Here is a 144,179-nt window from a genome sequence, read left to right as displayed (position 1 = left end):
GCTGCTATTATTATATAATCTATTCCTTAGACATCAGTGTATTGGGTTAATTAAAAATGTTCCTACTAAAAAAATTTGTTAGTATCAATAATATTTAAAATTAGCAAGTTTGAAAAAAGCAAACTCGGGCATTCAGCTAGTACTGCTAGCGAGCTTAAAGCTCAGGCCAGTAATTAGTGGTGGCAATTCGTATTTGCGGGTCGTGCTCTTGTCATGTCAAATCATGGATTATTCGACTATATGAGTCAATCCGAACCTAATCTATTAAGGTAAACGGATTAGACATTCAAACCTTAACACGCCCATTTAAATAAAAAATTATGTCGTGTCACCCATTTTGACCCATTAATTAATAATTAATTAGAAATAGATCAACACAACATGACTCATTTCAACCAGTTTCATGTAAATGAGTTTAATTAACCTGCATAACTCTTTTGACCAAATTAACATAATTTCACATAAAAGTTAAAATCTATATTTATTAGTAGCTACAATATCAATAATAATAATAATAAGACTACCAAATAACAGAAAATATCAAAATTTTTCATATTTTAACCTAGAATAAAACCAATATTACAAACTCAATAATAACAAATATGAGTATAGATTCAGAATTACAATCCAATCATAAAAATATAAGTATATTGAGAAAAAATATCAATATTATAACTCAACAATAATAAAATTATAATTTTAAAATAAAACTTAAACGGATTCTTGCAGGTTAATTTCGGGTTAAGCGGGTTGACCTCTTATTGACCCGTTTGTTAATTGTATTGTTTGAACGAGTCAATCCGTTTTGACCCAAACCTATTTATATTAAATTTAAACTCGCTTTCTTATTTCTTTATTTTACACGACCACAAATTAAAAAAGAGAACCAAAGAAGGAAATGAAAGAAAGCATCGTCCCTGCCACCTATGCCTCCCTAATTTTCTAGGTGCTATGAATACCCGAACACTCGGCATGCCGAGTGCGCAGCTTAAAATGCCAAAAACTTGAACATTGAGATTCACTGATTCAGCATTAGAAGCAACAAGATGATTGATTCAGGATGATATAATAATCTGGACGAGCTTCGACTGTCGTGGCCGTTCTCTAACCAATAAGCTGCATGTGCACCTCTATGATCGGCTTTGTGCAAATGGTTAAGTCTAATCCTACCCACAACAGATTACTGAAATTTCTCTGACAAATCTTAGTGAAATTGTCCCCCACGTCAAGAATCAATAAGGATGTGTAAATTTCTGCCGGTCTAAAAACACAACCGCACCATATTCCAGTGGTACACCACTTTTTCTGCTTTTAGGCCGACATCTATCCTACGGCTCATCCCAATAATTAACTCCACCTAGGTGTCCTGCACAATAAGAATGTTAACAAATTACAAAACAAGATCAACACTCTTCATGCAACATGTTTGTAAACCGTATCCGATATAATGTAGTATTATATATATATATATATATATATATATATAAGTATATATTTCGGCTGGCTGGTCGAAGCTACTCAATGTACACTGACATCAGAACCACTTCTGGGCAAGGCAAGAAAGGTGTGTATCATGTACAACCTTTGAAGAAGATCGATGTACATACATATATAGTCCTCTCTAGCTCTCACTCTCATTTTCATTTTCTTCCACTGCCTTCTTGGTTCAAAGTGTAGTGAGACTACTCCTATTCTCTCTAGACATGCAAAGTGTAAGGAGACTCGTATTCTCTTGATCTCCCTCAAAACTGATCATTTACATACATCGTCTTTACTTCCTCTTTTGTAGCTTCTTTGGTTTCATATGTGATATGGCACTTACGTTTTCTAGGTAGCTAGGTTGTGGGTTCTCTCTTAATTATGCCTACTCTTCCTTCTTGATTCTTACTCATTCTCTAATTCCTTCTTGTTATAGTTAAATTTTGCGATATTTCATGTACAATGTAGGTTGTTTGGTCTTGTATCGAGTGTGCATTTCGAACAGTCTTTTTTCGCTTATTGATCAATGGAAACCTTGTAAAATAGATAAATAGGATCTAGACTACGAACAATAAGAATGTTAACAAATTACAAAACAAGATCAACACTCTTCATGCAACATGTTTGTAAACCGTATCCGATATAATGTAGTATTATATATATATATATATAAGTATATATTTCGGCTGGCTGGTCGAAGCTACTCAATGTACACTGACATGAGAACCACTTCTGGGCAAGGCAAGAAAGGTGTGTATCATGTACAACCTTTGAAGAAGATCGATGTACATATATATATAGTCCTCTCTAGCTCTCACTCTCATTTTCATTTTCTTCCACTGCCTTATTGGTTCAAAGTGTAGTGAGACTACTCCTATTCTCTCTAGACATGCAAAGTGTAAGGAGACTCGTATTCTCTTGATTTCCCTCAAAACTGATCATTTACATACATCGTCTTTACTTCCTCTTTTGTAGCTTCTTTGGTTTCATATGTGATATGGCACTTACGTTTTCTAGGTAGCTAGGTTGTGGGCTCTCTCTTAATTATGCCTACTCTTCCTTCTTGATTCTTACTCATTCTCTAATTCCTTCTTGTTATAGTTAAATTTTGCAATATTTCATGTACAATGTAGGTTGTTTGGTCTTGTATCGAGTGTGCTTTTGGAACAGTCTTTTTTCGCTTATTGATAAGTGGAAACCTAGTAAAATAGATAAATAGGATTAGACTACGAACTTCCTTGACTATTAGTTGCAGCATTAAGGATATTGATTGAAGATTCTTAATAACAAAACAAAGGACGCTACTTGTAGAAAAAACTCAGAAAATACAATTTAAACATGTGTTGTAATGTTTTATGCATGGGTTTGTATAAATTTATCTTTTTTTTTTATACTTGATGCATATGTCACTTCTAACAAAATTAAGTTGGTATATTAGGAAAAATTGCCTTGAGGTTTTCCTAAATATTGGGATTGGCGTATTCGTGATGGTGGTGCCTTGAATCCAGTTAAAAATCAAGACAAATGTAGTAAGTGACACACTACTTCAATTTTTATTTTTAAAGACCTTTGAATGCATAGCATTTTCTTAAATATTTTTTTAGTGTTACATGGAATTTCAATTATTGCGGATTTGGTTATTGTGGGAAACAAAATTGCCACATTTGATATGTACATGTGTATATATAGAGTAAAACCATTCATTTTAGAAATAAAGATACGAGAACTCATAATATAAACATTTGTCAAAGAATAAATTAACTTGAGATTACAATTTTATTATCATGAAAAAGTAACTGTTTAGTAGACATGTGCTGGGCCATAGTTGCAGCAGAAGCTGTTGCAGCCGGACTTAAAGCGAAAAATTATACAGATCATCTTCTTGAACTCTTCTCTCAAGAGCTCCTCGACTGTTGTGAAAAAGAGAGAACAAAGTGCTACACTTATTCTTATACCAAAGCTTTTAATTTTATAAAAAATGAGGGGATCCGGAAGGAGGAAGAGTATCCGTTCAAAGCAGTTAAGCAACCTTGTCAACCCAAGACCCAAGAGCAGGTAATAAGAAATTTAAATTAATTTTTTAGGGGTATTTTTCTCCTAAGATTATATAACTTACTCTTACATCCTCTAGAAATCCCATGCGGTGAGGATTAGTGGAGTCATAAACATAAATCACAAGAGTGAAGAAGAGCTTCTTATGAGAGTCAAAGAACAACCAGTAGTGGGTTGTGTAATGATTACTACAGAATTTAAACTATTAAAAGGCGTAAGTATAACTAATTTCTACTTGTTAAATTAACACTAATTTGAGGATGATATCTTACTCTTTTGTTTCTATCTAATAGGATATCTATGAAGGTACTGATGAGCTTGATAAACTGAACCAAGACGATGAGTCAAACTCTAGACATGCAATTCTTATAATAGGATTTGGCTACGATGAAAAAGAAGAAAAAAATTACTGGATCATTAAAAATTCTTATGGCAAAGAGTGGGGAATCCATGGATATGGTAGAATTGCTCGAAATTCGAGTCTTCCACACAACAAAGAGAACTTGATTTTCAGAACCTGTTGTCCAATATTGCTAGCCAAAACGTAGCAGGTTGGTATAATGTGTTTATGTTATCATTTATTTATTATCTGCATTGTACCACATATATAGTCTGCATATGAAGTAATCCACCTAAATGGGACATTTTTTTTTCTGAGCCTTTCTCAACAAAGTTATTGTTCCTCATTCTTTTACTGGCCTGCCGGGTTTCTTTTGCTAATCATGCCATCTTTCAACTAAGCTTTAGGTCTTTGTTTTGTGCTGCGTTACTCATGTTTCTTCTATCTTGCATAAAGCTTACTAGCTTTATGCGGTTGGTTTTGTTTGTTGTGGCAGGGTGCCTATGCTTGCTGGAATTATTATTACTGATCCCATCCCACTGCTGAATACTTGAATTTGTTCTTTTTTTTTTTCTTTTTTCCTGTGCTGCAGCTTTGTTTTGGGTTGGTTATGCTTGTAAAAGTTCCTGTTACTCTCGTCTCCCGCTAGTGGATATGAGATATGTGATTACAAACATTTATGCTAGTTTCTTGGCCTATGCTTTCTAGAATTACTGCTACTTTCATATTTCTAATTTGTTTCAGCTCTATGGAAATTAGTTTTGACCATTTTTTGGGAAATTGACCTTCGTCAGAATTAAAAAAAAAACATATAAAAATAAAAATTGACACTAACTGCAGAAGAATATAATGAAAGGTTTGGAACATTCGGCATAAGTCAGTGAAATTAAATTAAAAATAAAATCCTATGGTCTAGGACAGTACTGCTTCAACATATATAATATTACAGAAGTTAATGGTAAAAGCAATAAATCAAATAAAACACGCCCCACTGGGAAAATCAATACTAGCAGTGGCCCCAGAATGGGAACCACTAGGAAAAAACGAAGAGAGAGATTAAATACTAGCGAAGAGAAAAAAAGAAAATCAATCTTCAACTCCGACGTCTCAACAGCAAGTGGCAAATCGGCAGTGGAAACTGACATGGGGATGGGATGGTTCATGCGCAGTTGAGAGTAGAAATAAATAAACCTGGGAGATTAAAAAAAATATATCTCCCTGGCCAAAAATTTACCACTTAGAGCATTGGCAACGTTGCCAAGTCTAAAATTTAACTAGAATTCTAAATTTTGGCTATAGGATTAAATTTTGGTTAGATGAATCCGCATTGGACTAACCATCTTAAAATTAAAATAATAATATAATATTATATATTTTAATAATATTTTTCAATTTTTATTTTTATTTTACAAATATACTTAATATACTAATTAATAATTTAATTTTTATTTAAGATAGTGCTACCTGGCTATGTTGCTATTTATTAAAACAACAAAATTAATACCAACATGTTTTACTATCTGGCTATGTGGGAACAAAATTAATACCAACTCATAATCAAAATTAATTCCTCTTTATTTAGTAACAAAGATGATGTTTTTGGTGTAAACATAAATACCAACACAGTCCTCTTTACATAAATGTCTACCAACACATTTTATTTGGTAGTTCCAGATTCCACAACTTCCTCCAAAACTCAGAAGTGCTTTGTGAATGTGAACTTTCAACCTTCCTTCATGATTTAACAACTCCAAAGCTAAATGATATACTGATTTTACTAGATACATTCAACTTTTATGAATACTCCAAACAAACTGAAATACAAACTGCAAGTGAGAGTGGTGAAGAATGGGTCATCGTCAAACTGCCACATTCTCCCACTGGTCTACACACACAAATGAACACAATTTAGATATTTTATACAAACTGCCACATGCACACTTGTAAAAAATTACTTATAGAAACATGAGTAACGAAGTTTTACACAAACATTGTTGATCGCCTAACATTTATTATAACCACTTTGGAAAATTTAAATAACACTCAATAGTCACCTGTTCTGGAGAAAATAACAAGGAAATAAAATATCTAAGAAAGTATAATATTAGTTCATTCAATCAAACAAGTTTGATAGTTTCTCTTATCACAAATAAGAACCTGATCCCCGAACTGAAATGTTTTCATGCCCTATTAGATCTATAATTCATCAACCATTTAGATTCATGGAATGCTTATTGCAAGCGGGAGTAAACATTTGCATTAAACAAGCATCGTTCAAAGGAATGAGATCTAGCTAAAATGAGTGCTAACCAACCTTGCAACATTACGCCAAAGGCCACTAAAGCCAAAGACAATCTGGAGAGTCGAGGCAACAATAAGAGCACCCTGGATTCCAGGCATTATCTTTTCAAATTTCTGTATAATTGACATCACAAATCATGAGATCGAGGATACAATGTATATAAATTTCTTTGAAAAAGGAAAAAGAAAAAAACAAAGAGTGAGAGTGAGTAACCACACTAGATGGAATTTCAATGAACCAACCTCCTGAGGATTTACAAAGAGAAACCCAGAATAAAATTAGTCCTTTACGCACAACAATACCCGAATCTCCAAATGAAAAGTCGAACTCCAAAAAATTTCTCATAATTCCAAAAGAAGAAAAGAAATCAGAAAATCTTCACTAGAACCCAGATGCTTCTTAACCCCAAAAACAACTCAACTTATACCACCCCAAGCACACAAACACCTACAAAACCATCTAGAACAGAAATATTATATATACATATATATTATATATGAATGCAAATACACATCCACTAGCATAAGAGGACAAGCAAAATAGGACCAGTGATTACCAGAAGGCAAGCGTTGCAGTGAAAAACAGCAACCACTCTCTAATCTCCTTGCAAAAAGTTTATCGCAGGCTAGAACAGCTTGGAGAATCCTGGGGACTGTCAAATCATGTTATGTTAAGAATTAATTTATCACTGCAAAATCAATGCCTTTTGCTTTGTAATGTGGTCGACAGTAAAAAAGATAGCAATGTGGCTCTCATTGGTTTGAAGAAAAATAACCGAGTTGTACTCATCTACTGCCAGTTTCAAAGTTTGCAGTGTAACAATACACCATTTTCATGAGATGATTATAAAAAACAAATTAAAAAAACCAAAATATATATATATATATAGTTAGTTCTAACTATATTCTTTAAATCTTACAAAAGCAGGTTTTAGATTTTGTTGCAGGAATGTAGAAGTGAAAAGTCCATGCATTACAACTCAAATCATTTTCAGACTTAAAGGGACATGACACGTCTAGTAAAATCTGGAAACCATCCATAGTTACAGGATGATTATAAACTCGGAATCCTGACACTCACACCCAACCAAACTATACACAAAACAAAAGTTGGCACAAAGATGAATGCTACATTAACATTCAGTGTTCTTTTTATGTTTTTTATATTTACTTCCGTTGGTAAAATTCTCACAAAGATGATATTGGGACTCGCGTTAACAGAAAATAGATGACACACCCATATATTCAAGGAAGTAAATTAAGAGAAATACATATCTTTGATCATTTATAAATATTAAATTATAATCTTTCAAAAATCTATCTTTCTCATGATTAATTACAGAGATTAACGTAGGCTCTGAATCCATTCCCATCTAGAAAACAACCGTTGTGGTTGGATGTACAAATTACCATCTTTGGTTAGCTCAACTACTTCTCTTTTGTACTGTAACATTATCCAAACTAAACTGACTTTACTGTTCTTGATTATAGACCCACATATGAGAAATTTATGTATCTATTACTGCAAAACGTCAAGTTATTTTCGTTAGATTCGTTGGTTGTTTGTAGGCTTCACTGATACTGAGGAACTCACTAGAGTTTTCCTTCGTATCGATCTGACCCACCCTTAATTAAGAATTAATCCTTTCAGCTCTCAAGTAACTCGAAAAGGTTTATCTTCCTTACCCCAAAATGGCCCCAAAAAATGGAAAAGAAATCAGAGAGAAGAGGGAGAGAAGAGCGAGGAAGAGGGACTTACGTTGGAAAGAATGAAGACGACGACAACCGCTAGAGAGAAGGAGACGCTTGCGGGCTGGGGAAGAGCGATGTCTCAGCAAGAATGGGGCTAGAAGATTATGGCTTGCGGGTTGAAGAAGAAAAGGGCAAAGAAGAGAAGGGAGCTTCGGGAGAAAAAGGGCGAAACAGAGTTTTGGGAGAAAGAAAATCAAGATAGATGGAATGAGAGTTTGGGGATGAAGAAGAATAAAATCAAGGGAAAGAAAGAGCAGGAGGCAGACAAATGATAAAAAAATACTTTGGCCTGTGTACAGTCCCTCGCCAACAATAGAGAGCTGCTAACATTTACTGTAGCAGAAATGTTAAATTTATGAAATTTAGATAGGTCAATGCTGGAGTTTTTTTCTCACATTTCCTTCTAATTTCTAACTTGCATTGGCTAATGGCTAGGCCATTGCCAATGCTCTTAGATGGTCCTCTCGGAGTAGTACTTGATGCCAATGAATGTTTGAAAAATGGGATGAGATGAGAATTTTGTAAATAGTAGTGAAATTATTTGTGAATAGTAGTTAAATGGTTTAAATTAAGATGTTTTTTGGGTTTTTGGAAATGAGAGATAAAAAATTGAATAAAAATATTGTTATAATCTAATTTTTTAATATTATTTTTATTTTTGAATTTGAAAATTTTGTATTATTTTTTGTGTTTTTATTTACAAGTTTGAAAATGTTATAATGATTAGATAATAATTAGATGAAAAAGTTAAAAATTAAAAATTAAAAATTGTTTGTGTTGTGGACGTGTTTCACACCCCTGTGAACACCCTCAGCAAACCTGCACCAAAAGAATTAGAGAAGGCTAGCTTGAAGGATATTAAATGCCTCTGATGCCTAAGTCAGATCGCTTGTATAATGTCTTTGTGAATCCAAGACCTAAATCAACTTACCTCAATTGTGAATTTCTTCTAGTATATATAGAGTGGAAGAGGACTCGTTCTGGTTCGCAGAACAACTTAATCCCTTCATTTAAATGTAGCCCCGGTTCGTTGTTATTTAAATTCCCTCCTTTTTTGGTCCTAGGTTGTTGTTTGGGAGTATTTGTATTTCTCAATTGTTCGGGGAGCAGTTGATTTTCTTATCTATGGATAGTAAAGAAAGTCTTGGGCTTACGGTTGGCAGCCTGGGTTGACTACAGTAGGCTGACTGTCATGGGCTTGCTCCATTGGGCTTATAGGCTATTGTATCGTGTGTGTAGATACATAGCCGAGGAAGGAATTCGGTCTCTCCAATTACCCCGCGAAGTCTCATAATGTGAACATGATGGGACTTTTATCCATCATGCCGCTTCATTGCCTGGTCTGTAATCATTCTTGGGTCTGTGGGTATCTACGCACATATCAAGGGTGTGTGTCATTTCATCTTTGCGCCCTTTCATGTTCCCCTTTCGTACCCCAACATGTCTCTCTGCATTACCATTCCATCCCTTTCAACAGTGTTGTACCTCTTGCATTGGGTTTCCTTCTTGCATTGCCAACTCTGTCACTTCATTCTTTTTCCTGCATAGACTTGTTCTTTGTTGCAGTGTCTCCTTCTTGGTTATCTTCTGCTTCCTATGGCCCTATTATTCTTTGCGTTCTGGACTTCCCTTTATCAATGGCTTCACATAAGTCTTCTTGGTCTACTCCTTGTGGCTCTAAATCCTCTCGATGTTGCGACTCTCCTCCTTGTGCTAAAGAGACTAGTGTAGACCGTCCTTTTGCATTTGAGGGAAACCAATGGTTGGCGACAACGTCACGTGCTGATTTGGATTTTGTGAGGAATCACTATGGGGTCCCCAACTCTCTAGTATTAGGTCTACTGGAGCCCCATCGGGGGTGGTCAACTCTGAAGGTTTCGCCGCTTAGGTGGCGTTGTATTCTATAATGTTCCTAATGAGACTATGCTTGCCCTTTTGTCGGCCTGTTTGAGATTTTCTCGACTTCTTAGGGCTTACTCCCTCACAGCTTGTGCCCAACGCATAGAGGATATTGATGGCCTGTTGCGTAGCTTGGAGTAAGGTCTTGGAGCCCGATGGTGAAGATTATCCAAATCTCACGGCGATGGAGTTTCTTTTTACCCACGACGTTCGACGCATAGAGGGAACTTGTGTAGTTTTTGGCCTCGTACTAGTATCCGAGTGGTGCATTTGGAGAGCTATTATTCTCATGCCAAGGAGTTGCCAAGGACATTCTTTTTTGTTTCTGGAGATGGTAGTGAATTTTCTTCGAACAAGGCTGCTCATCGTGAGTTCCATGTTTGGGCAATGTGGGGTCCTGTTCCCCATGACCATGACTTCGCCATTACCCTTTCTAACCGGGAAGAAGCTCGTTTGCGCCTAATTTATGCTTGGGTGGAACAAAATGATGATTCCACTTGGTTAGACATTCTTCTGACCCGTGGCAACATTAACAGGTTTTTAGTTTTTCCCAATTGGGCTCATGTCTTTCGCCATCAATTTTTGGCGCCCCTACTCTATCCAGAGGATAGAAGAGGGGCCTTTGACTATTGAGGGCCGAAAGGGAAAGAAATCTTGCTCAGGACTAGGCCTTGCTCATGCCAAGTCCAATGCCTCTGATGAATCATGTTCTGCCAGGGGAAGGCCTCCGCCAACTTCCTTGGTTCCCAAGGAGGGTAGTTTGGTTCGCCCCAAGCCTTCTGCAATCTTGACGCGATTATGGAACATGCCAAGGTTAATTTGGAGTTGGGGTTGGAGGTCAAGTCTGCTATGTCACCTAGTCAAGGTGCTACTTTGTCAACCTCTCTCATCTTTGAGGGTCAACAAGATGCCTCTGGCTCAAATGAGGATGAGATAGAGGTGACTCTCGACCCTACCTTTCTGGAGACTCTCTTGGTTGTCCCGACTGATTCCGCTGCCCTTTTTGATTGTGCAAGCGAGACCTCTTTGGCTATAGATGATGATGTGTTGCAGGAGACTCCTCCAATCGTCCCAACAAGTTCAACCACCCCTTCCACAGCCTTGGGTGGAGCCACTCCCAAGATTCTCATTGTTTTCCCCGAATTTCTACACGAAGAGATTCTCGGGAAGATTCTCAGCGGGGGCCGTGTATCAATCCCCTTGTCGCCTTTTAGTGTTTCGACGGTAGGGGAATACATTCCCTCGCCTATGCTCTCGATCAGTTCGCCCTTTGGAGATTGCCCCTTGGGCTTAGCTGGCCAAGTGGGGGACAGTGCCTTCGTTGTTGTTGTGTCCCCTCCATGCCATTGCTCGGATTCCCCTTCAGTTGGGGGTATGGATGAAATTGGTGGTTTCGTGCCTTTCTTTGGAAAGGCATTTGATGATTCAGACCTTCTTGGCCCTTCGAGTTCTCATCCAGCTGACACCACCCACCGAGCTGATTGCCCTAAGGAGGAGGCGGTTTGGCCTATGGTGTGCAGGCTTCAAGGTTTCTTATCCCTGGTAAGTTTTTCTTTCGATTTCTTGTCTTTTGGTTCTTCTCCTCCCGTTGTTCCTCAATTATAACCCATTTGGTGGTCCAAAGGGTGGATCATTTGCATCCAGGATAGTGGACCCAGATCGACTTGGAGGAAGAGAATCAGTCGATGTGATCTTTCATGGATTGTGAGCATAACATCGTTCTGGCTGCCCAGGTAGATTGGGAGGAGATGGTGCAGAACTTGTCTAAAGTGGAGTCTTATTCTCATGTCTTGGAGGATCAGGTATCTTCTCTCCATATAGAGGTGGGTGGCGTTCAATGCAACCTAGAGAGATCCCAAGAAGGAGTGGATCGATGCCACCATGAGGCAAAGTTTCAGAAGGAAGAGTGTGAAACGTTGCTTGACCACCTCAACTGGATGGATAAGGAACTGGAGGAGATCGGGGGTGCAACTCCGACTATGCTACCCATTTGGCCAAGTTTGAGGAAGATCAGTGGAAACTATCCACTCAGCTTAGTATAACTCGGGGCAAGAAAGTTAGTGCCGTGGTCCAACTGGAAGAGGTGAAGTGGGACCTTAAAGGCCACGACCAGAGTTACTTGCAGCTGCATGAAGTTTTTGAAGGCTACAAGAAGAGGTTGGTAGACTCAGAGTCAAAGGTGGCTAAGTTGAATACCAAATTGAAGATTTCTCAGGAGGAGGTCCTTTGCCTAGCGACATAGGACCGACCAGGTCTACCCCTCATAAGGCGAACGACCAAGGAGATGTGATTGATGTTAGTTTCTTAGATGGGTCGCTCGAAATTGGCGCGTGTAACTAGCATTAGATACACTTCCTGGTGAACTCTTTGGCATCTTTGAGGGCATGTGGCCAATAATACCTAGCCCTCATGAATTTAGCTGCCAGAGCTCCTGTGTGATTTCCGCATACTCCCTTTTGTACATCCTCCATGACGTATTGGGCCTTTTCTTTTGATACACACCTCAGGAAGAGGGTCGAGAAACCCCGCTTGTATAACATGTCGCTGATCATGTTGAAATAGGCATGTTTGTTCTTAACCTTCCTTGCTTCCTCCTTACCGAGTGGGAGTTTCCCGATTGTCAGGAATTTGATTATGTCGCGTGTCCATTCTAGGGCCTTTGTGCTTACTTCCGAGATTTTGAGCCCGATTGTTAGGACTTCTATTATTCGAGTGATCACCTTCCATGGTAAGGTCGTTTCATCTTTTCCAAATGGTGCTCGTGCCAGCCTGTCAGCTTTCCAATTGTCCTCCCTCGGGATGCGGCTGATTCAAAAGTAATCTAAATGGTCACGTCTTTCGTAGACTTGATGGAGGTATCTTTTGAGCCTTTCACCCTTCACCAAATATTCTCCTGTTATTTGACGGACTTTGACTATAAAATCTACTTTCATGTCGACCTCCCTCGATCCTGAGGCTCTTGCTATGGTGAATCCTGCCAACACCGCTCTATACTCAGCCTCGTTGCTGGTGACCTTGAATTCAAGCCTTATTGCATGGTACATTTCAGTGTTGTCTTTTGCAACTACATACGCCCCTACTCCCCTCCTAAACAGTAGGACAAGCCATCAACGTAAACTTGCCACGACTTTCCTATAGGGGTTCTTGCGTTTTTTCTAGGAAGTTGGAAAATTCAGCTACAAAGTCATCTAGCGCTTTCCCTTTCACTCTAGTCTGAAGAATATAGTCAATATCGAACTCGCTTAGCTCAATTGACCACTTTACTAGTCAGCCTAAGATGTCTGGTCGGTAATATTTTCTATAGGGGTGTTACTATTACTACTTTTATGGGATGTGCCTGAAGTAAGGTCATAGTCGGCGAGCAGCCACTACTAACTCGAATGCTAACATCTCTACTTTAGGGTATTGGGTCTCGGCTTATGTAGTATGCTGGTCATTGTATTCTTCCTTCTTCGTGTATCAAGGCGGCATATATGGTGTCCAGTTTGATTGAAAAATATAGGAGCAAGGTCTCTCCTTGCTTGGTCTGGCTTAAGAACGGGGGGTGCGACAAGTATTCCTTGAGTTGTGCAAACGCCTTTTCACACTCGGAGTCCTAATTTTGTACCTTACGCAGGACTTGAAAGAACGGTAGGCATATGTTTGTCAACCTTGACACGAACCTGTTGAGCGCTACTATTCTCCCAACCTGCCTTCGCACTTCATTCAGGTTCCTCAATGGTTCCATTTTGACAATCACCTGGACTTTCTCCGAATTAGCTTCAATCTGTCTTCCTGACACCATGAAGCCTAGGAACTTGCCTAACTGCACTCTGAATGCACATTTTGTCGAGTTGAGTTTCATTTTGTATTGCAGTAACACTTCGCTTAGGTCCTCTATGTGTTGTTGTGGCTCTTTGCTCTTGACTAGCAAGTCATCAACCTACACCTCCATATTCCACCCGATATGTTCCTTAAACATTATGTTTACCAATCTTTGGTTTATTTCTCCTGCATTTTTTAAGCCAAAAGGCATTACCTTGTAGTAATACAAATCCCAGTCGATTATGAACGTTTTTTTTTCTTGGTCGACTTGGCTCATTTGGATTTGATTATACCCGTAATAGGCTCCATGAAGCTTAACATCCGATGCTCTGCAGTGAAGTCTACAATTAGGACGATTCAAGACAGTTGGAAGCTATCTTTTGGGCAGGCCTTATTAAGATTAGTGAAATCCATGCACATTCGAAATTTCCCATTGGACTTTCTCACGAGGACTACGTTTGAAAGTCATTTAGGGTAGTGGGTCTCTTTGATGAATTCGACTTCCAAAAGTCGGTCGAATTCTTGTACAATAGTTGCATATTTCTCAATACTTAAACTCCTTTTTCTTTGCTTAACTGGTTGCACATCTAGATCGACACTCAATTGGTGTTCTATTATCTTCTCATCAATCCCTGGCATGTCCTCGTGGCTCCTAGCAAAGACATCCTTGTGTTCTACAAGGAGTTGCTTTGGTCGTTGTCTTTCTTCGCCATTCATTTTGGCCCCGATCCTCACTATGGCCTCAAGTGAGCTGGGTCCAAGGTGATTAGCTTGAGAGGCTCATCGGTCTTGTCTTGCTTCGGGGCCTCTTCATTTTGGGTTTCCGCTTCGTGTACATGATCTTTAGTGGAGGGGGCGAAAATCGGTTGCCTACTGGTATGGGTGTAAAATTTTCAATCCAGACAGGAAAAACCACAGACCGAATTGTTCGGTCTAGACTGGAACGAACCAGACTGAAAACTTGTTTGGTCGATTTTGGTCCTCCATTTTTGGGATCGAATGGTTTTCGATCAGGTCTTGAGGTGGGGTATTTTCACCTCGGACCCGACCGGACCGTCTGAACTACAAATATCTATTTTTAAATATATTTTTTTTATAAATTATATATATATATATATTATATAGAAGTTATATAAGTGAATTATGTAATTTTCATTTAACATATGATTTTGACAATATAAAATGTTAAATACATAATTATTAATTAACTATTATCAATTAACTAATATGTAATTATCAATTTTGATAATTTGAACAACTTTTTTTAGGCTATTTTTAAGTAAAAATGTGCAAATAAAGTTAAATAGTTGTATTATTCAAAATTATAAATATTGTGGGATTTTTTTTATACTAATGGGCCGAAAATACACATTGCAGACTTTTTTGTATATTTCAAGAATGATGGACATTTTTGTATAATTGGGCCCCCATTTGAAATTGGCCTGGACTGTTATGGACTAACGGGACCCGGTCCAGTCCGGGAAAATGTTGTTATTTCACCCCTACCTGTTGTTAGAGGCTCAGCCATTCTAACGTCTTTTTCTCCATCTCTGGGCTCTTGTACGTAGCATTCTTAGACAAATACTTGCTTGCTACAAACTTCCTCAATGCTTGCTTCGTGGGAACTTTCATCTTTAGGTGGTACGTTATTTCAAGCGTTCAAGGTTGGTCACCCAACAATGGCGTTTTAAGATGATTAGGTCTTCACTACAAATAAATATGTCATCCTGGTGGCCATATAGGGTCGAACCCTTCTGACACTAGTAGGGCGATCGAGCCTACATGTTGCACCGCTTCTCCTAAAAACCCTTACAACGGGGTGGGTGCTGGGCGCAATTTGCTTTGGCTGATTCCCATATTCATGAATGCATCCGAAAGGATGTCAGTCGAAATGTCGTTGTCAACAAGTATCATTCGCGTGTTATAATTGGCCACCAACATAGTTACTACCAACGAGTCATCATATGGGTAGACTACTCCCTTGCAATCATCATAGCTGAAGGATATTACTGTTGTTGGTTGCGACTTTGGTTGCTTTGTTAGCCTTCTGATACTGAAAACTTCTATGTAGTTGGCTTTACGCTCATAAGCCTTTGGTTCGTAGGAGGTGGGGCTGCCTTTAACGAATCCTCCAGCGATGGTGAGGATTTTCCCAAGAGGAGGATTATTCCAGTCCTGGCCTTGTCAAGGGGCACGATCGTAGAGAGCTCTGGGGGTTTCCTTCATCTCGAGCTTTCACTTCTCTGGCACCTTCACTCTCGATCTTGCCTTTTTTCGCTTGGTCGCCTAAGGGACATGGAGTTTTGGGCGACTAGGCACTCGAGTTCACCGTTGTCTTGCATCTCCTCGATCCTTCATTTCAAGGTGTGGCAGTCTTCCATCCAATGCCCCTACATGATGGTAGGTGCAAAATCATTGGATCCTTTGAACACGGTCGCCATCTTGAATTGACTCCCTAGTCCTGTCCTGGACATTCATGTTGGAGTAAATTTATCATCCGTGCAAGGATGACCTTTTATTGCCTTCTTTCGTGCTGGTTCTTTTTCGCTCTTGAATCCCTCTCTCAATCTCTTCCCTGAGCTCCTTTCTTTGTTCGATCCTCTGATTGCTCCATCTCTAACTTTCTTAGCGAGGTCAAGGCCCGTAGAGTATCCTTGGCATTGACAAAGTCATCTACCCTATTGGTGAACTCGCGTAGAATGGTTGGGGTTTTTCTTGCCAATTCAGCCAGGGCCATATTCCTCCCAACAAGGCTACCAATGTGATCTTTTCATCTTGATCGTCAGCCATCATGCACTCGTTGTTGAAACGAGTGAGGTAAGCCTTCAGCCTTTCATCTTCCCATTACTTCACGGTGAGGAGTTACGCGGCTGTACATAGAGCTTGGCTGCAACGCTCCGATCCATCCTTGTGTGGCTACTTTCAGAGTTAAAGGAAATGCTTGACACACGATCTCACTGGAAAAACCATGAAGTGTCATGTGGGTTTTCAATGTTTCTAGGTGTTCGACAGGATCTTTGGATTCGTCTTACATCTCGACCAACGGGACCTTGAACTTTGGAAAGAGCGGTACTGCCATGATCTCCGTGCTATATGGTAGGTCGATGCTAGTGAGCAGCTTGTCTACCGACAAAGAGGTGTCTATCTTTCAAGCCATTTCATCGTACTTATCCATGAGGTTTCGTTGGTCGTGGTGCATTTTTTTTGTGATGCCCCCAAATTCTGCTTGGGATTAGATAGAGTCTGAAGCATCGAATCATGCAACACAAGATTGTCTGCCCACGTTCATGATGATTAAAGATGCAATGCACCTAGCATGCATATAGCAATATGCAATATTCACAGTGTATAATTTTTTCTTAACAAGACCATGCACCAAACTAGATATATCCCAAAAACTTTGAAACATAATACATAAACATGAAAGTGATAGTCGTTCAGGATTACAACATAAGTCCAAAAGGTTTGTAATCACAGAAGTGCTGGAGACATGGCTCCTTAAGTACAGGCATAAACTAAAAAATCTACTAGGCTGATTTGGCTTGTAGCTCGCGCAACTCAGTCAAGGATGCCATATTACTATCTATAAATCGAAGCATCAAAGTGATGAGCTCCACGTCGTTTCATCGATATCTAATCGTCCTTCTCCAGTTGATCATCTTTTGATGTGCCTCCTGATCCTGACACATCATCTACCATTCGAAGGAATGGTAGTTGGGACTCCCACGATGAGATTTGCAAATCTCACCAAGTTAATAAAGAACTTAACATACAATTTAAAGATGCATGCATGGCAGTAAAGACATGAATGCATAACATGATCATAATTAAGCTTGACGTGACTTGACATATCCATGACGTGTGCTAACAGGACATAATATGAGCTTGGACTTGGATTGCACTTGAAACTAAACTGAAACTTGACTTGACATGACATGAACTTGAATGTGAACTTGAACTTGAAACTAAACTTAACATGAACGTGAAATAACATGAACTTGAGCGTGAAATAACATGAGTTTGAAAGTGAATAACATGAGCTTGAACGTGAAATACATGAACTTGAACTGAAACTGAATATAAACATGAACATGAACTAAACTTGAACATCAACTCAAAAAATCAAAATGATTTCGCCAGTTGCTTTGTCAGGAATGGTGAATAATCAGAATGATTCCGCCCAACATATTCCATAAGATACTCAGACAATCAGAATGATTACACCATGAGTATTTTAAATGAAATACCCTAACAATCAGAATGATTACGCTTGGAGTATCTAGTAATACTCAGACAATCATAATGATTACAATAGGAGTACTTGAGTAGAGGTATTCTAACAATCAAAATAATTATGCCGGAAGTACCTTGCGTGAATTTTCAATGGAGATACTCAAACAATTATAGTAATTACGTCACGAGTATCTCAGGCATGACTAACTAAGAAAATATTATTTTTGACACACACTCTGTGTACTCGAGACATAACGTGACGTGAAACTGGATGGCAGATGACATGACATAACATAACATGACATGTACGTGAAATGGATAACATGACATAACATGAGACAAGTAAACATTTCGTAACTAATGTGTAACATTTTGTGACGTGACATGACATAATATGTAACCGATATATTTTGCGACAGAATAAAGTGTGCAATAGACATACCTGTAGTGACATAACATAAGAACAGAGACAACAGTCAGTTCCCTTACCAACACACATACACAATAATCTGGCAGTAAGTTAGAAGCTAACTTATAGTGATCGTTTGAGTGACGAATCAAAAAGTGCAAAAAACGAGAAACTGTACATAGAGAGTTCTAAATGTCTTCAATAATTGCTTAGAATCATAAAAATACTATCTTAGAGTAAAATTATCATTTTACCCCTCCACATGTGAAAAATGACCATTGCACCCCTAATTTACGAATTTTGCATCCTTACTTCAAAACTCACCAAGATTTACATTCTTCATGTAAAATTTGTCCTAAATTTAAATATCTAATTAGAAAAAATTAGAACACATCACAACTATGTCAATCATGACTAGGCCAAAACTCACATAGGCCAAATCTCTTGATTTTTTGGGCAATTTTATCAAACCTCATTTCTCATGCTTAAATAGAAATATTGCAACATAGAAATTCATGTCCAATGTTCAAATATCATACTAGAACAACCAAAAAAACTCATTTCACAAAATCACAAATCTTTTTAATAAAAAATTCCAAGCTTTTTAACTACAAACACAACCCTTGATTCTCGAGGTTTTGTTTGTTTTTAAAACAACTCCAAGAACTCGAAAAGTTCAAAAACATACTTCCAATATGTTCGTGACATACTCCTAAGAACTATAATACTTTGAATAACCAAGCAAAAAACCACAAAAAAACCATCACAAAATTTCGGCCTGAACACTTTCACCAAAGCCGATTCCTTTATAGTTTGGTTTTGATCAAACCCTTTCATCCAAATCATAACCTGAAATAACTCACAAATCGAAAACATCATATAGTTATAAAATTACGTGATCCAAGCATCAAACTGAAGATCACATGGCCATATTTGCATCAAAACATCAATCTAACCGAAAAACTCAAATACATGACCTAGTCGAACCTTTTCATAAATTCATATCTTTAAAACCAACACTAAAAATCCTTAAAATAACACACTAAAAATAAAATCTTAGGATCATCATATAAAAATATCAAAACCATTGGATCATGCTTTCTCATAAAAAAGATTCAAGCTTACACAAAACAAAAGTTGTTTTCAACCTTCCAATTTTCAACTTTTTAGATCAAAGAAAAAGTTTCACCAAAAACTTATAACATGAAATTAATCCTCATAAAACATAAGTATTAGCATGTTAACTATGCTCCATAAAACAATTAGACCAACATCTTGTCAATAACTTAGTCAAAATTATCAAAATATCATGCATTGTCTAGTTTATCGCCCAAAATGACCTCTTCATACATAAACTAACTTTTAATCACGAAAGTCAACATAAAACATACCAGCATAAAACTTACCAACTTTTATGAATGATACTTTGCAAGAAAATACTTACAACTACTTCAAAAATGTCAAACAAAGTAAGCCAGAAAATTGGTCCGAGAGCTTCTTAGGTTTTCTCTCTAAGAAAAGAGTTGAAAAGTGACTAAATGAAAGGGGAAAGGACCTAGATGCCTCTTACACATCTGGAGGGTGATATGAGGAGTGTGAATGAGACTTATGATAATGGGTGTGTCAGCCAAAACAAGGGGCAAAATCAGCCCATGTTTTTCAGCCAAGGAAACTTCCAAGTAAAGGGTGGTGGTGAGGTGGCTTTTGGCCTTCCCATCAAGCACTGTTTGGGGCTGTTTTGGGAAGTGATAGGACTGCCAAGGCAGGGGGTAAACTTCCTCCACATGCCTTGCCTTGGTGGCTCAATTGCGTGGGCCTAACCAAATGGGCTTCCATATAGAGTTTCAATGGGGTTTTGGTTGCTATCAACCCCAAATCTAATTTTTCTTAACTCAACAAAAATTATCAAGGTTTAAAATTATAAATAAGGATGTAATAACATAAATTTGAGTGGTTAATAGCATGTAGAAGTAATTTAATCAAGTGATTAAACGCTAAGCTAAACTGAGTTCATTTAGGGTTTGGAGGCAAACTTTGGGATTTGGGGAAACTATTTGGGATTTTGGTTTCAACCAAACTTTTGGTGTTTTAATTGGATTCCAAGTGTTTATGATTTCTCTAGGGTTTAAACCCTCTTTGGTTTGCACAAACTGGATGGTTGGATGGAATAGGGTTTTTCTTAGGTGGCTTGATCACAAAGTTTGATTTTTTTCACTTCTTTTTTCCATCTCATGGTTCCTCTTGGTGATAAGTGTCCAATATTATTCACTAAGTGTGGTTAAGATCTTTCCAAGTGTCCAAATAAAGCTTCTCTAACCTAATTTGGACATTCCACACTATGATTTGAAAACACTGCTCAAGGTGCTACTGTCGAAGTTACTATTCACTTCGAAAAAGTAAAAAATAAATTTTACACTGTAAAAACCTAAATAATCATACTAACCTTAGAGTGCAAATATTTTATTAAAAATTGACTCTGAAGTGCCACGAAACAATCAAAACACGTTTTCAAACAACTACTTCTTCCGGAAATTGAAAATTATTTTATTTCGCCATAAAATCCTAAGTATTTTTCTGAGTCTAATGGCACAAAAAATTTCTCATTCCAACACTTCTAAGTATCTCAAAGGAGTAAAATCGTGTTTCTAGCACCATAGTGAGTGGTAATACTTGCCATGCTGACAACCTAAAACCTATGCGATTGATTGATTCGTGAGAAATTTTGAGATTTTCACGAGGTTCCTAAAGCCTAAAGAAATTCCTTCATTGAATTTATGGTGGACTGTTACATCTCTCTTTGCATAACAACTTAATCCCTTCATTTAAATTTGGCTCTAGTTTGTTGTTATTTAAATTCCTCCTTTTTCTAGTCTCAGGTTGTTATCTGGGAGTATTTAAATTTCCCTGTTGTTCAGGGTGCAATTGATTTTCTTATCTATGGATAGTATAGAAAGGCATAACATTACGGTGGGCAGCATGGGTTGACTGCAATAGGCCGATTGTCATGGGCTTGCTCCATTGGGCTTACAGGCCTTTATATCATGTGGGTAGTAGGTTCATAGCTGAGGAAGGATTTTGGTCCCTCCAATTTGTGTTTGAGTGATGTTTGGGAAGAATATTATAAGAAGTTTTTAGATGAGATGAGATGGTTTGTGTTCCCAGATTAGGGCTTAGTTTATTAAAAGAAATACACAAATATGAATGGGGTAGAGGGAACCTATGATTTCAATCACCGCTTGAAAAATCGAAATCGAGTGATTCATGATAATTTTGGATAAGTTATTTCAATGTTAATAAAAAGTATTAAAAATCATATATAATTCCGTTCAAGCATCTAATATCATGTTTAAAAGATTATAAATATAAATTCATTGACTACTTTCAATAAAATATGATATAAATCTAAATAGTTTAAATAAACATATAAATTTTGTATTTAGCCTCAATTGTCGATTTTTTTTGCCTCATATACGACGAAGATAAACACCATTTTTTGCCTCATTCATTTCCAAATTTTTTTGTTCAAGTTAAAAAAAAAAAAAAACTTAAAAATAACATCATAAGCTTCTTCCATCAGTTTCACGAACGAGGTACTTTCTTAAAAAGCCTTAATGCTACATTCATCTCTCTAATTCCAAAGAAGATGAGAGTAGTGGAGATTAAGGATTTTCGCCCTATTAGCTTGGTGAGTGGAATGTACAAAATTCTTTCAAAGGTTTTGGATAATAGATTGAGTACAATATTGGAGAAGATCATTTCCAAGCCCCAGAAAGCCTTCATGCGAGGTCAGCAAATCCTTGATTCTGTCTTCATTGACAATGAATGCCTGGAGAGTCGCATCAAGTCAAGTGTTCTAGGGTTTTTATGCAAACATGACATGGAGAAGGCATATGACCGAATAAACTGAAATTTTTTGTTACACATGGTTGAGATGTGTGGACTTGGAGGGAGATGGTGCTCTTGGATCAAATTTCGTATATCCATCGTACGCTTCTCCATTTTGATGAATAGTACTCCAAGGGGCTTCTTCAGAATCTCGAGGGAATTGAGGCAAGGTGGTCCCCTATCCCCACTACTGTTTGTTTTCATAATGGAAGCTTTTAGTAAAATAATTACAGGTCTTGTGGAAGTTGGATTTCTATCTGGCTTTGTGGTAGGGGATGCAAGAATCGACACAATTGAGATGACCCACCTCTTATTTGTGGATGATACTCTTGTATTCTATGGTGCTAGTCACAATCAAAGCTTTGCAAGCTCTTCTCACCAAGTCAAAATTAGTTTTAGTTGGAAATGTTCCAGATGTTTTGAGCTTCACCAACATTCTGGGGTGCAAAGTCGCCACCTTGCCAATTAAGTATCTTGCTCTTCCCTTGGTTACCTCCAAGTTGCAGTGCATTTGGAATAGGGTGTTGGAAAAAATGGAACAGAAACTGGCGAGTTGGGAGAGGATTTATTTGTCCAAAAGTGGTAGAGTTACGTTGACAAAAGGTAGTCTTTCCAATCCACCTACCTACTTCCCATCTCTTTTTCCAATACCATGCAAGGTGGTTTATCAATTAGAGAAGTTGCTACAAGATTTCCTATGGGGAAATAGATAAAGAATTTAAGTTTCACTAGGTGAATCGGGCCACGATTTATACAAAATTCGTAATTTGTTGGTTTTCAACAAGACTTTATTGGGTTAAGTGGCTATGGAGATACTATGAGGATAGGGGAGCTTTGTGGAGAGTTATCATAGATTTAAAATATGGTGGACTATAGGGAGGATGGTGCTCGAATGAGGTGAGTGAGCCTCATGGGGTGGGACATTGGAAACACATCCGAAGAGTCTACACAAACATCCATCGATACACACGTTTCAACTTTTTTTTTTTTTGACAAGTATATCTAGTTCTCTCTTTTAGGCTTTAGCAATGTTAGGCCTGGTTAACCATCTCATCTCATCTCATATAATTATTACAATTTTTTTAAACTTATACACAAAATATAATAAACAATTCAACTTTTAACTTTTATCTCATATGTGTAACCAAACGAGACTTTAAGGTCTAGTTTGGATACACAAAATTATCTTATCTCATTTTATCTTATTTCATTATTACAATTTTCTCAAACTCATACACAAAATATAATAAATAATTCAACTTTTTCAAATCTCAAAATAAAAATAATATTAAAAAATAATATTCTAATAATATTTTATTCAACTTTTAACAAAAATCTCATCTCATATGAATAACCAAAGCCGATGTTTCTTTTCCAATCTAATTTGGATATTTTTTAATCACAATGGCCTTAATATATTGTCAGTACGTGTCAAGCCTCAATGGTTAACAAATTGAATCTACAGAAATTAATCCTCTTACCCCAATCCGTAGATCCAATTATTTGAGTCCCTTAATATATTAGTTTCTAATCGTCAATGCATATAATTTTTCCCTTGTTCCTATCCTGCTATCCGGCAAATGATTCAGTTGTAACAAAGGAATATTTGTAATTGTAAAGCAACAATGAAATGTTAGAATATAGATTTAAATTACTTCATACATTGCAACTACCCACATAGGATTAAACCAGTCTTGCAAACAAAACCAAGCAACCAATATTTATACCAACATTCCAACGACTACGTAAACACTAAAAAATTGTCTTTGCATTTAGCATAACAACCATCTAAACTCCGTGAACTTGACACCCCTGAAAAGTCTTCTGGTCAAACTCAACATATCAGACCTGAAAAAAAAGCCACAAAGAAATAAAACCAAATGAAACGAACTTTAGTCTATATGGTGACATTCTGCAGAAGTCGGTAAAATTAAATAAAAATAAAATCCTTCGATCGGGACAATACATCAAGTTTTATTACAAAAGTTGATGGTAAAAGCAATAAATCAAATAACACGTGCACCAGGATGCGGACAATATGCTTTTTCTAAATTTTCAAGAACTTGACATTCAGAAAGGGCCCTGGTTTAAGGCCTTAAATCTGCCTCTGAAATGAATTTGGTTTCAATAGTGTGTATAAAAATATGCTGAAAGGTGACAAGAACAACCGTAATATGTCCTAAATTTAACTTAAAAGAAAAGAAAGCTCTAGAGTAATAAAACAGCAATCGATAGAAAACCCCATCATCTTTCAATGCAGTACCTTCACTCGCCTTCCTTCTATCTCCCTCTTCTTTTAGTTGGAAGAGGTGGAGATCATTGTAAGTAAGAAAGCTAAAAACTCATGCATTCATATCTCAAGAAAGGAGGAAAGAAAAAGTAAAAAAGAAAAAGCAACTTCATATAGAGATGTATGTCAATGCAACTGCGTGACCAGAAAATAATTAAAGTCCAACCAACAAAGAAACAGACAGAAATCTCGTATATTTTCAAAACGCATCAGGACATGAATTATCAACAAAGGCTTTATCTTGTGCATCATTATACCAGAGTAATATAACATGGAATAATCAATCATAGACAAAGCATCCTTATCAGTTCAGTAACTCAAAGATGATCACTGACAAGTGATAAACATACTAACCATTGCAAAGATGATCTTCCCAAAACCATTCTTTTCTATGACTGCAACCTACATGAAATGATAAAAAATAAGAGATAAACACAACCCTAAAAACCATATAGTTCACTTAAATTAAAACTTCTTGACATGCAGAAAGTTAGTGAAAATAACTATCAGTATTATGCTAAATAAAAGTAAGGTTCCAATAACTAAAAAAAAAAAAAAAATTTGCAGATGTCAGCCAAACACTTCCCGATCATAGAGTAGCCATTGAAAACCTTCCAGGAAAATAACATTCACAGTTCATTCATTCTCTCTGTCATGTTCTTAGACCCCAGGAAAGTAACTCTCTTTTAGAGGAGTATTTGGTAGACTACTGCACATCTAAGAGCTGCTTTCTTTGCTCGAACAGTCTCCTTAGGGAAGATGCTCAAAATAAATAATCTAGGTAAACGTCATATTATTGTCAGAACGGTGTTATATGAATAGAAAATGGGGGAGTCTGTAGACAACATTTTTTTTTTTTTTTTTTTAAGAGTAAATCTGGAGACAACTTTTTACTACACAGTGAGTTTGCCAAAATCTTGGATAACATACTTGAAAAAGTTTGGTCAGCTTTGATTACACTTAAAGGATAGCATACCTCTTTGCAAACTGGAAAGGGTTGTATGAAAATACACCAATTGCAACAATGTGAAGATGATCCCTACATGTCCAGTGTGGTGCATTTGGAGGGAAATGATATTATTGAAAACAGAAGAACTTAAAACTTAGGGTGCTGCTGCGCTGTCCCCCCAAAGTGACCACTCACTTGACCGCTAGTGCAAAAAAAAAAAATTAAATATTAAAAAAAAAAACTTTTGCACTAGCGATCAAAGTGAACGGTCACTTTGTGGGGGCAACACAGCATTTTCCTACAACTTAATCTTCAGTGCTTTGTTTCTTGTATCTCTTTTTATTTGCAACTAAGCATTTTCATTTGTATACATCCGGCTTGTTTGGCTCTGCTTAATGTGCTAAAATCTTTGATTACTAATAAAAAACAAGTAAATCTAGCAGTTTTTTTTTAAACCTCAATAACAATATAAAACTACAACTTAAAGGAAAGATTTTGTGGTTGAGAAGTATATATAAAACTAAAACTTAAAGGAAAGATTTTGTGGTTGAGAATTATCACAAGCCCGCATTTTCAAACACCATGACGTACTAATGCCCACAAAGTCTCTTGTTTAGATTATCAAGTGAAACTTGACCAACTTCTAGGAGAAGCTTCATCTCACCTTAACTACCCAAAGTTTTTGAAGATCTGACTGCAAAGAGGTTGGAGACAATGATTGGAAAATATCAATTGTTTGTGGATCGTGAAAAAAATTATCAGAGGGCAAGAGGCCTGAATAAGGAGTTAGAGCAGGCAGAGTTAGTGCATGGAGGTGGAGGAATAGAGAGACAATACAAAGAAGATTATAGATACAATTTTGAGACCTTATAGAGTATAGTTTCAAAGCCAAGGGAATTGTGAGTGTTTGATTTTCTGAAACATGAAAAAATGAGTGCCCCCATCAACCTTGATGGGGTGCAAGTGCAACTATAATGTAGCATTCGAGTCTTCTGATTGAGATCATAACCATACATGGCCAAGTCCAATTAGTTGCGGGCAATACCCTGATTAAACAAGTTTGAGCCAATGTTCACATAAGAGCTCGACTTAACATAGGTATAAATAAGCCAGATTTTATTTATCTTACACAAAATTGCTTAGAGATGCAATAACCTCATAGCATGGCCGCAAACCTTTAGAAATATTATTGGAACCAATTTGCTTTACCTTTCTCATCTTCAGCAGGTTTTAGCCTAAAGGATGACACTGTATCCTTAGTTACCCCCGATAATACCACAGCTTGATAGATCTTAGTCTTGCCTCCATCAGCAAGATCCCTAGCCTCAAGGGTTAAATAAAACCTCATTGCGTTGGCAGCCTGACCCATTGCCTTCAGCACCTTCACAAACTCCAACCCTGCATTTGCATCCTACACACCAAATAATGCCATCTTGAAAATCATGGAAGAGGAGCTATTAACGAGGACATTGAACAAAACAGATATTTTGTTAAATATATATATATATATATATATATATAATAACAGAAACCTTGAAGCGAAAGTTGTATTCCTCGATTGCAAGCCGCGAATATCCTTCGTAATCCCAAGTCTTTTTGTCCACGTTGTAAGGCTGAATTTGGTGAAAACAAGAGACGCCAGGAATGCGGTCAACATCAAAGCCCTAAAGCAAAGAAGGTGTCAAAAGGATGAAAGAATTAAGCGCATACAAAAAGGGGGGTGGGGAGGCCAAATTTTGGTAGAAGAAGAGGGATTAGTTGCTCACTTCAGTCTTCAAAACTTGATCCCTGTAGGAGCAGTATTCCTCTTCCGTCATGTCCTCGCGTTCATCATCTTGCCAACTCCAATTATCCGAAAATACTGGGGAGGAATTAAACTTAATTCTTTGTCATAGCCGAACAATTCCACAAGACCCATTTCTGCCGTTTCCATTGATCGATCCACAAGTGATCGAGAAGCCAGCAATCAGACCAAGAAAGAAGAAAGACCCTGACATAACCAGAAAAAAATCGATTATTCAAACCAATTGCGACTCCTGTATGTACAAAATTGCATCAATACACTATAGAAAGCCCCCATCAAACGTATAAATGAAATTCCAAGAAAAAAAAAAAAAGAAAAAGAAACTCAAGGCAATGAGCTTATTGCCTTGATGGATCTCCCACAGGAACCACATCTCCCGTTTTCATTGATGGATCTACAAGCGATCAATAAGCCAACAATCATAGCGAGAAAGAAGAAAAACCCTAATCTGACCACCACACACGCACTAGCCACAAGCCCTGCCTGCTAACCAGACAAGATCGATCATTGAAACCAATTGTACTCCTATATGTACAAAATTGCAGCAATATTCTATAGAAAATTAGAAACCCCCAATCAAACGTATAAATGAAATTCTATGACAATAAAAATAAGACGACATGCCAGCTTAGAAATGAAAGAAAAATCTAAGGAAAAATGCAGGGCTTAAAAAATGTTGGGGAGCCATGCTTGAAGTGATACAAACAATTTGTAGCCGGGGATTTGATGGATGTCTGGAGAGAGCTTTGCCAACCCGGCAGAAGGGCAAACAACTAAAGGAGACAATTCGAGAGAGGAGAACATAATATTCAAAAGGACACGTTAGATTTAACAAAATTTAAGATTTTTTTTAGTAGTCTTGAAAAGAATATGCCAGTTTGCCACAAGGTTGGCATCTGAGTTTTAAAATGTTTATTACCACAAGTGAATGTATGTATTTTTCAAAAATGTTTAAAATATGTTTGAAAATGTTATAAAAAAAAAATTTTAATTGCACTAGCGGGCACGCCTAACGATAAGAGATGGGCAGCACAGTAGCACTGCCGGTCTTGAAAACAAAACTTTTTTTTTTTTTTTTATAAGTAGTCTTGAAAACAAAACTTGAGCCGTGTTTTCATTAGATAAAGTTATTTTTCGATTTTTTATATGGATATTTTGAAGTAATTGATCAATTTGAAAAGCTGTTTGGATAAGATTTTTAGGAGATGTGTTTTTCAAATTTTTGTAAAAGTTTTTTTCTAGTATTTTTCACAAAAATATTGACAAAATAAAAGATAATTTTTTGAAAAAAATCAAATCTGGAAATTTAAAACATATTTGGATTGATATTTAAAATTAACATTAAGAATTTAGAACAAAATAATGAAACAAAACAAGATCGGGTGGCATTTGTGATGTTTCTAACGCTGTGTTAACCAAAGAGTAAAAGGTGTTGCACTAGGAGTCCACGATGCACCTGACCAGGTCGGATTTAACCTAGACAGTAGAGCCAATCTAAAAAAAGGGCAATAAATCAACATGTTTTTCCTGATTTATGCGGAGTAGGTTTGCCCAAAACTGAAAGTCATATGGGTTTACATGCTACACCTAAACAAGCAAAACTTAACGAATCTAAGGCATTGGGTTAAATAAACTGGGAATCAGAAGAGGAGAAACGGAGAGAAATCGATAGAATAGTAGCGAAGAGATAGAAGAAAATCAATTTTTACCTTCGGCGTGTCTACAACGAGTTCTAATCAGCGAGGGAAACTGACATGGGTCGGGGTTGGTTCATGCGTAGTTGAGAGGACAAAGAAACGCTGGGTAGGCTAGGGTTCGTTTTATTGAACAGAAATGCTGTTGTCACCGAAAAATGAGTCCCGATTGGGTCTCGAAAATTTATTTATTATTATTATTATTATTTTTTATACTTAATGAATAGTCTCGTTTGTATTCGTAATTCATCTCAACCTATTTTAACTCATTTCATCTCATCATTACAATTTTATTAATTTTTCACATAAAATATAATAAATAATTTAACTTTTTCAAATTTTAAAACAACTTTCCTAAATTTCCACACAAAATATAATAAATAATTCAACTTTTATTCTACTATTCACAAACCATCTCAACTCATCTCTAAATCCAAACCACTCATAAGTATGTGTTTTTTAGTGATATAGTGAATTTTTTTTTTTTAAAAAATCAAAGTATAAAAAAAATGAATTAAAAAAATAAAACAAAATAAAAATAAAACCTTTTGTTCTTTTCGGGAGTCGTCTCCTACTACATCCTCGGTAGATGTAGCACGACTCTTTATTGAATCCCACTTCCAGCTAACACCATAAGAGACCTAAAAAAATGAACTTGTCCTTTCCACACCGATACTCTTTTCTATGACTTTGTCCTCCGCTCTCTCTCCTAGAGTTCTCTCTGCCTCTCTCAGTAGTGTTCCTCGACAACCCTCTACACATTCTCACAATTTCTTGTATCTCCCTTTATGGATATGGAGCAGTTGATTCCCCAAGCAGAAGCCCTTTCTTGAGAAGGTTTAAATCTATCCCCTGAAAATGAACCTACTAATGGTGATCCTAAATTAGCTCTCATCGGTAGAATAGTTGCGACTCGACCGCTGAACAGAATCTCCCTACATGCTTCCTTTAGAGCCGCTTGGAGCTTCCTTAGCAAGTTCCACATTGAAGATATTGATGTAAACACCTTCCTCTTTACTTTTCAAAATGCTGGTGACAAAAAGCAAATTCTGCGCCAAATCTCTTGGAACTTCAAATGGCACCTCCTCATCCCCAAAAATTGTCCTGTAGAAACTACATGGAAAGAGATTCGTCTCAACACATCACCATTCCATATTCAAGTCTATGGGTTTACCAAAACCCATATGACAAAAAAAATGCTTACAAAATAGGAAATGCGCTTGGAACTTTTCTAGGTGTGGATGTTGATCCTCTTTTTGGATTAGCAATTTATTCAAATAAAGATGGATTTAGACATCGCTAAACCTCTGAAGCAAGGACTATAGGAACCAAGAGAAAACAATTTTAACACATGGGTCTCGTTTAAATACAAACGACTTTCTGATTTTTGTTATGCTTGTGGAAGGATTGGGCATTCTCAAATTTTTTGCGATTCTCTAAAGTCTAACATGGAACAAATGCCATTTGGGCCTTGGCTACGTGCAAAATCCCCTATTTTCATGTAAGTCAATCCTATTCACCGAGGTCAAGAAAGTGTCCCTAGAATCTCCATGGGTTTTTCTCCAGAAGAAGAAAGGACTCAAGAAAGAAGGGACCTTCCAGACATTGAAATGTTGGAAAATAGGGGCTTTGGTTTGTCGGCCCTTATTCTACCAATGCTCCCTTCACACGAACAAACAACAGACGAGTTCAAGGGGAAAGGAAAAGCTGTTATAACAGAAGAAGACCTCTCTGTAAGAGGAAATTCGTTCGTTAGAGGAAAATTGGGAAAAAACTGGGATTCTCATCAAGCTGATAATCGGACATTTTTCAAAGCTGATAATCTGATTAGAGTTAGTTATCCCTATGAGCTTATTTCCTGCAAAAACCCAAACGAGTATCATTTCAAATCTCATGCAGATGCAAGCGGCAAACACAGTGGAATTTCCAAAGGCAATCTAGCGGAACCCAACAAAAATTCAACTCACCTCCCAGATTTCGACAAGGCAGAGGGAATTCGGGCCAAAACTAACGTCTCCATAGAGGTTCCCTTACAGCAGTGTCTTCTGCGGCGTTCTTAATGGCCCTCATAGCGGTGTCCTTTGCAACGCTCATAGAGGCATCTCTTGCGATGCTCACAGCGGCGTCCTTTGTGACGTTGTTAGGGACCTCGGTCGGCTAGCCAAGGTGTATGTCCCCACATGACTAGGTCATGTGCGGCATCTCTAGAGACAACTCGACGTGGGGGTCTAACAGACGCTCTCCTAGAGGCGTCCTTAGTGATGCTCACAGCGGCGTTCCAGTTGGTGAACTCCCCTTGGATTGGATGTTAAGGATGGCTCCATCGACTGTAGTCTACAGTAGCCCTCAAACTGCAATAAATGGCCCTCCAACAAACGAAACTCTCTCATTCAGTCCGGGTGTTAACTTTCCTTCACCAAACTTCGCTCCAATCACTCAAGAGACACAGGATTCTCAATCAATCTCTCAACATGTCCTTTGTAGTAACCGCACGGGGACGGACTCGACGAATTTTATTCTCTCTCCATCTACAAATACTGAAGAATGGGTCTCCAGTTGGTTGAAGACAAATGCCGAAATCTTTATGCGAACTAAGTTGACTGGCATCTCGTTGGTGGGAAGCAATAACTCACAGCAGATTTCGACTAGTCATTCTCTACAGGACCCATGAGAGAATGAAGCGAGCTTGAAAAGCCCACTAGAGGGTATGGCCCATAATAATAAATGGAAGTCCAATCCCCCTTTCAATGCCTCAAGCCCGTTGGACCCAAAACCAAAACAATTAAATTTTGTGCCTTCTATCACTTATCACCCAGTTGTCCTAAGTGCTCACTCGGCAGATTCAAGGCCCAATATACATTCTGTTGAGTCTTTGCTACAAGTGGTTTCTCAAGCAAGTACTCAGGAAAACTCAACTTCACTAATCCCTATCAAAAGGGCGGCACTTCTATCTGACCAAGGCTCTAACCCACCAAGAACAAAAGTGCTAAAGATACTTGAGGTTGATAACCCATAGACAGGTATCTTTTTGAAAAATGCTGGAGATGAGGAAAAAGAAGCGTCTAGTTTGTTACTTTCTATCAAATCAAAAGGAGCATCATCTGATAAGGTTAAAAAAACAAAGGAAGATGCAAGATCAAAGCCATACACCAAAGCTTCATCCAAGGCATCACTACCTGAAAAATCCAAGAAAGCTGACGAGGCGGGCTCTACCATGCCTCTAGCTCATCCATGAAGTCCCTGAGTTGGAATTGTAGGGGTCTAGCCCGCCCTAAGGCAATCAGAAGTTTAAGGGCTTTTATAAATAATTTTAATCCATATATTATCTTTTTATCGAAAACCATAGTGTCTAATGATAGCACTCTACTAATGTAAATAGTCTGGGTTTCCAACTTTTTGTATACGTCCCCGCCTCGGGAAAAAAAATGAGGCCTTTTGTTATTATGGCGACCAATTGTAGATATTGAACCGGTTCATATTAATGCTAATGTTATTTCTGTTTTGGTTTATTATGATCCTCTCAATAATCCTTGGTTAGCAACTTTTGTTTATGCCCCAGCACAATGGCAACAAAAAGCAAAATTCTAGACTCATTTGGATTCAACTCGCAGCTCATTTAATGGTTCATGTCTCTACATAGGTGATTTCAACGATTTATTAGGCCAGCAAGATAAATATGGTGGCAGACCAGTAACGTCCTCATCTATAGGCAGCCTACAAAGTTTAATGGATTCTCATGGCCTCATTGATAATGGGTTCTCAGGACCTATTTTCACATGGACAAATAATCGAATGGGAAAGGCAATGATTAGAGAACGTTTGGACCGTGGTATTGCCAATGCAAATTGGTGCCTACTTTTTCCAGATGCCGCTGTTCAACATATTGTTTCTTCAACCTCTGATCATAATCCCCTCTTGCTTAACACTATGAAGATAAGGAAGAATCTATCTCCTTTTACATTTGAGGAATTTTGGACTCTAGAGCTACTCAGCAATGTTATAATTCAAGAGGTATGGAACTATCATTTCTATGGGAACCCTGCTTTTATTCTGTGTAATAAAATCAATGAAACAAAAAAGGCACTCAAGCATTGGAATAAAATTCACTTCGGGAAGATTCAAACCAACATCCAACACCTTGAGTCAGAAATAAGCAATCTCCAGTGTAATCCGCCGACCTGGTGGAGCTTATAGAGGGAGAAGTTTCTCCACCACAAGCTTCAAGAACAACTCAAAAATGAAGAAACTCTTGGGCGACTAAAATCAAGAATCAACTGGCTCACTACAACTGACCTAAATACAAAGTTTTATCATCTGTCAACAACTATTCGCCGAAGAAGAAATGAGATCGACTCAATCAAGCTAAGCCCAAGTAATTGGACAATGGATCAAGATATCATCGAATCTACTTTCATAGATTATTTTAAATCCATTTATACCTCTACAACTCATATCTTCCCGGAGCACCTAGAAAACCTTTTTGAAAGATAGATTTCAGAGGATAAAAATAAAACTTCAAGCCCAAAAGGGCTAAGTCTGAACTCTACATACTGGAAAAAAAAAAGAGGAACTCACTGGTGAAGAATAAAAACAGAGAACTTAAAATGACAGCTGACTTGACTTGACTTGAAAACAAAGAACTTCAAATGACATCTTGTAACTAATAGTCTCCCCAGCTGTTGCCAATAAAGTCTTGCGCCTTACATCAGCTGACTTGACTTGAGTTCCAAGAACCAATTCAATCCCTACAGAGACCGAGATCCCAAAATAAATACCCACATTGAGAGAAACATGCACCAATATTTACATGGCTCCAATCAACACACAACACATATCAAGAACATGTATCAACAGAAAGGTATTCTACTGAGTAAATTTCTTATTAGCCTATTTAATTAAAAATATAATAGTGAGAGAATGTGACTACCATGTTCCTTATACCACTTTGGGGTTAGCCTTTCCTCATTAGTGCCAACACATGTATGAAATGATGGAAGGCTTGCACAATCTGCATGTTAGCACTTATTTCAGTAACCAACTCAGATATAACCTCAGCAAAAAAAGATGAAAGAAAGAACTAAATGAAAAACTAATCAGCATTTGCCTATCAATTAAGAACATCAGGAAAAAATTTAATCCCACTTCACCCAAAAGTGCTACCCTAAAACTCCAGGATCATCACCCTTGAGGTTGTCATAGCAGAGTCTAGATACCAATGAAGCAAGAGCTTCCAGGTAAATGATCAGCTTATTCACTAGGTTAATCCCACTCTGTTTTTGGTGATTTAGATTCCATGATATAATTGAATAAGCATTACAGCATGTCATTGTCGTTTCATTTTTCCAAAAAACCTTCATTTTTTTTATAAGTAAGAATCATTTTTTTTTTCTCGGAAAACCTTCATGAACAGGACTGTAGCTACAAAGTTCTGTGATTTCTTAATAAGAAATCGACATACAACCCAAAATTAAAAAATAAGGAATAAAGATCTTTGCTTTCCATTTCATCTATATTTTTTTAGTAGCAAAAAAAAATAACATTTTTCTTAAAGAGAGAGGAGGACAACACCTACATGAAGGTTCACACAAAAAATTAGCGCTTGAAACCAGAGGACAAAACGATTAGGACTCAAAAATAATGCATCACAAATGACACAATGATTTCAAGAATCTGTATTTCATATCCTAACATCTGGCTTCCTCTCATTTTTTCTACATTTAGCAACACACGGAAAGAGTTCACCAAGATAAACTTAAGAGCCATACGGAAAAGATTTACCAACACCATCGAGAATCAAAAAGAAACTGAAGTCCTATCTGAACACCAGGGATGCTCATCTACATTCCCTTTCTCTCAGTGTCTATATAATCCAGGAAGAAGAAGCGAACACTCCAGTTCTCACTTTTCTATTCCTCAGTGTCTGAGCAACAAACATAGAAGAGCAAACTACCACTCAAAATGTAAGATACCAATGGCAAAAAGATCAAAAGGTGTATCCAAGATCTAAACGTACCTCAGCAGCGAGATATTCAAGAATTGCGGCGAGGTAGATCGGAGCACTAGAGCCTGTCCTCTAAGCGTAGCGACCCTTCTTCAAATACCGAGTACTCCAACCCATGAGGAATTGAAAGTGAAGCTCAACCTTGATAGACTTTGAGACCGACTTCTTCCTGTCTCCACCTCTTCTACCTCCCGCTCCCCTCGTCGTCTTCGCGGCCTCCATCAGAAAGGGAATCGAAATGTTCTTTGAACCTTGGAGAATGAAATTTTCGAAGCGCTAGTTTTGAATTTTGGAGGTGCGGAAAGGAGAGATTTTGGAGTAGTGTGGAATGGAGAGGGCGGCATCCAAACCGATGAAACGCACGTTTTGATAAGATTAAGGGAAAGAAAAAAAAAAAAAAAAAAGTGACACATAAGGTGTGCTACGGATCAGCCGTGAACAGAGGCTGATCCGTAGAAGAACTCAAAGAGCCACCAGCGCGAGATCATATTCCTCGAGCACATAATCGCAACCATGACCTCAACCATGCCATAAAAACGCAAACACCGGATGGAAAAGAAATAGCATACTTTCTGCTTCCGTTTGAGAAGCAGAAGAAAGAAAGCATATAGTTCAACGGTAAACATACATTCATTTTCTTTTCTTTTCATTTTTCTTCCTTCAAGTTTTTCCTGCATGATTTGTTTTGGTTTAAAAACTGTCAAATATAATACAACTAACTGATATTAGAATATGAAAACTAGACACCGACTTATATAAATAAGACAACAACAAACACACTAGTAGATTTATAAGAATCGCTTACTCTATATAATGGTTGAAATTTTAATTTTAATTTGTATTGCACTTGCTTATTTAGGATAGGAAGGTTGGATCGTGTGGATCTTTTCTTCCTCAGTTTTTCGTTGAAAACTGTGGTGTGTTTATCAAATCTAGTTTGCAGTTTCTCAAGGTAAGTGCACATAAGTTGTTCGGTAAAATGTTTGAATTAGATTATAACAATAGAAACGTAAGTCTAATCTCTGATTTGTTGATTTTGATGCCTGAAAGCAATTAAAACATAGTTTAGAGAAGTTTTATGTTTTGATATACAGAAATGAAGCTTAAAAGGAAAGACAAAGTTGAGTAGTACTTTTTTATTTTTTAAACATTTGAATAAACATATTGGTGGTGGAGCCAAATAACGCATGGTGTATATATTCTTCCACTGTTACTATTTTTTTGTAAACATATTTAAAATCCTGATGTAGTTTTTTTTTAAGGAATAAAGAGAAAAAACTTATTTTAGTTCTGTGAAATAAAGTCAACAAACTAATCTCACGGTAATGAATTGAGTAAGTTTGTCTAACATATTGAACTTTATTTAGTAATGCACTTGCTATTTTTTTAGCCTCTATTTTTTTCATCGGAAACTATATTTTGTATGTTAAAGTCATTTTGTAGTACTTCAAGAGACATGTTAGAATTGGAATTTCTAAGTGATTTAGATTATTCACATTGTGATTGATAATGAATTGTTTCATAATTTTTTTTAATTTTTCTCTATGTACTGTTCAACATAATCTATGCTCATGGTGTACAACATGTTAAAATTGTATTGCTAATAGTTATACACATTTTGAAACTGACGGTAATCATACATAAAATTTCTCTGAATTTTTTTTCCTTTAAAAACATTTTTTATTTATAAAGAAAGCAAGACCAAGCCCACACATTGTGTGGTCAATAGGTTAGTAATAATAAATTTTAGGCGATGAAGTTGATTTTGCTTAAATTTCAGTTTGAACATCATGCAACCCGATAAATGTAGGGCGAAACCGACGATGTGAGTCTCCAAACCAACCCAACCCAACTCATAATTCTTAAAATGCAGTTTGCGCTTCAGACTGCATCAAACCCTAGCCCTAAGCTTCTCTTTCTCTCTCTAAGGAGTAAGTTTGATTAGAAACAAAACCTACCTTCCCCCTCCATTCATCATCGCCCCATCACTAGTCACCAGTCGCCATAGTCACACTGATAAGGGGAACCATCGTTGACAAGGCTATAACTGCGTGTAAGAGAATCTTTCTTATGTCATTATCTTCTCCATAACTAAGATATTTTTTGCTTCAATCCTCTTGTTTATGGGTCTAGAGGAACTACCATGACAGATCAATATGGCTTATGATCACTTAGGGCATGTTTGGACACTTTGAGTATTTCATAATTTTGTGAATGGTACTGAAATGGTTTAAGTGAAGATATTTTATTGGGTTTTGGGAATGGAGAGAGAAAAAGTTGAATAAAAATATTATAAAGTTAAAAAGTTGATTAAATTAATTTTTTAATATTATTTTTGTTTTGAAATTTGTAAAAAGTTTATTGATTTTTGTGTTTTGTTTTGAGTTTTGTAAAAGTTGTATTGGCTTTTGTGTTTGGATAATGATTAGATGAAAAATTTGAAAATTTGAAATTGAAGCGTTTTGTGTTTGAGTGATGTTTGGAAATGAATTTATGAAAATTTTTGAGAATTCTTTACCTGTCCAAACATGCCTTCCCTTTTTGGTTGCAAGCCCTTGACCCATTTGGTTTGTCTGACAAAAGTGATTCCAGCATTTATTCAAGTTTGGTACTATATATCCTCCTCTCATTCTATTTTATTCAGTTTTTTGTGGTTTTAGTTCACTCTGTTGGTTTGACCGTTTAAGATTTTAGGTTGTTCTCTTGTAGAACAAGGTCCATAATTTTACAGTCTGGCTAGAGGGAGTTTAGATCTCTGTCTGGACCTTCTATTTTCATTGTTTCTAAAAACAAAAATATTTTGTTGTCGTTTTTGTTGCTATTTTAATGTATTGTGAATCAATGTTTAAGTTCTTTCTTGTACTGGGTATAATCGAGGATCCTTTTTTATTTTTTGCTTGTGCATATATTGATAAAAAAAACTATGGAAAAAAATTGATCCTTAACTATGAAATATCTAAATTTTACATTTTTTGTTGCAGAACTCTACATAGAAAGTTTTAAAAAGGCATTCATATATATAGTCAATATATATTGAGTATTTCACAACTGTACCACTTGTAAGTTTTCTTGCTATATCTATATGTAGTGTTAATTAATACATACCATCAATGTCTTGGATAGGACCTATGGCTTTGGTTGGGTGAAGTGACTATAACCTGACTTTATGTTTATTTAATAACAAATCAATATGTTTGTAATTTAGATGACTACTTATCTAATTAAAAGTAATTTAGAGATGACAATGCACTCTGTAAATCTTAAAACTTGCTTAAGATATTTTTTTTTTTTGATAAGTGCTTAAGATATTATTAAACCAGGAAACCAAGCACCACAATTTTTCTATATACTGCTGGTATATTGGGTGATGTGTATTGGTTTAATGTTGGCTAAGTAACTTATAACTGGCTGCTGCTTGTGTTGGAATTTTGTACATGCTGTCTAGATGGCTGGTTAGACTCTATTTTCTTCACTTGTTATAAACTTTTTACATGCTTTTATTTTCTTTATTATTATTATTATTTTACTTATTAAAAAATTCTTTATTATTTTTTGGCTTAGGGCTGTCCCCTCTTCTTTACTCCCAGTTGGCTTTTGTGCAATTTATTAGTTTTTTTTCTAGATAACTGATCTGAAGCTAAACAAATGATACCTGTTTTAACTCACTCTAATACCTGTTTACTCATCCTGTGTTTCAGCCTTGCAAGATAAAGCTATTGAAGTTGAAGGAGTGCATAGGCTTTTCGGATCAGATTTATGATGACCAAGCAAGTAATTATGGGCTGTAGTAGACAGACAATGAAGCAACTGCCATGCAAGGCACATTAAATGGTGCATATATTTCTTTTGTATCGACAATGAGAGAAATGATCTCGCATGGTATAAAAATTTTGCTACAACTGAAAGCAGTATGCTGAGGTTGAGGAGGAGAGTGCCGCATCTTCACTTGATAGCCAAGGGGCTGTCCTGTTCTTGCTCCTCTTCCTTACACCATGCCACCCATCTCCGGCCTAATACACCACAGCAACTGCAACTACTAAAGCAGTTGGTCTCTCTCTTACAAAAACACTCATGGAGCCGCCAAGCCACCCAACAAGTCCACTCTCACTTCATTACCTCTGGCTTTCTACACAGCCAGCAGTCCACATCCTATATCCTTCTCCTTGTTAACACTCTGCTCCGCTGCTATTCCCTCGGCCAATTCCCTCTAGAAGCTCTCCTGCTTTACAAAAACCTCAACTATCTTTCCTTTGACAGCTTCACCTACACTTTCCTACTCCATACCTGTGCTAACTTACACTCTATCTTCTCAGGACTTCAACTCCATGCTCTCGTCTTCAAAGTTGGTTTTCAGTCCCAAGTTTATGTCCAAACTGCTTTGGTATATGCATATGCAGTTTGTGGGTCTTTAGTTGAAGCCATGCATGTGTTTGATGAAATGCCTAAGAGGAACACCGTAACCTGGAATGTCATGATCTCCGGTTTGGCGAAATGGGGTCATCTCCAACTTTCTCGTTCTCTCTTCGATCAGATGCCTACTCGGACTGTTGTGTCATGGACAGCTATCATTGATGGGTACACACGCATGAATCGGCCCGATGAAGCTTTGTCTTTATTTCGAAGAATGGCTATTTATGAAGGTATAAAACCCAGTGAAATCTCTCTCCTTGCCATTTTTCCGGCTATATCAATTGTGGGGGCCCTTAAAATCTGCCAATCGGTTCACACTTATGGGGAGAAAAGAGGATTTAATATATCTAACATACGCATTACAAATTCTCTCATAGACTCGTATGCAAAATGTGGATGCATAAAGAGTGCATCAAGATTGTTCGAGGATACGTCTGCCCAGAGAAAAAATCTGGTGTCTTGGACATCCATAATATCTAGTTTTGCAATGCACGGCATGGGAAAAGAAGCTATGGAGAGTTTTGAAAAGATGGAGGAAGTTGGAATGAAGCCGAATCGGGTAACTTTCTTGAGTCTTTTAAATGCCTGTAGTCATGGCGGACTGGTCGAGGAGGGGCTAAAATTTCTGAACAAGATGCTAAATAGTTATCAAATTGTGCCAGATATCAAGCACTATGGGTGTTTAATAGATATGTTGGGGAGAGCGGGGAGGTTAGAAGAAGCGGAGAAGATGGCATTGGGGATACCTGTTGAGATTCTTAATGTGGTGATTTGGAGGACACTATTGGGTGCTTGTAGCTTTCACGATAACGTTGAGATGGGTGAGAGAGTCACCAGCAAGATATTGGAGATGGAAAGAGAATATGGAGGGGACTATGTGCTCATGTCCAACATCTTTGCAGGTGTGGGTATGTTTGGAGATGCTGAGAGGCTGAGAAAATTGATGGATAAGAGAAATATCTTCAAAGTTCCAGGCCACAGTTTGGTCTGACTGAAGGTGAAGATGTGGGGATATTTGGAGATGCTGAGAAGCTGAGAAAATTGATGGATAAGAGGAATTTCTTCAATATTCCCAGCCACTATTTGGTCTAACTGAAGGTAAAGATGGATGATCACGTCTAGACAGATTCTCCTATATCCAAATGCTGCGGTGATAAGTAAATTGCTTGATGTCATGACAGATATCTCATCCAGAGTGCTTTTGTGTCATTGTAGACTGCCTCTCATGGGGTCTCTTCTCTTAACCTTCTCTTTTTGATTGGGTTAATTTTGGGAATCTGCATAAAAAGAGTGTTGTTATGATTCTATTTGCAGGATGAATTGGATTTCTGCAAGAAACCGGAACCAAAAGGGCCTCACTCCTGGACTTGCTGAGGATGAACTCTTTCAGAGGGAATCTATTTGATTTTTCTTCACTTCCACTTTCATGGATCACTTTTATTTTGTCTGGCTATGGTGAGAACAAGTTCAAGGATGATCCATAGCTAAAGCAACAAGACCAGAAGAACTTTGTCCAAAATAATTACATGTGCTACAACACTAGCAATCTAGTCCTAGTAACCAATACCAATTCCCATTTTATATCTTCAAATCACAACCTAAAAATCCCACTGTAAGCTGTCAGGAAGGAACTTGACAGTGCCCCATCCTTTTTTACTCTTCCCATCATGGTGGGATTCCAGTATTTTGGAAAATCAATCTTGCCTTTGATCCAGGAAGTTATTCGATGCTGTACGTGGGTTATAAAAGATGAAAAAATCTACTTATCATCTCAATTCTCATCATCCCATGATGTGGCATTAGATGATAAGAAACTTACTCATAAAAGATGGGCAAGTCCTTTTCAGGTTTGAGGTTTGGTTTAGAAAAGGGAATTTTAGCTGAAAACGAAAAGGCAGAGTTAATCCAGCAGAGGGATCTTAAAGTTGCTGATATGACATCTTTGGTTGGAATATGGACAGGCTGCAAGATTATTCTGTGACTGGAGTTAGCTGAATAACTCAGTGGCTCAATTTAGTGGGCTTCCTTTTGATCTGGTACTCTACTATCCCTTATTTTCAGCAGTAATCCTTTGTTGAGTGTAGTGCCTCCTTTGTGTGAAACTAGCCTTTGTTAGGTCATGCAATCGTTTTTTGGAGAGCCGTAACTCGATTTCAACTGTTGATGCAATATTCCGATGGACAACATAGTCGAATGGCCCATAATAGTACTTGGACGATGATATGGTGCTCAGGTATCTAGAGAGAGAGAGAGAGAGAGTATAGAAGTGCCTTTGTATGTTTGTAGTGGTTCTCTCCTTTTATAGAGGTCTTATTCCTTCTTTGAAATAGCTGAGCTTTACTTTACATCATTTTCACTTTTTTGCATGTCTGTCAACCTCTTTTGACTTTATCTCTTAATTTTATTCCTAATAATGGGTTTCCAATAAGTTGGATCTCAGTTCATTTTATATTCAACAGTAATGAAATTACTTTCAAAATAATGTTAATCCTTTTAATATTTACTTGTTATAGTTCAATTTAGCGATATCTCATGTATAATATAGGTTGTTTGATCTGTATTTCCAAGAGTCTTTTTTGCTTATAGATAAATGGAAACATGGTAAAATAGATAAATATGATCTAGACTGAGAATTTCCTTGACTAAAGTTGCAGCATTAAGATATTGATTGAAGATTTTTCATAAAGGAACAAAGGATGTTACTCGTAAAAAAAGATTTGAAATTACAAAGTAAACATATCTTGTAATATTTTCTGCATGGGTTTGTATAAGTTTATCTTTAATTTTTTCCTTGATGCACATATTTTCTCTGACAAAATTAAGTAGGCATATTAGGAGATACTGCCTCGAGGTTTTTCTTTTTCAAATATTGGCATCGGCTTATTCTTGATGATGGTGCTTTCAATCCAGTTACAAATCAAGAAAAATGTGGCAAGTGATGCTGGGTTTCTATTTTTATTTTTAAAGCTCATTAAAATCGCAGCTAGTGGTAATTTCTCCCACATCAAATTCCTTAAGAATGACTCGTTTGGATAATGAGATAAGATGAAATGATTTTAAATATATTAAATAAAATATTATTATTATAATATTTTTTAATATTATTATTATTTTGAGATTTGAAAAAATTAAATTGTTTATTATATTTTGTATGAAAATTTAAAAAAATTATAATAATGAGATGAGATGAATTGAAAATCTTTCTATATCCAAACGGATCATATGTTGTGAAACAAGCTGCATAAACCAAAATTTTGTGGACACACCAGCTGATTAATACAAGTCATTGAAGTCTTAACGACATGAATGGGGAAGAATCATCCACGTAACTCATGAAGGAGAGAGAAGAAAGCCACTCAGCAGGTTGACTTTCGTGAAGTAAGCCAATCTTTTGTTGCCATTAATTCAGGAAGCACAATGGCACCAGATTTTCTCCATTCCTCAGCATCAGGCGTCTTGAATCTATCCAACAGTAATGCATGCATCCCCAGAGTCTTTGCTGACACATAGTCTTTGCGCATGCTGTCCCCAATATGCAGAACTTCTTCCGGTGCAATATCTCCAGCTCTCTTGAGCACAATTTCGTAAATCCTTGGGTCAGGTTTCTCTACACCTTCGAGACCAGAAAACACTCCAAAGTCCCATTCAGATCCCTGAATAAACACATTAGACTTGACAAGATCAGCATTTCTAGTCTAACATCCAAAGTCCCATGCAGACATGAATTCAACATCAAATAACTTGGTCAATATATGAAGAGTAATGCTACATACAGTCGTACAGTGTACAAGCGTCGTGCAGTCACTTTGAAAAACAATTTGGTCAATTATTAAAAAATTAATTTTTTTATGAGTTATATTTATTCATTTTTTTTAAAAGAGATTGCACAATATTTACACACTCACGACTGTAAATATCATTTATCATATATGAAAGAACATATATATAAAGTGATGTTACACTTGTCTGCATACAGATGCATGTACGGAAGATAACAATGAAGCAACAGCCAAAAAATTACCACTCTTCACTAAAATTTCTAAGAAAGCTTGAAGTGATGTGCATTGATATCGACTGTAATATATAATTTTTTAAAGTATCCAAACGTGCTCCTATAAAGCCACGTCGTTGTCAACCAATTTATTGACTTTGGAAGATTAATGGTCTGCACTATCTCCCAACTCACAAGTTTTAGAAGTTCAAATTTAGAAAACTGTCTGGCATATCGAGTAGTGGGCAGAGAAGAAATCTGAGGCTTTTGGAAAAGGAAGCTTTTGGTTTAAAATTTGTAAAAACATTCAGAACATTTCGACCCCCCCCCCAATAATCTTATGTTGATCATGTGAACACAAAGATAAACGGTGCAACATCGTTGATACGGGACAAAATTAGTGTATTAAAACTAGAACAAGCCAGCAGTTCCACCATAATAAATGAAAGTGTCCATCATTGTGGTTTGATAATGATCAGCTGTGACGGTATCAGTATGTGACAGTTTGAAATATTACCAGTTGGTAGATTTGCACACCGATGCTACATCCAATGTCTCCGACACTTTAATTTAAAGATATACTAAATAAGAATTTTGGAACCAGAATCCAAAACAGAATGATTTTTTTACCTGGTTGATATTCATGGCTGGAAGAATTACATCTCGATACCGATAATCTGCATTACTAACAATCCCAACTTTAATCCCCTGCTCACGCACCCATCTTAGAAATGGTTGGGAGTCTGGAAAGAGAGTATAAGGAGCAGATGAACCAAAAGATGCATATATGCGTCTGAACACCTTCTCAAATGTATCCTCGTCATAGTCATATCCAGCCTGTAGGAAAAACAAAACTTCCATTATAACTTCCTAACGAGAAAATTATAGAATTGCATATTTATGTAAAATTGTGAGCCAAAAAGCACAAGTTTTACTCAGTCTCATCATCGTCCCTCCCCCTACATCAGGTTAAGAAGGATTCATTTCGTAAAGTTACTTTTTTGGAGCATAATGCATATACCACCATGCCATGATGTAATATGAAATGATTAGTAAAAAGATAGTCAGCAATATAAGCAATGCATGATAAGGCACTGCCTCATCAGATTTCCTTACCCTGACAAAGGAGTCTCTCACACACGTCTTCCACCACACTATGTTGGGCATTTTTGTGGCATACCCAAAACAAGGATGCTTTTTGGCCATGTCTTTATAGGCAAGTTTGAAGCCCTCATGCACACGTTTGTAGTCAGGGCATGGCAGCCCAACAGATTTGGCTGCCATGCAATAGTAGTCACCAAGTTCTCCTTTGTAAGCTATCAAAGTACCAGTAACATCCACGGTGATACACCGTAATTTTGGCAATATTGACATTATAGCAGCAGCCACAAAGCAGATTCCTGGATTGAAGTTTAATGGGTTTTCGGAGTAGCACTTGTTGCAAACAGTTCAAAGGCTGAGAAATAACATGGATCAACCAACTCCAGCCATTTCCACAATCCAGCATGCACAGAATTTAATCAGTTTTTTTTTAAGGTAGTAGCATTGGAAAAGAAATCCAACTCAGTGTAAATACTAAACATTTTTTTTTTTACTTGATTAAAATTGCTCCGTATCAGTGACCAAGTTTGAGACCAAGGCCTCTCCATGAAAACATAGGATCTGGGTAAGCATGCATTTTCTTTTCCAAATTTTAACCTTTGTTACTTAGTTCATTTAGTAATGATCAAAGTACAATGAAAGTTCTTCTGACTAAGTAGCTCAATGACTCGAAATGGAAACATATAAATGGAGGAAAATATAGTCTGGACTAATTTCCTACTACTTATGTGCTAAATATCTGCACTAAGATGGTGTCTTTAGATTTTTCAGTTCTAACCTTCTCCAAATTAACTTACTATAACGGCTCAAGATATGCTCAAGCCACATATGGGCTTATACTCTATGGACCAGTTAAGATTACAATTGGTGCCCCTTGGAAACATTATATACCATAAGAACTTCTCCCTCATAGGCAATGTGGGATCCTAAACCACAAGCTTATACTCACTTCGCAATATAACTATCTCTTTTCCCCCTTTTTATCTTTTCTCCTCCTCAGGCCATTCCGCTGTAGGTTGCATAACTAAAGTTCCACACTTCTAGTTGGGATTGTCTTTGATACATTTTTAATGATCCAAGGACAGTTTGAACCACATTTGGGCTTACACTCTAAAAAATTAGTCAAGGTTATAATTGGAGCCCCTTAGAATCATTATAAAGCGCAAGAACTTCTCCTTTGCAAGCACTGTGGGATTTTTTTTTTTTATATCGGTAATCAAAATATTTTATTCATAAAAGTAGGCAAAACCCAAGTATACTGGAGTATATATGAGAAATACCTAACTAGAGTTTACAAACGATAGTAAAAAGTCATAGATACTTAGTCCGTTAAACAATGGGCCCCACCCATGAAAACAATGTTTTAAAGAAAAAGACTTTCAGCTCCTCCATTGTCTTCTCACTGTTTTCAAAGCTTCTATCATTTTGTTCCTGCCATATACACCAAAACATGCAAATAGGGACCATTTTCCAGATTGCTGCGACTTGTGAATTCCCTTGGAAACCTCTCCAACTAGCTAGAAGCACTGTGGGATTCTATTCACCACCTTCTATACTCAATCCGAGGTATCACACTTATTGTCAGATATATAGTCTAATCTTTTACTTAAAATCATTTCTCTAAAATCATTGGCCTCAAGGGTTGGAAACAGATTTTCAGTTCCTCAACATCAGTCCTAACAGGATGTTAAATCAATGAGGTGGTCAATCTCTTTCTTTTCCTCAATCAGTTCACGAACCTGCCAATTCAGTTCCCAATCTTTAACTCAGGGCTAATGTCTGCATTGTATGATCAGTCAGATTAGTACAATTCCTGTTTGCTTATTCTCTGGTTCACTGCTTTAGGTATCAGCACTATGTAACTAAGCTTCAATTGTTAGTTTCTTCACCGCCTAGTTTTCAAAAGATGAATTGAGTCTGCACATTTATCAATCATGGCCCTCTGATTTCTTACAATCCATCAATTTAAAGCATAATGGGTTTCCTTTTCTTTCTTCTTATTCGTTTTTCCTCTTATGAAGGAAAAATAATAAAGTTATATTGTGGGTCATGATAGATGAAATTATTTAACATCATGTCTAAATCTCTTTAGACTAAAGACCTGGTCATATAAAGCAGTCCCAGTACCGGAATCCAACAGGAATACAACTCCACATAAGCTGTTCTCGTTTGTCTCCATGCACCATTTTAATAAGAATATATCATCAGTCCATTCCAACTAAGATGAGATGCATATGCATTTCAACATTTGTCTCCGTTGTCCTAATTATTGATGAATCTTTAATTTTTAAGCTAACCAAATGGTGAAATCAAAAGGCAAATGAAATCAGAAATGTTAAGAACTAAGGGGTTCTATAATCTACAAAGACTATGTAATCTGTATTACTAGGACCTCGACCAGGGAAGATAGAAAGACTATCAACAACAGATTTAGATATGTTCACAAAACCATTCCCCCAATCTTTACTTTGGAGAGTTGCCACGTCCTATTCAAAACAGAAATCTTGTAAACAAGTTTGCAGATGCATAGATCTACAATCACCAACTCTGAAGGGAAGCCTCTAAAATGACAATATAATGAGAATGTTTGGGTACATAAATACCATAAGAAAGAGAAATTCAGCAATAATATATCAAACTCTCATCTACCTCATGAAACTTCATGCCTTGCCAATCCTTTTATAGAATACCAAGTAAGAAACTAAGTCATACCATAATTCCCCCATCAATTATGCCATAACTAATGGCATTCTCATTGCAAGTGTTTGCAAGTGTAAAACACCAATAAAATGAGATAAACTCAAAAATGAAATACATTGGGCTTCAAAATTTTCTAGCACGAGTCATACAAGCTCTACAAAGCTATAGCATATTTTGTATGGCTTAACAAACAGATATCCCATCTAGGAAAATTGGCAAAAACTATTGGTGAACTCAGCTTTCAATGGGTTTTAAGGCAGAATAAAGTTACTATCTGTCAACAACAAAAACCACCCACCATCTCCAGGCTTACATTACATCACATATATGTGCATAGAGCAGAAAAAGAGCCAGAACTTGTATGAATTCTCATTAAGGAAAAAAAAAACATACCGATTTCTTCTTTTAATTACCAAACAATGAGTTGAGATGAGATGAGTTGAGATGAGTTGAAAGTTGAATAAAATTTGAATTGTTTATTGTATTTTATGTGGAAATTTGTGAAGTTGTAATTATGAGATGAGATAAGATGAGATGGATTGAGAGTGTTTCTCAATCCAAACTGAGTCACTCTAGGCTTTCACCAAAATTATTTTCTGTTTTTGCACAAGCTTTTTTAAGTGTTTCAGTAAAGGAGTAGGGAGCTTCCAACTTGAAAATGCTCAGAAGTTTTCAATATTTTAGCTAATCAAAAGTCCGTGACAATATCAATATACACAAAGAGAAACACACGAACTTATGTACAAAATAATATACCACGAAGAAACTTCAAATCTTCAACTAAACTTTTGAATAGCGGCCTGTCACAAGTTTATAGGATATTTTAGGATAATACTAAGCAAGTGTAAATGATATTTTAGGATCAGTTTCACCATCAGTACCAAGACCTAGCAAAATTTTTTCACCCAAGTGGTCATTACCCAAATCTACTGAGCACCAAATAACACACATCCAACATTGAAATCGCTCAGAGAAAATCAAATCTCACATAATCTAAACAGGGCCATCATTTCCAACGTTCATGAAAACCCAAATCAGCAAACACATCAAGAGTTCAATCGAACTAAAAAAAAAAGAAAGGAAAGTCAGAACTCGGTAAACAATGTACAGACCACAGTTCATTTCTAGCCATGCTTATCATCAACAGTACAACTAACAAAAAAGGTAACTTTACGGCATAACAGACCACAAAAACGAACAAAACATCATCAACAGATAAGAGCAGAGAGAGAGAGAGAGAGAGAGAGAGAAATGGGGCTGTAAGATAGGATGGTAGTTGTGTTGACATAAACTAATAGACATATACAAATACAACTTTCAGAAGCCAAACAAAAATTCATATTCATTAAGATTTTTGAAACATACCCAGAAGCTGCGATGTACGAGAAGTTGAGTTACTTCGGAGAAATGGCACGTCTCGGAGGTTAGCTTCAGCTGCCTGCACGCTCAGACCCGAAAGTTAAAGGTTTATTTTTAAATGAGAGAGAGAGTTTCAGAGAGAAGAGAGGGGCCGAAAACGTTTCTCCATCAAGACGAAGCATAAAATTGATTTCCTTGATTACCACGTATGGAAACGGCAGTTGTTGGGGGCGTAAACTGATGTGTTGTCCTCTTTTCTGGCTTTACTATAAACGGCAGTTGTTAGAGCACTTGCCTCTTGGCACCATATGCCAGTTGAACTCTTTATTTAGTTAAGAAAAATATAAAGATACATTATACAATCATGTTTTAAAATAAAAGGTAATTTAGTAAAATACATTAGAATAGTGCATGTAAATTAGACTACATTATATTAGTCAACCTAAGGCCATCAAGTCCATGAGTTACGGTAAAGACATCCCAATTTACAAATATGAGTTGCTACTATAGTTATCTCGTTTGTTTTTGCAGATGCGATGAAATGAGTTGAGATTAAAGTTAAAAATTGAATAAAACATTGTTAGAATATATTTTTTTAATATTATTTCTGTTTCAAAATTTGAAAAGTTTGAATTGTTTATTTATTTTGTGTAAAAATTTGAAAAAATTGTAATGATTAGATGAGATGAATTAAAAGAAATTATAAAAATAAACCAGACAGGAAATATAATTTTATATCATTTCCTCAACCCTACTTCGTTTAGCCAATTTCTTTCATGCGCCTTCTTCTTCTTCTTTCCCACACAATAGTCTTCTTCTCATTTTTTCTCTCCGACTCCTCTTCTGTTGCAGACTCCTCCCCATCGCCCGCTCATCCTCCATTGTTTGCAGTTTCAAGCTCCAAAAAAAGCCTCTTATCAAACCGAAGCCCCATCACCATCTTCTCCGTCACCAGCTCCTCTTTCTTGGCACTACTCACAGGTTTCATTCTCTCTCTTTTTCTTCGGTTTTGTGTTCTCGGATGAAATTCATGGGTGAACTCCGTATGAAATTCTTTCTGAAAACATTCTAATTTGCAATTTAGAGTATCCTCAGATATTTGCGGAAGAAGTTGCATCATTTTTGTTAAACAATTATTGTGCATATTGATATTCATTTCTTGTAAAAAGCATAGGCTTTTTTACCTCCTGCCCTTCTCTTGTTTCCTTTGTGAATTCTTGATTGTTTTCTAATTTTATTAAATTCAATTGTGCATTTGTTTCCGGGGCGTATGGTCCCAAATATTCCTCAAGAGGTGTTACGAGTAAACATGGAGATTGCTTGAAAAATTCCTCATATTCGTATTCACAAAATTGTTCGCAATATATAGTATAAGATGAAGCAAATTAAATAGCTAACTAAGGAAATTATAGAAGAGGGAATCAAGGAAAATAATTATGTATTGTAAATTAATCTATATAAGGAAAGTGTGTATGCTACAAGGAAGTATATTCGATAATACTCCCCCTCAAGTTGGAGCATGAAGGTTCCGAATGCCCAACTTCTTAATCAGATGTAAGAATTGCCCATGACTCAGGGCCTTGGTGAAGATATCAGCAAGTTGAGAAGTAGTGGAAATATCATGAGCTGTGGAGATGAGCTTAGCACACAATTTTTCTCTAACAATGTGGCAACCAATATCAAGATCCTTAGTGTGCATTCATGAAATACGATATTTTCAACAATGTGAAAGGCAACTTAATTGTCGCCGTAGGGGTGCATTGGTTGAGGATGAGTGACTTGAAGATTAGTAAGGTGAGTGTTCAACCAAACAAGTTCACAAGTTGTAGCAACCATGGCTTTATATTCAGCTTCAATAGACAAGTGAGAGACAATAACTTGTTCATTCCTCTTCCAAGAGATGGGGCTGGTACCAAGTTGAATGAAATAGTTTGTAGTGGATCAACGAGTCGTGGGATAGCTAGCCTAGTCGAAATCAGTTTAAGCATAAATCTGAAAATCACATGTGGATGAAACAAAAATGCCAGTGCTCAAGGATGACTTGAGATAGTGGAGGACATGAACTGTAACATCATAATGTCTTGAGCGGTTGGTTCATGAACTTGCTAAGAGTGTTGACAGCATAAACAATGTATGGTCTTCTGATGGTGAGGTAGATCAAATGACCAACTAGGACGATATGAGCTAGGATCGGAGAGTAGATTTTGATCAGTGAGTTTGAGATGTTACTCCATAGGAAAGGCAGCAGGGCGGGAGACAAGATGGCCATTATCATTCAAAATGTCAAGAGCATATCTCCATTGATTAAGAAATATGCCTTTTGGAGAACAAGCAACTTCTCAGCCCAAAAAATACTTTAAGGTCCCAAGATTTCTGACATGAAATTTTTTAGCTAAGAAGCTTTTGATTTTAGTGATGGCTTGAGGTTCATCCCCTACAAGAAAAATGTCATCTACATATACAAGGATGATAGTAAGAGATGTATCCTGAGAGCATGTGAGCAACTAGTGGTTAGCATGAGATTAAGTCAAACCAACCAAAGCAACAACAAATTAAAATTTGGAGAAACAACTCTAATAGGCTTGCTTGAGGTCGTAAAGGAACTTGTTCAAACAACAAACTCGTGTCTCCCCTTTCTTGGGATATCCTGGTGATGTAATGACCAATGACGAGTTGGCAGCTATAACAATGGCAAAAACACAATAGACAGTGACTAGTTTTGCTACTGAAGTAAAAGTGTCATGATAATCAAGGCATTCAACCTAGGGGTGTAATCGGTCCAGTCCGGGGGTCACGGATCGAAAATTTTGGTACATTATTTTTGCCGGATCGAACTGTTAGCTATCGGTTCGGTAGGTCCATTTAGTTTGATTCGGTCTATGAACATTTTTTTTCTTATTTTTTCTTTTTTTGACAGAAAATTTAATACAAAAGATTAGTAAAATTAAAATTAAGTGATCTTTTTAACATTTTATATATGGTTAATAAATATTAAATAGTTTCATTATATATGGTCAATAATGATCCCCTGTATGAAAATTACATAATTAACTTATACAACTGCTATATAAAATATATATTATATATAAAAAAAATATTTAAATATATATATATATATATATATATATATACATTCGGTCGTTCTCACCCATTCCAATCAACTTCCTTGTGTGTGGATCCTGCAAAACACAAAATGTTGAAAAATAGAGAGCAACACAATTCAAGGAGGTGGTGAGTTTATTGATGGAAAGAATATTAAATTTAAATGCATGAACATAAAGGACATTATCTAAAGATAACGTGTCAGAGAGCTGAATGTGACCTAAGTGGGTAATAAGACGACCTCACCTGTGGGTAATTGGATAGGGTTATCATGATCAACAGGGTGAGTAGTGTGAAACAGAGAGGAATCCAACATCATATGTTCATTGGCCCCACTATCAGTAACCCAATCTTGGCTATGTGAAAATGAAATAGATTTGTAAAAGAAATTACTAGCAAAGTTGGCTGAAGTGGAGGAGGGGAAGATAAGAGATCCATCAATTGGCAATATTGGACAACATTCAAACTTGGAATAGAACTTTCTATAGGTGTGAATGGATTTGGGCGGATGGCAACGTTATTTGTAAAAGGAGGAGTGCCAGATTTATTGTTCCCAAATCGTTGGTTCCCATGAGAGTGATCCCAGTTTGGAGGATAGCCAATGAGCTTATAACAAGTATCATTCCAATGCCCAAGATTACCACAATGCTCACACTTCAGTCTACCACAACCATGCCCCCTTTGAATTAGAAACACGAGTAGAGGAATGAAAAAGATTGGACCGATTGGTTGCCTTGACAACAGATTCGGTTGGTTAACATGGAAGATGTAAGAGGCGTTGTTGCTCTTCTTGAATAAGAATAGAATAGACCTTGTTGACGTTTGGAAGGGGGTCTATGGCAAGAATTTGACTCCGGATTGATGAATAAGAGAATCATTGAGTCCCATTAAAAATTCATAGACTTGCTCTGTCTGTTGAAGGTGTTGTAATGTCTTATTACAGACTAGCAATTCCATGATTCCAGCAATCTCACCATTACAGAATATATGTTTCCTTGTATAACTAATTTCATTCATTTGTAAAACTATTTTTATTTTCTTTCCATGTAAAGTCACATATGGATGTTTATATATTCTTACAAAGATCAATGAGAATAATAAGAAAGTTTTTACCAATTCTTCTCTTAACATGGGATCAGCCCAACTAAGATCCTAATATATATATATATATATATATATATATATATATACACATTTCTTTCTTGCCGATGACTTTCTCCACCGATACTCCTACTCCTCATACTTCTTCTTCTCCATACCTCCTCCACCCCTCTGATTCACCCAGCCTTGTTCTTGTTTCCGGCCTCCTCACCAGCAACAATTTTTTCAAATGGCAACATGCTCTTCGCCGAGCCCTCAATGCCAAAATCAAGTTGTCATTTGTTGATGGCACTCTCACAGCCCCAGCCACAACATCCCCTGATTATGCCCAATGGAGTAGGACCAAAGATATGGTCCTAACGTGGATTCTTAACACCATCACTCACTTCCTAGCCAATTCATTGGACTATCATGATGACCCTCGAGATGTTTGGCTTGATCTCGAATCTTGTTTTAGCCACGGAAACAATGCTGGTCTCTTCCATCTTAAACAAGAAATCTCCAATCTTCATCAAAATCAACTCTCCATACCTTACTACTACAATAGTATCAAACAACTTTGGGATGAGTTAGGAAATCTCCAACCCCTTACCAATGCCAGTACTCTGGAGAAAAGAGCCAAAGGCGAACGTGTTTTTCAGTTTCTACTGGGACTCAATGATTCTTTTGCTGCCCTTCACACTCAAATCCTTGCTACCGATCATCTTCCATCCCTCAACAAAGTCTTCTCCATTCTCTTCCAAGAGGAACAACAACGTCTTCTTCATGTTCCTCATTTGCCATCTTAAACACTTGCCCTTGCCGCTTGGACCACCCATCTCAATCGCTCTTCTCTCAAGTGTACTAAATGTGGGAAAGAAGGCCATCTCCGAAACCGTTGTTGGCTCATCATCGGCTTCCCTCTTGGCCGTGAACCACGCCACAACCGACAACCATCTCTACTTGGCAAACCACCTCCTGCTGCCAATTTTGTTGCTTCTCCTTCGAGCCCAGTACCAGGTCTCTCTTTGGAAAGCTACCATAAATTGATTCGTCTGCTGCATCATTTTCCTTCAACAACCAACTTCATGGGTAACTCCTCCACAACCCCTCCCATTTTCGATCCTCATAAGGACTGGATCATTGATAGTGGCGCTAGTGATCACATGAGCCACTGTTGATCCCTTTTCTTGGACCTCCGAGAGCCACCCATGGCTCAGCAGGTCTACTTGCCCACGGGAGAAACCATCCCAATTGAAGGCGTCGGCTCCATCTCTCTATGTGAAACCCACACTTTATCTAATGTCTTATTTGTTCCTTCCTTTCATTATAATCTCATGTCTATCCCTCAAATAACTAGCCACTTATCTTGTGTTGTTACTTTCTCATCCTCTAAAGTTTTTTTCAGGACCCTCAATTGACGAGGTTGATTGGAGCGGGTGAAACTTGCGATGGACTCTACATCTTTCATTCCCAACAATCCGCTACCTTCTCTGGTCACAAATCTGATAATAAGATCATATGGCATCAACGTCTAGGTCATTCTTCCAGCTTTCTTCTTCCCTCTATTTTTTATAATACTTGTACTATTTCTCATTGTGACATTTGTGCTCGTTCTAAGCACACCCGCTTACCATTTCAAATTAATGCTAATAAAAGTCCGATTCCTTTTAATCAACTTTATTGTGATATTTGGGGTGGATATTCCACTACTTTTATTTCTGGTGCTCATTATTTTTTGACTATCGTTGATGATTTCTCACGCACAACGATTTATTTAATGTGTTTTAAATCAGAAACTTTTAGTCATTTAATGCACTTCTTTACTCTCGTTAAAACTCAATTCAATTCCACGATCAAATTTGTTTGCAGGGACAATGGTCAAGAATTTTTATCTCATAATCTCCAAAATTATTTTTAAAACCATAGCATCATTCATGAACGTACCTATGTTGAAACTCTTCAACAAAATGGTGTTACCGAGCGTAAACATAGGCACCTTCTGAATGTGGCACGAAGTCTTCACTTTCAGACACATTTACCCCTTATTTTGGGGCAAATGTATCCTCAATGCTGCTTACCTCATCAATCGGACCTCTAGCCAGTCTCTCCAAAATAAAATCCATTTTCAACTTCTTCTCAACATACAACCTACTTACACCCAGCTACATATTTTTGGTTGTCTATGCTATGCTCAGACCCTCATAGCCAATCGAGATAAATTCTCACCCTGAGCATCCCGTTGTGTCTTCATCGGTTATCCTAGCAATCGCAAAGCTTACAAATGATATAATCTTGATACCGACACCATTTTCTATTCAGAAGATGTCACCTTTCATGAAGACCAATTTCCTTTCCAACATATTGCCCCTCCACTTCCCCCCAACTCCATCATTCTTCCCTTACCCATTCCGGAACCTATTTCACCTCCCTCATCACTGGCCATAAATGTTGATATTGCCCATGCATCTATCCCAACTTCCCGTCCCCATCGCCACATCACTCGACCAACATATCTTCTTGATTATGTTTACCCCACCATACCCACGGAGTCCATTGCTTCTTCGACCGCTGCACAGTCCTCAGGCACTTCTCATCCTTTATCTGCTTTTTTGTCTTACTCTCATTTTCACCTGCTCATTATTCTTTCTTAACTGCCCTTATTGCATCTATTGAACCTACTTGTTACTCAGAAACCAATCGCCACTCTCATTGGCGTGAAGCTATGACCTTTGAACTCCATGCCCTTGAAGAAAACTCCACTTGGACACTTGAACCTCTTCCCAATTGTAAGAAACTCATCGGTTGCAAATGGATTTTCAAGACTAAACTCCGAGCTGGCGGTAATGTTGAGCCCTACAAGGCCCGACTAGTAGCCAAATGCTACACTCAAGTGGAAGGCATAGACTATCATGAAACATTTGCTCCGGTAGCCAAAATGACCACAGTTCGTTGTGTACTAGTCGTTGCTGCCACCAAAAATTTGATCATTCACCAAATGGACGTCCATAATGCCTTCCTGCATGGCGAACTTAATGAAGAAGTTTATATGACTTCACCACTTGGATACTTTATTAAAGGGGAGACTCGCGTATGCCGTCTCCGAAAATCCCTTTATGGCCTCAAGCAAGTATCCCGCAACTGGTTTTCCAAACTAACTTATGTTCTTCTTAATGCAGGTTTTGTTCAATCTCAGGCAGATCACTCTTTGTTCACCTTGACTACTCCTACTAGTCTTACACTTATTCTTGTATATGTGGACGACGTCTTGGTCACTGGCAATGATCTCTCTCAGGTCATCTTTTTTAAATCTGTTATTTCAACTCACTTCAAAATTAAGGATCTTGGACCTCTCAAATATTTCCTTGGACTTGAAGTCGCTCGCTCTCCTTCTGGCATTTTTCTTAATCAACGAAAATATGCCCTGGACATTCTTGCCGATAGTGGTCAACTAAGCTCTCGCACTGCTCCATTTCCCATGGAACAAAATCTGAAGCTCAACGACACTGATGGTGACTCTCTTCCTGATCCCGCTCATTATCGATGATTAGTTGGATGACTCATTTATCTCACCAATACTAGGTCCAACATCGTCTTTGCAGTCAATATTCTCAGTCAATTCATGTATGCTCTCCGGATTCCTCACATGACAGCTGTCACTCATGTTCTCTGCTACATTAAAGGCGCTCCAGGACAAGGCATTTTCTTTCCCTCTTCTAATGATCTTCATGCCAGTGCTTACACATATTCTAATTGTGCTAGCTGTGCTACTACTCGACGCTCCACCACAGGCTTCTTCATTATACTTGGTTCTAGTCTCATTTCCTAGCGCACTAAGAAACAAACTACAGTTGCTCGCTCCTCTACAGAAGATGAATATCATGCCATGACTGTCACCACATGTGAACTAGTTTGGTTACAGCAGCTCATCCATGACCTCGGCCTTTCTCATACAACTCCTATGACTCTCTAGTGTGACAATCAGTCTACCCTCCACATTGTTCAAAATCTAGTTTTTCATTAGTGTACCAAACACATTAAGATTGACTGCCACATTGTACGTGACAAGCTTCGTTCTGGTCTCTTCACCACCGCTCATCTTCCATTTTTCGAGCAAATTGTCAATATCTTCACCAAAGCCTTGGGATCTGATCTTTTCCATCATTTATCTCGTAAGTTGGATATTACAGATTTTCATGCGCCAACTTGAGGGAGAGTATTACAGACTAGTAATTCCATGATTCCAGCAATCGCATGATTCTAGCAATCTCACAATTACAGAATATATGTTTCCTTGTATAACTAATTTCATTTATTTGTAAAACTGTTTTTATTTTCTTTCTATGTAAAGTCACGTACGGATGTCTATATATTCTTACAAAGATCAACGAGAATAATAAGAAACCTTTTACCAATTCTTCTCTTAACATGTCTTGAGGTCATCGCAAGAGCAATCAGAATGGTTTGTCCAGGTGCTCAATTCATCCCAATAACATTTTATGGTGTTGTAATACGCAGCAATGGACTGCATGGTACCAGCTTGATGTAAAGTACTAATATCATGTTTCAACTTGAATAATCGTAGGTTGTAGCTCTGTGCAAAACGATCTTCAAGATCAACCCAGACTTCTCGGGGGCTATTGCAGTAAATCACGCTAGAAGCCAAGAACTTGTCAATGGAGTTGAGGATCCAGGAAAGGACCACATCGCTGCAACGTGCCCATGATGAAAATTCTTTTGGACCAGTGGGTGTGTTGAGGGTTCTATCGACGAAGCCAAATTTATTTTTGGAGTTGAGGGCCATTTTCATAGCTCTTTGCCAAGTAGGAGAATTGTCTTCTATGAGTGGAGTGGAAATAAGAATAGCGCCTAGGTGGTAAGAGGAATGGAGAAAATAAGGGGATGAAGGATCTAGGCCATCGGCATGAGAAGACGCAGAGCTGGTATGATTTTCCATAGAGAAAGGGATAAAATGTAAACAAGTATCGATTAGGGCTCTGATGCCATGTTAAGAGTAAACATAGAGATTGCTGGAAAAATTCCTCACATTCATATTCACAAAAACGTTCGCAGTATATAGACAAGAGGGAGCAAATTAATCAGCTAACTAAGGAAATTATAGAGGAGGGAATCAAGGAAAATAATTATGTACTGCAAATTAATCTAGATAAGGAAAGTGTGCATGTCTGCTACAAGGAAGTATATTCGGTAATAAGAGGAGACTGAAACTCTGAGAAAGGAAGTAGCAAAGAATGGAATTGATCAATTTGTTTGCCTACCTACCTCTCAGTTGCATTTGTTTTTCCCTCGTTTTTGGATTCTGGATGAAGTCTTTCCTATTTCAAGTTAATTTTCTAGTATTGTTGTGCATCTTAGGCCATAATAAATCCACTTTATTCTTTGCTTTATGAAATATGAAACTATGGTTCACAGCAATAAGATGGGGGTAGTCAGGTGATGGTTATAGTCATATAGTTTCTGCATTCATCTTTGTTTTTAATCACTTTTTTGAAGTGTAAGTAAATCGTTAGTCTTAAAGACTGTAATCTTGGAAAATTTCTGCATGCCATTTTGAGATGGCTTGGTGCTCGATCCTTTTTTCACATGGTGAATAAACTCTTAGCTTTAAGATGCCAATGCATGTCTATTCATGTTGTCCTTATTTTCTAAACTGTTTTTTGTTTTATTATATTATTACCCATGCAGTACTTGGTAGGTTTTGAAGCTATGACCTAATTATACTCTTATACCCTGTTCTTAAAAGACTCGAAAGTGTTTTTTGAGTTGACCTCGATCGTTTACTAAGTGGCTATGAGATCTCCCTCCCCTTCATGAAATACTTGTGTAGTTGATAGCCTGTTAATGAATTCTTTTGGTCTGATGTGTGTCATGGTTGTGAGAGGATATGGACAGTCTGAAATAGTCTGAAATGGAACTAATTAAGCTCCTCTTTGCCATATTGTGGGTGATTTGGTGAAAGGAATAATCAAATTTCTGTGACTCATGTTGAGAAGTCTTCTACTGTGATGAGACCCTTTTTTTTTTGTGCTCTCTTTAACCTTATTGTGTAATTCTTTAGGGTATTCTCTTGTATACTCCATGTTTACTTGAGGTCCTTTTGCTGATAAAATCATAAATGACTTGCAAATGAATTGTACGTGTGATTGTGATTCATTGATCTCCAAATATTGTTTTAGGTGGAGCCTTAATTTACTTCTCCTTGTTCAATCCATGTCGAAATTTATGTGATGTTCCCAATCCATGTTTTGGCGATCAGCTTGATTATTGCATTCTATGTACGTTGGATTTTGTTTGTTTAATTAGATTGTGATATTTTAATGCTAAATTGATAAACTACATTTCAAAAAAAGATCAGGAATCAGATGACTGAATCACTGAACAAGCTCCCCTCTCTCATCTCTTTTTTGAAAAATAAATATGCGTTTTATAGGAGATCTGGATAAATGCTTCTCATAATTATAAAAATATTGGCTATGTTGTTGCCACATGTCCCTACTAATTAACGTAAATGATAATTCCTAAAATGCTGTTAAATATGATTTTTTAAACAATAATTTAATTAGAATATAATTATTAATTTACATATAATCGGTAAAATTGCAAAATATGAGAAAAAAAATTAGATAAAAAAAATTAAATTAATAATATTTTTTTATTATATAGAAAGTAGATAGATAATACATTAATGTAGGAATAGATTTTGAATAAAATAGGCAAGAGACAAAGTATGTAATATTAGCCAAAATTTGACTCGTGATTGAAAATGAGAATGCTCTTAGAAATAGTAACCATATAAATAGAAGATTTTTTTATTCCCTTGACGTGTCAACATTTTATCAATGAAGAATAGGAAACTAGGGGTGGTAATAGAGATTGCGACATAAAATAAAAATTAAAAAAAAATTGTCATTTTTTAACTATTTGTAAGAAAGTTAGATCCTGTTTGGATATAAAAATGATTTCATCTCATCATCTCATCTCGTTATTACAATTTTTTTAAATTTTTACACAAAATATAATTAATAATTCAACTTTTATCAAATCTCAAAATAATAATAATATTAAAAAATAATATTCTAATAATATTTTATTCAACTTTCATCTAAAACTATCTCATCTCATTTTACTATCCAAAAGGAGTCTTAAATAGATATTATTATTCTAGCAATTTGAATTTGTATTCTTTCAACCCTAGTTACAAATATTTAAGTATAGGATTTCTGAATTATATTTGGGTCCTGAGAGCACTCTCATTAGATTAATCAAAATTAAAGGACATTTTTTATGAATGTAAAAAAAATTTAACTTTTGACTATTTCATTCACATAAATCTCCACATTGGAATAATTATTTTTTCATTATATAATAATAAAATAATATAAAATGAATTTGATTTTGATTATTCACATCAAATCTTCACATTAAATTATATATTTATTCATTATATGATAATGAATAACTAATAATTTCAAAAATATTTAATTTTTTTAATTTTATTATATTTTACTATTCTACTTATTATATGTTAATTAATAATCATGTTCTTATTAAATTAATATATCACTAAGTCAAATTAATATATTAATTATGATAAAATATGTGTTAGAAAGAAAATGAGAGAAAAATAATTAATAAAATATGTATTTGGTGTATGTACAATAACCTTTAAATTTAAAAATTTTTTTAAAAATTACTGTAATTAAATTTTAAATATTTAAAATTTGACTAATTTAATATAAATATATTTTATTCTTTAATAGTTAAATATTCATTAAATTTAACTTTTAACTGATTCTTATTCTGATAACTACAGCACTGCAAATTTATGTCTTGGTGCTGATCTACTAATGATGGTTTTCCATTGAAAATTTAAGTAAGATGCCAGCTGTTCTCATGTTTTATATGCACTTGTTATTTAAATATTCTTACAAGCAAATCCATGCATGCATCCACGATTTTACTCTTTTTCCGGAGATCACATCAAAAGTACTATATATCATGTATAATGAATAATATTGCACTTGGCCGTCATCTTTCTGATCTCTTGTCTTCCACCTTAATTGGGACGTAAATTATATTATCGTCGCGTAATTATTTTAAAATAAATAAATAAAATATGTGATTTACATAAAAAAAATTAATTTTTTAATAATGAACCTCATTATTTTTTAAAGTGATTACAAAACGTTTACATATTTTACGATTGTATGTAGAATTACTCATTCATTATATTATAGGTGAACGTTCACGATGATGCCTAGAATATTGCTCGCATGGCATATATACATTATACCGGATATATAGGCAGTAAAATTAATTAAGCTAGGATCAAATTACTTAGCTAGTCTTGCAATATGCCTTATTTCCCAAAATATGCAAAATGGTCACTCACCGGTTCGACTAACTAGACTCTCCGAAGACATTTAATTAACGGCCGATAAACATAATTAAGGAGCTTATAATTAATTAGTCAAATTTTGATATGCATTCTATCTAATATTATGAATTTTGCTATATACAAGCAAGTTTGAGTACTAATCTGCATACTAATGTTGTTGCATTCATATTCTAAATTCAAATTCGCACTGTTTTTAATAAAATCTATTTTCTGACCAATCATATTGAATGAGTATGCATATTAGTGGGCAAAACTGCTTACAATTAGATTTTTCCTAACATTATATATATTATACTGTACATTTTTTTTAAAAAAAAAGTAAGATTCATTATTAAGAAATTAATTTATTTATATAGATCTTATATTTACTTACTTTTTTTAAAATTAATGTGTAGTACTTACATAATTTATGACTACATATCCTGCATCATGACTGTAAATATTATTTATCATCACGTAAGTATTGAAGATCCCTGGGTAAAGTTGGCACAACATAGAAATGATGTAGGTTCGTTTTTTCCATAATTCTTTGATAAAATTCTGTTTATTTTTTATTTTTTTTGCTTGAAAAATATATATATTTTTTAATTTCCACTTTTTTATTCAATAAATTAAATCAATTGTCTAGAAGAGAGTATGAAGTTTGGGGAAGTCAAAGCGTCTAGCCAAATAATTGGAGAAATATAGAGAAGGGGAAGGATCTTTGTAGCAAATGGGAGAGGATACTATTTTGTTTTTTTTTTTTAAAAAAAAAAACCCATGTTGCAAGGAAACAAAAAATGATAAATACACATAACTTTTCACAATATTTTACACAATAATATTTTAAAAAGAATGATAGTTTTATAAAATAAAAATAATATTATTTATCAAAATATCCTTATTTTATAATATGTATTGTAAGGTCTCGTTTGAATTCTGAAAGTGTTTAATTTCATCTCATATAATATTATTATTATAATTTTTTTAAAATTTTCACATAAAATATAATAAATAATTTAATTTTTTTAAATCTTAATTCAATTTTTTAAAATCTCAAAATAATAATATTAAAAAATAATATTTTATTTTACTTTTTAATTTTTAATTTTTATTTAAAATCACTTCATCTTATTTGTTTTTATCCAAATCAGCCCTAATGTCGCGTGGGTTAAAAAAGAAAGGTGGGAGACCCATATCATTGAAAAACAAAAAACAAAAATGGAGAGAGAGAGAGAGAGAGAGAGAGAGAGAGAGAGAGAGAGAGAGAGAGAGAGAGGGGGTGCTTGAGGTGAACACAATTTTCTAAAAATGAACGGTTAAGCTTTTTCCGAATGTGGAGATTTCTTGAAGGAAGTATCCATTTCCAAATCTGCACAAAACGCTTTTTACCATTTTCGAAGGGTTAACTCTGAGACAAATGCTAATCGGTAAAAGGATTGACACGAACAAGACATTGCGACTGTTTCTGACTAAGATTTTCTTCCCTTAACGAAACCAAACAAAAGCCAGCCCAGCAGACTAAACCCATGAAAAAGAGAGAGAGAGAGAGAATATTCATGTGACTCAGAGAGAAAGAAAGAGGAGAGGAGCATGCAGGACTAGTAGCCCAGGTGAGGTTCCTAGGGTACGTAAAAATACAGCTTTAATAAGCTGCACCTGAATCTCCAAAGGACTCACTGACTGACTTCTAAAAGCTTTTTATAGTTCACGCCTGTCTCTGCCAAAAACCCATCAATGAGATATGAGATTAGACGTATGATCTGACAAACTGCTCTCGGACAAAGATGCCTCTCACTCTCAGCTCTCAACAACCCTAATTCAATTTAGATATTTCACCGCAATGCCTGTAAAAATAACGTAACGCCAGTTGCAAATCTCAAATATATAAATTTTGTATAAATTTCTTATAAAAAAAAAATAGATTTTATACAAAATGAAAAAGAATTTTTTATATTTTTTTTTATAGTATAGTCTACTTGTTTTTATTAAAAATTTGTGTAAAATTTATACATTTGAAATTTGTATATATTATTTTTCAATAATTATTATCAAGGAAAATTAATCAAAGATAGTCAGCAATGCAATATTATTTTGAGAAAGAATAATTTTATTTAAATTTTAAAATTTAGTATGGAAAAGTTTTTGTCACTCTTTAGCAATTGGCACAACTTATGTGTACGTGAAATACTTATCTTTCGTATTTTTTTAAGGCTTGAGATAATCAGTTTTCTTCTTTTTTATGACCATCTCTCTCTTTCTTTTACGAAGATAATATGATAATTTCAGTTCTTAAAAAACCACACAGACTGCATATATGTTGTAATTTATAAAATAGAAATGATTTAGTTATAAAGTGATGTCATAAAAAAAAAATTCATAAATCAACGTAATTTAATATGACCGGTATGTTAGATTGTAAAATTATTTTTATTATAAAATAAATTTAACGTATCATATAAAGTCATATTTAGATTTATTTTTATAAAATTATAATTTTTATCATTGTGCGTAATACTTCTCTAAAATTTTGAATCTATATGCAGAATGTTGGAATTGGTTGTTTAGATGTAATATTAGAAATTAAATAAACAATTAAATTTAATTTTTAACGTTATTTTATAATATACCGAACTGATCAGCTATTAATATATTTAGTTACGTACGTTGTAGTAAAAAGAATTGACACGTAAACGAGGGGAGAAAATCTACAATTAGTCGGAGTAATTGGTCGGGCCATCCATTCTCTAGACTCTAGGCTGCATTTGAATATTGATATGAGTTGAGTTGAATTGTAAATAGTAATATTTTATATATATTCTATTGAGATAAGTTTCACCTTTTAAGGTTGAGATATGTTTAACTTTTTAGGTTGAAATGTATGGAGTAAATTGAGATGAATTTAATCTTTTTATGGATCATAAATCATGCTTGAAGTTAATATTCTTTAATTAGTATTTTTTTTATCTATCGTTTTTGGAATACATATTGTAAAAATAATATTTTTTCATGATAAATAAATTATGAGTATTATTATTTTTTTAAAATGAAACTAGTTTTTATTGCAATCTGAAGACTTACAATATCTCACTGATAACCGTGAGTTGAATATATTGAGAAAAATCTTCCAAATCATATAAGTCTTCATCTAGATTAAGTCATCTCTAGCTAGATAATTATGAGCAGCCATATTTGCATCGCTATTAGTGTGGATCACTAACCAATTAGCAAAGGAATTGAAGATTTTCCTTGCATCCTCAATCGATAAGCTCCCTAAGCTCCAATTTGTATTAGTCTTATCTAGCATATTCACCACCTGCAACGCATCCTCCTCTAGACTGATCTATTTAAGACTCATTTCTTTACAAAAAATAGTTGCTACCAATAGTGCATATGTTTTTGCAGTAAAAGAATTTGCACTTAGTTTTCTGGGAGCTCTAAGGGTGCCAAGAACCTGGCCCTTAAAATCCATAGCAATCATACCAATGCCAATTCTGTCATATGCATTTTTAGTAGCTACATCCCAGTTTAGCTTATAAACTTCCTTTGTTGGTTTCTGCCATCTAGTTGACACTTTTTGGGACAAGTTATTAGAGCTTTTAAACATCAACAGCTCATCTCTTGTTCTCCTGAGAACAAGAGTTGGGTTCTTGAAAGTTGAAATATTTCCCATATGTGAATTTATTTCTTCTTGCCCAGATTGGAGAGTTTGAGTTAGAGAATTTGGAAAGCTATTTGGAAAATGAAGATACTTAATACTGTGAAAATGTTCACTTGAAGCCCCCGTAGTGAAGTGCATGTCCAATTTGTGGCTTGGATTCAGAAACTTCGGGACATATTCTATGGGAGTAGTGTGGAGCTTTTAGAGATGTTTGGAGCCAAAATTACAGAAAAATTTAGTGGCATTTAATGGATATTTGGAACCAAATGGTTAAAAACTAGGAGCAAGATGAGCTTGAGGAGGCTGCTATGACCACTTGGCTAATGATGAGTATTATTTATTGAATTTGTTTTAGGATTAATAGATAATGGGATTCTTTGATGTTGGCCGGGATGTTATTGACATATTGCTATAAATATTGCTTGAAGAGTAATGTTAGATACAATCATAGATTGTGAAAGTGCCGCATATTCTTTTTGAAAAAGAGTTTACTATTTAAAAATTAATTTCTGTATGCTTACTTTTTTTTTTAATAAATACATGACACTTATGTATTTTATTATTACAAATATGATTTATTTATATATATCTAGTTTCGTTCGAATATATATAAAAGTAACCGCACACTTAATCAATCAAGATATATATCCGTTCAAAGATATTAATGGTCCAATTCAAACTATATATTCGAATTTGTTTCAAATCGTTTCATTAGTTTTAGTTCAGAAATTCTATTAAAATGGCCTGTATTGTTCTTGTCAACCGAATATATATGATAACTTTTTTAGATGAAATTATTTTTCTTAAAAAGCAATTTTTCGTGCTAGCAAATTGATTTTTTTCTTGAAAATAATACATCAGGTATTGATAAATTAAAGAACATGCATAAACCATGCATGCTTCAAGAGCAGTACTTATACTCAATTAACAAAAACCTAATTAATTATTATTTAGATTAATATATTTGTGGCATCTTAAGATAATCAATTCACAAATTAACCCTTCAATATTAGTTAGTTAATGATCCAGGCCGACACGGTTGAGGCCGAAACTCTTCAATTTACTGAAGTCACTTTAGAGGTTGACCAGTCAGTATTCAATCAGGTCACTTTCATTGGTCATAGAGATATTCTGGACCCGGTGTCTCTTAAAACGACAGTGATATCACCAAATCTGCATATCAGTGTGCTGTATTTCAACGTTGAACTGAATTAAATTAAGTTAAATTTAGGTAATAAAATATTATTTTTTAATATTATTATTATTTTAAGATTTAAAAAAGTTGAATTATTTATTATATTTTATATTGAAATTTAAAAAAATTGTAATAATAAATTGAGATGAGTTGAGATAAGTTTAAATTCTAAACGAAGTCAACTTTTTCATTTTTTAAGCATTCTTAATTATTATAGAAAATTTTTTTAAAAAAATATAAACTCATTAATATTAAAAATTCATCAATTAGTTTTTATTGTAAATAAAATTTTTTAAAATATCTTTTAAAAAATGATAATAGATGAATATTATTACATGAAAGACTATAATAAGAAATCTAATGGAGATCGTGTCAAGTTGTGTGTTTTGGAATCTTATTTCTATATAATTTTTTTATTGGAAAAGAAAGTTTTCTTTAAAGATGATTTTACGTAGATGTAATTTGTATATATAGTTATGATTTTATAATCGACTGTGGAATATTTAAACTTCACATTTATTTCTTTTTATTTTACATAAACATTACACGTAATTAAGCTGCACACAAAAATTTTGGTTCCGCGACTGATTCCAAAAAATACACATATATTCCGTCGGATTATATACATATATAGCACATTGCTATATATGCATTACACCATCAATTATATTACAACTTAACTAGTACTACTACACATTTAAATATTAATCTTTTCTACTTTAATTCAAAAAATTTGTATTTGCAGAAAGTAAATAAAATAATAATTTTTTTTTTTTTTTAGTTGTAAACATGCATATTATAATATAGTTTTTCTATATCATTTTCCTATGCATGCACCTCGGAATCTTTCTGGTCAAGGCATCAAACAAACAAGAAGAACGCCAGCTTGAAGCTAGGGATTATGATCGATAATATCGTTTCTCTATAGACTATAGGAAGGAATATATATATATATATATATAGAGTAATGTTACTTACAATCGTAGAGTGTGTAAGCGCCATACAGTTATTTTGAAAATGAGTAGAGTTTATTTTTAAAAAATTAATTTTTTTTCACTTGAATTATGTATTTATTCACTTTTTAAAATAACTGTACGAAACTTACATACTCACTATTATAGATATTATTTCTTATATATATAATATAATATATATGGAGAGTAAAACTAGTACGTACGTACGTAATTAACACATATAAAAATTGTTTTAATTATAATTTATAACTTCACGGCTGGCCAAAATTAATATATTATTAAATATTGTACAAAAAGGGGTACACAGTGCACACGCCTTGCTGCACGATCCATGGGTGCTCGGATTTTGTTGTACCTGATCCTCAGGATGACCACATGACTGCAATGAAAAAACTCTACTGTTTGTTTGTTTGTTTTTATCCATCTTTACATCGGCTGCATATATATATATATATATATAATTAAGAGAAATATCCTTCACGTTTCTCGCGCTAGCTGGTTCAACTTGTGAGAGTTTGAGCTGGTGCACCACTTGGAGGGGTTTGCGCAGTGTGAATGATCAGTGCAAGGACACTCGTGTCGGCACTTTACCTCTCTCTCTCTCTGATCTGCTCTGTCCTTCCTAGGTCCTACCTCGGCGATGACAAAACAACACTGAAATGATAGATAGATAGATAGATAGAAAGATCAATCCGAATCACTGCCATTCATTTTCTCGCAAAAAGAAGCCAAAGAGAAATCAGAAAGGTATGCCAACCCCGCATTATATAAACACTTGTCCCGCCCCATCCGAACAAAACAATCCAAGCCCAACCAAACTTCATGAGTTTTAAGTACCTTTCTTCCTTAGCTAGAAACGCGTCTTTTCTTCTGTTTTCAGTTGTCTTCTGGGGGGGGCTGCCTCCTCCTTCGACTTCTCTCTCCAACCCCACTAATGATGAGAAAACCGAATAGGTGATTGCTAGCAGTTTCTTGCAGTAACCTGCCAAAATTAAAAATTAAAAAAAAAAAAAACACTTTTTTTGGTTCTCAACATGCTGCCTTCTTAGATTTCCATTTATATGTTGACTTCCCAAGCTCTCACCAAAAGCAAAAATATTAGCCACCTTTCTTTCTTTCTCGCGAAGAAAGAGTGATTCACTAAACATGAAAAGCAAGGTATCCCTTCATAAACGGAAGCCTTCTCCAGCTTAAGGCTTGCTCTACTTTTTGTTTCCACTGAAAAGAAAGACTGAGATCAGGAGCGTTTTAGTTTTATACTGAATAAAAAAACAAAAAAAAGGAAAAAGGTCCAAGCCAAGCCATAAACATGGAGACCTTTCACCCCTCTATGACGCCCTTACCCTTTTCCTACACTTTCACTACTACTATGAGTGGTAGCAGTAGCGGGGCCACTCCAAATACTATTACTACACCCTGGATGGACAGAAGGATCTGGAGTAAACTCCCACAGAGGCTGCTCGATCGTGTGCTTGCTTTTCTCCCTCCACCGGCCTTTTTTCGAGCTCGTTCTGTCTGTAAGAGATGGTACGCACTCTTGTTTTCGGACAGCTTTCTTGAATTATACCTCCAAGTATCTCCTCGCCATCATTGGTTTCTATTCTTTAAGCACAAAACCCTCAAGAGCTACATATATAGGGAAAGTGGTGGAGGAGGAGACAACAGGGGACCTTGTGAAGGATATCTCTTTAATCCTATTGATATTGCATGGCATCGCCTTTCCTTTGCTCTGGTTCCCTCCGGGTTCTCACCTGCTTCTTCTTCCGGTGGCTTAGTTTGTTGGGTTTCAGATGAGGCTGGTCCAAAAAGCATAATCCTATGCAACCCCATCCTTGGTTCTCTAACTCAATTGCCTCCCACGCTAAGACCCCGGCTCTTCCCTTCTATTGGCCTAATCGTTAACCCTTCATCAATAGATGTCACAGTTGCCGGGGATGACATGATTTCTCCCTATGCAGTCAAGAATTTAACGGCCGAGAACTTTCATATGGATGGGGGTGGGTTTTATTCAATATGGGGTACAACTTCTTCTCTGCCAAGGCTATGTAGCCTTGAGTCAGGTCGAATGGTTTACGTGGGAGGAAAATTCTACTGCATGAACTATAACCCATTTAGCGTTTTAGCTCATGATGTTGCAGCGAATATATGGTGCAAGATTCAAGCTCCCATGCGAAGGTTTCTGCGATCGCCAAGCTTGGTCGAGAGTAGGGGAAATCTCCTCTTAGTTGCAGCAGTTGAGAAAAGCAAACTAAATGTACCAAAGAGTTTGAGGCTGTGGGATTTGCAAGCATGCGGGACTACGTGGGTGGAAGTCGAAAGAATGCCACAGCAGCTCTACATCCAGTTTGCGGAGTTGGAAGGTGGAAATGGGTTCGACTGCGTTGGACATGGAGACTTTATTGTGATTATGATACGAGGGACGGACAAGGCTTTGCTATTGGATATCTGCGAGAAGAGGTGGCTGTGGATTCCTCCATGTCCTTACTCTCAAGGTTATGGTGGCGGCAGCAGCAGCAGCAACAATGGACGTGATGGTGAATTGCATGGCTTTGCTTATGAGCCTAGGCTTGCCACCCCAGTCACTGGACTTCTAGACCAGTTGACCCTACCATTTCAGCCTTACAATGGTTAGTTGTTAATTAGTTTCGAATCTGGTGTCTGATCTCAGTTACTAGTAGCAAGCTGCAATGGGTGTTAACTCAATAATATATATAGTTGTAGTACAAGATCTCATCATGATGTAATTTTAGCTAGAGAGGAACTACGTTTCAGATGTTTGGGATCTTTTTTATTTCTCTTTTTAGTATGCAGTTGTGTAATGTTTTCAGCTCTATTTCTTTCTGTCAGCTCTCTCATGTGTCATGTACGTGAAGATGATGATGATCAGGTACCATTTTGCGTCTATGAAACTGATTCTGGCTTGAATTTCAACTATACTATTTACTGCAAAAGTTCAACTGTACGTATGCAACAAAATGCCAAATCTAAAAACTTTATTGTCACCTTATAAATAGTACTGCTCTTAATTGGTTACGTCTACATCGTCAAAGACCTAAACCAATTAGTTCAATTACTAGTTTCTCTCCTCCCAATCCATCTGGACTTTCCATTGTGTTTTGCATGCACGTGTATGCTGCAAGCTGCAACGGTTGAAAACGATTAATAAATTAAAAATAGAAATGATTTGTACACTTATCTCTCTGTGTAAAAAAAAATGGAACCCGTCTTTGAAAAGTGTATAAAAAATTATCCTTTTATTAATTGAAACTTAAAAAAAAAAAAAAATTTATATAAGATTTGTCTATTTTTTGAAGAGAAATAATAATTATAATCGTAAATATACAAGCGTTGCGTAATTATTTTTAAAAAATAATATATATAAAATTTATATAAAAAAATTAAATTTTTAATAATAAATTCTATTATTTTTTAAAGAATAAATATAGATAGAAGTCACTATTAAGAACATTTATTTTGTACATATGATGTGACATCATGTAGATCATACATCTCCTCAAGTGAGTGTTGGAAACAATCAACTAGAAGCAACCATATAGTGAGTGCAAAATGTGCACTTATAGTGGCTTCTCTCTAGCATTACTCTTTTTCAAAACCACTACTATATTAGCTCTTTTTGTTTTTTTTTTAGTTGCTTAGAGCATTGGCAATGGACTAGCCAAATGCCAATGCAAGTCCAAACTTTAGCTAGATGTGAGAAAAAGCCTACACATTGGACTAACCAATGGTCCAAAACTTAAGACTTGATGAATAGTAAATCTTAAATCCTCTCCAAATATGGCTAGCTACTATTCATAATGGAAAATAATATTTAATTATTTCATCAATTCCATTTTTCTTTGAATGGTAAAACATGCATGGCATGCACATTATTTATAGTGATTGATAGAGTAGACATATTATTTCTACAAAGTATGAAGATCTAAGAAATATATAAATTGTATTTACAAATAAAAAAATAAAAAAAGTAAAAAAGTAAAAAAATATAATATTATATTATTATTTTAACTTTATAATGGCTAATCTAATGTAGACTCACCTAGTCAAAAATTGATATTATAGCTAAAAATTAAAATTTTAGCCAAATTTTAGACTTGGCAATGGTCTAGCCATTGCCAATGCTCTAAGTTCAAGTACTTCAGCATGCATCAGGTGCACTTTTGAGTTCAAACTCTTATACAAAAGTACTTGTGTGTATGTATATCCTTAGGGTAGGATTTAGAACAAGAGTAATGTTAAATAGAAACTACTATAATAGTGCATACTTTAAACTTATTGTGTGATTGCTTCTAGTTGATTGTTTCTAACACTTACTTGGAGAGATGTATAGTCTAGATGATGTCACATCATATATGTAAAATATATACTTTTAATAGTAACTTCTATCTATATTTATTCTTAAAACAATTAATAATAATAATTAAAACGCATATCTTTTGCATTTGATATGACAGGTTTTTATGTAAACGGAATGAAAAATGTTAGATTTTTTTTTTTCACATTTTTTAATGATTTTAAATATTTAAAAAATAATAATTTATAATATTATTAAACAATATTTTCTTAATCATTATGTCTAAATAAAAAATAAAAAAACCAAAGAAGCAAAAAATAGGAGAGCCCAAAACGGGCTCCTAGCATTGCTCAAACAGAATAATTGGTGTCTAAAACTAAAAGCATGCAAATAAATATTTTTTTTCCTTATATAATAAAGCAAAGACATTATCATTCTTTTGGCAGTGTTTTTTCTTTTGAACTTCTAAGTCGACATTAGATAATAGGTTTATAAATAAAATATAATAAATAATTTTTAATAATCTAATATCACATCATCAAATGATGAAAATTAAAATGAGTAATATTAATACAGGTTGATGCGTAAATAAATCACCATTGACCGTGAGTTTTATAATAGTCAATAAAATTAAAACATCAGTACCATTTAGTGTATAAAAAAATAATTAAATATGCAAAGACGTGATCAACACCGTTCATCGGTCATTTTCCCTCCTGCTTTCGGTTTCTAGCAACAAATGGAACTGTAAATATTATCATGAAGTGAGAAGGAGAAAGTTCACTCCCGCAACCACGATAAAAGAAAGCTGAACTTTGGCATTAGGCTGTAGTTTGAGCCACCTTGAACTCTGGAAGAGGATCCATTGGACTTCTCTTACAAAGGATCTGAATGACTAATCATCCTTGTTTCAGAAGTAATAATAATAAAGATCGTAAGCTATCTATAATTGTTACAACCCCTTATTAAGAATTCGTTCGGAGTAATTTCATATTTTTTTCAAGTGTCTAGGATGCATGGCACCTAGTCTACATGAACAACATCAACTCATATGTCGGTTTCAACAACAGATCAATAGCAAATGAATGGACCCTCTTTAAGCTTACCATCATTGGTATATAGATTAAGAAAAGAACAGAGAGAACTCTTATCAAAAGAGTGGACAATACATATTCTCAAAACTTTATGTGATTAATTAACAACTTGTAAGCAGAATGGTGGTGGGAATTCTTCTGGAAAAGATGGAGTCTTGCGGACCCACCTACCTGTCTTTTCATACCAGATTGATCTTCTGAATTACTTGCCACTTTGAAGCTCGGCTCCAGATTGCCTTTGAGAGGTAAAGTATCAAGGAAGATCAAGGTACAAGTGCAGTAAACCGGCCTCTTTTATATACACTTCAAGTCGGTGTGCAAGGAGGGTAGGATTCTTGATATTTGATACAACGTGCTAACGCATCATTTAAGTCTAACCTGGAGGATGAGATGTACTTCTCTCTTGAAGATGGACCTTAGCTCTTCATTAGCTTCAATGCCTATTCTCCTGTTCACGTAAGAAAGCATGAGTTTATAATTAGGATTGTGTAAAATTAATAAAGATCTAAAACAGATGCTGTCTATTGATCGCGCAGAAAGAGAAATAAAACTCTCAAGCAAAAGAGAGTACACACTGCACACAGGGTCTTCATACAAGAACCTAAGAGCATATATCTGGGAACCAATACAAACCATGGTAGATCAAACTTTTAGTTCGGGGTTAAAGAAAATTGCTGAATCCAGAAAAAATCTCATAATAAAACTCTCCAAGTCGCACAGGAGATTGTCTTCCCCCGGCATTCTTTTTCCTTGTTGGCAGCTTGTGGTTGGGGGATCCTGATGAGAAGGTAATTAGACTAGACAGGTTCAGTTTCAAGTGGCCTGCTACTATATCTCGTCGAAATCATTTTATAAATTCCTCAATAAAATCACCCTCACAAACTTATGAGCTTCAGATGATTTTCAAAGATATGGTCAAATTAAGTCCCTTTGATAACTAGGCAAAGTTCAAATGCTAAGATCATGAATTTAAACGCCTCCTAGCAGATAACAGATTGGTAATGCACAAACTTCATAACTCCAGTTCTATTTCATTCCAACACGACAACAGGATCTGTTCTAATATGAATAGATGATCAAACAAGAGAGCTACGATTAAAAAAATATTAAAATACTAGTCACTACAATGAGAAACTACAAAAAGATCAATAATCTTAAAGAAAGGAATTTAGCAGATTACCCTATTTTGGAGCCCTTTTTCCCCACAAGAATCTTGCGCTGGCTTGGCTTGTGGGTGATTAAGTGCTGCTCAATCCTTAGAGAACCATCCCTTAATTCCTTCCAGTCCATTAAACGGTGTTCAATATTATATGGTATTTCCTAAAAGGAGCAGAATACATAGTGTCATTATCTAAGCTAATTCCTGAAATACCCAGATGGTCCTATTGGCAGATGAATGCCATGGCCTTAAAGTAGAAATATGAGAAAATCCCAGGTCTACCTGATGAACATGGTCCAATAGCCTTTCACGGACAACTTCTAATGATATGTTCTTCATAACTTCTTCACTCATAGCAAAAGGATCTTCATCCCAGGGCCTTTTAACTGCCTAAGGATTAAAAGCCACTGAAAAGTCAGAGTTAGGAGAACAACTAGATTGAGTGAATAATGAATAGAAAGAGCAATGCCAATTTCATCAGGTTTCTTTCACAATCCATTCACTGTGTATCACCTATACCTTTCCTGTCATGTAAGAATTTTGATTTCAGGGATCAAGAGGAGCCATTGTGAATGGACGGGTTATTGCATGCAAAACAGGTCAGTAAGATCTCTCTCTCTCTCTGTGTTTATTTTCATGAGCAAACATTGCACTAGGGAACTGCATTTAAAGCCCTATGAATATTCAAAAATATAAAGATGAACTTATTAATTGCAGGAGGTAATCCCACAAGCTGAAAGTTCATGAAATGTTCTGTGGATAGTATAATTCAAAATGAGTAAACAATCCAAATATGTCTACGGTTATTGACATAAAAAAACAAATAAACCACAAGCTATATGAGTATCCCTGTTAAAGTTGGATTTAAACCGACTGGAACATAATTCTTCATAGAATATTAATTCTTCCAAGAAAGAAGTAAAGGTGCAAAGGCATGATGTGAATTATAAGTATATATACAAATATACCAAATAAAACAAATCAGAAAAAAATTTCTTCTGACAATCAGAAGTTATAAGAGACCCCATAACTATAGTCCACACAAGAGACAACAGCAGACCAAAAAGCTGGTCTGCAATGTTTAGGCTGATAATCAGATGACATTCTAAACTACATACTGTAATAACGTAAATTCCAGAAATCTCTTATTAACAGAAGTTCAAATACAATTAGGAATATAAAATGAAATGGTAGTACAACTACATGCCTGCTCCATCAAATATTGGGTTAGACCCTTCACTCCATGGCCCTTAAGTCCTGAAATCATGAAATACCTACAAAATTAAATTAAATTATATGCAATCAGAAGTGATCCGAAACACTGCAAAGTTTTCAGAAAGGTCACAACCTAACATTCTTTTATTCCCTGCAAGAAAACTTACCTTTCAAATCCAGGAAGATCTTTAAATTGTTCGGCTGCCTTTAACAGATCTTTCTTTTTCTCAACTAAATCCACCTTATTCATACATAAGATGCGCTTCTGTTTTGGGTGTGGTTGTGCTCCCATTCGTTGGATCAATCTTGTCACCCTTATATCAGGCCTGAATGTGTGGAAAGATGCAAAAGGTTCAAGTAATCAAAGACTGAAAGATGATTATAAATAGCAGTGGATTCATTAGCATTTATTCACAAAAAGGGCTATAAAAGAGGTATGATACAGCAGATTGTAAATTGTTTCGCAGTATATGAAGTTTACATACAACTCAAATTAAGTAATCAAATGATGGTTGATAACCTTTTGCATCATTGTGAGGTAACTAGCGCTTTATGGAATTCTACTTTTAGCTTGGTTGCACTAAATTAGGTCATGCCTCAACGGGGCTTCAATTCATCGTGAAACATTATTGAAAAACAATTCCCTCTGATTTGATGTGGTGTATTTGGAGGCAAAGAAATTATGGAGTTTTGAGTATTGTGAGTGGATGGAGGATCTCAGGGCTTTCTTCCCTAATTCCCTTTCTCTTTGGATGCTACTCATTTTGGTTCTATTTCTAGTTTTAAGGACTTTCTTGCGCTTTTTGTCCTGTTCAGGTGGATCTCGTGTGTACTTCCTTTGCATTTGGGCAGCACCCTTATAGCTTCTATTGATAAAAGTTTCATTTATTCATTAAAAAAAGCAATTCTCTCGGCAACTTCAAACCCTTTTGCCTCTTGAATGAGTGGGGCATTAGTATCTCCTCAGTAGTGAATACTTGATATTTACTTACCATACAGTTCATGTTTTGTCTCATTCCTTGTTGAATCCTTAGTTGCTTAAATTTTCATGTTTAGCTTATATAGATCATTTGTTGCAATTTCTAACGATTTTTCAATTTATTAACAGTGTCCATACAATTCAGTAATAAATCCAAAACTTGGAATGCTCAAGGATATTAAATAATAGCTAATATATAAAGCGAGTGAAACTTAGCACTTTTGGTACAAGCAATGAGAGATACTGATATCAACAATAAGCAAACAACAATGAAGAACCATGAAAGCCCTTCGAGAGGCTTATTAATCATTTTATCATGGAAAAAGGCGTGACTAAGGGTTTCCACTTGATTCTTATAGCAGATAATTTTTTTTTATTGGCACCGGATGTCCAGGAACAACATCTTGACTAATCCCGGAGGTGCAGAGGCCCTCGGCAAGGAGTTTCCCGCAAGTGCACCTGGTAATTCAAAGGAAAAATCACCCAGTCTAATGGCCTCTAGAGATTGTTTGCACTCAAGGGGATTTGAACCTTAGACCTAGGGGGAGCATACCCCCAAGCCCAAGGCCTTTACCACTTGAGCCAACCCCTAGGGATTCTTATAGCACAGATAATTGACAAGAAAATAAAAGGCTCAGGTAAGATTCTGAAACCTAAGATAATAAATACTAACAATCAATATATGAGAATGTTCTTATGATCAATACAATTTTGTTTACCGATCAAAACAAAAATATACAAGAATGAGAAGTTTTCTCCAGAAAAACAAGCCTAGAAAAAGAAAAAGACAATTTAAATGACAAGCAAAAAAAAAAGATCACTTCACATTTCAATCTCATAAACTCAAAGGAAGGTTTTTCAATACAGACCTTTGGAACATGGTATTGGTAAGAAAGTGTTGGCCAAAATGTATGGAATGGAACTTTGGAAATGTTACTGTCAAGTTATATTGATCCCAACGCGATTTGAATAAATGGGCATCTAGATACACTTCTTTACACGAACCTTTTAATAAGTCAGAAGGAAAGCATATATCTGTTGTTGATTGTATGTTTTGACTTTCTTTCTCTTCTCTCATGTCTCTTCATCTTCTCGCCAGGAATAATCCTTAATCTTACCAGTTTCTTTCTGTTTGTTTTTCCTTATTTCAAGTTAATATCTTTTTATCGGGGCTTGGAGCTATTTCTTTTCTTTTTATAAGTGGAAGATGGAGCGTAGACTACAGGTAGAAGCAAAGCTGTTTGTTTTTCTCAGGAAAGGGGTCAATCTTTTCTGTATTTCTGAGAAGAGTAGGAAGACGACAAAGTCTCTTTATCTTGGTAGAGGGATGGTGAACTGGATGGCTATGGTGGTGGAGTGTTTGAGGTCTCTTGGTAACTTGGGATCATATCAGACTAGATGGGATGGCTATAGAGTTTTCTTGGTTCAAAGATGCCACAACTCGTATGGAAGTTTTGTGAAGTTGGTTGAGTATGGTACCAGAACCGGGAAGGGCATTATTGTGATCCCAGAAGGTTGGAAAGGGAGTGGATGGGCTGGTTTTGTGAGGAAAATGAGAGATATCGTAGGTTTTCAACCCTCTGTTTCAGCTCTAGAGAACAGAGCTGTGACTAATAGTGGTGGAGCTCCACAGGACTATAGAGGGAAAGAGGTGATCGTGGGCAAGTCTAGTAGAGGTGCTAGTTCTCCTTGTAAAATTTCGTATTTGTTGGTGTTGATGAAGCCGGCGACTGGTTCACGTCATAAGAGTGGCAATGGAGATTGTAGGAAGGATGATCTTGTGCTGGAAGGAAGAAATAGTAAGGACTGTTTGAAAGGTGAGTCCCGGCGTAACCGTAAAGATGGTGGTGCCAATGGCTGGCCTTTCGAGATGATGCAGAGGTTTGGAGAAGTGGAGGGGTTGCTATGGCATATTCAGGCGAAGCTTATTGGCTGGAAGGAGAGGTTCGAAGCTTTGTTGAAGAAAGTAGATGGGGCCTGGGTTTGTTAATAGGCTTGGGCTGTGAATCTGTAGGTCTTAAGGAGTCTAAGGAGGCGACGGGGGAGTCTTTTGGGCTTAAGGCTTCTAAAGATGGTGGGATATGGGCTGGACAAAGGCCACATTAATAGGCCTGTGAAATGACAGGCTAAGCTTCAACAAGGGCTTCTGAGACCCAAGAGCCCAATAAGCGTGGTGGCTCAGCCCAAACTAATGACGGCTCCAATGGCTGTGTCGTCAACACAGAATGGGTCTATAGCATCAGGCGACTCTTCTCGAGGTACTTTGGTGTCGAGTTATTTGATCCACAAGTGGAGGGCTGATGTAATTTGCTTTCAGGAAACCAAATTGAAGATTATTAATCAAACTATTTTTTTTTTTATAAGTAATAAGTAGTTGTATTGATAAAGATAGGCATAACCTAAGTACACCGGAGGTATACATATGAGTACACCAAATTAAGAACTAGAAACGGTTACAAGAAAGTTATGGAAGCTGAGACCATTTAACTTTAGAGCAATGACCCACATAAATAAAGTCTTCCAAAAAAAATCTCCTAAAATCCTCCGAGAAACGTTCATGATCCTCAAAAAGTCTATCATTCCATTCTCTCCAAATACACCAGAAAATATATAGAAACCATCTCTATACTGCTGCAATTTGTGGTGTCCCTTAAAATTTATATGCTCCACAAAAAAATATGTGGTGGCTTGCCATTTTAAGAATGTGGATGATGGATTCGAATGGGCTTTTGTGGGTGTTTATGGTCCTAATTTGGACAGTTCATGTGCAGGTGCTTAACTTCTTGGTCAGATTCTATTATTAGGTATGAGTTTTCTTCATGAAGATCTTCCATAAATTATCTCCATGCTCTGGAAAACCCTTTTAACATTCCTTGGGGGGATTTTCATCCCTATTCATCTTGTATTCTCTTTTCTCTCCGTACACATGCACACTTTTTCTTCTTGTTTGTTTCCTATAACATTTTTTCAACGTCAATATTACGTTGATTGCTTTTTGAAGTTGTAATGGTTATGATGGGCCGTTCTATAGAAGTGGTGATTGAATCCAAATGCTTTATTTTGTCAAAACTTGGTGGTGGTGGTTTCAGAGTCACCGAGAGAAGCTGGAAAACAGAGCATACAGTGATGCTGGGGCATTCTTCAACTCAGTGGCTTGGGAAGGTGTTAGAGGAGAGTCTAAGCATGGGGAAGAAGGAGGTGTATTTGGCAACGCGATCTGTAGTATTATTGCTCAACGATGTGCAAATAGAAGAGGGAGATATCTTGAAATTTCAGAGTATAACCAGGGGGGAGGAGGAATGTTTTATGTATTCCAGAAAGAGAAAATGGTTGGGGTTGGAGGAAGATGAGGGAGGTGCTATTAGAACAAGGGAAAAAGGGTACGAAAGTGGCGGGTTTGTATGGTGGAGGTTAACCAGGCAATGGAAGGGGGGTTCTGAGGCACCTTGCGCGGTTGTATAAAGAGGTCCTCTCCTCGTCGATATCAAAAGTTGTAAGGGTGAGTGTGGGTGGTGCGAAAGCCTCTGATAGGGGCCAGGGGCAAAGGCGTCGTGATGGTGCTTCAAGCCAACCCCATGGCAGGGGCTCTGTGGCTTGTCAAGAAACGTGGGAGCTGCGAAGGAAGTTGTTGGAAATGTAGGGGCAGTTGCGTTCCTTGCAGAGAGACATGGCTGCGATAGTGGCTTTTGTCGGCTCATTTAAGGAAACTGATCCTACGTTTGATTTAAAAGCCAAGATGTAGGTCATGGGTAGTGGGCCGAGTAAAGCTCATAAAGGGGCCCAACAGAGAGTTAAAAGGGGAAAGGGCATGAATGTATGGAGAAAGATGGGTGGGCCATCTCGGCCCAATGTGTAGGATTCGTGTGGGGCTGGGCCGTCTCAGCCCAAGGCCCAAAGGTGCGGGCAAGGACCCGGTCGTCTCAGCCCAAGGTCCTCAAACCCGTGTCGCCCAAGGGTGCCGAGAACCCGAGCCCTAGCTCGATAATCCCATCTGAGCTTCTCAGTCTCGGATTCGTGCCAGACAGAGTGCCGACGACGAGTGGTCAAGCGGTGGGCACTAGGGGTGCTACCCGCCCCCTATGGGGCAAGGCCAACCCTTCCCCGTCCCCCGTCCCTGCATGGGCGGGGGTAGTGAATTTTTCTCCTCAATCCGTCCCCGCTCATGCAGGGGCGGGGTACCCTGTCCGTTGCACAGGGAGCGGGGGTGGACCTCCATCTGTCGGCCCCTCCCCTCCCCTCCCTAATTACGCTACCCTCTGTGGAGCTCACGGATGTGTACTTGGTGTCGTATGGAAGAAACAACTCCACAAGCAAAACAAAGGTTTCAAGAATACGAAGCTAATCATAGTAAAAGGCTAGCCTTTCCAATTGAAAGAGAGACTGCAATCAAACCTGGTTGTTGGTTGCTGTTTGTATCAAGGGAAAGTGATGAAACGGTGCGCAGCAACTCAACACGAAACAGTGCGCAACACCCTGACATAAACGACAACTTTGACCCAGGTAGATTGCTCAACGACGTCGTATCCTTTGGACCCCTTCTTCTTCAAACTTCATCACTTCGCAACACACACACACTTCAACAGATCCTCTAGAGTTCAGAAGCCTCTTATCAGTTCCCAATCCCAAGTCCTTGTCTTTCTTCTTCATCCCTTCTGTCGAAACCCTAACAAATCATAAGGAAATTATAAAATTGTGGGAGAGAGATCGAGAGAGGAGAGGGATGAAGGCTACGATGTCTTGGAGTTGGAGTAGGTGCAATTAGTCTGGGAGAGAGATTGACAGAGAAGAAGACTCAGAATGGGCCGAAGATTCGAGAACATAAAAGTGAAGGGGGCGGGGGGGTTCCCCTTCTATAAGCAGTTTCCCTCCACTGCGCCCGCCAGCAGGGGATCTCTGTCCCGCCCACACGGGGGCGGGGCCCTGCTGCCCACCCCTGGCGGGCACACAGACACGCCGACGGAGGTTGTGGAGGTTGTTGGTGAGGTGTCGCCAGTGCTCTGTGCGCAATAGGCTCTGGTGGGTCTCGAATCGCAGTTTTCTTCGTCAAAGGAGGCCCAGAACTCGTCGACGAGTGGTGGTGGGGTGTTTTTGGCTCCGGCGATATTGTCTCCGAAACCTTTGGAGGAGTTTGAGTTGGCTGAGGTAGAGGAGGATTCGGATGATCTGATGCATTTTGTGGGGGATGAACTTTTCATCTCTGAGGCTTGCGGGTTGGATTTTTCGGTGGGGAGGGAGTTTCAGAACTTCCAGAACAACAAAATGGGGAATCCTATCCCATTAAACTACTATTTCCCAAATCAAGCCTCAGATTGGGTAATTCATAAAGCAAAAGAAATTCAACATGTTGTGGAAATTGAATGTGATGGGTATGATGTAACACCCCATATTTTAGCGTATTTTTATTGAAGGATTATTTATATTAATTCAAAATTTATTCTATTATTTTAAAGTTGGATATTTAGTTAGTTTATTTTTATGATTTTATTTTTGTGAAAATTATTTTGATGTGCTTTCTTAATATTAATTATGGTTATGCATTTAAATTTCTCTTTATTTTAAATTAGCTTATTGTTGGGTTTAATTATTTTATTTTCATTTAATCATTACGTTTGAATTATTTTATTTAATTTGTTGTTTTGAAATCTTTTTTGTTGGATCATTTTGGTGACCCAAGATGTGAGGATTGGACCTCATTTCTTTCCCTTTCATTTTCTTTTCTTTTTCATTTTCTTTTCCCTTTTTCTTTCTTTCCCATTTTTTTCTTCTTTCTCTCTCTCCAAGCTCTATGTCCATTCCCTCCCTCTCCCCGTGCGTTTTTCTTCTCCTCCCCCAACCGTCGCCGCGCGCCGCCGTGTCTGACACCGCCCTTCCCATCAGCTTCCCCTCCCGCCAGCCATCATCCCCCACCAAGCTCGGCCCCTATCTCACCGCCATTCTCCTCCAAGCACGGCTTGAAACCACGGCGTTCTCTTCTCTCCAGCGCCGCCATCGCGCCACCTCCGGCGATCATTTCTTCACCACATCATCCTCGATCTCTTAGCAACCCAATGCACCCAAACCCAGCTCCGATCCACCACCGGTGAAGCCCCACCATCAACATTTCTGTTTTGGGCATTTTGATCTTCCACTGCTCTCTACGCCGCCAGCCACAACCAACCACCACCACCACTAGTTTCACCGACATCTCTATGCCCTACCTTAACAATCTCGGGTCTTCGTTTGTACCCATTCAAAAGTGAATTTTTAAGACCCACGGCCACAGTGCATTTGACACTGTTTTGTTGCTCTGTTGCCACTTTGTGCAGCTCCGTGATCCTCCGAAAATTATATTATAGCACTGTCAGTATTTTTCCAAAGAACTTTTGCGATTTAAATGTATTTTTGCACTAAATCATTTCACTGTGATCTGGTTGGTTTTGCCGGACTTTGTCCGAAGAGTAAGAGGGTCGGATGGATTGGTGGATTAAGTTGTTTGTGTGTTTGGGCTATGTTGAGTGTTGTTGGATGTTGGTTATTGAGATGTTTCATGTACATGGCATATTTGCACGCATGATCATGTTTGTAGAGGAAATTGGGTTTTCGTGTAATTGCATTCATGTTTATTGTTTATTGAAACTGGATTTTCATATGATATGATTTTCGGGTGCGTGTGTATCACGACCCCGAGCCGAGATGGAGCATTATCTCGGTGGAGCTCCTCTTATCACTCGGGAGTGGAATATACTGGGTAACATCCCCTAGGGTTGTTGATGGGCGACAACGGGATTGGACGAGATGGTGCGCTCTCGTGCCGACTTCGTGGAACCTCTGCTGGCGGGGGGCTAGAGGATGTTTGGTCATGTACGCGCTGGGCATTGTATGCCTACAGGAGACGAAGCTGAATATGATCAATAGGAAGACTGTTTAGAGTTTATGGAGCAGTATTTATGTAGACTGGGTATACTTGGCCTCTTTAGGGGCATCGGGAGGAGTTGTGGTGATGTGAGATAGACGGGTGGTAGAGAAAGTGGAGGATTATATAGGGAGATATATGGTAGCATGTTCTTTTAAATGTGTCATATAGTTTCTTGTGAACATTTGCAGGTGTGTATGGGTCTAACCTAGATGTCAATAGAAGATTATTGTGGTAGGTGTACATAGCTGGTGGGAGCTCCCTTGGTGTATTGGGGGGGATTTCAATATGGTTTGTTTCCAGAGTGAAAGCTTTGGAAGTAGAAGATTGAGGCCAGCAAGTTTGGAGTTCTCAGAGTGTATCTTTGACTTGAACTTGATAGACCTTCCGCTTGCTGGAGGACCAGCCACATGGTCAAATAATCAGACTTGGTCCCGTTTGAATCGTTTCTTAATTTTCCCTGAGTGGGAGAGCCATTTTCCGGATGTATGGCAAAAACGTTTGGGACGCCTAGCCTCAGATCATTGGCCTATTTTGCTTGATTGTGGAGGTATTCGTAGTGGTAGATGTATTTTAAGTTTGAGAACATGTGGTTGAAGTCAGAAGGTTTTGTGAAAAGAGTTAAAAAATGATGGATTTCGTATCACTTCGAAGGTACACCCAGTTTCATTTTTGCGAATAAACTGAAAGTCTTAAAAAGAGATTTAAAGGAGTGGAATATACAGTCTTTTGGCAATGTAGAGGAGAACAAAAATACCAAGTGGATGGAAATATAGGATTTAGAAGGACTACAAGTAGGGAGGCCACTTATTGAGGAGGAGCAAGCACAGAAAACTTTGCTGGTCGCAGATCTTGAAAGGATAATCTTGCAGGAAGAAATGTCATGGCGCAAAAAATCAAGAGCTCTTTGGTTAAAGGAAGGGGATTAGAGCACGAAGTTTTTCCATAGAATTGCAAACTCTCATAGAAGAAATAATAACATTGAAGTACTGAAAATTGAGGGGGTTGAGTGTAGAGAAGAAGAGGTTATTCAAGACCATGTGATTGAGTTCTTTGAAAAGCTTCTCACTGAGCAGGTGGGGTGGAGGCCTACTTTAGATGGATTGGTTTTTGACACTATTGAGCCAGGGGACGTTGCTAGGATGGAGATGGCTTTCGAAGAGGAAGAGGTCTATGATGTAGTAAGGAAGATGGCAAAAGATAAGGCCCCCGATCCAGATGGTTTCTCTATGGGTTTTTTCCAAGAATGTTGGGAGGTGATTAAGGAAGATCTCTTGAAGGTGTTTCAGGAGTTCTTCTCGGTAGGAAAATTTGAGAAAAGTCTCAACACTACTTTTCTTGCATTAATCCTTAAAAATGTAAGGGCCATTGAGATCTCATACTGCCCATTAGTTTAGTGAATGGTGTGTATAAGATCATTGCAAAAGTGCTTGCCAATCGATTAAGTGGGGTCTTGGGGAAGATCGTTACTAAGCCTCAAAATGCTTTTGTTAAGGGTATACATATCTTTGATGCGGCTCTAATTGCCAATGAATGTTTGGACAATAGATTGAAGGCTGACAACACAGGGATTATGTGTAAGCTAGATATGGAAAAGGCTTATGATCATATTAATTGGGATTTTCTTCTATATTTACTAGGTAGGTGTGGGTTTGGAGAAAGGTGGAGGTCTTGGATTAGTTGGTGTATTTCCATGGTACGATTCTCTGTGTTGATCAATGGCAGTCTAGAGGGTTTCTTCCCGAGCTCTCGTGGTTTGAGACGAGGATCTGTTATCTCCTTTACTTTTTGTTATTGTTATGGAGGCACTAAGCAGGATGATCTCGGCTTTAGTGACTAATGGGTTTGTTAGTGGCTTCTAGATTGTATTGTCAAGTAAGGGTATTACTACTATTCCTCATTTGCTGTTTGCAGACGATACGCTTATTATGTGTGAGGCTGATTAAGCCCAGTTGAGGGCTGTGAAGGCAGTGTTGCTTTGTTTTGAAGCAGTGTCTGGTTTAAAAGTGAATTATGATAAATTCGAGTTGTTGCCGATTGGAGAAGTTCAGAATATAAGGGAGTTGGCTAGCACACTGGGTTGTAAGATAGCGTCTCTTCCTATGACTTATCTGGGATTACCACTAGGTATAGCATCGAGGGCACACTCGATTTGGGATACAGTGATTGAAAAAGTAGAGAGGAGATTGGCAGGGTGGAAGAGAATGTACTTGTCGAAAGGGGGCCGGATTACGTTAATCAAAAGTACACTTTCTAACCTACCCACCTACTTTTTATCATTATTCCCTTTACCGGCAAGTGCGGCGGGTCAACTTGAGAAGCTACAGAGAGATTTTCTGTGGGGGGGCTTAGGAGATAAGTTTAAATTCCATTTAGTTAAGTGGGAGATGGTGTGCCGTCCTATCTCTAATGGTGGTTTGGGTATTAGAAACTTGAGGTTGTTCAATCGGGCGTTACTTGGCAAATAATTGTGGCGATATACCAAGGAACCAGATGTTTATGGAAGACTGTGATCGAAAACAAATATGTTGATTTAGGAGAGGGATGGTGTACTAGAGAAGTTAGAGGGGCCTTTGGAATGGGGCTATGGAAACATATTAGAAGAGTTTGGGAGGTCTTCCATCAACACACTAGACTGCAATTGGGGACAAGTTCCAAAATCAGATTTTGGAAGGATGCTTGGTGTAGTAACAGTGTTCTACAAGATCTGTTTCCTACTCTTTTCTTGATTGCAAGTGCCAAAGATGCCACAGTAGCGGAGGTTATGGAAGTCTCAGGTAGGAGCATTCACTGGAACAGCAATTTCAACCGAGCGGCACGGGATTGGGAGATAGAGAGTTTTGTAGATTTTTATAGTCTCTTGTACTCTTGTCATCCAAATATCCAGCATGAAAATGATTTGTGGTGGAGTCCTGCAGGGAAAGGAGTGTTCGCTATTCGTTCATTCTATAAGGTCCTCACAAAAGTTCTTGAGATACAGTTTCCATGGAGAAGGCTTTGGCATCATAAGGCTCCTCCCAAAACTTCTTTCTTTGTGTGGACATCTTTGGGCAATATTCTCATCATAGATAATCTGAGAAAAATGAGAATAATCATTGCAGATTGGTGTTGTGTGTGTAAAAACAGAGGTGAGTCAGTGAATCATTTACTTTTACACTGCGAGGTAGCCAGGACTCTTTGGGATGAGGTGTTTAAAAGAATGGACTTAGCATGGGTTATGTCGGAAACCGTTTTGGATGTATTGGCTCACTGGACCTCAATTCGAGGTGTGAGACAGATTAGAACGGTTTGGAAGATGATCTCTATCTGTATTTTTGTATTATGTGGTGTTTATGGCAGGAGCGCAATGGGAGGACTTTTGAAGACAAAGCGACATCTTTGGGGGAGCTAAAACTGTTATTTTTAAGGACTCTTTGTACATGGGTCATTGCTGTGGATTTTAATAGTATGAACTTTCATGACTTCTTAGTTTCTAATGCTCCTACATAATTAGGACTTTTCTATCTTTGTAATTGACAGTTGGCGGTTTAATAAATACTTATTTTACTTATAAAAAAAATAAAATTTTGGACAGTAGTAAGTAGTACGAGGATTTTGTGGGATGAAATGACAGGTATTTGCTGTTGGTAGGACCTTACTCGGTGTTTTGGAGAGGATTTCAACATTACTCGGTTTCCTAGCAATCGAGTGGGGATTCTCACATCTCTCATGCAATGACTGTATTTTCAGATCTCATTTTTGAGTTGGATCTTATTGATTTACGTATGGTAGGTGAGAATTATATGTGGTCCAATGGAAGAGCATGGTTTAGGCTAGACAGATTTTTGGTGCCGGCTTCTTGGGAAGCTTATTTTCCCGATTTGTGTTAGAAGAGGCTATCGAGGATTTGTTCTGATCATTATCCTATTATGTTGGATTGTCAGGGCATTATTTTTTTTAATCAGTGCATTCATTCTCAATGTCGGCACCGCACAAAAACCTACCACTCCAAAAGGGTGAGGGCATTATTGGAAGGCGTAGGTACTTTAAATTTGAAAATTTGTGGTTGGGGGATGAGGGCTTTATCGAGAGGGTGAGGATTTTGTGAGGGGAGGACAAATTCTTGATTCAGTTTTAATAGCTAATGAATGTTTGGAAAGTAGAATCAAATTGGGCGAGTCTGGTATTCTTGTTAAATTGGACATGGAAAAAGTATATGATCATCTTAATTGGGAGTTTGTCTTATACTTGGAAGATTTGGTTTTGGAGAGAAGTGGTGTTTGTGGCTCAAGCATTGTATTTCGACAGTTAGATTCTCTAATTTGGTGAATGACACCCCGGATGGTTTCTTCAATAGTTCCAATGACTTGAGACAAGGGGATCCTTTGTCTCATTTTCTTTTTGTTCTAGTTATGGATACTTTGAGTAGAATGATTGAAGCAGCGGTGGATGAGAGTTTCTTGTTGGGGTTTTGGTGGGAGATGAGACTCGGGGCAACATAAAAGTCTCACACCTTTCTGCATATGACACTTTAATTTTTAGTGAGATCAATCAGGATCATCTTCGTTCTTTGATAGCCTTTTTGCTATGTTTTGAAGTTGTTTCTGGTCTTCGAATTAACTTATCTAAGTCTGAAATTGTTCCAATGGGCTCTGTTATAAATATTTTGGATATGGCTAATATCTTGGGGTGTAAGGTATCCTCATTACCTATGAGATATCTTGGTCTTCCTTTGGGCGCTCCTCACAAATCTATAATGATTTAGGATAGTGTGATTGAGAAGATTGAGAGGACGTTAGCTGGTTAGAAAAAGCTATTCTTGTCTAAAGGGGGAAGAATTACTTTGATAAGGAGTACGTTGTCTAATCTTCCAATATATTTCCTTTAACTTTTCCCTTTGCCTGCAGGGATGACAAATAGAATTGAGAGGATCTTTCGGAATTCTTTGTGGAGAGGTAACGGGGAGGAAAGAAAGTTTCACTTAGTTGGAATAAGGTTTGTTCACTGGTTTCTTGTGGAGGATTGGGGGTGTGAAATTTGAGGCTCTTTAACAAAGCCCTTTTTGGGAAATGGTTATGGAGGTATCATCTTGAGAGGGATGTGTTATGGAGAACTATTGTTGATGTTAAATATGGTAGGATGTGGGGGAGTTGGTGTTCTATCGAAGTAAGAGGAGCGTATGGGGTGGGTTTGTGGAAGTCTATTCGGATGGGTTGAAGGGAATTTGTCAATCATTTTAAATACAAGGTGGGGGATGGAACAATTACTAATTTTTGGCATAATACTTGGTCTGGGGATTCTGCTCTAAAGAATTTTATCCCTTGCTTTTTAGGATTGCTAGAGATCAAGACGCTGCAGTGGCTGATTCCTTTTACTTTTTTAAATAATAATCTTCAATGGAATGTCAATTTTATTAGAGATGTGCATGATTGGGAAGTGAATGTAGTCTCCAATTTTTTTGGAAGATTATATGATATGAAGATTGTTCAGGGAAGGGAGAATAGTCTGTTGTGGATTCATGCTGGAAATTCCAGATTTTCGGTTAGCTCCTTTTATAAGGCATTAACCTGTCATTGTGTCAATAAATACCCCTAGAAATGCATTTGGAGATCTAAGGTGCCTAGCGGCTAGTAAGGTGGCATTTTTCTGTCATTGTGTACCCCTAGAAATGCATTTGGAGATCTAAGGTGCCTAGTGGCTAGTAAGGTGACATTTTTCTGTCATTGTGTCAATAAATACCCCTAGAAATGCATTTGGAGATCTAAGGTGCCTAGTGGCTGGTAAGGTGGCATTTGGTTAGTGTCTCTTGGAAATATTTTGACCACTAATAATTTGAGAAAGCATGGATTATTTGTCGTGGATTGGTGCTTCATGTGTAAAAAATATGGTGAATCTGTTGACCATCTATTTATTCATTGTGAGGTGGCTAAGACTTTGTGGGATGAGGTTTTTGGTAGGATGGGGTATTGCTTGGGTGATGCCTAAGCAAGTGGTGGATCTTTTCGCATGTTGGCAAGGTTTTAAGGGGAGACATCGCATTGTTGCCATAGGAATATGATCCCTTCGTGTTTGATGTGGTGCCTATGGTTGGAGAGGAATGGGTAGTGCTTTGAAGATTGAGAACGCTCGATGGGAGGATTTAGGGAGTTTTTCTTTAGTACTTTGTGTTCTTGGGCTAAGGCTCTTGTATTGAATGGAGATAATTTTCATGATTTTTTTTAGCCTTTTCTAGTTTCTAGCTGGTATCTATGTGTTTTCTCTTGTATACTTCCTGTGTACTTGGGCTATGCTACTTGGTAATAAAATTCTCTTATTACTTGTCAAAAAATTCGGAAGGAATTTTACTAGCTAAAACAAAATCCTATTGCATACAGCCAATACAACATATTTGCACCTGACGGTAAAAATAAGAGCAGACCGTCTTCATAACAGATTGGTACAAAGAGTAAAATTTAACAAACCTCACATACAAACATAACCACATACACTAAATACAAGCAGAAACACGCATGCACACAAACAAAATTGACAATTTTGTAAAGTCCCTACCACATAAATGTTCTAGAATAAATATAGGAAAAAAACGAAGTTTTAAATGGAATTCTAAGCTATATGAAACTTTTGACTAATGAAAACTAGATGGCATGTACATCAAGGTATCAATCTTCAGTTTTTTTTTTTTGTTATCTACCTTAAGTTGTACATCTTCAGTCCGAATAAAATAATTTTCTTAAAATCAAAAGAAATTTAACATAAGGAAAAATTTAAAAGTATCGTGTCTACTTGTGATCAAATTCTATTCACTGACCTTGTAAGATGCCTATGGACATCGAAAATAACAATGAGCGCATCATAGAGACTAACAGAACTCCAAGCACTTTCCACACGAACCTTCATATCCTTGTGAAGATGTCCACTTTTATTCAACATAAGTCCTGGCGTATCGAAAAAACACTGCATAGGGCATACAGCGAACCATCAAGTAATAATATTATCAAATAGCACAAAACCACAGTTACAACGACGAAATTTTGCAGTTACAATAATGATAATGTTTAATCCTAAAAATTCTCTCTCACGTTTGGATACAGCTCATCTTATCTTATCTAATTTCAACTAATAATCTCACTACTATTCACAAATCATCTCATCTCATCTCACTATCCAAACAGGCCAAAGACAGTGGGAAATACCATTAAAGTCATGTTGTAAGACTCATTTTTATGTGCTTTAGAGTAGGAAGAGTAACATGAAAGAAAAAGGATAAATAGCATTTTACACAAGAAATGCTTCAGTTTTTGCTAAAGGAAAAAATAATTGAATTAGAAATTTTTTAATATTTCAACATTAACTGGAATGCATTCCAAAGAATACAATTAGCCATAGAGTTAATAATTACAGAAAAATGGAAGAAAAATCCTTGATCCCCCTATATAAAATTTAGTATAATCTCCCACGTCTTTAGGAAATGAAATTCCTAAAGCTTCATGCAGAGGCATTGACTTAACTGAAAAAGTCTTTGAACACAGGTGATATCCCTATTTGGTGAGCCTCTCTACAGATGGTTCTTTTTCCACTAGATCAGCCTGGGCTCTAATTAGAAAACTTCGGGGCAGCAAGTGCATTGACAATAGTGTGTATGTAGTAGATATCTTCCCACTAAGGTTTCTGTGCTCATGAAGGTATTTCTATAGTAGTCCTCCCTTAGATGTGAATACTCAAGAAGCTAAGCATTTCATTAGCTTCAAAATGTGATTGCTGTGTTGCTCCAAATGATGAATCTCTGGACCATGCTCTGTGTCTGAAAGAATTGGCTCCTTATGTATTGAACAATTTTTCAGCGTTAGGAGGATTGAATTGTTTGGAAGGGCAATCATGGTCTAGTAGGGTTACTCTGCCGTTCCAGAAGGCAAGAAAGTGCTCATGGCTTGGTAATTGGTTTGTTCCATCAATTACTAGTTGGAATCTTTGGGATGCTCTGCTAGAATGGAAGCTCAGTTTGTGAATCCTTGGACACTAATATTTTTATCTAGATTTGTACAACCCATCATTATATTCTTTTATGCATCTGAAGCCCAATCTTAGATGTACATTATATCGTATAGAAAACTAAGAATATTTATTAAGTTACATATATTCATTAGTTACATGGGATGTAGAAACTATATGCATGTGATAAAGATATGGAATTGATAAGGATTATAATTTAGAATTATTAAGTTTTGCAAGCAGATGCACACCTACTGAATAATTCATGTGTTTACACAGAAAGAAATGAGGAGGTAATATATCAAAATAAGATACGCACAATTTGGGTGTTTTCTTTTGTCATCACTCCTAACACTTCATGAGTAGTGGTGTTTGTCTTCCGGGAAACAGCAGCAACCTTTGTTCCAACCTGTGATAGATGTACCACAGATATAACACATGAATGCAGTTATCTAATAAAAAATGCTAGAAATGAAAGATGCTGGAAAAAAAAATCGTAATTAACGCTAGACAGAAGAAGATGATAATGCCAACAACAACAACACCAACAAACAATAATAATATCAATATTAGTAATAAAAGAATTACTGAATAATGCTAATATGCATAAAGCATACTCTACAATCCATTGTGGAACTGAAGACCAAGAGACAAGGATATACTCCCTAACATAATAATAATAACAATAATAACGACAACATTAACGATAACAACAGTTATATGGAAAGGGATGTCCACACAGCATTGCTCTGCTTTGATAAAAGAGGATTTTAAGGTAAACTACCATTAAACCAGTCCATATATGCCACACCATTGGTTCTCTATTTCTTCGAATGTGAAAAGGTTCCGGATACCCATTTAATAAAGTATTTCCACACCATAGATCATTCCAAACCTGAATTCATGTATCAACTCCTACCTCACAGCTAATAAATTTATAAAAGTTCCCCAAACATCCCACTGCCAAAACTAACGCACTTGGCTCAATAATTATTGCATCAATGATGCCCAAGGCTCAGCAATATGTATCAGACTTGAAAAAATAAATTACAAATCATATAGGCACCATGAAAAAGCAATAGAAGACAGCATCCATGGTATAAAACTTTGATCTATTTTGCACAAACTACCATTTAACTCATTGATGATACTCCACGCATCATATGTTTTTTTATAAGTACTCTCAAACATAGTACTTCTGCGTCATACATAGAATCCCAAACAAGAAACAGAAAAAAAAAAAAATACAAAGACACTAAAAGTTGATGTTTTTCTTAGGTCTTCCATAGTTAGTCACAACAATATGTTTTTGATGAATAATGCAATCTCATTTGAATCTTCTTACCTATCAATAAAAAATAATGCAATCTTATTTGAAGTGCAGATAACCGCAACCCAAGTACATGGGAAGTAGATAAAAGGATAAACCCAACCAGTAAGAAAAGAAAAAGGAACAAAAATCTTTGACACCTATGAAGCTAATAAAACATGGGACCTTTTTCATGCAGCCAATCAAATATAAAGGGAGTTGAATATTAAGAATTTTAACTATATCACTGTCCTCCCAAGTATTAGTGGATTATATTTATTTGAATTAATTCCTATGTTTTATCTATGTATTTCGGTATAGACAGATTTGTACTGCTGTATAGGATTTATAGGATTTTTAATTTGAATATTTAGATTGGGTAGATAAGTATGGGAAACATATCTTATCCAAGATTTGAATCCCTTAGGATAGGAAGTCAGATTTCGAATTTCTGATCTGTGTAATCTAATTTTTGCTATTTGATGAATGAGAAGGGACAAGAGGAGGTATTCAGCCAAGGAAAATTGTTACCACGGACTTCAAATGTGTGGTCACTGTGTTCCTACCAAATAAAACACATTTTTTATAGGTAATCAAGAAGATTTATTCATAAGAAAAGAAGGCATAGCCCAAGTACAAAGGATGCATACCTGAGAAGTACCTAACACCCAAACACAACACATTAAGCACATAGGAATTATCCTCCAAGCTTTATAGTTATATGACTCCTGTAAGGACTCCACCAACAAGCCAATAGCTCTGTTGGGGCAAAACCCACAAGATCCCACAACTGCTGAAAACCAAAGCTCATAAATACCTAGCTACCTCACAATGAAGCAAAAAATGACGAATGATTTCTCCTCATTGCTTACACATATAACACCACAACAATGCTACAATGTGCCTCTTCCTCAAATTATCCAGCATTAAAATCTTCCCCAAAGCTGTCACCTAAACAAAAAAAACTACCCTCTAAGGCACCATATTTCTGTACTCTCTTCCAAGGGAATGAAGAGCCAACTTGTGGACTGAGCACTTTGAAGAAAGACAGCCTCAAAGGTCCCCCTTTTTGGATTAGGAACCAACAGCTTTTGTCCACACCACCACTTCTCAACCTGAAAGGGTAAAAATTGTTTAATCATGAAGAGAACAACTCCACCACTGCCAGTCCTGGGCTGATCCAACAAAGTCACATTTGATTGTGGTATGTTATCAGAGATCTAAAAATGGTCTATGGCCAAAGCCTCCTTACAACAAGATATGGGAAACAACTCCAGGAAAAAAATCTTCAAAGCTGGTCTCTACACCACACAGTACCAAAATCTTATTTTGGACCCGTCACCGACCTCATATCTAATAAAACAGCAGAAATCCCTTTGACCCCTTCTAATTTTTTTCCACACCCCAACCGCATAAAGCCCACAAACCTCGTTTGAACACCACTTGTCCTACATGTTACCATAGTATCCACCACCAATCGACATAGAATGGCATAATGACACAATCATTTTCCCAAAAGAGCCCTGTTTAAAAAAAAAATAGATTTCTTAGAGATGTTTTTATTGGGGTTTAAAACTTGGAGGTCTGTCTAGAAATGTAAAACATTCTAATGAAAAACTGTAACTCCTTGGACCAGGTTTGAGCTATTATGGTAGTTATAGTCCTATGGATGGATCTGACTTCTAATTTTGTGCACCACAGTGCATTTGCAGAAAACTCATTGTCAAGGGCTTGTGCACCCCCGGGATTAGTCAGGGGGTTTCACATTATGCAATGGAGTCAAATATCAAAGAACAGTACGTCTCACAATCAAAAAGAAAATAAACTTCGCTAAACTCCAACATCAATATCTTTCTTTCTTTTTTTTTTTTTTGATAGGTAAACATATCTTACCAAAAACTCATTTTCTCTTGCAAACATATGGTGAAATGCAAACTAATCTACATCCAAAATCGCAAACCACATTCAAATTTTGTTTCTTTTTTTATAAGTCAACATTCCAAACAATATAAAATGATGACCACAGTCCCTGTCGTATATCATAAAGTCACAGACTCAAAATACTCTTCGTTCAAAACCATATAACCAAACTATGATCCGAAAAATTCAAATATCCAAATGCTAAGTTAGTTGCCGATAAAACCAACCATGTAGTTCGTCAGTGCAGACTTCCCAGCATTTGGAGCACCGATTATCCCGACCGACAATGACTTCTGGTCCTCCTCCTTTACTACCGCCTCCTCATCTTCCTCCCCCACCTCATCGTCCGCTGCCTGTAACGCTGCCTCGAGCAGCACCTTGGCAAGCACTCTTCTCCTCCTCTCCTCCTCTTTCTCCAAAATCCTCAATTTTCCTTTCTGGGTCTCCTTTCCGAAGATTAACTGATCAGCTTTTTCTCTATATTTCTCGTCCCAAGTGGGCTGCTGAGCGGTTTCAGTGTTGGGTTCCGAATTAATGGTTGGTAATGTGTAATGGTCACTGTCAAAGACTGAGTCTGAGCCATTTTCAGAGTCTGAGAACGTAAGTGAGTGTGCGTTATCGTCTTCTTGAGGCTGGGCTGAGTAAAATTGAAGAAGAAAGGTTGGGTGGAGAGGAGTTCTGTAGGGTTTTGGAGGGAAGGTCACGAGGGTTCTCAGAGCTCTCAAAGCTTTCATATCTCAGCTTCTATAGACACAACATATAGAGAATGCGAGCGAGCGAGAAAGGTTTGCTCGGAACTTTCAGTGAAGAAGTATATATGAAAGGTGCTGATGGTTTTGAGGAGGTATGCGTTGCAGAGCGCTGGATTTTGGGGTTTCAGACTTTCAGGGTTTTGGGTTTTGCCTTGTTTGTTTAAGGGTGAAACTCAATCTCAACTTATCTCAATTTATTATTATAATTTTTTTAAATTTTAATACAAAATATAATAAATAATTTAATTTTTTTAAATCTCAAAATAATAATAATATTAAAAAATAATATTTTAACAATATTTTATCATTTTAACTCAACTCAACTTAACTCACTTCAACATCTAAACACACACTAAATTCTTCATTGTTTAAAGTTTTTCGTTTTTGGTTTTCAGATAAATTTTATGAAAAATGTTATATCACACTTTATTATATATTACACTCTCCACATACCTCACATAATTTATTTATTTTTTTTTTTCAACCCAACATGTTAGATGTGCTGGGACTTCTTCAGACAATAGAGTGTGAAGAAGATTTTTTCAAATTTTATTACATGGCATTTGGATTTTTTGGACTTTTTAGACGGAGTTGGCCAGGCTTATTTCATTTGTATTGGATTCATTATTTTTATTTTTAAAATTTGATAAAAAGATATATATTTTTTATAAATCTAAAATTCTTCTATCTAAAACTCAATATTAGATTAACTATTAGATTTATTAAAATAATAAAATAATATTATTTTATTAATAATAATATTTTTAATTTATTTATTTTTATATTTTACAATTACACTAATTATAGTTAATTAATAATTTAATTTGATCCTTAATTATTATTTCTTAATTTAAATATATTGTGACTCAAAATTAAAAAATAATAATTTAAGTAAATAAAATAATGATTATAGAGTGTGAGTAATGAGTTTTCAAATTTAAAGATGAAGATAAATGTACTATAACTAAAAACTTGACATTTGAGCATATGGTGAATCCAATACTAAGATTTTAAAACTAAAATCATCAAATTTTGAAAATTAGATTCATTTAATGAATCCAATACTAATGCTCTAAGATGAGAAGATAACAAAAAGGAAAAAGTTATTTGCCGCCTATATTTGACCGCCCTAGTTCATTGTTGGTTAAATTTTATTTATATATATATTTATTTAGTAATTAAGAAAGTAATTTTAAATATATTAATATATTTTTTTATTTTTTAAAAATATTTAAATATATTAAAAAATGTGAAAAAAATGCCTGAGTGGTATAGTAGCTTTATCCTAACAAAAATGTATTATTTTTTCGTACTCTTTGTTTATTCTATTAATGTGATTGGATGCATCACTTGTTTTATATATAAAATAATTATTTTTGGTTCATCACATCAATAGTGCACAAAAAATATATAAAAGTAATTGTATATAGCAAAACTCATCAATAAATAATAGATCTCACACTATTTCAATTTTTTGAATAATAATAAATATTTAATAAATATTATTAGATCCGTTTCATTTATCTATTTCTCTCATGCTTTAAGACTTAAGTTCGATTAATAATTCCAGAAAATATACATTCTCATCAAACTATATATCTGATTCCTCTTATTGAAAGAAATATTACGGCAGATAGGACTGCAAATAAACAAGACTACTCAATAAGTCACTTAAAATAAACTAAGTCAAATTTGAATTTAACTCAATTCATTTATTAAATAAACCGTTCACAAGTATAAAATTATGATGGATTATTAAACAATATTAGTCATATAACGGCTCAACTCGACTCGTAAGAGCTCGAATAATTTTGTATTATTATTTTTAATAATATTATATTTATATTTATATTTATAATGAGAATATTTCTAATATTTAAATAGATTATAGGAAATCACTAACCAAGATACTTAAATCTTTATAAATATATTAAAAAAAAGTCAAAATTTGTAGATAAAATTATAAGATATAACGCAAATAATCTATTTGATAATCATAAATAAGTTTGAACTCACTCAAATATAAATGAATTGTTGGTGAACATAAAATCCAACTTGGACCAAATTTCAATTTGGTATCCAAATCCCTACATAAACATAAATATATATATATATATATATATATATATATATATATATATATATATACACTTCAAGCAGAAGCAAATTGCAATTTTCTCATCTTCAATCAAAATATATCTTCCTTGATGCAATCACCATTCTAAATTTCTTGACATGAATCGACTTCAGTATTTTTCTTTTCCCCATTTTAAAGGGATATTAAAAGCCGATCTATTCATAAAAGTTGAAGACACCATTAAGCTAAAAGTTGTGTACAAAGACATAAAACCAAAATGATTCGAAGGTGGCACTGGATTATAGATGTTAAAGGGTTATAGAACAGATTCTAGTTTTTTTTTTTTTTGAAAAAGAAAATTCAAGGATAGAAGAAAAAATAATACGAAAGGAAAAAATGTTCAACACCTTTCTCTGGAGACCCCTCATTCCCTAAATAAATAAAAATAAAAATTGCTCCTTCCAACCTCTCTTGCAAAGAATACAAGACACGAATAAATTTTGAGTGGCCAAATGCCAATTACAAGACGTCGGTGAGAACCAAGATCAAGGCATTGCCTTGCTGTTAAAATGACTGTCGACAATGTTTTAGGCACAATGCATTGACAGAAACATTTCAAAATTTCATCCATTTGATTTTTAAAAGGCCATTCGACCAGCTAGCCTGCTCTCCAATATTCTTTTGTCTATGGCTGCATCAATAGAGCTCATCTGAAACATATAAATTACCATACGGACAATCAGAAAGAAACCATTTCTATCAACTACTTGGGCAAACCAGATATGTCATAAAGCTTGGTCCTAAGCAAGAGATACCAAACTTTGCAAAAGAAGCTGACCTGGCCAAGTCTGAAATTCACTGATCGACCATAAAACAAATTGTATGAATAGGCAAAAATCTGATGGTTAAGACCTTGTTCCACCCAAAACCCCAAACTTCGGAATCAAGCATAGGGAGATTGAATAACAACAGGTAAATCCAAATCTCAAGAGAAAATACATACACATTGCTCTTGACTGACTACAATGCTAGGTTCGAGAATCCTGGCAGCAAGCTTGACGAAATAATTACTAATTACCAGCAAAAATAATGTAAATACCTACTTGCATTTTTTGATGCCCACAAGAGTGGTGGCATTGCATGCAAACCGAATGGCAGTTTACATGTCCATCAACCGAATGGGTTAACAGAAGAAAAACACAATGATTAAATGACTTCGCACATTCTTAAACAAGTGTGTAACACTTTTGAAGAGGAAAAATTTGAAAATATCTCTCAAAATTTGAAAATTTAAAATATCTTAAAAAGACGAATCTGAAAACGCTATAAAGCAAAGCCTACCATCTGGTTAGATGCGAAAGCAACTCCATAGTTTAAAGAGTAGTATAACTTACCTGGCTAGTTTCGTCATGCACCTGATACTTCATTAAGGACATTCTTCTTTCCTCCTGCAATAGCCACATTTAGTAAGAATTATAATAGTCAAAAGCATCCTTTACAGACTTTTAAGGGGGGGAAGGGACTAACCATGGACATTGCCTCGTCATCCCAAACTAGATAGACCTCATTAGTGGCTGGCTGTGTAGCAGGAGCTTTGTTTGCAATTACTGGGGGTGGTCCAATTGAAGGACCACCAGTATTTGGACCAGATGCATAAGAATGTGAATTGATCAATGGCCCGCCTAGAGTAAGTGTAAAAAACGCATTAAATTACAAAGATTCACAAAATCAACATAATTATAAACAACAAAGGCGCCAATTAGGAATGGAAGATGAACATAGGGCAAGTACACAGCAGAACAGTGTGACACAAGTATCAAAGTTCAACTTTTAGAAATAGTGGTATCCAATGAATCCAATGACAGCAGTTTCAAATTACAAGATGCCTTAAAAACAAAACAAAACAAATCAAACTGGTGTAGCATTGATACCGATAACAGGCCCAAAACACACAACAGCAGCAGCAAAGTTTCTCATAAAAGAACACTTTTTTCACATATATATTAGGTGATGGTTTTATGTCTATGCTTTTTTTTTTTTATTGGCACCGGGTGTCCAGGAATAGCATCCCGACTAATCCCGGGGGTGCATAGGCTCTCGGCAAGGAGTTTCCCACAAGTGTATCTTGGGTAATTCAAGGAAAATCTCCCAGTCTGATGGCCCCTAGAGATTGTTTGCACTCAAGGGGATTTGAACCTTAGACCTAGGGGGAGCATGCCTCCGAACCCAAGGCCTTTACCACTTGAGCCAAGCCTTAGGGATTGGTTTTATGTCTATGCACAGAGAGAGAGAGAGATTTTACAAAAATAACAGAGTAGAGACCAATTTACTCCTCAACATATGTGTAGAGACTAAAGTTAAGTGTACAAAGTAAGAGATACAAGAGCAATGGAAGATTGACCAAGTGGTACAGGGTGAGATTGAGAAACTTAAGGTAAATATGGTCAAGATTAAAAAAAAAGTATTCTTTAAACATCATAATGGAACTTATGAGATACATCGTTTCTATGTTTTTAGGATTTTTTTTTTTTTTTTTTTTTAATCTTTTGACAAACATCTACCGGCAATATCTAAATCTTACATATACCTATTGACACGATAAATTGCATAGCAACTACACAAGAAAAATAAGAAACATAAATAAAAGAGAGAAACGAGGAATCTCCTAAATTTAACAAATCAATTGAAAATCATACCAGAAGCGGGAGACTCCTCTGTTTAAAGTCCTAAAAAGACAATGTAGTCTAATTTTATATGGTACCAAAAAAACATGGGCATCACACAGCCCTTAGGCAAGCAAGCAATAAATCCATACTGTCAAGAGGCGATACATGCATGAAATTCATAGCCTGATAGCTATACTGTTTCTGAAGAAGAGAGCAGAGGATCCTATACAAATAATTTATAGAAGATACATCTTTTCTTTTTCTTTTTTATCAGTAAACAAATTTTTATTGACAAAAAAAGGCAAAATGCCCAAATATACGGGACATATACAAGAGCAATGCCTATGCTTGCTAGTTTAGAGATACAAGGAATTAATGAAAATACATGTCATGGAAATCAATTACAATCGACCAATGAAGCAAGGTATTGAAAAACAAATTTCTAAGCTCTTCCATCAATCACTCTTGATATTCAAAGCTTCTTGTGTCCCGCTCCCTCCAAATGCACCACCATAGACATATATGTATCATTTTCCATATGGATTCCATTTGAGAGTTGCCCCGAATACCTCTCCACGAGGCTAGAAAGTCACATACCCTTTCTGGCATCACCCAAGCTAAACTCAATCAAGCAAAAACTTCATTCCACAAGAGCCTGACAATCTCACAATGTAGTAATAGATGGTCAGTGGACTCGCCCCTCTTCTTGCACATATAACACCAGTCCATAACTATGATTCCACGTTTCCTCAAGTTGTCTATAGTAAGAATCTTCTCCAAAGAGGCTGTCCAAACAAAAAAGGCTGCCTTTAGAGGTGCCTTTATCCTCCAGATGCTCTTCCATGGAAAAGAACGGGCTGAGGTGTGCATGGTCAAAGAATGGTAGAAAGAACGGGCTGTGAAAACTCCCTTCTTAGAAGGGCGCCAATAAATCTTGTCTTCACCTTCCCCCGACACATGAGTGGAGTACACATTGTCAAAGAACACCAAAAATTCATCCATTTCCCAGTCTTGTGCATCTCTAAGGAAAGTAATGTTCCATTGTGGAAGGCCATTGGAGATGATAACTAAATCCGCTATTGATGCCTCTTTTATTCTTGCTAAGCCAAAAACTTGAGAAAAAACTTCCTTGAGTGCCCGATCACGACACCATAAATCATGCCAAAATTTTACCTTCACTCCATTTCCGACTTTGAAACACGTATGTGCTGCATATGTGTCCCAACCTCTTCTAACATGTTTCCAAAGCCCAACTCCATGAGGCCCACTCACCTCATTGGAACACCAACCTCCCCATGATTCTCCATGCTTCAAAGCAATGACAGTTTGCCACAAGGCCTCCCGTTCATTGTGATATCTCCATAACCATTTGCCCAGCAAAGCGTTATTGAAAGATTTCAAATTCCAAATTCCCAAGCCTCCTTTCTTTGATGGGAGAACAAATTGTGACCCATTTCACCAAGTGGAATTTAAACTCATCCTTTATCCCTCCCCAAAGAAAATCACGTTGAAGTTTCTCCATGCGATGAGCCACCTTGGCAGGGAGTGGGAATAATGAGAGGAAGTACGTTGGTAAGTTAGAAAGAGTGCTCTTGATGAGAGTCACCCGACCCCCTTTGGATAAGTACATCCGCTTCCAACCGGCCAATTTCCTTTCCATTTCTTCTAGCACATCATCCCACATGGATTTTGATTTAAAAGCCGCGCCCAACGAAAGACCAATATATTTCATGAGCAGCTAAGATATCTTGCAGTCCAATATGGACGCCAAACTCTCCACATTGGGTACAAGCCGCACTGACACTACCTCAGATTTGGCCAGATTCACCTTCAACCCTGACACGACCTTGAAGCATAATAAAAGAGCCCTCAAAGCTCGAATTTGCTCATGTCTGGCATCACAAAAGATTAGAGTATCATCAGTAAACAATAAATGCGAGATGTTGAGCGAACCTGAGGCTGCCTTACCAACTGAGAATCCTGATAAGAAACCACCCGCCACCGCCCCTGCAATCATCTTACTAAAAGCTTCCATCACAAAAACAAAGAGAAGTGGAGAAAGGGGATCCCCTTATCACAATCCTCGGGAGCTTTTGAAAAAGCCTTTTGACATGCCATTCACCAATACAGAAAAACAAGTCATAGAGATACAGTAAAGGATCCAAGTACACCATTGAGTGCCAAAGCCATATCTCTCAAGTATAGAAAGCAAGAATCTCCAATTGACGTGATCATAAGCTTTCTCCATGTCCAACTTGCATAGAAGTCTCGGCTCTCCTGACTTAATACAACTCTCTAGGCATTCATTGGCAATAAGTACTAAGTCAAGGATTTGCCTACCTTGAACAAAGGCATTTTGAGGCTTCGAAATCAAACTTTCCATCACCTTCTCATCATGTTCGCCAATACTTTGGATAAAATTTTGTATAACCCAATAACCAGGCTAATGGGACGAAAATCTTTCACCTCTACTGCGCCGGTCTTTTTAGGGATGAGTGCTAAAAAGTTTGCATTGAGACTTTTCTCGAACCGCCCACTTCCATGAAATTCATGGAAAACCCCCCATGATATCTTCTTTAAGTACATTCCAACATGTTTGAAAAAAGGCCATGGTAAAGCCATCAGGGTCTGGGGCTTTGTCACCCGCCATACCTTTAACTACCAATCTGACCTTTACCTCCTTAAATGGCCTTTCAAGTTGTTCCAAAGCCTACAGATCAAGAACATCAAAAGCCAGCCCATCAAGTCTCGGCCTCCACGAAAATTATTCCGAAAACAACTTATCATAGTAATTTACAATGTGATTTGAAATCTCGGTTTGGTTGGATGAGGCCGCCTCATCTATCATTGGAGTTTCTATAGCATTGTTCCGCCTATGAAAGTTGGCCACCTGGTGGAAGAACTTGATGCATCTATCCCCTTCCTTCAACCATAAAGCACATGACTTTTGCCGCCAAGATATTTCTTCAAAAAAAGAAATTCGTTCAATGTCCGCAATTACTTGAGTTTTGCCCCCCCGCTCGGTTTCAGATAGTACCCTCTCCTCTTCCACACCCTCCAAACCCTTAAAAGCTCCTCCAAGAGAACAATTTTTTGGCTTTCCACATTACCAAACTGTGCATTCCACTCCTTCAAATCTTTTCTCAAAGACTTTAATTTACAGGCCAAAATATAACTAGAATTGCCATGAAAATGGTAAGATGACCACCACTGACATATTCTGTCCAGAAAACCAGTAGACTTCAACCACATGTTCTCAAATTTGAAATATCTTGGACCTCTTCGAATGCCTCCGCAGTTCAAAAGGATGGGAAAGTGGTCCGAACATAACCTGGGTAATTTCTTCTGAATGAGGTCCAGATAATGAGCCTCCCAATCCGGTAAGATTAGAAATATGTCAAGCCTTGACCAAGATGGAAGATCTCGGTTGCTAGACCAAGTGAAAGAGCCACCTACAAGAGGAAGATCTTGTAAATTTTGTTCAGAGATGAAGTTAGAGAAATCTACCATAGGTGGGTTGAAACTCGAACCACCCGATCTCTCACTCGGAAAACGAGTGATGTTGAAGTCACCTCCGATACACCAAGGTAGGTCCCATACGCTGCCAATATCGGCCAACTCATCCCATAGTGAACTTCTAGACCGATCAAGATTAGGCCCATAAACTCCAGCAAAAGCCCATTGATACCCATCCATGACATTCTTAAACGAGCATGCCGCCGCGTAATCTCCAAGAAAATCTTCCATTTTCTCCACCACTCTCCTGTCCCACATTACTAGTATGCCCCCAAATGCTCCGATGGACAGTAAATAATGCCATCCCACTTGACTACAACCCCACAGACTTCTAATGATACGAAGAGAAATAACTATAAGTTTCGTTTCTTGTAAACATACAACGTCCACGTTCCATTTAAGAAGCTGATTTCTAACTATAAGGCATTTATCTTTCTCATTCAGCCCCCTTACGTTCCAAGAAACAATCTTTGGTTTCATAAAACCACATCCTTTGCCCTTCCCCTCAGTCTTCCCCGGTTAGAGCTCTTTCCACTTGCTCCATCATTTACTGTCCAGTCTAGTCTTTGGAGTTCTCTTGCTCGCTTCTGAGCTGATGTGAGCTCCCTAGGTGATCCTGTACTGTTCTTTCCTACTTCTATAGCTACAAGGAGGGCAATGAGCTAGTTCTCAAAACCATCGCATAAAATCCCCATACTGAATTGCATATCTTTTGCCTTGTTCAGGACCCAGTTTGAAGCCTGAGGATTACTGTTTTTGAACGGATGCAGGGATACCAGTGGGAGTGGGTCTTCCCAGTAGCACACATCTTCACACGCCAAGGGAACTGTATATGCCGTCCCCACACTATCAAACTCTCCTTCAGTCCTAAAGGAATCAAAAGGAACCAACGCCAAAGGGCTTCCCGTTGCCTCCGTGTCAACCTCACCACCCCTCACCTCTGTAGGGTCCATTTTCGATCTCGAGAGGGCCATCATTTCAGCCGTCGGCACGGTCTGTGGTGATTCTGTGACTATTGGACTAGAGTTGTCGGCGTTTTTTGCCTCGAAAGTCAGACCAGTTTCCCTAGTGTTTGACGGCGGCGCCGCCGTCACTCCCCCCTCATCCGGGAGACCAGCCACCTGTTCGCCTACCCCCGTCGACCAAGTTTGTGGTGGCCCCGTCCGGTGGGTGTCAGTCGCTGGTAGAGAAGCGCCAAATGAGGACCCAACCTCATACATTGATGGGCCTGAAAACTTGGGCATCCATCTGCAGGCCTGCCATCTCCAAGCCTGCTTCTCGGGCCAACCTCATACGTTGATGGGCCTACATGCTACCAACCTAGCTCTTATTAGCTCTCCCCCATTTTTTACTTTCCCCTGTGTCCTTCTGCGGGCCCAAAGGCTTAGGCCCAACCACTTGTGTGCTCAAAGCCTCAGGGGCACCACGGGCTATTTCAGGCCCCTAATCCATGCCCAGATCCAAGTCAATACTATCAACTAACCTCGTGAGCCTCTCCCTCTCAGCTATAAGTTCCTCCTCTATTCTAAGGAAACCTTCTCAACTACTCTCCCCTTGATCAGAGAGCCTTCATCCCTTCTTGTGTAAATATCTCTGCCATGGCTTTCCTCTCTGCCCTTCTCCTTGAAAATTCCATCATTGCCCTTCAAATCAAAATATGGATTACTGGCAGCTCCTCTCAAGGCTGGAACATCTCCAACTACATCCTCAACATAGGTTTTGGCAGAGGTGGTATTCTGCACAGAAAGATGGCTGGGAGCCTCCCTCCCATACTTCTCCCCTACGGAGCTCAAACGCCAGCCTTCTCCAGCCTAGACCTCCAACATCTTCCGGGACAATGATGATGCTTCTCCTACCACCACCGTTATATTCCATAATGACCAAATGTCTACCAAAAGCATTAGAGGACCTCTAAGCAATATAGGCACTGCTACCATAATTGAAGGTTTTAATGTAATCCTTCTTGGCATCCGCTTGACCACAACCTTCAAGAGACTGCACAACCCATCTCGCAGTGGTGAAACTGATTACCAACTCTTTAGTCACCTTTCTTCCCCTCTCAATAATACGAAATGCTCTACTTCTTGCATGCACTATCTCAAACAACTTCGTTTCTATGAGGACTACCTTTCTATACCCCATCCTTAAAATGTAGAAACTAAAAAAGATCTGAATCTCAATCAAAAATCCATTGAAACCATCTTCAACGCCAATACACAGAAAAGCAAGAAGTGTACGGAGAGAAAATAAGGAGGAGAGAGAAAAAATGGAAGTGTTCCAATGAAGATACATCTGATTAAACAATACTCAGTCCACGACATAACATACGGAAACATCTAGTGATACCAATGATATCCCAACATCAAGAATATAAAATGATATAATTTCATGAATGATGGTTTGTTTAAATTTGAACTTAAAAACAATTTTATTGGTATATTCTGGTATATTCTAAAATGTTTTTTTATCAGTAAATGGGAGAGTTGATAGAAAACAAAAATTCAAAAGAGCCTTTTACATAAATCAATTTTAAGATGTATCCAACCTGGAATGCTTAGTGCTAGGTAATTGCTTGTCACGGAAGTGTTAGCACCAGAATGTGCGTCAATTGAGCCTTTAACTTCTGTTGGAGAGCTTGATAGAATACTTGTCGAAAGCGTGGGGGCAGAAAAGGGTGAACTCTGAGTAGCCATATTGTTGTTCCCAACAACAGGAAACAATGGTTGTGATACAGGGGCAGGATTGAATATGGGCAGTCCTGGAGGATTAATCTGTGAAGGCTGTAGCTCAGGTGATGTGGTTGATGGTAAAGGTGGCCTCATGTTCTGCACAGGAAACAATGGCTGTTGTGCATAACCCAATGGGGGAGGAGGAGGAACTGAAACTGCAGGATACTGTTGGTACCAAGGCTGGGGACGAGGACGAACTGCCCAAGCAGCAGGAGGCACTGGTACTGCAGAGTTATAACTATAACCAACACCCCTGCCCAAAAAAAAAAAAAAGTCAAGGCATTAGCTAGAGTGGAGATCTCCTAAAAACAGTGTTCAGTGCTGTAAGATAAGGTGAAAATTCAGATCTACTTTTACATCAGATCAAATGCAAGATAAATGTGTAGCAGAAAATCTCGGGAGAAAAAATCAAACAGAGAACATACATTGGCTGCATTGTGCTCAAAGTAGGTTGAGGATATCCAAAGGCCGATGATCCTGGCACTACGCCACCACGTGAGGTAGATGGGATATCCACTTTAGCCACTTTTGATGGAGCGTCGCCTTCTGCAAAAGAAACACAAATATCACTAATATGCAAAAACAAACTCCCAAGAAAAACCTCTCTGGAAATTTTTTCTATCAGATGTAATCAGACTAAAAGGGAAGACACATAAAACATCCCTTCCATGTTTACTTTATTAGTTTCTAATACCCATAGAAAAAATATGCACGTGAACTTCAAGGACTGGAAAAGCACAAATATCAGCACACCGAAAGCCAATACTGTTTTTATCATGCGGGTGGGTGCATACATTTTCATGCGGGAGCATTAGGCTTATGTTGCTTCAGATTAGCATCAAGCCAGGTTCTAACTTTTCAAAGGCTGGTTCTCCCGTTAAAAATTTAGACCTAAACCAGGAGTTAACAAGAATTTTTATTTTTATAAATAATTTTTTTTATTGGTAAACAAAATTTTATTGATCATAAGAATAGGCAAAAGCCCAAGTATATGGGACATATACAAGAGCATTGCTTGTGCGTGCTAGATCACGGGATGCAAACAACAAGTAAAATTTATTTGATGATTAAAATGGAAAGAACTGGTCAAAAACATGAAAGAATTGTCATGCTGGAAAAATATCTGCAAAATATAAGTTAAAATGAAAATACTGGTCAAATGCATGAAAGAATTGTTCCTCTGGAACAGAACTGCAAACTATAAGGTCCATTAGCTCAGGATCCAATGAACTGTTTTCTATCCCTGGAAGTTGCACTTTCTTTCTTATGCATGCTTGTACTTTCTTATTCTGTTCCTGCCCCTTTGGTTGTACACACCGGTGTGCAGCAGGATGGATGCTACTCAAATAGATAAGTTGGGAGAAAAATGAGGCGCCTGCCAAACTTGTGTTTCACGCTAATATTTTGGCAAGTGCATTTAAGCGCAACCAAAAAATGCATGGGTTTATCAATTGACAGTTTACCACTTTTATTGGAGTTGCCAACCAAGGCATGCTTCCTAATCCTTTCCACCCATAAATCTTGCGTCATTCCAATTTTTATGTTAAATAGGACCTTGCACACCAAACTAAGGGATTCCCTTCCCCTACATATAGGGGATATTACTTCAGCCAGAAACATACTTTTTTTTTATTGGCACCGGGTGTCCGGAACTCTACCCCGACTAATCCCAAAGGTGCACAGGCTCTCAGCAAGGAGTTTCTAGCAAGTGCACTTCGAGTAATTCAAGTGGAAATTCCCCCAATCTGATGGCCTCTAAAAATTGTTAGCACCCAAGGGGTTCGAACCTTAGACCTAGAAGGAGCATACCACCAAGACCAAAGATCTTACCACTTGAACCAACCCTAGGGGTTAAACACACTTCTTAATACAGTTCAGTTCTTAATTTTTCCCAGACTAGGTTAAACAGTAAACCTAAATTTCATGTGCAATGGGATGTGTTTGTTTACCCTTCTCTTGACTCAAAAGCACAGCCTTTACTGACATAACACAACAAAAGAGCTAGGACTCTAACCTTTTATCAGGGCCTACAGGCCAAGGAATAGTATCATGTAGACAGTTTTATGGGGTATAAGTTCAGAAGCAGTCCTTTGTGTCTACTTTTAACAGATGACCATTATAAAAGATGAATTCAAGAATAGAGAAGAAAGTCGAGAGAGAGAGAGAGTGGACAGAAAAAAAAAAGTGCACAAGAGGTTTCCAAGCTAACTAGAGTTTCAGCAAAAGAAGCACTTGCATATGTAAAGTTTATCACAGATGATACAGAGAACCAAGAAAAGATTTCGCAGTGTAGCAACTATGGAAAAAGAAACCACAAACCTCATGAAATAAATATCATTGCCAACAATCACACTGAAGTTCTGAGATAAGGTGACATAGCTCGAGACATGGATATAGATAAAGAATGTTGTCTGAATTTGGTTGGAAACTAGTGGCAAAAGAGGCAGTAAAACCCCAGATGAAGTAAAAAACAGTGGGGGCAGCCCGTGGTGCGTCTATACCAAGATTATGGAATATCTATATTCTGAATGTTTCTTCTAGGTTTCTCGGGATACTCGACAATTCCTTAATTTCCAGTGAGAAATTAATTTCTATTGCATCTCCTTATGTCCTCAAACACGCTTGAGACTGAAGATCCCACTAAGGCCTCATTTAAAGCATTTAAAAAAACTCTATAGGAACCATTTCATATAGCGGTGCATTTGACAGTAAGCCAAGGACCAAACTTTTGAAGATCATGAGAATTGAGAGGACAGTATCAAAGTTAAAAGCCATTGTATTCAATACCCTCTATGTAAACTAGCTCCCATCTCACTAGCTTTCTAGAATTTAAAAACTTTAGCACTTTTTATTTTTTATGGTAGTTAGGTGTATCCTTTCTCATAATGTGCTTTTAACAAAATTTCATTACTTATTAATAAAGCCACCTGGAAAACCAACAAGAGAATACGATGTAATCTTAACTGATGATAAGCTTTATCAGCCAATTCCAAAGCTCCAAATTTGAGAGTTGATAATACAATGTAAGAGGAAAAGGATGGGATAATAATAATTTTTAGAATCACTATAATTACAATGATGAAAAATAAATCAATGGTATAGAAAGTCTTGCAGTATTGCTGGCGTATTTTCCATTATTGTAAATATAATAATTTTCATTACTGAAAATAATGAGATAATAAATATTTGTCCATGCTTTTCAAACATCCTCACCTTCCTCTCCATAGTGAGCAGCCAAGACATCAGGAGGGATTCCTTGCATTCCATATATTTCAATATCTGTGGACTCTCTACTAGGTTTTGCATTAGGGACTCTGCAAACATCATATAAGCACAACAGTTTCAAAAGACTACTTAGATTAAAAATCCCAAAGCAGACAATATCAATCCATGCACAACACAAAATTTACAAAAAGCAAAATTTCTACTTCCCAGTCAACTAATAATTTTTTTCAAATATAAATAAACCCCAACATAAGACTAAAGCCAAAGAGACCTGCTATTCTTTTAATGTCTCGAGAGTCTAAACACCTAAGACGGTTAATGAATGATCTCCCTGATTGAGTTATAACAAGCGTTCTGATAAAAAGAAAAAGTTATAACAAGCTTTCATTTTAGTTATTAATTTGACAAACACACCTTGATCAATTTCCTCCATTAATTGTCACCATATATCCCCCCACAACTCCTCTTCAATTCATAATGCTGAATTTTTTATATGATGAGGAACTGGAAACAATGCAAACACAACATGTCTTTTACAGAGTTAAACCCTTGATGTGCGTAATGTCTTCCATCACACGGCTCAGGTAACTCATGAGCTTTTCACTGATGGGACTTGGCCCTAGAAGTTGTTTCCACCCATTGGTTCGAGTCTTAGCGCATGTTTAAGATTGCAGTGGGAAATAGAGCTTATAGCTTTAGGGTTTATAACTTATAGCTTAAGTAATAAGTTTTATTATTAAAAATTTATTTACTTTTTGATAACCATATGTCTAAAGCACTTTCAAACATGTTACATTTGTTTGGAAACAAATTAAAAAATGGTTTTCTAATGTAGAAATGACGATCATTGGATTTTCTAAAGATTATGACCATATCTTTGAAACTTTGAAAATTGTAATTATCTTAAAATTGTATGGATATTTTCGCCATTTGACAGTATTTTTAAAATTTGAACTACATTCCGGAATATTTGGAAAAGCACATTTGAGAGCATCAAAATGTTGTTTTTCCTCAAACGTACATTTTAGCTTATTTGTGATTAAAAAGTACTTTAATATGTAACACCCAAATAACCTAATTTTTCCATTAAAGAGCGTTTAAAACTATTTCAACACTTTTTAAGACTCCTAACGCAATCCCAAACAGGCCATTAGACTTGGGTGAGCATACCCAAAACCAGGGCTCTCGCCAATTGAGCCAATCCCAAGGGACTTTTTCAATACATAATGCCGATAAAAAGTTCTATTCATAAAAATCAGCTTAGGGCAGTCTATCACCGGTTCAAAAGATCGAAAGTAAATAGAAGCAGCATAGTTTGGTTTTCTTAAAACGCATTTATATCGCATCATCACTCCTCAAAGCCAATGTTCAATAAAAACAGTTTTAACAAACATGCTCAAAGCTTCAAAATCGCAACGGTTACCCTAAGAATCCACCCAATAGTTCGAGCTGTAAAACGCATATGGTATAAAAAATTAATCAAGAAAAACTCCAAGAACCCACGGAACAAAACTAAAGCATATCATACGTAGGGATTATAAGGTTTTGGGAAAAAAAAAATACTTGGTGACGGACTCCTTGTGGACCTGGAGAACGTGGATGATCATGCCACCGGCGGTGGAGAGTTTCTTGTGGCAGACATGGCACTTGAAGTGCTTGGCCTTCTGGTGCTGCACGAGTATCTTCTCGTCCTCGAACTCCCTGTCACAGTAGTAGCACCACACCTTTGATGACGTCCTCTTCTTCTTCTTTCCCATTCTCTTCTCTTTCTCTCTCCCGTTTTGATGATCTTTGCCTCCAATTAGGTTTATTAGGGACTCCCTCCTCTTCTCTCGTTACACAGCATGTCAAATAGAATACTGCCACGTGGTCCGTTGATTCTGAAAGCATTTTTTTTTTTATTTTATGTTTGCGAAATTGATTGTTTTGCTGAGTAATGTTATATACCGCACTCTCATCTTATTTTTATCATATTAAATAATATGTGGCACATTCATCATTATTAGATAATAAAAAAGTATGTAATAAAAGAAAATTTTATACATCATATTAGAGCATTAGCATTGGATTGACTATCATATTTTTCAAATTTTGACTAATATATAACTTTTTCACCTTTAGCTAATCATTCAAAACTTGAAATCTACATTGAATTAGTCATCACACTCTCTATAATAATAAAATATTATTATTTTTTATTTTTTTTATTTTTTTATTAATTTTTATTTTATTTTCATAATCCTTAATAACTTCCAACAAATCATATTCATTTTTATTTTCACAATCTAACAATTTATAATATAATAATCTCATATGTATATAGATGGTAAAATTTCATATGAATAAAAATCTCATATCTATAATATAATAATCTTAAAAAATACTTTTAGACTTGTTATAGTTCTTTTCATATTTGAAAAGAAGATGGATTTACTGTAGCTTATAGTTTGGATGAAAATAATTTAGCTAATTCAATGTGGAACAAATATGGATGATAGTTTGCTAAATTTAAAGATGAAAAGGTATTTAGCTAATCCAATGCCAATGCTCATCTTATTTTCATCCTATTAAATAAGATGTGACATATTTATCACTATTAAATAATTATTTATTACAAAGTAATGCTGCATACTACTTAGTATGATCAAAATAAAATAAGAGTGTTGTGGATATAGAACACACTGTTTGTTGCTTATTTTTCCAATTTATTTTCTACTCAAGGTGTATTTGATATGGACTTTGCCCGGTGCTCTATTCGGCCTTTAGTTGATGCTTCTATGAATTCAAATTTACTTCGGGATTTTACTTGTGAAGAGATTAAAGTTGTTGTATTTCATATGCAAAGTCTCAAGGCACCTTGCCTTGATAGTATGCCCCCTTTGTTTTTTCAGAAATATTGGCATATAGTTGGTGACTCTGTTATTCATACAATCATGTTCTCATTAAATTCTGGTGTTTTACCTGAAGAGTTAAACTGTACTTACATTGTACTCATTTCAAAGAAGACTATTCCAGAGTATCTTACTAATTATCGTCCACTCAACTTATGTAATATGGTTTACAAAATTGTGGCTAAACTTCTTGCTAATTGATTGAAGGTACTTCTAACCCCACATAGTTTCAGACACACAATGTGCTTTTATTCTGTGGAGACTGATTACAGATAATGTTTTACTTGCTTTTAAAATTATGCATACTATTAGAAGGAGGTGAAGAGGATGTAAGGGTTGTATGTCTATTAAACTCCGACATTAGTAAGGCATATGATAGAGTAGAATGAGTGTTTCTTGAGCGGGTTATGCAGAAAATGGGGTTTAGTCCGAGATAGATCACTCATATCATGGCTTGTATTTCTTTAGTTTCATATCAGATTCTTCTGAATGATGCTCCTATTGAAACTATTTTACCTACCTGTGGCTTCATATAAGGGTGTCCTCTATCACCCTATCTCTTTGTTCTTTGTGGTGAAGTATTCTCTTCTATGCTTAGACAAGCTGCAGATGACGGTTCTTTACAAGGTATTCGTGTATGTAATAGAGCCCCCCGTCTCAATCACTTATTTTTTGTTGACGATAGCATCATTTTTTGTCATGCAACACTCTCTGCAAATGCAAAGGTTCAGCACATCTTAACTATTTATGAGGAAGCTTCAGATCAGCAAGTTAATAGGGCAAAACCATAATTGATGTTCAGTAGAAATACCAGACTTGAAGCCATAAATCAGATCAAGGCACTAAGGCATGTACAATCTCTCATGATAAATATCTTAGGTTATCTTCATTTGTGGGTCGTTCTAAGCATGCTAGTTTTTGTGAAATGAAGGAGAAAATCTGAAAAAAGTTACAAGGATGGAAGAAGAAGCTTCTTTCACAAGCTGGTCGAGAAGTCCTTGTTAAAGCTGTGGTAAAAGCTATTCCTAACTATACTATGAGTTGATTTAAACTTCCAAAGGGTTTCTGTAAGGAATTGGAAGAAATGTATGCATGATTTTGGTGGGAACAACATGGTAATGAAAGAAAAATTCATTGGGTCAAGTGGAGTCGTTTATGTCAGTCCAAGATCCAGGGTGGTATGGGCTTTCGCGATTTGGAAGCTTTCAATTGGGCTTCGTTGGCAAAACATGGCGGTTAATTCACAATCAGAATTCTCTATTTTATCAAGTTTTTAAAGCTAAATATTTTCCTTATTCTAATTTTTTAAACTCCAATTTAGGTTGTACACCTTCATTTGCATGACGAAGTATATTTGAATCAAAACGAGTTGGAAAAGCAGGATGCTTATAGCGGATGGGAAGGGGTAACCATGTTAGGATATGGGATGAATACTGGCTACCAAATTCTCTTGGTAGGATAGTTCTCACTCCATATAATACTTTACCATCTGATGCTAAAGTTGATGCATTACTGGATGTTTCATTGGGTTGCTAGAATGCTGAGTTGGTAAGAGATGTTTTTCTTCCTGGTGATGCTGTTGAAATTTTAGAGGTTTCTTTAAATGTACATAGAAGTGAAGGTAAACTAGTTTGGGGTTGTACTAGAAATTGGATGTTTACTGTCAAAGGTGCATACCAAGTGGCTTTGAAAATCATTTCTATAGTGGACCAAGGACCTTGTTCTTGTATACAATTTCATGACATGTTTTGGAAAAATATTTGGACTCTCTGAAACTTCCTACTAAGCTTAAAAATTTCACTTGGCGTGCTTGTGGAAATAGTTTACCAACCAAACAAAATTTAGTGTCTAGACACATTCTTGGTAATGTAGTGTGTGATTTCTATCAGATGGCAGTAGAGAATGCTCTGCATGCTTTGTGCAGTTGTTTTATTATATCTGGGTCGTGGAGGACTTCTCTTGAAGATAATAGTGTCGATTTACAGAAGCATTGCAATTTTGATTTGTTGGTTTGGGAAGTGATGCAACTTGCTGATTAGTCTTTCCTTGAAAGGCTCCTAACTATAGCATATGTGGAAGTATCGAAACTTAAGGTTGTTTAATGAATCTACTGTTGAACCTTATGATCTTGTTGTTAGCAGTCTTGCTTATGTGGATAGTTTCCACAAGTTAAATCTTATCATGTGGTTCGTAAACAACTCCTAGTGTTATTTTGGTAAATGTAAGCTTAACTTTGATGGCTCTATTTTCATTCTTCACAAAAATCTGGTGTGGGTGCTATACTAAGGAATGAAAAATATGATATGCTTATGGCAATGTGTCGTAGAGAGGAGGGAATTTATGGGGTTGAAGACATTGAAGCTTTAGTAGAGCATTGTGTGGCATCCAAATGACAATATCCATGGGCATTTCAGACTTGATTCTTGAAAGTGATTCAAAGATTATTGTAGAGGCCTTATGTTCTGAGGAAGTCTTTCTCATCTTATAGTCTTTTGGTGAAGGAGATCAGAACCTTGTTATCTTCTTTTTATCCCTTTGACATTGTTCATGTTAAACGGCATGGCAATGAGGCTGCACATCTTTTGGCGCGTCATGCACACATGGTGTTTGATACTGTACACGGTGACAGGATCCTCCAGATTTTCTTATTAGCCGCTTAATTCAACACTCTCCAATGTTTAACTTTTATCATTTTGCTTGTAAAGTTTGTTTGTACTGGTAATTGCATGAGATTCTATAACTGAATGACATGTTTGTTTTTTAAAAATAAAAACAAAAAATCTAACATATTACATAAAATTACATAAAATTATAAATGTACTCTTATAAAATTCCTTTGTAACTATAATACTTCTAGATTAATATTAGATTTTCATATCATTCTCATCACCCCGCATTTTTTTCTAGATAATATTAGATTTTCATATCATTCTTATCACACTGCATTTTGTGGCATTTTAATTTTTACATCAAGCATTAAATTAATTTTTTTAAAAAAAAATAAATTCAAAAACTGAGATATTATCATATTGGTGTGCTGAATTTGTAAAAAAATAAGGCTTTTAAATAAATTTCCTCATCATATTAACAAAATGCGATAAAATGAGTTAAATTTAGGGCTCGTTTGGATACAGAAACCATATCATCCTATCATTATAATTTTTTCAAATTTTCACACAAAATATAATAAACAATTCAATTTTTTTAAATCCCAAAACAATAATAATATTAAAAAATAATATTCTAACAATATTTTATTCAACTCATCTCATCTCACTATCCAATCGAGCCCTAAGTTTTCACCAATCTGGTCGGAATGATAGCATAATTGTCTGGCTGGTTGTGTCCACTCCCCGCTTATGCAACGGGTGTCACAAGCCAGACTTTTCCTACACATTTTTCTTTCCCTTGTAAATTGCCCCACGACACTTGAGACACGCAGGGGCCAAGACACAAGTGAACACAACCAAATTACAGAGAGTCCTCAATCTTTAATACAAGCACAACAATAAAAAGGAAATGATCAAGGTCCTTACAACAAACTAATGAGGGTCCTCAATCAGCCACACAGACAGACACACTGCACAGCTTGGCTACACGCGCAATGCTCTTCACTGTACCCTCTATTTGAACAAAGATAAGCCCCCCATGTAGAAGAGGCTCTCGCTCATCCAAGGAAAGCTTCTGCCTGGTCAACCAGGCTGCTATCATGCAACTGCTCCTGAGGAATCATAAATTTAATGCAAGAAGAATTTGACTACAAATTCAGCCCACTAAAAATAAGCCGGATGTAACAAAACATAATAATCTTTTGACAAGTAAAAAGTGAACCAAAGATAAATAATAATCAAACACCAAGCTTGAGAATAACTTTATCATGTGAAATTTAGACAATTATCCAACCAGCAAGTTTTCTCCACATTTTTTTTCATTTTTGGTACACGAGAAAGGCTTAAGTTTAAACTACTGTTGCTTCTTTACTGGCTGGGAAGAATTATCGGCTTGACTTGTAGACTGACTGACACTAGCTTTCGCTTCAGCAAGAAATGCAGGATCTGGCTCATGTTTATCTGAAGGTTCCTTCATTGCCATATATACATAGAGGGCAATAACCACATTGACAGATATGACAGCAAGGAAGCCACTAACCAGCGTCAGAGAATGGGGAGACAACTGTGTTGAACCTGTTCAAGATGAGCAAGTACTAATTGAGGTCATCTGGCTATCGAAGAAACTCCACAAAGAACTTGCATAACCACCCCCCAACAAAAAATAAAAACTATTAGCATAGAATCTGATCAAGTTAAAGCAGAGTCCATAAAAAATAATCGCTGATGTAAAAGATATGTATGGAAGAACAGCTAGCGTTTGTTACCCAACATTCCAGCCATCAGTACTCTTAGTTGTCACAAGAACAGATATCGAGTTGCCAGAAACAGGCTCTTTATTGCGCTTAAAAGTGTCTCACATAAACGACTTGCATTGGCTGCTGTAAGGATCATAAGATATAGATATTACTTCAACTATTAATACATGGAAACGTGGAATACCTTTCAACCATGTATTAAATATAATATGTTACAATTGGAGCCCCTTGAAATTCTTAGTAAAGATTGAGAACTTCTCTTTCCCAAGCAATGTGGAATCTCGTTCACCACCTTCCTATGCTCAATCTAGGGTATTACAACTTCAACCAAGTCAGCCCCAATATATAGCTTCCAGCACCCATTTCTTGCAATTCGAACTTTATTGCTTCTAATCTTGTGGATACTTGTTGAAGCTTTTCTTCAAACTTTTTAGTATTGAGGTCCTATTATGAATTTCCCACATTGCCAAGGCTTTCAAGATAAGATTGATAATGTTTTCTTGTTAAATATGTTGGCATACAAACAGAGGCACAAGTGCACTTGCCAATTCTGTACATTCCTCAACTTTCATTAACTAGGACCCATAGGCTTCCTATGTAAGCATCTTTAAGGACGAGTGTTGGACTGTCTTATCGAATGCAAAGGAAACTAAAAAATCCCTGCCAGAAATAATTTTTTTTTATAAGTAATCGAGAAGTTTTATTCATAATAATAGGCATAACCAAGTACAAAGGATGTATACATGAGTAATACCTTTTTTTATAAGTAAAATAACATTATATTGATAGTAGTAAATAGGCATAGCCTAAGTGCACATAAGGTATACAAACAGCATACACCTAGTTACAAAATAAGGAGCTAGAAAGTGATACAAGAAATTCATTGAAGCAAGCTCCATTAAGTACACAAGAGGAGGCCCAAAGAAATAAAGTATGGATGAAGAAACTTCTTAGCTCATCTAGAGAATGCTCCTTATTTTCAAAACATCGACCATTTCTTTCAATCCATAAACACCACATGATCCATAGAGGAATCATCCTCCATACACCTGCAATATGTGAATTGGCCTTACATCTTTGCCGACATGCAAACAAGCCAACCACCCTCTTGAGCATTACCCAAGCAATGCCCGTTCTATTAAAGATTTCCACCCATAACATCCTTGCCACCTCACAACAAAGTAAAAGATGATCCACCAATTCCCCACTCTTCTTACACATATAACACCGATCCATTACGATGAGACCCCCGCTTTCTCGAATTATCCAACGTCAAAACTTTCCCAAGAGATGCTGCCCAGCCAAAGAAAGCAATCTTAGGTGGCACCTTACTTTTCCAAATACACTTCCAAGGGAACGAAGAATGATTTTTGACTTGACAAAACTTTGTTCAATGATCGTACAGTAAACTTTCTACTCTGTCTTCATCCAAAGCATCCTGTCCACCACATTATTACCAAAATTCAAGGAATACAATAAACTGGCAAAATCAGAAATAACTCCAATTTCCCAGTTGTGAGCAGCTCTACTGAAATAAACAGTCCACTTTGGGGAATCACTAGAACAATCCAACAACTCTTTTTTGATCAGTAAATAAGAAATTTTATTGATAATAGGCAACGCCAAGTACACGGGACAATACAAGAGCCACACCTAGGCATGACTGTCTAGAGATACAAGAAAATCATGTACATTTATGCCATTAAAGTCTATTACAATTGACCAATGGAATAAAGTGTGCAGAAAAAAGGTTTTAAGCTCGTCCATTGTCCGTTCACGATCCTCAAAGATCCAACCGTTCCTCTCCATCCATATGCACCACCATAGGCAGGTCGGTATCATCTTCCACATATTTGCAATTTGAGAGTTACCCCGGATGCCTTGCCAACTGACCAAAAAGTCAACAGCCCTTCTTGACATTACCCAAATGAGCCCCACTCTCGAAAAGATATCGTTCCACAAACTCATGGCTACATCACAATGGAATAATGGGTGATCTATAGACTCGCCACTTTTCTTACACATTAACACCAATCCAATACAATAAAGTGGTGTTTCCTTAAATTATCTAAGGTGAGAATCTTCCCTAACGAAGCTGTCCATACAAAAAAATAAGCTTTTAGGGGGGCCTTAGTCTTCCATATGTTCTTCAATGGAAAGCTTCTTGTAGAGTGTGTCATAAGAGACTTATAGTACAGCTGTACAGTAAATCTTCCCTTCTTGGATGGTGACCATATCATCTTATCCACTCCTCCAGACACTCTACAATCCAACAACTCAGACTCCAAAGCCTCCTGATTAAGAGCCAACTGAAAGAGAGTGGGGAGCATGGTCTTTAGAGCTGAATCACCACATCAAAAGTCGTGCCAAAAACTGACCCTAGATTCATCACCAATCATGAAACTAGTAAGACGAGCAAAATCCTCCCATCCATTTCTAACATTCTTCCACAAACCAGCACCATGCGCACTTCTCACTTCATTAGAACACCAACCCCCTTGCAAACTCCCATACTTCAACTCAATAATATTTTTCCATAGACTCTACTTCCTGATGGTACCTCCATAACCATTTTCCAAGGAGTGCCTTATTAAAAATCCGCATATTTCAAATTCCCAACCCTCCACTAGAAATCAGTGTAAATACCTTATTCCACTTGACCAAGTGGAACTTAGTTTCCTCTCCAATTCCTCCCCACAAGGAAGCTCGGAATGTTTAAAACCTAATTAGGATTTAAAACCGAAATAGGAAACTCATGGACAAGAAATAATAGGTAACTGTCATATTGAGTGCAAAGGGCAAAATATTAAACCAGTGAGCAGCTGGATCGAGAAAGAAATCTCTTCTAAGATGCAATACAAATTTTAAGACAACCTATTATATGACAGATAATAGAACTGAAATGTTTGGGCAGGATATCAACAAAAAGTAATCTTACCCGGAAGCAAATTATGGTTAAAACCATACAATATTGCGACAGGAGCAACCCACATAAACATGGACGCAATGAAAAACTTTCTTATCACTCCTGCCATTGTTACGTCCAACCTAGAAAGAAAGAAGTAACAAGCAATAATGTTACCACAGAATCTCTCTGAACAATGCATACCTATCAAAAATGTATTGCTAGGAGAAACAATTAATTCCATTTCGTCGATAAATTTTTGGGGTATTCCTTAGTTGAAGAACGAACAACTTTGTTTTCGAGTGCCCATCATTTTCTCTCAAAACCCAATCTTGACACAGCACAGTAATGGAAAAGTTTCTTGAAACTCACAAAATTGAAACTTAATAAGCATTTACTGATACAGTATAGTAAAAATCCCCTTCAGAATAAGTAGTAACAGTAACAGTAACAGTATCAAAACAATATTAGTAATGGTATCAATAAGCCATGTTTGCACCCCATGGCAAGGTTGTGAGGTTCAGCAGCCAACCAAACTAAAAAAGTAAGTGAATTTTCCCTATTAACTCAGAGTTTGGCATTGAACTTGCACAAAAAAAACCCCACACAGTGAAATCACTCTGTTTCCAGAGAAACATAGGTGTTGGTACCAACGCAGAAGCGGTAATAGGAACAACAACAGTACAGCAGCAGAAACAGTTATCTCATGCCTAAAGGTTTCAAAACATACATCTACAGTATTCAAATGCACAGTTATTACAATATCAGAAAACATCAGCACAGCAGGAGACTAGCGGCACAGTAGCATTAGATAACAGTGTCACATGTTTACCAAAATTGATACAATGGAATAGGTGGAAAATACCATCCGAGTGCAATGCAATGCAAAGCAAAAATCAGTTTTAGATTTTATGCAGTAAGAAACAGTACATGATCATGCTAAAACAGCTCGTCTACATCATTCAATGTCCAGACACCGAGAATAGGGCAAAAGAGGCAGTTTTCAGAGAAAAAACACATTCTTCTGAAAATTTGACTTCTGTTAATAATTTTAAAAAAGTCTAGCATAGATTCAATGCTTACCTAAACTTGCTAATGCAACCAAATTGCCTCACAACAGTGTTGAGCTGAATCAATTGAAACCGCAACAAGATTAGCACATTCTACTCAGTTAGAAAAATGGTGCAGTGTCTCTCTTAGGAATAACACAAATCATATCAAATAAATCAATGTCAGCACTTTGGTCCAAATAGACTAAATAGTACATTCACCAAAGGCCACAACAAAGACGTTCTTAAAAAAATATATAGGACCTGGATGTGATGAGACCCATTTATTCAATTCTATGTCCTCCAAGACCCAAGTAATTTCAATTAAGCCAAAAAATAACCTGATAGCCACTGTACAAACCCAAACATGACCAATGCCAAGTTCCAATCCTTCATTTACCCACAAGCATATCCTTATGACCCCAAATGTACTGCATAATAATTCAACTCAATTTTATTAATAATTAAATCTAAAAGACATGCTGAAACTTAGGGACCCAAACCTTCTCCTTTCATGAACATGCAGGTTAATATAACTGAGTAGAAAAAGTCAATCTTATCACCACAAAAACCTCACACTTTTATAACATCAAGCTGGCAAACAAAGAATATGCCGAATATACTCAAACTCCAACCTGAACTTAACATCTATAAGACCAATTAATATCTTCTGATAAAAGCCTGCACAATGCAGAATAATCCTCACAGCCCCAATTACTGCATTGTTCAACCAACATAGCAACCATCGGCATTCCCAAGTTAAACCAATCCAATGAATTATCAATTTTGATAAACTTCCTCATAAATATCATCCTTGTATTCTAATTTCAACTTAATCAAAAAATTATATCTCTGTTTTTTGCGACTAAATATCACCCACAGTTTGCTCAAACTCCTCTTTAACCGAAACATGCATTAAACTAAATAGACTCAAAAAAACCCAATTGTACTTCACTCAAAATTCACTTTACCAAACTCAACTCAGACTACACACCAGCTTCATTTTAGCATAGTGAACCTACTTATCAAAAAAAACAATTATCATAGCCAACCCACGAAGACAATTACCCAAACCATTCTTCACTGTCAGTTCAGAATATTGACACAAAATCTTCCATACTTTTCTGACCAAACCATACTTGCCAACTACCAAATCAAATAATCCTAGCAACTAGAAATAACCCATTCAAATTCAATTAGGAAGCAACTGTCGAAATCTACTCCTATTTGCATTACAAGAAAATCATTGAATACTGCCAAAACTTACCAATACCATAAAATGAAACTACAAAATCAATCTGGACGACTCTACAGATGCACTAATTCTCCCAAATTTCATTCTAACCCACGAAAAAACCAAAAAATTTAAAAATCTGAAATAGAATTAAATCAAAGAACATAGAATGGAAACACTCACCAAAGCTTGAATTGGCCGACGGAAACCCGAAAGAGAGTGGGTGCAGGAGACAATACTTTAGAGTTATATGGCAGAGAATGAGAAGTAGAAAGTTGGGGTGTGGTGGAGAGCTTCGAGATGGGGCAGAGTTCGGAGACTAGGTCATGGACCATGGTGGCCAAGCAGTGACAGTGCAGAGAGATGAAAACAGAGTGAGGTGGAGCTGAACAGAGAAAGGAAAAGAGAGGAGCGTGTTCGTGACTTTTAATTGGAGTCACTTCCGTCTGGATATGCTGTAAAGCCGAGTTTGACACCATCTAATTAGAAACTGCCATGTTGTCTTCCTTCAAAATAATAAAAAATTACGGCCACACACAATCATAACTTAGATCTCTCAGCATCAAACATTTTTTCCCCCTTGAATTTTTTTTTTTTTTTTTTAAAAGTAAGAAGAGATTTTATTCATCCACGTAATTAGGCAAGGCCCAGGTACACAAGAAATATACAAGAAATATGCCTAATTACAAGCTAAGCACTGCAAAAAGTAGCATAAAAGTCATTAAAACTAGTTCCATTCAATACAATAGATGATGCCCAAAGCAACAATGTATGAAAGAAAAAGTCCCTAAACCCTTTTGGAGAGCACTCCCTATCCTCAAAACAACGACCATTCCTCTCGTTTCATGTGCACCGCATTAAACATAGTGGCACCATCTTCCAAAGAGCCGCAATCTGACGATTGCCCCGAATTCCTCTCCAACATGACAATAAATCTATCACCCTCCTAGGCATTACCCATGCAATACCAAGCCTGGTGAATATTTCATCCCATAAAGCCTTAACTACTTCACAGTGAAGAAGGAGGAGATCCACTGATTCACTATTGTGTTTGCACATGAAGCACCAATCTATTATGTAGAGGCCACACTTTCTCAGCTTGTTAATAGTCAATATTTTCCCATGAGATGCCAGCCAACAGAAGAAAGCAACCTTGAGGGGAGCATTACTCCTCCAAATGCACTTCCATGGGAAGGCATTGGAAGAGTGGGTCGACAATACCTTGTAGTAGGATCTGACTGAGAAGTTCTTGTTCCCTGTAGGTGTCCAAAGCAATCTGTCCTCCCCTCCTGGCTGTAAATTCAGTGTGTATAACACGCTGTAAAATTCAGCAATGTCTCCCACCTCCCAATCCTATACAGCTCTAATAAATCTCATTGGACCATTGAGAGGAATCAGTAGAGATGTCCTCCCCCTTGATTTCTTAGCATCAAAACATATTACAATATGAAAAACTTAGATTTATACAAAAATGACGTGCCAAGAAAATGTTTGGATAACAAGAAAATTTGTGTTTAAAAAAGGAATTGAAGTTGTGAAACTAAGATTTTGGGTAACGTTAAGAATTTGGATTTCATATACGTACGTTGATTTTTTTTTATGGGTATTACATTTGGTTTTTTATGGGTATTCGAATATTTCCTTTGATTTTCTCAGTATCCAAACAAATGATAAGAAGAAAAACCTAGAGTTGATACCAAAAAAAGATAACTCAAAACCGAGAAATAAAGAGGAAAATAAAGAAGACCTATGATGTCAAGCCCCGTAACCAGGGGTGAACCCTTTAACTTAAAATCCACAATAATAAAAACATAAATACAAAAAGTCCTCCAAAATCAAATGTCTAAAAAATTATTCCAAGTAAATAAAGTAAACACTAGAGAAGTTTCTCTTAACTCATACAAATCCACTTATGCCACCTGGCACTTATCTCACCTTTCCACTTTTTAATCCTGTCACGTGCCATCTATTCCAACTGTCACAACTATCAAAGTCATATGAAAAAAAGAATTGTGGAGATAAGGGGTGAGTCCACCGACTCAATAAGCAACGAACCTATACTAGTGTGTAAACTTGAGTTAGTTACATAATGCAGAATAAACAGTTCTAAAAAATATGGCAGTGGTATTTTCAGAAACATTTCTTTGTCAATAATAATATATACTAATAATATATACAAAAGACCTTAGGCACAAACGTACTGAACAACATAAAAAAGGGAAACAAAAGCCATGTTTACCCCCGTGGCAGGGTTGTGCATTCTTCAAATAGCCAAGCAGAACATAAATCACTTTGTCACCAAAGTAATTGCACTCAAAACAGAGGCCACTATTATATCCCGTGGCAAGACCAGAAATAAGAAACCACTATTATATCTCGTGGCAAGGCCAAAAATTAGAGCAAAACAGAACCTTATGCCTCGGGGTTTTCAGATACAATCCAATAACTGAATAGTATATTGATCAGATAATATCATATAATCGAATAAAATATTTCGGACTTCATGTTCACCTTTTATGCAGTAGAGAAATAGAGTACAAAAATTGCCCATGTCCACACTAGTCATGATAAAATGTCACATTTTTATGTTCAGATACAAAGAATAGTGCAGAAAATGACCAACATTTTCATAACAAAATGTGTAAGGTTTTTCACAAAATCAACCTCAATCAGTTTTGGGCAAAGTCTAACATAGGAGCATTGTTTACCTAACTTTTGGAGAGTATTATCTAAGTCTTGAACTCGAACAGTAGTAGTATCACAACCTAATCCAGGAAAATATCACCAACACATTAATAACTCAAACAATACAAAACCAACCAAACTAACTAAAATCCTATAACCTGAACCATAGCTCAATAAGAGCTAAAATCCATGAGCCCAAAAACAGTCCATAAACAAATAGTCCAGCATGGTGCCTTGAGTTTATAATGACCCAAGCACAATGTCCGAAACACTATTCCACCAATAGATTAGCCCAACCTCCTTGGATTCACTTAAATCCCATTCCAACACACATCACGTTCACATTCGTACTCCCGACACATCAAAACAGAAACTCACATCTTCCAATATCAACCAAGCCATGAAATTACTCAAACCACAATTCCAACATCCAACATAGACAACCCAATCTTCCAGTAGGCACCAAACAAATTAGTCACGAAAACTAAGGGTAATCAAGGGTACCTTACTCAACTCATAGCGGTGGTCGGTCAATTCAAGAATGAGGTGACTTTGCCTAAGATGGTTCGTGGTAGTATGAAACACTTGGCGAAATGAGGCGGTGCGGGTACCTCCGGTGGCCTTCGGAGAGGCTTACCGGCGTGGACTTGTGGTAGAACGGTGAGGATACGACTGAGGCATGGACGGCGGACTACAGGTTGGAGCGGCAATGGAGATTTAGCAGTCGAGAGAAAGAGACGGCAGTCGAGAGAGAGAGAGAGAGGGGAGAGTGGGGAAGAAGAGACGTCGGGGGGGTGGCTGAAGAAAGAGCACCCATAAAACGCACCGTTTGTTTTTTTTGTTTTAAAGCCGGGCAGGTTGGGCTTAGGGACTTGAGTCTGGGCTCATAACGGGCCGAGTTATTACCTATGATGAGGACAAAAAATTAAAAAACCCAAACAAAGAAAAAAGTTTTAAGACATGACCGAGAATAAAGAGGACCAGACAAGGAAAAAGCGTTAACAAAATACTAAAATTAATCAATTAGCTAATAAATATATAAATATTTTCAACCCACTCTTGGAGTCCTTTATCTCACCTTACCACAATGACATATTTATAAACTTGAAAAGAACATGGGTGATATAAGCAAATTTAAACACATAAAAAGAACAAAGCTATGCGTCCCCAAAATAAAACCCAACGCTAATTCTCTCCCACATTTAGATCACCCAAAAATGGAGGAGAAGAAATTTACAATTGAAACCCAAAAATGGAGAAGAAATTTACAATTGAAACCCAATAATGGAGGAGAAGAAATTATATAATTTTACCCTGTTGCTGCTGGAGATAGTTTCTGGAGAAGCTCTGAGGAGCTGCGGGAAAGAGCTGTTGACGAGAATAAGCTGCTGATGAGGACGAACTGGCGACGACGTTGTTTATGGTGACAGACACTTGTCTTCAATGGAGTTTTTTACGGCAATAGGGAGGAGCTGGAGAGAAAAAATACAGAGGGAGGGAGAGAACTATCACAAGCCACAGGAAATAAACGAAGTAGTGTTTCAGGGAAAAAAAAATACATATGACTTTGTTACAGTGGGAAATGAATTTACTACAGCTAATATGTTGGATAACTTTCATTTATCTAATCCAATGTGCCCAAATTCTGGAGGGATTAACTAAATTAATAGAAATACCGGTCAATGCCAATGCTCTAAGGAGATCAAAAAATAAACTTAAGACAAGGAAGCTCGCTACTGCTAAGGCTAATGTCTTGGCCTAAATGCAAGTTTCAACCTTTTAGAACACTCTCATTGGCTTAGGCAAAGTTTGGCTAATATGCCACTTTTTTCCTTATACCTAATCACCCAAAACTTAGACTTCACATTGGATTTGTTATCTTACTCTCTATAATAAAAAAAATATTATTATTATTTTTAATTTTTATACATACTTTTTAATGCATTATTTAATTATTTTTAAAATACTTTTTTTTTTAATTTTCATAATTTCCAACAATCTCTATATCAAAATGCATAAAATCCATCAATCAACCTAAATTAACTTCAAAAGTTCATAAAAAGTTCATACATAAAAGTTCATACATTTCCATCTATCAAAATACTTCAAAAGTTCATTTTCATAAAATCCAACAATCTCTATATCAAAAGTTCATACATTTCCATCTATCAATGAATACATAATCTGTTAAACTGAATTTTTATCAAAAGTTCATACAAATGTATCTACATAAGTTCATACATTTGCATCTGTCAAACCTAATACATAATCTGTCAAAAGTTCTCCTAATTGATGAACCTAATGGATCACGGTGGCTTCTCCTATCAAAATCAAAATCAGCTACCATCTCTCTTACTATTTTTTCAAACAAAAAATTCAACAATAACTATGCTCAACAGTAAGAAATTAATCAAGAAATCTCCATCAAATCACAAATAAATAAATAAATAAATAACCATGCTCAACAGTAAGAAAATAATCAAGAAAATTTTTCCAAATCACAACAATAACCACGCTAATAAGAGAAATTTTACAAATCACAACGATAATAGCAAACAATGGTCCAAATTATGAGTTAGGAGAAGAGATAAACCACAGAAATTAACAACAGGCGCTGTCGTCGAGGGTTTTTGTGGTTACCGTCGAGGAGGAGATGCTTCACGGTGGCTTCACGTGTCGCTGGGAGGGGGCATGGTGAATGTCGATTAGTGAATGTTACGGGAGGGGGCTCAGTTGTCGTGGGCGTGGTGGGAGGGGGCTCAGTCGTGGGGGCTCGCTGGGAGTGATCGGAAGTGAGAGTGGAGAGGCTCAGTCGTGGTTCTCGAGCAATGGAGAGTGAGAGAGAGAGAGAGAGAGAGAGAGAGCTACGGGAGTGATGGGAGAAGGGAGAAAAGAGAACAGGAGGTTTCACTCGCGGGAGGGAGAAATAATTATTTTTAGAGTTTGTATATTATGTTTGAACAGGGAGATTAGATGATTTATAAATAATAATGAAATTATTAATTAAAATTAAATTAAATAATTTTATCTTATTTCTGTATCTAAACGGGCTCTAATACAGTATGCCACATATTTGTTGAGTTATTGTAGTTAAGATTTTTTATATCAATGCCTAATTCGATGTGGATGTTTTTTTTTATTTATTTACTTTTTTATAAGTAAAATGTGGAGGTTTTAAAATGTCTAGAATTTATATAGACTATAGTTAAATTTAATATTATATTAGTATGTATTAATTATTATAAAATAATGTACTTATACTATAATATAAATAAACTAATAGTTTAGTATATGTAAGCATCATATTATTACTAACATAGATACTCCGTAAAATTAAAAAAAGAGGACCAGACCGGACCTAAATCGGAAAAACTGGAAGTTTCGATTTTGATAGTGAATCTGTCTGGTATTAATTCTTAAATTTTCAAAACTGATGTATACTAGTTCGATTCTAAAAAATATACAAAACCGAACTAAACCAGACCAATTTCACTCCTAAAGCTCATTAGCAAAATTTTAGCTATCATTGGACTTTGCCCAAACCCATGAGAGTGTTTTAAAGGGAATGGGTCAGGTTTGGACTTTATAGAAAAATGTCATGGTAATTAAAGTTAAGAAAGATTTTATACAAATTTATAAATTGACATGATTTGTTGTAGCACATCTCATTAAAAAAATTTTGACATATTATATTTAATCATATTATTATAAATCTTATTTTTATTATATTTTTTTTAATATCTAAAGTGGAGGATCCCATTTAGGCGTGCAACCCGACCATTCCAAGCGGGTTTTTGACTTGACCCGACCTGGCTATCTGGCCCGAGCGACTCGATGAATTCAGGTCGGGTCAACATTTTTTTTTAATATTGAAAACGGAAATGATTACTAATGAGAAGAAAGAAAAATTTACAAACATATAAACTCTTTATTACTAATTATTACACCATTATAAACTCTTCTACCCATTATCTCACAAACATAAAATTAAATTATTTTAACACTTAATTTAACCCAAAATTCATGATCATAATCCAGCCTGCAAAGAGACTTTGCCCTACAGAAAAAGTGATTGCATCTCTTTAGCTTACTCCCCAAAAGAAAGGGGGAAAAACATTAGCAATCCTAAAAAAGCATAAAGTGCAATAATCTATACCTTAATCTTAATTTGATTCTTCATTTAAGCAAAAGAGTTCATAGGTCAAATATAAGAACAAAAAATATACAAAAAAGGCACATTAATCAAAGTAAGAATACACTTCAAATTTATTGGCACAGTTGAAGCATATTGAAGAAAACATTTTAAAATAATCACCTTGTGAACTTCTTCTTAAGATTGGATCTACTTTAGATATGATCAATAGAAGGAAGTTTGCTCATCAGCAAAAACTTGTCAACCAAATCAAGAGACATGGAGAAGCATGTCAACCCAAGATGGATGTACCCAGGATTACAAGTCCTACTTCAGAAGGAAAATCCTCTTGCATCTTGTAACATTACTTCATATATATGTCATGGGCCTATGGGCTCTCGAATTGGGCCTTGGGTTATGCACTTAGTGGGTTGTTAATTGTTGCTTAATTTCAGGAAGTTAGTGGGCTGTTAATTATTTTGTAATATTTATTTAAGTTGTTGTTATGAATGAAAATCCATCCAAAATTTTATCCATTTACGTGTGTTGGAGGACTTAACCCCCTCGAAACGACTACTTATCTAATTTCTGTTAACAAATCTCTTACAAGTGGTATCCAGAGCTACTCGATCCATGGCCGAGGGGCACACTATCCGTTTTTCTCAGCTTGCTGAATCCTTGGTCAGTTCGACAAACTCAAGAAGTCCAGCACCAGAATCAAGAAGCCTTACAACAGGCAATTAGAGGCTTGACAACCCAATTGCAGCTTGTGGTGCCCAATGTGGAGACCTTGTTCTGTAATCAAGGGAAATCTAAGGAGGACTCTTCATATGGAGCGACATCTCACATGGGGAATCCTTTATTTGAAAATCATGGTGGCATTCAAACAAGAGCTATCCGTCTCGAATTTCCTAAATTCGATGGCGAGGATCCTAATGGTTGGATTTATCATGCTAATCAACTTTTGACTTCTTTTCACATGGAGGGCAAGACCCTTACTTGGTTTCAGGATTTAGAAGCATATGGCGGTATTACTAGTTGGGATGGCTTCACTCAGTCGTTACTTACACGATTTGGTCCTTCCATTTTGGATGATCCAATGGAAGCTCTTAAGTGATTGCGACAAACTACAACCGTTAAGACTTGCAAGTCCCAATTTGAAGTATTATCTAATCGGCTTAAGGGTCTGGTGGAACCTTACAAGCTCAGTTGTTTTTTAAGTAGCTTGCGGGAGGATATTCGATTTATGGTATGTATGCTTAATCTCTCTAACCTTACCCTGACTTTTGGTATGGCAAAGATGCAAGAGGAAAATGTTGCCGCCTTCAGGCACGCTTCGCGGATGGGCTCTCCTCCCACACGCCCATTTAGCAAACCCCTTACACAAGAAAAGGGCAATTGTTCTGGTCCAATGTTTATCCCAATTACAAATGAATGAGAGGAGGGAGAGAGGATTGTGTTACAAGTGTGATGAGAAGTGCGGGCCGGGCCACAAATTCAAAAAAACTCGTTTGTTTATCATGGAAGGTGCTAATTCCAGTGAATAGGGGTGTAACCGGTTTGGTCCGATTTTAGAAAAAATTTAGGATAGAACCGGTATGCACCGGTTTTGCATTTTTCAAAATCAATTATGCACCGATTACCCTCCTAAACCGGTACCTCTGGTTTAACTAGTTTTCGGTTTGGTTCCGTTTCCCGATTTTAATAAAATGAAAATTTCTCATTAAAAAAAAAACTGCTTTAAAAAAGTCTATTTTATTAAAAATCTGTTACTATTTACAAAAATATTATTTATAAAAAAAATCTACTATGTAAAAAAAATGTTGCTATAAAAAACTGCTATAAAACAAAAACAAAAACAATAAATCTGCTATAAAAAAAATTTGCTATAATCCTATAAATATAACTGCTACAAAAATTGAAAAAAAAAAAATCTACAATAAAAAGAAAATTTTGCTATGAAATAAAATAAGTTCAAAAGTCTAAATTACAAGTCTAAAAGTTGATCAAATTACAAATCTAAATTAAAAGTCTAAATTATGTATAATATAATATATAATATACTAATACTATATGTTATACTATTATAGTGTTATTACTACATATTATATATATATATATATATATATATATATATTATAATGATATAGTGATACTTTTTTTTTTTTTTTGATAACAAACTTCAGTATCTATATTTCATTTAAACTCAGACATTACAATTTTGTCCTCTATTACAAAGCTGTAAAGACCCTCAGGGCCATCTTCTATCCAAACCTCATCTACAAAAAAAGCAAATTTTGCTAAGAAATCAGCTACCTTGTTTCCTTCCCTATAAGTGTGTTGGACCTTCCAAAAAGATCTGTTTGCAAGGATTGTTTTGATGTCCTCCACCTTCTGGCCATTCCATTCCCAATTCTCATCTTTACTATTTACTGCCCTTATAATTTCCAAAACATCCCCTTCAAAAGTAGCATGCTTTATTCCTAACTCAGCACTCAACTGCAGTGCTCTCCACAATGCATTTACTTCAGCCATACCTGGAGAAGGTATATTCGATCTTGGCATACTCAAAGCTGCAAGGACTTCCCCTTCAACATCTCGAATTATCACACCAGCCCCCATCCTTTTCTCTTTTTGGTCAAAAGCTACATCCCAATTTATCTTTACTTCACCTTCCCTGGGTGCAATCCACCTCACCCGACCTCTATCAAACTGTTCTCTTCCTGGCCAGACCTGTAGTGTAGTTTGAGCTTGTCTAAATTCCTCCAAACTAGCTTTTGCCTGATTAAAGACCTTACCTGGGCTAAGGAAAACATTTTCAAAAACAAACTTGTTCCTCCTCATCCAGATAGATCTCATGATTGTTGCAATTAACTCCAGATCTTCCTTTTTTAGTCTTTCCACCATCTTGATCCAAACTAAACCCATGTCTTCTTCACCATAATTCCATTTTTGTACCGGGCTTCCTATCTCAGCCCACACATCTGTAGCAGCTAGACAACACCACATAGCATGGCTTGTAGTTTCATCTTCCCTCACACATATTGGGCAGCAAGGCTTTTGAATCACTCTTCTTTGGAACAGATTTCTACTTGTCGGAAGGCAATTATTCAAAGCTTTCCACATAAAGACTTTTACTACCCCTGGCACTGTTAGCTCCCATAGAGTTTTCCAGCCCTCTATACCTTCTGTTCCATAAGAAGTTTCCCCAACCAACTTTCTTTTTCTACTAAGTTCCAGGTGGTAGGTAGATTTTACACTAAAGAGCCCTTTCTTTGATGGAGCCCATATCCGTTTGTCAGGTAAACCTGATTGGCTGATTGGGATACTGCAAACCAGGTCTGCTTCTTCTTCACAAAGGACTTTTCTAACCAGATCCTCATTTCATCCCCTTTTTCCTTCATCAATTAACTCTGCCACTTTTGCTTCCTTATTTAGAATCTGATTTGGTGATTGAATCATGTAAGAAGACTGCTTAGGTACCCATTTATCTCTCCATATCTGAATGTTTTGTCCATTTCCAACCCTCCAAACAAGTCCCTCCTTTAATAATTCCATAGATCCCATAAGACTTCGCCAGATTAGAGAAGGTCCTCTGCCTAAACTTGCCTCCAACACCTCAATTTTTCTATGATATAGTGATACTAATACTAGTGATAGTAATACTAAATAAAAATATATGGTCATAGTGATAATTATATAATATCTTATATATAATTATAATTTATATTGTTATATATAATATAAAAAATATTATATATACTATTAAAAAAATTAATTTAAATATATATTATAGTGAACTGGTTTGGTCCGGTCTGATTCTAAAAATCGTAGAATTGGAACCGGATGGGTTCCAGCCTGTTTTGGCATTTTAGAGACCGATTTTTCGGTTAAAATTTACACTCCTACCAGTGAAGAGGAGGAGCCGCAACCCAATTTGCATCCACCACTTTTGGAAGGAGAAGGTAAGTCACTCTGGCATGGAGGATGAGAATTTGGAACCGGCACCAGAAATCTCTATCCATGCTTTATCAGGTTTTCCAAGTCCCAAGACTATGTGCATTGTGAGGCATGTCAATGATTATGTTGTGGTGATCCTCATCGATACGAGGAGCACACATAATTTCATAGATCCCTCAATTCAGCAATGGGCGCATCTGCAGTTACAATCCACAGAGGGACTCTTGGTTAGAGTGGCCAATGGAGATACTTTGTTTAGTATCGAAAGATGTTTGAATATCTCCCAGAGATCGAATGACAATCTGAGACGGAATAAGCCGACAACAAACTGAGGGGAAGGAATAAGTCGATGACAAACGGAGGGGGATGAAGGCTACGGGTAAAGGAGGTGACGATGAACGAAGGCGATGGCGAATAGAGGCAATGAGATGACAAAGGGAATGGAGAGGGCTAGGGGCTAGGGTTGATATGTATGCTTAAGGCCCGTTTGGATAGTAAAAATGTTTCATCTCATCTTATTATTAGAACTTTTCTCAATTTTTATATAAAATATAATAAATAATTCAAAATTTTCAAATCTTAAAATTATAATAATATTAAAAAATAATATTCTAACAATATTTTATTCAACTTTCATATAAAATAATTCCATCTCATTTCACTATCTAAATTGCACCTAAGTTGAATTTTTCTTTTAAACATTAGTCTGGTTGAAACAGGCATTTAACGGGTTCAACCCAAAAATCCATCTAAGAGCATTAGTATTGGATTGATCATTCTATTTTTCAAATTTTAACTAATATGTAACTTTTTCATCTTTAGCTAATCATTCAAAACTTGAAGTTTACATTGAATTAGTCATCACACTCTTTATAATAATAAAATATTATTATTTTTTATTATTTATATTTTTTAATTAATTTTTATTTTATTTTCATAATCTTCAAAACTTCTAACAAATCATATTCATTTTTATTTTCACAAACCAACAATTTATAATATAATAATCTCATGTGTATATAGATGGTAAAATTGTTAGACTTAAATAAAATTCTCTAATGCGGAATAACACTTTAGAAACGAGAATTAAAGGGTTTAATACCAAGAAATCTTACCTCCAGCCATTGATGCAATTCACTGAAAAAGTTTCGGTTTTCACTGTGTTTGGCTCTTCCAAACTCTTCTCTACTCTATTTAGATGGTGTATTACCGAAGGGAATTGAGTGAGTGAGTTTGGGGACCAAACACATGTATTTATAGCCGAAATTCCCATCAAATTTCGGGTTTACGTGTCCCACGTGATCCTATTTTCATGGGATCAATTTAAATTGAATGGAGGAGTGTTTGACCACTTAAAGGACTCTTAAGATGATAGACTCACACTCACAAACGTCTTCATGAGAAAGAATCGGTCAACATTCTCCCACTTGGTCAACACTCCTGATCTTAAACCCATCAATAATCTTCATTTAAGTAATAAATACATGAATCATGGCGATAGGTCCTCTAATGACGAGTATTACCTTCCATGTATTACTATGTATTCATTCTTTACAATTTATGTGGGAACAATCTCTTAATGAATAAACCCTATGTTTATTCTTGGTCCAATACAGATAAATTTTCTCAAAAATAAATTAAGGTGCACATTAATATGAGAAAAGATCATCAAAATGATTAAGAATTTCATAAAAAATAACATTGTTCATACAATGGAAAACTACATAATGGAACCAAGTCCCATATTCACTATATGATCCTTGAATTTCAACGGTGGCATGCCCTTAGTCAAAGGATCAGCGATCATTAGTTCAGTGCTTACGTGCTCAATGACCACTTTATTTTCTTTAACACGTTCCCTTATGGCTAAATATTTAATGTCGATGTGTTTACTCCGACTCCCACTTTTGTTATTCTTAGCCATAAAAACAGCAGCTGAATTGTCGTAATACATTCTCAATGGCCTAGAGATTGAATCCATAATTCTAAGCCCAGAAATGAAACTCTTAAGCCATACACCATGTGAAGTGGCCTCAAAACAAGAGACGAACTCGGCTTCCATAGTAGAAGTGGCAGTCAAAGTCTGCTTGGCACTCCTCCATGATATAGCTCCACCGGCCATCAAAAATATGTATCCTGATGTTGATTTGCGTGAATCAACACAGCCAGCAAAGTCAGAATCTGAGTAGCCAATTACTTCCAGATTGTCCGTTCGTCTATACATAAGCATGTATTCTTTGGTCCCTTGAAGGTACCTCATTACTTTCTTTGCAGCTCTCCAGTGGTCTAAACCTGGATTACTCTGATATCGTCCTAACATTCCCACAGCAAATGCAATGTCAGGTCTTGTACAGACCTGAGCATACATTAGGCTTCCGACAGCAGAAGCATATGGAATGTTCTTCATTTGTTCTCTTTCAAGGTCGTTCTTTGGGCATTGATTCAAATTGAACCTATCACCCTTCACAATGGGAGCTACACTTGGTGAACAATCCTTCATCCGATATCTCTCCAAAAATTTATTAATATAGGTTTCCTGAGACAGACCCAAGATGCCTCGAAATCTGTCTCTATGGATCTTAATGCCAATGACATAAGATGCCTCACCCATATCCTTCATATCAAAATTTTTAGAGAGGAATTGTTTCACTTCATGCAGCAAACCCTTATCATTGGTTGCTAGCAAAATGTCATCCACATATAAAACAAGAAAACATATTTTACTCCCACTGACCTTCTGGTATATACATTGATCCATAACGTTTTCTACAAAACCGAATGAAGAAATTACATTATGGAATTTCAAATACCATTGGCGAGATGCTTGTTTTAAACCGTATATGGATTTCTTAAGCTTGCAAACCAATTGCTCACCATCACTAGAGGGGAATCCTTCAGGCTGTTTCATGTAAACCTCCTCCTCTAGATCTCCATTGAGAAATGCTGTTTTCACATCCATTTGTTGCAATTCAAAATCAAAATGGGCTACTAATGCCAAAATAACACGCAAGGAATCTTTCTTAGATACGGGAGAGAAAGTCTCCGTGTAATCGATTCCTTCTTTCTGAGTGAATCCCTTAGCAACGAGTCTTGCCTTGTATCTCTCAATGTTGCCTAATGAGTCTCTTTTGGTTTTAAATACCCATTTACATCCAATGGCTTTTACACCATTAGGTAACTCAACAAGATCCCAGACTTCGTTACTCTTCATGGAATTCATCTCTTCCTTCATGGCATTGTACCATAATTCTGATTCTTTGCAACTCATGGCTTGTGAAAATAATTCGGGATCATTTTCGGCTCCAATGTTATAGTCAGATTCTTGCAGATACACAACATAATCACTAGGAATTGCTGATCTTCTTGCTCTAACAGATCTTCTTAATGTTGCACCATCATCTTCCTGAGAAGTAGTATGTGGTTCAACTGGTTGTTCAAAAGTTGTTGGCAACTCTTGAACTACCTGATCTACTAGAGTGTCGTTAGCAACTTGTGGAACTTCAATGATTGGTAGTTCAACACCAGTTGGTACTTGAGGGGTGTTGTAAACAATAACCAATCTATCACTTGAAGTGGAAGGTTGAGATTCTGAATGATCATTCTCAGGAACTATGTTCCTGGTTTGATCGCTCCCACTGATCAAGTCATTCTCAAGAAACTTTGCATTTCTTGATTCCACAATCCTAGTACTGTGAGATGGACAATAAAATCTATAACCTTTAGACCTTTCAGCATATCCAATGAAATACCCACTAATGGTCCTTGGGTCTAGTTTCTTCTCTTGTGGATTATAAATTCTCACCTCAGACGGGCATCCCCAAACGCGCATATGTCGCAAACTCGGTTTCCAACCTTTCCATAATTCAAATGGCGTTTTAGAAACAGCCTTGGTTGGAACTCGGTTTAATATATACACTGCCGTCTTAAGTGTTTCAACCCACAATGATTTAGGAAGATTGGAGCTGCTAAGCATACTCCGCACCATGTCCAATAATGTTCGGTTTCTTCTTTCTGCTACACCATTCTGGTCCGGTGAACCAGGCATGGTGTATTGGGCAACAATCCCATGCTCTTGAAGAAACTTTGCAAATGGCCCAGGTGCTTGTCCATTCTCAGTGTATCTACCATAATATTCTCCACCTCTATCTGATCTCACGATCTTAATTTGTTTACCGCATTGTTTCTCTACTTCAGCCTTAAAGATTTTAAAGGCATCTAATGCTTCGTTCTTGTTATGAAGCATGTAGAGATACATATATCGTGAGTAATCATCTATAAAAGAGATGAAGTATTTCTGACCATATGAGTCCATGTCTGGACTACATATATCAGTATGTATGATCTCTAATATGTCTGAACTCCTATTGGCACCTTTCTTTGACTTGTTGGTCTGCTTTCCCTTTATGCAGTCCACACAAGTCTCAAAATCAGAAAAATCTAGAGTATTAAGTACCCCTTCATTTACTAATCTTTTAATCCTATCTATGGAGATATGGCCTAATCTCCGGTGCCATAATTTAGAGGAATCCTCATTAATAACACATCTTTTAGTGCCAGTGTGAACATGCATTGAATCATAAGTGGTATTGTTTTGTAAATTAATGCAGTAAAGACCATCAGACAAAGTACCATTCCCAACACAATCAGATTTATAAAATAAACTGAATGATGAATTTGAAAAATTAAAGGAATATTCAAAAGGTACTAGTCTTGAAACTGAAATCAAGTTTCTAGAAAAACTTGGAACATAAAAGGTCTTCTCCAACTTTAAAACAAAACCACTAGATAAAATTAAATAGCAAGTTCCAACAGCTTCCACATGCGAGCCCATCTTGTTTCCTGATAAGATGCTTCGCTCACTTCCCACTGGCTTCCTTAGGTTTTGCAAACCCTGCAAGGAATTCGAAATGTGGATTGTTGATCCAGAATCAATCCACCATGTGTTAATATTGACATTAACCATATTAGATTCATAACAAACAAGTGAGGTCGAATTACCTTTGTCTGCAAGCCATTTCTGGAATTTGGCGCATTCCTTCTTCATGTGTCCCTTCTTTTTACAGAAGAAACACTTGGAATCTTTCTTAATACCACCTTGCGGAGGTATTTTGCCTTTTCCCTTCAGTTTGGCTTGATTTTTGCCCTTTCCATGCGTTGCCAGCATTGCACTTTCACCCTGTTCCATCATCAGTCTCCCTTCCTCTTGAACACACATGGTCATGAGTTCATTAATTGACCATTTATCCTTATGTGTGTTGTAAGAGATTTTGAAGGGTCCATATTGATGCGGGAGTGTGTTCAGGATGTAGTGCACTAGGAAGGACTCCGACATTTCAACCTCGAGTTTCTTCAATTGAGCCACATTGTCCCTCATTTGCATGATGTGCTCACGCACACCTTTCACACTGGTGAGTCTTAGGGATGAGAACTTCATAATTAGGGTGCTTGCTAGAGCCTTGTCTGAAGTGACAAATTGTTCATCAATGGCTTTTAGCAAGTCTCGGACCTTTTCATGCTGATCGACAGAACCACGAATACCAGCTGATATTCTAGTCTTAATGAATATCATGCTTAGGCGATTAGATCGCTCCCATCGCTCATAAAGTGCGATGTCTGCTGCATTACTGGTATCAGTTACAGCTGGTGGTTCGTCTTTCCTAATAGCATAATCTATATCCATCCACCCTAAATGAAGAAGAATTCTCTCCTTCCAGACCTTATAGTTATCTCCCTTAAGTTCAGGGATATCATAACGAATATCAGAGAAATTTGTAGGTTGTGAAACTGCATATAGATTACATGTTTATGTTAAAATTGAGGCCTAAATAAATATTCATGTTTTACCAATGTAAATCATGCCTAAAAATTGAATCTAAGGACATAAAATTGCCTGTGGGCTAAATTTTAATACCAGTAGATCCAATTAATCTATATGATAGAATTTTATCAATATTATTACTTAATTCATAATTCTAAAGGATATATTATGAATTTCATGTGTATTCTATCTTAGACTTTTATGATAAAACTATCAAATTATTTACTTCATTCATAATTCCTGTGGGTAATTTATGAATAACTTGATATTTTATCCTAATTAATAATATAAATATAATAAAAATTCCTGTGGGATAAAATTTATTATATTTATGTATAATTAATTACAATTAATGTCTAATATTCCTTATGTGATCCTAATCAATCATTATAATTTTACTTAATTAAAGATGCTGTGGCTATTCTCTAATTAACATGAAACTATATGGATCACTAGACATTTAAATTGCATAAGACTAGCTTAATATTATGAATTACATAATTTTAACTAATACTCACATGTTATAACTATGCACAAAAGATTCATAATATAAGCATAAATATTGCACAATCTAGATTATAATATTATGCATAACATTTAATCTCATGCTCTAAATTATATACTCATCAAAAATTGCATGTAAAAAGCAAAAATTAATCAATTTATGCAAACTAAATATGAGCATAATAAACAAATATCCTCAATGCATATAATTAAAAATAAAAATAAAAAATTATAAGCACAATGGGCATAAACCCAAAAACCCACTATTCAACCCATTTAAAAATGGGAAATTTTTTTTTTTTTTTTTTTTTTTCACCAAGTAAACGACAGGTCGTTTTTTCAAGAAGGAAAAAACGACGTGTCGTTTTGCCCATTTCTTAAAACACAGACAGCCTCTAAACGACATGTCGTTTTACTGAAACTCAAAACGACATGTCGTTTACCTTCAGGCTTGATAAACGACTACCGAATAAAACGACATGTCGTTTTCATCAATTGAAAAACGACGTGTCGTTTTTGTCATTACACTTGAACGGCCTCCGAAGTAAAACGACATGTCGTTTTCATTAAATTGAAAACGACGTGTCGTTTAGCGGTATACGGGAGTAGAGAACCTAATGCTAAACGACATGTCGTTTTCATCAAAGTTGAAAACGACCTGTCGTTTAGCAGAACCGAATGAAACATAAGCTGCTGAAAACGACATGTCGTTTTCAACAAGCCTGAAAACGACATGTCGTTCGCGTCGTCTTCTACCTCCAGACGCAGCGCGATTTTCGCGTTTTACAGTGTTTTTTCACGTCAAAAATGATGTTTTTAATCACAGAAAGCTTAGAAAAAATATTTCTATATGATTTCTAAACTTCTTTCAAATTAAAAACGTCCAAAATCAAAACCCAAAAAAAATTTTCAATTCACGGCCAAAAAACAGAGGAACTCGGGTTTTTGTATTTAAACATCAAGACAGAGGATTTTAATGCTCTGATACCAACTGTTAGACTTAAATAAAATTCTCTAATGCGGAATAACACTTTAGAAACGAGAATTAAAGGGTTTAATACCAAGAAATCTTACCTCCAGCCATTGATGCAATTCACTGAAAAAGTTTCGGTTTTCACTGTGTTTGGCTCTTCCAAACTCTTCTCTACTCTATTTAGATGGTGTATTACCGAAGGGAATTGAGTGAGTGAGTTTGGGGACCAAACACATGTATTTATAGCCGAAATTCCCATCAAATTTCGGGTTTACGTGTCCCACGTGATCCTATTTTCATGGGATCAATTTAAATTGAATGGAGGAGTGTTTGACCACTTAAAGGACTCTTAAGATGATAGACTCCCACTCACAAACGTCTTCATGAGAAAGAATCGGTCAACAAAAATCTCATATGAATAAAAATCTCATATCTATAATATAATAATCTAAAAAAATACTTTTAGACTTGTTATAGTGATTTTCATATTTGAAAAGAAGAATAAATTTACTGTACCTTATAGTTTTGATGAAAACAATTTAACTAATTCAATGTGGAGCAAATATAGATGATATTTGCTAAATTTAAAGATGAAAATATATTTGACTAATCCAATACCAATGCTCTAACCTTTTTTTATTATTTTTATTTTTAAATCAGGTCGGGTCGGGTCTAACCGAGTCTTTGATTTTTCTGCACAGAATTATTATATGTTGGGCTTAGAATTAGAGCTTGAGAATAGCATGATGCACTGTTTATGATAATAAGTACCACAAATTTTAATTAAGAAATATTTTTAAAGAAAAGAACTTTAATGTTTTGAAATTACAAATTTAATTAAAATATAAGACATTGTTGTTGAAGTGATTAAGGTATAATAATGTCACTGTTCTCTTGGTTATGTTTATTCAATTTTATGTTTGGTTGAATACCCAAAAAAAAAAAAAAAAATTATGTTTGGTTAACCAAGCTTTGCCTATATAAAGAATAATAATAATAATAATAATAAAAAAGAAACAAATAAGCAAGATAAGCCTAACACGCTAACAAAATTTGAATAAAAAAAAAGGATCTACGTCATGAACTAAAGTTTAAACTTTTTAATTTAATAATTAAGTCAATTAGCGAAAAAAAAAGGTTAGGGCATATAAGACAACATTATGACAAAGACGTCAATGGCAATGAAGTGCTTTTTGATCTTTTGTTTAACGAGAACCTACCTACCTACCTACCTACCTACCTAATTAAGTTAAGGTTTTTTAATTAATTTAAAACACAGAGAATTAAAATAGACACGTTACGAGAAATTTAATTATAAGAAAAAGATAAACATAGTCGAAAAGATAAACAAGAAGCGTTCGTGAAGTGATTAAGATATGGTATTTGATTTTACGTTTTGTTATAATATGATAGCCCTTGATCACTTCAACTTCACCTCAAATTGGATTGACAACTCTTAATAATCTAATTTTACTAAAATTCTATTCTCATACCACTACAAACTAATTATTTTACTAAAAGAATAACACTATAAATTAACTTATACACTCTCATCCCACGTCTTTCAACTCTTTATATAAAAGAAAAATGATATTTAAAGTCTTAAGATATGCAAGTTCATCGCACTTCTTTTTATTAGGTGGTGCTAGAGCTACCGTCAGTGGATTGGTACCCAAAGTGTAATTTTTTCTTTTTTTGGTTTTTTTTAAGTATTTTTTATGTATTTTTTTATACAAAATAATAATAAAAATATATACTAAAAGTCTAAAATATAAACAAATAAAAATCCTAAAAAAAATCAATATACTTAATTTGTCGGTGCAAAATGTCGGTGAAAATATCATTTTCCAATATTATTATCTAGCCGAAGAAAAGAAGACTAGAAGTAGATATGGTACCGTATCACTATTTTCACTATTTTCTTGCTTAGTTTGATAAGGTTAGTAAGAAATTACAAAAAAAAAAAAGAAAAACAAAGAAAAAAAAAAAAGAGGAGACTTTAATCAGAGCACGCTATAAACGTTAAGCTTTGTTTGGATTTCAAACTAATCTCAACTCATTATTACAACTTTTTCAAATTTCAATACAAAATATAATAAATAATTTAATTTTTTTAAATTCTAAAATAATAATAATATTAAAAAATAATATTTTAACAATATTTTATCATCTCAACTCAACTCAATTCAACTCACTTCAATATCCAAACACAACCTAAACCGATAAAATAATTAGCTCACAGAAGACATTATATATCAGAGTCAATGGCAATGAGAAATGCTCCGATGAGAGAGATAAAATAGTAATGCTATATATAGTCGTAAAATGTATAAATATTATGTAATCGTTTTGAAAAAAAGTAAGATCTATTCATAAAAAATTAATTTCTTTTCATGTGAGTCTCATATTTATTTTTTTTTTAAATGATTGTACGGCGCTTACACACTCACGATTGTAAATATCATTTCTCTACGTGCTCAATCAGATTAAGAGAAGAAAAAACAATTGAAAGGAGTTGTTTTTTTTTTTTTCTTCCTTTCTTTCTTTCTTTTATTTAACGTGGATTATACCTTACGAAAAAAATCTTTTTAAAATAACAACAAAGTCTAAAAAAATAGTTAGAGCACAGATCAAGACAACGTTATAACATGGCAATATTACGTACGACAAAGTCAATAGCAACGACAAAGTCAAAGTTATGACCTGTCATTGCTTATATATATATATATGTCTACATTTTCATTATAAAATTAACTGATATTGGACAAAGAGATCATGACTTCGAAATTTGATCTATACCACAAAAGTCGATTTTTAGAAAAAACATGCGTAAAGACAAGGACACGAATCTTATATTTGGATTTGCATTCAAATTTATAATGCGGTTTGAGTATCTATTCAAGTTAATTCGGTTATATATAATTCAGGCGATCGAGTACTCGCTTATAAAAATTTAATATCTAGGGGATTATAATTGGATATCTAGAATCTTTTTTTAAAATATTTTAAAGATGTGATCAATAAAGATAAAATGCATGACGTCGTTTTAGAGATCAAATCGACATCATTTCATTTATAAAACAAATTATTTTTTAAGAGGATTGTTACATCTATAAAAAAATTATACAAAAATAATTATATAAATTGATATGGCTTCATCTTATCCGTTAGATCAATTTTATAATAAAAATAATTTTATAATCTGACAAATCACATCAAATTATGTCAATTTGTAAAATTACTTTTATGTAATTACTTTGTAGCTAAAGTATTTCCCTTTTTTTAAATTATATGATATCTGGTTACAAGCACCTGATGTTAATCTGGTGCACAAATTAAAAAATCATTCCAGCATCCAGATAGGAGTGGACCATATAAACTCTGGATACCTACCTTGGTAAAAGAAAATAATTACTTTTAAAGATGTGAATATTCCATTAATATTCATCTATAGACTGATCTATATAAAGGGTGGAAGACTTTGTACCGACTGGTTAATTAATGCTTTTTTATCGATCTTCAACAACATTAGATCAGGAGCCAAATAACTCTGGCTTACTTATCGGAGGTAGCAGGTTAATTAATGCAGGGACATCATCAACGCCAGAAATCGAATTAATGGAGCTGATTGATTTGGCAGTACAAGAGCCAAGCCAAAGCCAGAATTCGGACAGGAGTAAGCGTACTCATGATCTTGATCTTTCTCTCATTTGCATGCAATCATTGTTTTTTTTTTTTTTCTTTTGAATAACTTTGATCAGCATGCAAAAGTTATACATGCACAAAGAGATGTCCTGCGTGCATACAAACTGCACGGACATATTGATCTTATATATTCACCTGTACGTATTATCTATTTGTCCTGATATATATGTATGTGATCTTTAAAATATTTAAGGGAATGAAAGACTACCTGAAGATCGTACCTTGTCTGTTCCCCTCCTCCAAGCTGCTTTAAAAGGTGACTGGAAAACTGCTAACTCTTTTCTTAAGAAACACCCAGAATTCGTTCGAGTTCCCATAGACAGAGAGTATGCAACAGCTCTTCATAATGCAGCGGCTTCAAAACACACCAACTTTGTAATAAAACTTTTGAAATTGATGAATAAGGAAGACTTGGAATTGAAAACCACAGACGGATGCACAGCCCTTTTCTTTGCTGCTCAATCAGGAGTCGTGAGAATTGCTATGGAGATGGTGAAAATGAACAAAGATCTGCTATGCATCCGTGCTAAACAAGATGTGACACCACTTCTCGCTGCAGCTATGCGTGGACGTAGGAACATGGTTTCATATCTATACTCTGTTACTCCTTTCCAAGAGTACTTGACTAGTACTGTTGAACGCCTTACACTCCTTCTAGCAACCGTTTCCACTGATATGTATGGTATGTTCTACATCTTAGTGACTGTTATTTTGAGGAAATTAATTTAAAAACCTTTCTTTAATTTCATGTTCTTATATATATATATATAGAGCTTTTATCATGGTAATTTTAATTTTAATTGAAAAATTATATGATCTGTCGTAAGTTGGTGTAGAGGATATTACACCCTGATCAGCATTATTGATATGGCAAAATTTGATTTATAAAATAATTTAATTTTAAATTCTAACAATACAAATCATGCATGTCATGTAAACGGGTATGTACCCTCTAGATCGCTCGCAAGTAAAAAAGACTCATAAAATTATTCACGATATATGCTTATAACCATTCTAATTAGAATGAGTTTTAGGTAATTTAGGCCATTTATTCAAGACAATAATGTGTTGTTTTATGGACAGATGTAGCGTTGAAGATTCTAGAAACGGATCCAGACCTAGCAATTGCCGAAACTGCAAAGTATGGAAGGATAATATTGAAAACAATGAACGTGGATACTAGGAGTACTTCATTTGCCCATACTGTGTATGGGATGATTGCGTTGGGGGAGATGGCGAGAAAGCCATTTGCAATTGGCAAAAGAAGTCAATTAGCAATCT

General features: G+C 36.3%; 8 protein-coding genes and 2 long non-coding RNA genes across 20 annotated transcripts in view; 3 read left to right on the top strand and 7 right to left on the bottom strand.

The window, feature by feature from the left end:
• Nucleotides 1-5,425: 5,425 nt before the first annotated feature.
• Nucleotides 5,426-8,168, bottom strand: LOC109018937. Its single transcript, XR_002000676.2, has 4 exons — nt 7,932-8,168; nt 6,730-6,825; nt 6,186-6,286; nt 5,426-5,756 (listed from the first exon to the last, which is right to left on the bottom strand). It is a non-coding gene; the product is annotated as an uncharacterized LOC109018937 (long non-coding RNA).
• Nucleotides 8,169-23,780: 15,612 nt separating this feature from the next.
• Nucleotides 23,781-29,030, bottom strand: LOC109018939. 3 transcript variants are annotated; one of them, XM_019001135.1, is made up of 7 exons: nt 28,907-29,030; nt 27,160-27,383; nt 26,926-27,057; nt 26,603-26,804; nt 26,058-26,167; nt 24,799-24,846; nt 23,781-24,002 (listed from the first exon to the last, which is right to left on the bottom strand). In XM_019001135.1, the coding sequence occupies exons 2-7, from the start codon at nt 27,208-27,210 to the stop codon at nt 23,997-23,999; spliced, it is 549 nt and encodes a 182-aa protein (XP_018856680.1). In that variant the 5' UTR covers nt 27,211-27,383; nt 28,907-29,030; the 3' UTR covers nt 23,781-23,996. The 3 variants fall into 3 exon arrangements, with proteins under 3 accessions (XP_018856680.1, XP_035544017.1, XP_035544018.1); XM_035688124.1 differs by having other exon boundaries at nt 26,926-27,006; XM_035688125.1 differs by lacking the exon at nt 26,058-26,167.
• A 4,118-nt stretch (nt 29,031-33,148) lies between these two features.
• LOC118347913 lies at nt 33,149-35,210 on the bottom strand. Its single transcript, XR_004801097.1, has 3 exons — nt 34,905-35,210; nt 33,819-33,899; nt 33,149-33,636 (listed from the first exon to the last, which is right to left on the bottom strand). It is a non-coding gene; the product is annotated as an uncharacterized LOC118347913 (long non-coding RNA).
• A 162-nt stretch (nt 35,211-35,372) lies between these two features.
• LOC109018938 (pentatricopeptide repeat-containing protein At1g09220, mitochondrial) lies at nt 35,373-40,876 on the top strand. Of its 4 annotated transcripts, none has more exons than XR_004801096.1 (3): nt 35,373-35,510; nt 38,591-40,400; nt 40,617-40,876. XR_004801096.1 is itself a non-coding variant. In XM_019001133.2 (2 exons), exon 2 carries the CDS (start codon nt 38,803-38,805, stop codon nt 40,291-40,293), a length of 1,491 nt encoding a protein of 496 aa, XP_018856678.1. In that variant the 5' UTR covers nt 35,373-35,510; nt 38,591-38,802; the 3' UTR covers nt 40,294-40,876. The 4 variants fall into 4 exon arrangements, 2 of the variants coding, with proteins under 2 accessions (XP_018856678.1, XP_035544016.1); XR_004801095.1 differs by having other exon boundaries at nt 38,591-40,532; XM_019001133.2 differs by having other exon boundaries at nt 38,591-40,876.
• A 1,638-nt stretch (nt 40,877-42,514) lies between these two features.
• On the bottom strand, nt 42,515-48,695 carry LOC108980528 (haloacid dehalogenase-like hydrolase domain-containing protein 3). Of its 3 annotated transcripts, none has more exons than XM_035688121.1 (4): nt 48,460-48,695; nt 44,410-44,609; nt 43,924-44,130; nt 42,515-42,955 (listed from the first exon to the last, which is right to left on the bottom strand). In XM_035688121.1, the coding sequence occupies exons 2-4, from the start codon at nt 44,575-44,577 to the stop codon at nt 42,659-42,661; spliced, it is 672 nt and encodes a 223-aa protein (XP_035544014.1). In that variant the 5' UTR covers nt 44,578-44,609; nt 48,460-48,695; the 3' UTR covers nt 42,515-42,658. The 3 variants fall into 3 exon arrangements, with proteins under 3 accessions (XP_035544014.1, XP_018807014.1, XP_018807015.1); XM_018951469.2 differs by having other exon boundaries at nt 44,410-44,749; nt 48,460-48,675; XM_018951470.2 differs by having other exon boundaries at nt 44,410-44,693; nt 48,460-48,675.
• A 19,477-nt stretch (nt 48,696-68,172) lies between these two features.
• On the top strand, nt 68,173-69,495 carry LOC109012690 (protein UNUSUAL FLORAL ORGANS). The gene has a single exon (XM_018994456.1). It carries the CDS (start codon nt 68,173-68,175, stop codon nt 69,493-69,495), a length of 1,323 nt encoding a protein of 440 aa, XP_018850001.1.
• Nucleotides 69,496-71,763: 2,268 nt separating this feature from the next.
• LOC109012691 (GTP-binding protein ERG-like) lies at nt 71,764-94,608 on the bottom strand. The gene is made up of 8 exons (XM_018994457.2): nt 93,939-94,608; nt 90,802-90,891; nt 89,302-89,447; nt 74,811-74,969; nt 74,636-74,702; nt 73,711-73,818; nt 73,450-73,589; nt 71,764-72,717 (listed from the first exon to the last, which is right to left on the bottom strand). Exons 1-8 carry the CDS (start codon nt 94,443-94,445, stop codon nt 72,633-72,635), a joined length of 1,302 nt encoding a protein of 433 aa, XP_018850002.1. The 5' UTR covers nt 94,446-94,608; the 3' UTR covers nt 71,764-72,632.
• Nucleotides 94,609-96,874: 2,266 nt separating this feature from the next.
• On the bottom strand, nt 96,875-110,481 carry LOC109012688 (protein SUPPRESSOR OF FRI 4-like). Its single transcript, XM_018994453.2, has 7 exons — nt 110,240-110,481; nt 108,665-108,765; nt 105,877-105,997; nt 105,268-105,704; nt 98,068-98,222; nt 97,935-97,988; nt 96,875-97,250 (listed from the first exon to the last, which is right to left on the bottom strand). Exons 1-7 carry the CDS (start codon nt 110,431-110,433, stop codon nt 97,179-97,181), a joined length of 1,134 nt encoding a protein of 377 aa, XP_018849998.2. The 5' UTR covers nt 110,434-110,481; the 3' UTR covers nt 96,875-97,178.
• Nucleotides 110,482-114,887: 4,406 nt separating this feature from the next.
• On the bottom strand, nt 114,888-126,728 carry LOC109012689. Of its 4 annotated transcripts, XM_035688118.1 has the most exons (5): nt 126,447-126,728; nt 125,120-125,278; nt 119,922-119,965; nt 118,872-118,981; nt 114,888-115,751 (listed from the first exon to the last, which is right to left on the bottom strand). In XM_035688118.1, the coding sequence occupies exons 4-5, from the start codon at nt 118,966-118,968 to the stop codon at nt 115,531-115,533; spliced, it is 318 nt and encodes a 105-aa protein (XP_035544011.1). In that variant the 5' UTR covers nt 118,969-118,981; nt 119,922-119,965; nt 125,120-125,278; nt 126,447-126,728; the 3' UTR covers nt 114,888-115,530. The 4 variants fall into 4 exon arrangements, with proteins under 4 accessions (XP_035544011.1, XP_035544012.1, XP_035544010.1 ...); XM_035688119.1 differs by lacking the exon at nt 119,922-119,965 and having other exon boundaries at nt 126,400-126,728; XM_035688117.1 differs by lacking the exon at nt 119,922-119,965.
• Nucleotides 126,729-142,811: 16,083 nt separating this feature from the next.
• The window catches only part of LOC109012753, a 4,323-nt gene continuing 2,955 nt past the window's right edge, over nt 142,812-144,179 (top strand). Inside the window, exons 1-3 of the mRNA XM_035688691.1 lie at nt 142,812-142,869; nt 143,092-143,580; nt 143,982-144,179. The exon at nt 143,982-144,179 is cut by the window's right edge and continues 24 nt beyond it. Of these exons, the coding sequence (XP_035544584.1) occupies nt 142,812-142,869; nt 143,092-143,580; nt 143,982-144,179 (745 nt within the window). The remainder of the gene's footprint in view (nt 142,870-143,091; nt 143,581-143,981) is intronic.

The sequence above is a fragment of the Juglans regia genome, chromosome 3, assembly GCF_001411555.2.
Source record: "Juglans regia cultivar Chandler chromosome 3, Walnut 2.0, whole genome shotgun sequence".
Classification (NCBI taxonomy): domain Eukaryota; kingdom Viridiplantae; phylum Streptophyta; class Magnoliopsida; order Fagales; family Juglandaceae; genus Juglans; species Juglans regia.
Note: the sequence above shows the minus strand (reverse complement) of the source record. Positions and strands in the feature narration are given on the sequence as shown.

Excerpts from the sequence above, each read along its gene's own strand:
- LOC109018939 (XM_019001135.1), bottom strand. The coding sequence starts at position 27,210 with ATGACGGAAGAGGAATACTGCTCCTACAGGGATCAAGTTTTGAAGACT. Across the intron at positions 27,058-27,159 it reads ATCAAGTTTTGAAGACTGAA|GGCTTTGATGTTGACCGCAT; the intron begins GTGAGCAACTAA and ends TCTTTGCTTTAG. Across the intron at positions 26,168-26,602 it reads ACCTGCTGAAGATGAGAAAG|GCCTCTTGCCCTCTGATAAT; the intron begins GTAAAGCAAATT and ends CTCCTTATTCAG.
- LOC109018938 (XM_019001133.2), top strand. The coding sequence starts at position 38,803 with ATGCTGAGGTTGAGGAGGAGAGTGCCGCATCTTCACTTGATAGCCAAG.
- LOC108980528 (XM_018951469.2), bottom strand. The coding sequence starts at position 44,667 with ATGTCAATATTGCCAAAATTACGGTGTATCACCGTGGATGTTACTGGT. Across the intron at positions 44,131-44,409 it reads TGAGAGACTCCTTTGTCAGG|GCTGGATATGACTATGACGA; the intron begins GTAAGGAAATCT and ends TTTTTCCTACAG. Across the intron at positions 42,956-43,923 it reads CAGCCATGAATATCAACCAG|GGATCTGAATGGGACTTTGG; the intron begins GTAAAAAAATCA and ends GTGTTTATTCAG.
- LOC109012690 (XM_018994456.1), top strand. The coding sequence starts at position 68,173 with ATGGAGACCTTTCACCCCTCTATGACGCCCTTACCCTTTTCCTACACT.
- LOC109012691 (XM_018994457.2), bottom strand. The coding sequence starts at position 94,445 with ATGAAAGCTTTGAGAGCTCTGAGAACCCTCGTGACCTTCCCTCCAAAA. Across the intron at positions 89,448-90,801 it reads CAAAAGAAAACACCCAAATT|TGTTTTTTCGATACGCCAGG; the intron begins GTGCGTATCTTA and ends TGCCCTATGCAG. Across the intron at positions 73,590-73,710 it reads TATTGGACCATGTTCATCAG|GAAATACCATATAATATTGA; the intron begins GTAGACCTGGGA and ends TGCTCCTTTTAG.
- LOC109012688 (XM_018994453.2), bottom strand. The coding sequence starts at position 110,433 with ATGGGAAAGAAGAAGAAGAGGACGTCATCAAAGGTGTGGTGCTACTAC. Across the intron at positions 105,998-108,664 it reads TGCTCACTATGGAGAGGAAG|AAGGCGACGCTCCATCAAAA; the intron begins GTGAGGATGTTT and ends TTTCTTTTGCAG. Across the intron at positions 98,223-105,267 it reads CCTAGCACTAAGCATTCCAG|GCGGGCCATTGATCAATTCA; the intron begins GTTGGATACATC and ends CACTTACTCTAG.
- LOC109012689 (XM_035688119.1), bottom strand. The coding sequence starts at position 118,968 with ATGGCAGGAGTGATAAGAAAGTTTTTCATTGCGTCCATGTTTATGTGG. Across the intron at positions 115,752-118,871 it reads TAACCATAATTTGCTTCCGG|GTTCAACACAGTTGTCTCCC; the intron begins GTAAGATTACTT and ends CATCTTGAACAG.